This window comes from Mobula hypostoma, chromosome 24 (genome assembly GCF_963921235.1).
Source record: "Mobula hypostoma chromosome 24, sMobHyp1.1, whole genome shotgun sequence".
Lineage (NCBI taxonomy): Eukaryota > Metazoa > Chordata > Chondrichthyes > Myliobatiformes > Myliobatidae > Mobula > Mobula hypostoma.
The window spans coordinates 52,951,708-53,083,615 of NC_086120.1; the positions used below are offsets into that span (position 1 = coordinate 52,951,708).

The following is a 131,908-nucleotide window of genomic DNA, read 5'->3' on the forward strand; positions in this document are numbered from 1 at the left end:
TATTGAGTGACACTGTGGAGGGGCAGTACTGAGGGATATACTACGGAGGGATGGTACTGAGGGACACTGTGAATGGGCAGTATTGAGGGATAATCACACTGTGGAGGGGCAGTATTGAGGGATAATCACACTGTGGAGGGGCAGTATTGAGGGATAATCACACTGTGCAGGGGCAGTACTGAGTGACACGGTGGAGGGGCAGTATTGAGGGATAATCACACTGTGGAGGGGCAGTATTGAGGGATAATCACACTGTGCAGGGGCAGTATTGAGGGATAATCACACTGTGCAGGGGCAGTACTGAGTGACACGGTGGAGTGGCAGTATTGAGGGATAATCACACTGTGGAGGGGCAGTATTGAGGGATAATCACACTGTGCAGGGGCAGTACTGAGTGACACGGTGGAGGGGCAGTATTGAGGGATAATCACACTGTGGAGGGGCAGTACTGAGGGATAATCACACTGTGGAGGGGCAGTACTGAGGGACAACCTGTTGAGGGGCAGTTCTGAGGGAGTGACTCTCATGGTAGGATGGGTCTGTGAGTCTCTCTCTTTCTGAGGATCAGAGGGTCAGGGCCAGGCACAAACGTTCACATCATGGCCTTTGAATATTTCTGATGATTTTACTATGTAGCAAGCAAGTGACGTTACTGCATCTGCCCATGAACAGGCAACAAGTTACCTAGGCCAACACTTGCTTGCTGAGACATGACATGAATGCTCTCTCACTGAGAGGCACTACTGCTGCCAACTACTTCTCGTATTGCACCATGTCCTCGTCCAACCACACATGATCCCTTGTGACAGCATAAGCACCAGTGGCTTCCTCTTGACCTCAATAGAAGCTGCAACTCAGCAGCAAGGATGTATGTTGGCAGCTTGCCAAGGCCACCTGCAAATAAAAGTAATCTGATAAATCTATCCTTTGGTAAGGCTTTATCTGCATCTTTTCATATTCCTACACTGTTTATCAGCCAAACAATATTTGGTGAATATTGTTTTTGTGTTGCAAAATAAAATTTTGTGTAAATCAGCCATATAAAAAAGCAGAAAATGTTGGAAACACTCACTGGGTCAGGCAGCATCTGTGGAGAGATATTGATAAATACTTTATTGATCCCAATGGAAATTACAGAGTCACAGTAGCATTGCATGCTCACAGATATACAATATTAGAAGTAAGAAGAATAAATAAAAATAAGTTATCTCAAACAGTCTAACAGGAGGGAGTCATTATTTCCCTGGCTATAGATTAACTCATTATAAAGCCTTATGGTCGAGCATAAGAATGACTTCATTTAGTGCTCTTTGGAGCTGCGCAGTTCTCTTAATCTATTACTGAAAGTGGTAGTCTGTTTAACTAAATTGGCATACAAAGGGTGGGAAACGTTGTCCAGAATCCCAGGATTGTTTGTAAGGTCCTTTGTTCTACCACAGCCTCCAGCGTGTCCAGTTTGACTCCTATAACACTGCCAGCCTCTCTAATCCGTTTATTGGGCCTATTGGAATCACCTGCTTTGATGCCTTTGCCCCAGCACATCACCACAAAGAAGATTGTACTGGTGACAACAGACAGGTAGAACACATGAAAGAGAGGCCTGCGTACTCTAAAGGACCTCAGTCTCCTCAGGAAGTAGAGGCGACTCTGGCCCTTCTTGTACACAGCCTCTGCGTTGGTGCCCCACTCAAGTCTGCTGTCGGGATGACTTACAGCGGGCTGAAAAGCTTGAGCATGTAGGTATTAAGAAAGAGGATGTGCTGGAGCTTCTGAAAAGCATCAAGTTGGGTAAGTCACCGGGACAGGACAAGATGTACCCCAGGCTACTGTGGGAGGTGAGGGAGGAGATTGCTGAGCCTCTGGTGATGATCTTTGCATCATCAATGGGGATGGGAGAGGTTCTGAAGGATTGGAGGGTTGCGGATCTTCCATTGTTCAAGGAAGGGAGTAGAGATAGCTCAGGAAATTATAGACCAGTGAGCCTTACTTCAGTGGTTAGTAAGTTGATGGAGAAGATCCTGAGAGGCAGGATTTATGAATATTTGGAGAGGCATAATATGATTAGGAATAGTCAGCGTGGCTTTGTGAAAGGCAGATCGTGCCTTACGAAGCTGATTGAATTTTTTGAGGATGTTACTAAGTACATTGATGAAGATAGAGCAGTAGATGTAGTCAATGGCGTATCTAAGGTATGGCAGGTATGGCACGTGCCCTGGGCGCCACTTGAAGGGGGGGGGGGGCGCCACTGAGCAGTTTCTATTAAAGTCAGACTAGCCATTCTCGGATAGTGAAAAAAAAATTTTCTTCAGATGTATAATCTGTCTTTGGTTATCATGGGAGAAAAGCACGAGGATGGCCGCATTTCAGAGCATTGTGTAACAAGACCATGAAACGTTTCTTCACAAAAAAGAAGGAAGGTGGAGCTGAAGGATGGAAGCCTCTCTGACCCTCTCTAAAGCTTCCAAATCCTTCCTATAATGAGGCGACCAAAACAGAAAACAATACTCCAAGTGTGGTCCAACCGCGCAACTTTGCAGCTCTTGAATTCAATCCCCCAACTAATGAAGGCTAACATACCATATACTTTCTTAGCCACCCTATCAATTTATGAGGCAAAGTTAAGGTATTTATGGACGTGAACCTCAAGATCCCTTTGATCTTCCATACTGCTGAGAATACTGCCATTAGTCTTGTGTTCTGCCTCCAAGTTTGGCCTTCAAGAGTGAATCACTTCAAATTTTATGGGTTAAATTTCATTTCCCAGAGAGTAGTGAATCTGTGGGATTCTCTTCCCAGGGAAACAGTAGAGGCTACCACATTAAATGCATTTAGTCATAGTTAGATTAATTTTTGCATAAAAGGAAAATGAGGGGTTCTTGGGAAAAGGCCGGTAGGTGGAGATGAGTCCACGGCCAGATCAGCCATGATCTTATAGAATGGGAAATAAACTCTGCAGGCCTGCTCCTGCTCCTTGTTCTTATTTACCCTCTCTGGGACCTTCATAATGTTGTACATTTCAGTTGCAAAAATTGCCCAAGCTTATTTGCTTTAGGTCAAAGACCCTTTCTCATCAAACTTCCTGAGCTTATTTTGTGTTTCTTTTTTGTTGTCAATCATCTTTTTTGCATTGGTTTTAGGACAAGGTCTGAGGGTGGATAAATCCCCAGGACCTGATGGAATGCACCCTCGGGTTCAGAAGGAAGTAGCTGGAGAGATTGTGGAGACATTATCAATGTTGTTTCAAGAATTGATAGATTCTGGCATTGTACCAGATGACTGGAAAATCGGAAGTGTTACTCTACTAAAAACAGAATAATACATTTACTCTATCCTGACTTATGGAAGTGAATGCTGGACCATTTCTCTAGCAATGGAAATGAGACTAGAAGCAGCTGAATTATGATTCTACAGGAGAATGTTAAAAATATCATGGACCACACAAACATCAAATGAAGAAGTTCTCAGAAGAGCCCAAACAGTTCGATCACTCATACCAACAATCAGAGAAAGACAACTCAGATTCCTAGGACGAATCATGCCGAAAGATGAACTAGAAAAACTCATACTCTCTGGAAAGTTCGAGGGGAGTAAACCTAGAGGAAGACCTCAGCTGATGTACATCTAAAGCATAGCCAGGTGGCTACACATCGAGGAAATGGAAGTCATCCTAGAGAGCAGGCCATTCTAGACTGTGTATTGAGCAATGAGGAAGAGTTAGTTAGCAATCTTGTCATGCGAGGCCCCTTGGGTAAGAGTGACCATAATATGGTGGAATTCTTCATTAAGATGGAGAATGATATAGTTAATTCAGTAACAAAGGTTCTGAACTTAAAGAAGGATAACTTTGAAGGTATGAGACGCGAATTAGCTAAGATAGACTGGCAAATGATACTTAAAGGATTGACGGTGGATATGCAATGGCAAGCATTTAAAGATCGCATGGATGAACTACAACAATTGTTCATCCCAGTTTGGCAAAAGAATAAACCAGGGAAGGTAGTGCGCCCGTGGCTGATGAGGGAAATTAGGGATAGTATCAATTCCAAAGAAGAAACATACAAATTAGCCAGAAAAAGCAGTACACCAGAGGATTGGGAGAAATTCAGAGTCCAGCAGAGGAGGACAAAGGGCTTAATTAGGAAAGGGAAAAAAGATTATGAGAGAAAGCTGGCAGGGAACATAAAAACTGACTGTAAAAGCTTTTATAGATATGTGAAAAGAAAAAAGATTGGTTAAGACAAATGAGGTCCCTTACAGTCAGAAACAGGTGAATTGATCATGGGGAACAAGGACATGGCAGACCAATTGAATAATTACTTTGGTTCTGTTTTCACTAAGGAGGACATAAATAATCTTCCAGAAATAGTAGGGGATTGAGGGTCTAGTGAGATGGAGGAACTGAGGGAAATGCATGTTAGTAGGGAAGTGGTGTTAGGTAAATTGAAGGGATTAAAGGCAGATAAATCCCCAGGGCCAGATGGTCTGCATCCCAGAGTGCTTAAGGAAGTAGCCCAAGAAATAGTGGATGCATTAGTGATAATTTTTCAAAACTATTTAGATTGAGGATTAGTTCCTGAGGATTGGAGGGTGGCTAATGTAACCCTGCTTTTTAAAAAAGGAGGGAGAGAGAAACTGGGGAATTATAGATCGGTAAGCCTGACATCGGTGGTGGGGAAAATTCTAGAGTCAGTTATCAAAGATGTGATAACAGCACATTTGGAAAGCGGTGAAATCATCGGACAAAGTCAGCATGGATTTGTGAAAGGAAAATCATGTCTGATGAATCTCACAGAATTTTTTGAGGATGTAACTAGTAGAGTGGATAGGGGAGGACCAGTTGATGTGGTATATTTGGATTTTCAAAAGGCTTTTGACAAGGTCCCACACAGGAGATTAGTGTGCAAACTTAAAGCACATGGTATTGGGGGTATGGTATTGATGTGGATAGAGAATATGTTGGCAGACAAGAAGCAAAGAGTGGGAATAAACGGGACCTTTTCAGAATGGCAGGCGGTGACTAGTGGGGTACCGCAAGGCTCAGTGCTGGGACCCCAGTTGTTTACAATATATATTAATGACTTAGACGAGAGAATTAAATGCAGCATCTCCAAGTTTGCAGATGACACGAAGCTGGGCGGCAGTGTTAGCTGCGAGGAGGACGCTAAGAGAATGCAGGGTGACTTGGATAGATTAGGTGAGTGGGCAAATTTATGGCAGATGCAATTTAATGTGGATAAATGTGATGTTATCCACTTTGGTGGCAAGAGCAGGAAAACAGATTATTATCTGAATGGTGGCCGATTAGGAAAAGGGGAGGTGCAACGAGACCTGGGTGTCATTATACACCAGTGATTGAAAGTGGGCATGCAGGTACACCAGGTGGTGAAAAAGGCGAATGGTATGCTGGCATTCATAGCAAGAGGATTTGAGTACAGGAGCAGGGAGGTACTACTGCAGTTGTACAAGGCCTTGGTGAGACCACACCTGGAGTATTGTGTGCAGTTTTGGTCCCCTAATCTGAGGAAAGACATCCTTGCCATAGAGGGAGTACAAAGAAGGTTCACCAGATTGATTCCTGGGATGGCAGGACTTTCATATGATGAAAGACTGGATCAACTAGTCTTATACTGTCTGGAATTTAGAAGATTGAGAGGGGATCTGATTGAGACATATAAATTTCTAAAGGGATTGGATAGGCTAGATGCAGGAAGATTGTTCCCGATGTTGGGGAAGTCCAGAATGAGGGGTCACAATTTGAGGATAAAGGGGAAGCCTTTTAGGACCGAGATGAGGAAAAACTTCTTCACACAGAGAGTGGTGAATCTGTGGAATTCTCTGCCACAGGAAATAGTTGAGGTCAGTTCATTGGTCATATTTAAGAGGGAGTTAGATATAGCCCTTGTGGCTAAAGGGATCAGGGGTTATGGAGAGAAGGCAGATATAGGGTTCTGAGTTGGATGATCAGCCATGATCGTACTGAATGGTGGTGCAGGCTCAAAGGGCCGAATGGCCTACTCCTGCACCTATTTTCTATGTTTCTATGTTTCTATCCAAAAAATGAAGGATAGATCTCTATGAAAAACCATGGTCACCAAAGTCCGCATCGGATATGGTACCTAGACAGACAGACAGACTCTGCTATTTAAGAAGGGCGGGAGGCAGCAGAAATGAAACTATAGACCTATTAGCCTGACATCAGTGGTTGGGAAGTTGTTGGAATCAATTGTTAGAGATGAGATTATGGAGTACCTGGAGGCACATGACAAGATAGGCCACAGCTCTAATCTGCTAATTAAATTTGCAGAGGACACCACAGTGATTAGCCTTATCTCAAACAATAACGAGGTGGCCTACAGAGAATAAGTCATCACCCTGACACGGTGGTGTCAAGAAAACAACCTCTCCCTCAATGTCGCAAAAACAAAGGAGTTGTGGATTACAGGAGAAATGGAGATGGGCTAACCCCTATTGACATCAATAGATCTGGGGTTGAGAGGGTAAACAACTTTAAATTCCTCGCCATCCACATCACCGAGGACATCACAAGGTCTGTACACGCCATCTGTGTGGTGAAAAAGGCACAACAGTGCCTCTTTCACCTCAGGCGGTGGAGGAGGTTTGGTATGGGCCCCCAAATCCTAAGAACATTCTACATGGGCACAATTGAGAGCATCCTGTTTGGCTGCATCACTGCCCGGTATGAGAACTGTATGTCCCTTAATTGCAGGACTCTGCAGAGAGTGGTACGGAAAGCCCCACTTGTGAACATCCTGTGATTCAGGACATTTACAAGGACAGATGTGTAAAAAGGGCCCGTAGGATCACTGGGGACCCAAGTCACCCCAACCACAATCTATTCCAGCTGCTACCATCCGGGAAATGGTACCGCAGCATAAAAGCCAAGACCAGCAGGCTCCAGGACAGCTTCTTCCACCAGGCCATCAGACTGATTAACTCACGCTGATTTGAGTGTACTCTATATTATATTAACTGTTCTATTTATTATAAATTATTATAAATTACTATGATTGCACATTGCACATTTAGACGGAGACGTAACATAAAGATTTTTACTTGTCAAGTATGTCAAGGATGTAAGAAATAAAGTCAATTCAATTCAATTCAAAGTCAGCATGGTTTCCTGAAAGGAAAATCCTGCCTGACGAACCTACTGAAATTTTTTGAGGAAATTACAAACAGGGTAGACAAAGGAGCTGCAGCAGATGTGGTGTACTTGAATTTTCAGAAGACCTTTGACAAGGTGACACACATGAGGCTGCTTAGCAAGCTAAGAGCCCATGGAATTATAGGGAAATTACTAGCAGAAAACAGAGAGTGGGAATAAGGGGATCCTATTCTGGCTGGCTGCCGGTTACCAGCGGAGTTCCACAGGGGTCGGTGTTGGGACCACTGCTTTTTACGATGTATGTCAATGATTTGGACTATGCGATAAATGGATCTGTGGCTAAATTTGCAGATGATACAAAGATAGATGGAGGAGTGGGTAGTGTTGAGGAAATAGAGAGCCTGAAGAGAGACTTAGATAGTTTAGAGGAATAGGCAAAGAGTTGGCAAATGAAATGCAATGTTGAAAAGTTTATGATCATGCACTTTGGTGGAAGAAATAAACGGGTAGACTATTATTTAGATGGGGAGAGAATTCAAAATGCAGAGATGCAAAGGGACTTGGGAGTCCTTGTGCAGGATACCCTAAAGGTTAACCTCCAGGTTGAGTCGGTGGTGAAGAAGGCAAATGCAATGTTGGCATTCATTTCTACAGGTATAGAATATAAGAGCATGAATGTGATATCGAAGCTCTATGAGATACTCGTGAAACCACACTTGGAGTATTGTGTGCAGTTTTGGGCTCATCATTTTTGAAAGGGTATACTGACATTGGAGAGGGTTCAGAGAAGATTCACGAGAATGATTCCAGGAATGAAAGGGTTACTGTATGAGGATCGTCTGGCAGCTCTTGGGCTGTATTCCCTGGAGTTCAGGAGAATAAGAGGGGTCTCATAGAAACATTCTGAATGCTAAAAGTCCTGAACAGATTAGATATGGCAAAGTTATTTTCCATGGTAGAGGAGTCTAGGACAAGAGGGCACGAATTCAGGATTGAAGGACGTCCATTTAGAACAGAGATACGGAGAAATTACTTTAGTCAGAGGGTGGTAAATCTGTGGAATTTGTTGCCAAGAGCGGCTGTGGAGGCCAAGTCATTGGGTGTACTTAAGGCAGAGATGGATAGGTTCTTGATTAGCCAGGGTATCAAAGGGTATGGGGAGAAAGCAGGGGTGTGGGGATGACTGGAAGAATTGGATCAGCCCATGATTGAATTTGATCATATTATGATCACTTCTTCCTACGGATTCTTTTACCTCAAGCTCTCTAATCAATTCTGGTTCATTGCACAACACCCAATCCAGAGTAGCTGATCCCCTAGTAGGTTCAATCGTAAGCTGCTCTAAAACACCATCTTATAGGCACTCCAGAAATTCCTCCTCTTGGATTCCTGCACCAACCTGATTTTCCCAATCTACCTGTACATTGAAATGCCCCATGACTATTGTAAATTGCCTTTTTGACATGCATTTTCAGTCTCCCATCGTAATTTGTAGACCAGATCCTTACAACTGTTTGGGTGTCTGCATACAACTCTCATCAGGGTCTTTTTACTTTTGTAATTCTTTAACTTTATCCACAATGATTCTATGTCACCTCTTTCTGATGATTTAACTTAATCTTTTACCAACAGAGCCACTCCCTCTGCCTTCCTGCCTGTCCTTTCATTCAATGTCTACCCTTGGACATAAAGTTCCCAGTTATAATCTTCTTTCAACTATGATTCACTGATGCCTGCAGCATCATATTTGCCAATCTGTAGCTGTATTACAAGTTCATTGACGTTATTCCATATACTGTGCGCAGTCAACTATATTACCTTTGGTCCCATATTCACTGCTTTAACATTTGTCCGCCTTTTACGTTGCAACTCATCCTGTTGACTGTAATTTTGTGCTGTCATCAGCCTCTCTTAACAAGTCTCACAACACATTGCTTCTGTTTGTAACCCAACTTCTTTATCTTCAGCACTATCACTTCAGTTCCCATCCCCCTGCCAAATTAGTTTAAAGCCACACAAACAACTCTAGCCAACCTGTTCGCAAGGATATTGTACCCCACTCTGGTTCAGGTGTGACACATATCTTTTGAACATGTCATACCTTCCCCAGAAGAGATCGCAAAGATCTATAAATCTGATCCCCTGACCCCTGAACCAGTCCCTCAGCCACGTATTTACCTGTCAAATCATCGTATTCTTACCCTCACTGGCACGTGGCATTTTCATGCTGGTCATTTATATACATCACAAACAGCAAAGGTCAGAGCACAGATCCCTGTGGAACTTCACTAATTACAGACGTCCAGCTTTTATAAGTCCCATCAACCACTACCCTCGTTCTTCTATGCGCAACCCAGTTCTGAACCCAAACAGCCAATTCACCGTCGACACATTGCATCTTAATATTCTGGATTAGCCCTCCATTAGGGACTTTGTCACACACCTTACTAAAATCCAGCATTAATAACTGTAATTAAACAGCGAGTAATCAATTCAGGTGTTCTGCCAACCATTATTGGTAGAATCTTAGGTGGCAACGAGAGGGCGTATAGCAGCGAGGTATACCAGCCAGTTGAATGGTGTCCTAGAAACAATCTGACACTCAACGTCAACAAGACCAAAGAGCTGATTGTGGACTTCAGAAAGGGTAAGGCAAAGGAAAACTGCTCCCTGGCCTTTAACATTATCATGGAAAAGGATAGAATCACAGAGGACAGAAAAATTTTTAACTAGGGAAGGGCAAATTATGAGGCTATAAGGCTAGAACTTGCAGGTGTGAATTGGGATGACGTTTTTGCAGGGAAATGTACTATGGACATGTGGTCGATGTTTAGAGATCTCTTGTGGGATGTAAGGGATAAATTTGTCCCGGTGAGGAAGATAAAGAATGGTAGGGTGAAGGAACAATGGGTGACAAGTGAGGTGGAAAATCTAATCAGGTGGAAGAAGGCAGCATACATGAGGTTTAGGAAGCAAGGATCAGATAGGTCTATTGAGGAATATAGGGAAGCAAGAAAGGAGCTTAAGAAGGGGCTGAGAAGAGCAAGAAGGGGGCATGAGAAGGCCTTGGCGAGAAGGGTAAAGGAAAACCCCAAGGCATTCTTCAATTATGTGAAGAACAAAAGGATGACAGGAGTGAAGGTAGGACCGATTAGAGATAAAGGTGGGAAGATGTTCCTGGAGGCTGTGGAAGTGAGCGAGGTCCTCAATGAATACTTCTCTTCAGTATTCACCAATGAGAGGGAACTTGATGACGGTGAGGACAACATGATTGAGGTTGATGTTCTGGAGCATGTTGATATTAAGGGAGAGGAGGTGTTGGAGTTGTTAAAATACATTAGGACGGATAAATCCCCGGGACCTGATGGAATATTCCCCAGGCTGCTCCACAAGGCAAGGGAAGAGATTGCTGAGCCTCTGGCTGGGATCCTTATGTCCTCGTTGTCCACGGGAATGGAACCGGAGGATTGGAGGGAGACGAATGTTGTCCCCTTGTTCAAAAAAGGTAGTAGGGATAGTCTGGATAATTATAGACCAGTGAGCCTTACGTCTGTGGTGGGAAAGCTGTTGGAAAAGATTCTTAGAGATAGGATCTATGGGCATTTAGAGAATCATGGTCTGATCAGGGACAGGCAGCATGGCTTTGTGAAGGGCAGATCGTGTCTAACAAGCCTGATAGAGTTCTTTGAGGAGGTGACCAGGCACATAGATGAGGGTAGTGCAGTGGATGTGATCTACATGGATTTTAGTAAGGCATTTGACAAGGTTGCACACAGTCAGCTTATTCAGAAAGTCAGAAGGCATGGGATCCAGGGAAGTTTGGCCAGGTGGATTCCGAATTGGCTTGCCTACAGAAAGCAGAGGGTTGTGGTGGATGGAGTACATTCAGATTGGAGGGTTGTGACTAGTGGTGTCCCACAAGATTCAGTTCTGGGACCTCTACTTTTCGTGATTTTTATTAACGACCTGGATGTGGGGGTAGAAGGGTGGGTTGGCAGGTTTGCAGACGACACAAAGGTTGGTAGTGTTGTAGATAGTGTAGAGGATTGTCGAAGATTGCAGAGAGACATTGATAGGATGCAGAAGTGGGCTGAGAAGTGACAGATGGAGTTCAACCTGGAGAAGTGTGAGGTGGTACACTTTGGAAGGACAAACTCCAAGGCAGAGTACAAAGTAAATGGCAGGATACTTAGTAGTGTGGAGGAGCAGAGGGATCTGCGGGTACATGTCCACAGATCCCTGAAAGTTGCCTCATAGGTAGATGGGGTAGTTAAGAAAGCTTATGGGGTGTTAGCTTTCATAAGTCGAGGGATAGAGTTTAAGAGTCACGATGTAATGATGCAGCTCTATAAAACTCTGGTTAGGCCATACTTGGAGTACTGTGTCCATTTCTGGTCGCCTCACTATAGGAAGAATGTGGAAGCATTGGAAAGGGTACAGAGGAGATTTACCAGGATGCTGCCTGGTTTAGAGAGTATGCATTATGATCAGAGATTAAGGGAGCTAGGGCTTTACTCTCTGGAGAGAAGGAGGATGAGAGGAGACATGATAGAGTATACAAGATAATAAGAGGAATAGATAGAGTGGACAGCCAGTGCCTCTTCCCCAGGGCACCACTGCTCAATGCAAGAGGACATGGTTTTTAAGGTAAGGGGTGGGAAGTTCAAGGGGGATATTAGAGGAAGGTTTTTTACTCAGAGAGTGGTTGGTGCGTGGAATGCACTGCCTGAGTCAGTGGTGGAGGCAGATACACTAGTGAAATTTAAGAGACTACTAGACAGGTATATGGAGGAATTTAAGGTGGGGGGTTATATGGGAGGCAGGGTTTAAGGGTCGGTACAACATTGTGGGCCGAAGGGCCTGTATTGTGCTGTACTGTTTTATGTTCTATGTTTAACACAAACCAATCCTCATAGAGGGATCAGAAATGGAGAGAGTGAGCAATTTCAAGTTCCTGGGTGTCAAGATCTCTGATGATCTAATCTGGATGCAACATGTTGATGCAGCTATAAAGAAGGCAAGACAGCGACTATATTTCATTAGAGTCTGAGGAGATTTGGTTTGTCAACTAAAACACTTGAAAATTTCTACAGATGTACCATGGACAGCATTCTGACTGGCTGCATCGCCAGCTGGTTTGGGTGTGCAAACGCACAAGAACAAAAAGCTCGTAAATTTTCGATTAGATTATGAGAACACTCAGTCCTATTTTATTGTCATTTAGAAATGCATACATGCATTAAGAACTGATACAACATTTCTCCGGAGTGATATCACGGAAAACAGGACAGCCCAAAGACTAACATTGATAGGACCACATAATTATAACGTATAGTTACAGCAGGCAAAACAATATCATAATTTGATAAAGAACAGACCATGGGCACAGTAAAAAATAGTCTCAAAGTCCCGAGTCGATTGACTCCCGAGTCCCCGATAGCAGGTGGCAAAAGAGAGAAACTCCCTGCCATAAACCTCCAGGCACTGTCAACTTGCCGATACCTTGGAAGCTGCCAACCACAGCCGGCACTGAGTCCATCCGTCCAAAAACTTCAAGCTTCTGACCAGCCTCTCTGATATAGCCTCCCGAGTGCCATCCTCTGCCGAGCGCCTTCGACCTCTCCCCGGCCGCTGAAACACGCAAAGCCGAGGATTCGGGGCCTTCTGCTCCGGAGATTCCGGTTACCACACGGTAGCAGCGGCAGCGAAGCGGGCATTTCAGAAGTTTTCCAGATGTTCTTCTGTACTCTCACGTCTGTCTCCATCAAATCAGAATTGTGCATGGCCCCTTACTTGACAGATAACAGATATCATCACCGAAGGGGCCGCGCGCGCTGCCATCGTGCCGCTATCTTCTCCCCACTCCCGTGAGAAAGTTGCAGAAAGTTGTAAAATTAGTCAGCTGATCATAGGTACTAGCCTCTGTCCAAGACATCTTCAAGAAGTGGTGCTTTATGAGGGCAGTATCCATCATTAGGGACACACACACCACACAGGATGTGTCGTCATCTCATTATTGCCATCAAGAAGAAGATACAGAAGCCTGAAGTGATGCACTTAGTAATTTAGGAACAGCTTCTTCCCATCTGCCATCCAATTTCTAAATGGACACTGAACTCATGAAAACTACCTCACTACATTTTATTTCTGTTTTTGCACTAGTTTAATTTAACTATTTAATATTCATATGTATAGTTACTGAAATTACTTTTTTCTATATTTATCATGTATTGCATTGTACTGTTACTCCAAATTTATCAAATTTCCTGACATATGCTGGTGATATTAAAGCTGATTCTGCTAAGTAATTCTGTTCTTAAAACCTCAGAGCCAGTGCTCTCTGGCACCCCGCACAGGCCTGGAGAACTCATTACAAGTTCACTGTTATCAATGTCATTCCTGGAGGGGTTATCTTTTCTACAAAATAAGTTCTGAGTTTGATATCTGCATTGTTCAGTTGAATATCTTTGAAATGCTGTTCAAATCTTTTTGTGGAATGACTGAAACAGCTGAGCCGGTGCCCAATTCCATTTTAATTAATTTGTCGTTCACTTCTAGTGTTAGCCATATTGCTCGTCTATTGTCAGTTTGCACATTGTATATCTCCAGGGCACCCAGTCCTGTGGCACTCTCATCATTATCAGCCTTTTCATCAGCAGCATGCAAATTAGTGTTCTTTTTGAAACTGCAACTTGACTTTTTATCTTTTTTTCTTCCCTGTGCAGTCCATTTTTTTTGTGCCCAACATGTTCTTTGTGCACAACCATGATAAACATGAGATATAGGAGCAGAATTAGGCAATTTGGACCATTGATTCTCCACTATTTCATCATGACTGATTCAATTTTCCACTCAGCCCAAATCTCCTGCCTTCTCCCCATATCCCTTCATGTCCTGACCAATCAATCAATCTCTGCCTTAAATAAACATAAAAACAGCCTCCACAGCTGGTAGTGGCAAACAATTCCACAGATTTACCACTCTCTGGCTAAAGAATTTCCTCCTCATCTCCATTCTAAAAGGATGCCCCTCTATTCTGAGGCTGTGTCTTCCAGTCTTAGACTCTCCCACCACAGGAAACATCCTCTCCACATGCATTCTATCAGAGACTTTCACCATTCAATAGGTTTCATTGAGGTCACCCCTCATTCTTCTAAATTCCAGTGAATACAGGCCAGAAACATCAAATACTCTTCATATAACAAGCCATTCGATTCTGGAAATATTTTTGTGAACCTCCTTTGAACCCTCCACAATTTCAGCACATCCTTTCTAAGATAGGGGGCCCAAAACTGCTCACAATACTCCCAATGAAGCCTCACCATTACATTCCTATTTTTATGTTCTAGTCCTCTTGAAATGAATGCTAACACACCCAACCTGAAAATTAACCTTTAGGGAATCCTGCAAAAGACTCCCAAGTCCCTATGCACCTCCATTTTTTGTATTTTCTCTCCATTTCGAAAAGAGTCAACCCTTTCATTTCTTCTACCAAAGTGGAATACACTTCCTGAAATTGTATTCCACCTGCCATTCCTTTGCCCATTCTCCTAATCTGCCCAAGTCATTCTGCAGCCTTGCTACCTCCTCAAAACTATCTGCCCCTCCACCTATCTCCATATCGTCTGCTATCTTTGTAACAAAGCCATCAATGTCAGGCTGTCTTTCAGGAGTGTGAACCATCACAAGTTGGCAGTCACCAATGGAGTGCCTGGGAAGGCTCTGAAAACTTGTGCCAACCAACTGGCAGGAGTATTCAAGGACATTTTCATCCTCTCACTGATACAGTCCGAAGCTTCCTTCTGCTTCAAAAAGCCAATGATTATACCAGTGCCTAAGAAGAGTAGAGTGAGCTGCCTTAATGATTATTGTCCAGTAGCACTCACATCTATGGTGATGAAATGCTTTGGGAGCTTGTTCCTGGCTAGAATTAACTGCTGCCTCAGCAAGCAGATGGACCCACTGCATTTTACCTATCACCACAATAGGTCTACTGCAGGCATGTCTCAATGGCTCCCCATGCGACCTTAGATCACCTGGACGATACAAACACCTACGTCAGGATGCTGTCCATTGACTATAGCTCAGCATTTAACACCATCATTCCCACAGTCCTGATTAATAAGCTACAGAACCTGGGCCTCTGCAAATTGGATACTCGACTTCTTAACTGGAAGACCACAATCCGAGCGGATTGGAGATAATATCTCTTCCTCGCTGATGATCAACTCTGGAGCACCTCAGGGGTATGTGCTTAGCCCACTGCTCTACTCTCGCTTTATACATAACTGTGTGGCTAGGCCTAGCTTAAATACCAACTATAAATTTGCTGATGATACAACCATTGTTGGTAGAATCTCAGATGGAGATGAGAGGGCGTACAGGCGCAAGATATACCAGCTGGTTGAGTGGCATCACAGCAACAACCTTGTGCTGAATATCAGTAAGACGAAAGAGCTGGTTATGGACTTCAGGAAGGGTAAGGTGAGGCAACACGAACCAATCCTCATAGGGGGATCAGAAGTGGAGAGAGTGAGCAATTTCAAGTTCCTGGGTGTCAAGATCTCTGAGGATCTAATCTGGTCCCAACATATTTATGCAGCTGTAAAGAAGGCAAGACAGTGATAATATCTCATTAGGAGTTTGAGGAGATTTGGTTTGTCACCTAAAGCACTCGGAAATTTTTATAGATGTACCGTAGAGAGCATTCTGACGGGCTAATCCCTATCTGGTATGGTGGAGGGCTACTGCACAGGGCTGAAAAAAGCTACAGAAAGTTGTAAAATTGGTCAGCTCTATCTCTTGGATACTAGCCTCCATAGTATCCAAGACATCTTCAAGGAGCGATGCCTCAGAAAGGCAGCGTGCATTATTAAGGAACCCCATCATGCAGGATATGCCCTCTTCTCACTATTACTGTCAGGAAGGAGGTACAATAGACTGAAGACACACACTCAGCTGTTCAAAAACAGCTTCTTCCCCTCTGTCATACAATGCCTAAATGGACATTGAACCCACGCAAACTACCTCACTTTTTTAATATACCATTTCTGTTTTGCACTATTTTTAATCTATTTAATAAATATATATACTTATTTTAATTAATTTACTTATTTATTTTTTTCTTTCTATATTATCATGTATTGTATTGTACTGCTGCTGCTAAGTTAACAAATTTCACGACACATGTCGGTAATAGTAAACCTATTTCTGATTGTGATTCCGAATTCCATCATCCAAAGCATTGACATATGATGTAAAAAGAATCGTCTCAACATAGACTTCTGAAGAACTCTGGCAGCCAGTCAGAAAATGCTCCCTTTATTCCCACTCTTTGCCTTTGCCAATCAGTCACTGCTTTATCCATGTGAGAATATTTCCTGTAATACCAGGGCTCATAGCTTGTTACGCAGCCTCACGTGTGGCACCTTGTCAAAGGCCTTCTTAAAATCCAAGTACATAACGTCAACTAATTCTTCTTTGTCTATCCTGCTTGTTATTTCTTCAAAGAATTACAACATATTTGTCCCTCGAGGAAACTATGCTGACTACGGCCTATTTTATCATGCGTCTCCAAGTATTCTGAGATCTCATCATAATAATCGACTCCAAACTGTTCCCAACCACTGAGGTCAGACTAACTAGCCTATATTGCCTTTGTCCCTTCTTGAAGAGTGGAAAGACATTTGCAGTTTGTGTGTGGATGGAAGATGCAGAGTTTCCCAGTAGAGGTTGGTCGGATGCAGAGGATTTGTGGCTACTTCCGTGGTTAGTTTGCTGAAGGGACTGCGAGTCCGTAGCCAGGGCCAGCGGCAAGCTGTAAAAGAATTCTCAGAGGCAGCCGAGCGAAGCAGCCACTGGTTATGGATGAAGAGGAGTGACGGCAGCTGAGTCCTAAAATGACCCATGGGTGGCAAGATTGGAAGGGGGTGCACCTGGTATGCCCGGTGGCACTGTTGAGCCTACTGGAGATGCAGTGGGCTTAAACTGATGAAGCATCTAAGAAGGGAGGTGTCCTCTTGATGACCTCTGGGAGCATTTGCCACCCACCAAGTCCCACCTCAAGCTCTCTATGCTATGGCCCTGCATATCAAAGGGATTGAAACATCTAGTCCTATGAGCTTGAACGGTTCATTACACAACAGCCAGTCTAGAGGAACTGATACCCTAGTGGGCTCAACCACAAGCTGCTCTAAAAAGCCATCTCATAGGCACTCTAGAAATTCCCCCTTCTGGAATCCAGCACCAACCTGATTTCCCCAATCTACCGGCATATTGAAATCCCCCATGACAATTGTAGCATTGCCCTTTTGGCATGCATTTTCTATCTCTCATGGTAATTTGCAGACCACATCCTTACTACTGTTTGGAGGTCTGTTTACAACTCCCATCAGGGTCTTTTTACCCTTTCAGTTCTTTAACTCTGTCCACAATGATTCAACACCTTCTGACCCCATGTCACCTTCTTCGAATGATTTGATTTCAATTTTTACCAACAGAGCAAAAGAGCAACAGAGCTGCCCCCTCTGCCTTCCTACCTGTCCTTTCAATATAATGTGTATCCTTGGACATTAAATTCTCAGCTATAATCTTCTTTCAGCCATGATTTAGTGATGGCTACAAAATGATGCATGCCAATCAGCAAATGTGCTACAAGTTCATCCTCCTTTTCCATATACTGTGTGCAATCAAATATATCACCTTTAGTCCTGTATTCACCGTTTTCGATTTTGTCCACCTTTTACATTGTAACTCATCTTACAAGACCATAAGACCATAAAACATAGGAGCCAAATTAGGCCATTTGGCAAATCGATTCTGCTCTGTCAGGGGTCAGTATTGGGACTGCTGCTTTTCACATTATTTATCAATGATTTAGATAATGGAATTGATAGTTTAGTGGCAAGGTTTGCAGATGATATGAAAATAGGTGGAGGGGTAGGTAGTGATGAGGAAGCAATGTGTTTGCAGCAGGACTTAGACAAATTGGAAGAATGGGCAAAAAGTGGCAGATGGAATACAGTGTTGGGAAATGTATGATCGTACATTTTGGTAAAAGGAACAATAGTGCGGACTATCCAAATGTGGAGAATATTCAAATATCTGAGGTGCAGAGGATCTTAGGAGTCCTTGTGCAAGACTCCCAGAAGGTTAATTTACAGGTTGAGACTGTGGTAAAACAGGAAAATGCAATCTTGGTATTTATTTCAAGAGGAATAGAATATAAAATCAAGGAGATAATGCTGAGCCTTTATAAGATGCTAGTCAGCCTGCACTTGGAGTATTGTCAACAGTTTTGGACGCAATATCTCAGAAATGATGTATTGTCATTGCAGAGAATCCGTCTCTGCAGATGGGCCAAACCAGCTGAGGGTAGCCGACAGGTCTTCAATCCTCAGTGAGGAAGGGGATCTGTCTATCCCAGCATGTGAACTCTGGCCTTGGCAGATTGAGCGGAGGAGACCGATTAATGGTCCAACGGTCAAGAAGGCAGGCCCAGCAGGTGTTGTGCAGCGCTAAGAGCACGACAAGACACTTAGACGTCCTGGTCATCTACTGCAGCAGGAGAGGCCTCCAGCCGTAACGGTTGTCCGTGCCACTGGATCGAGGTCTCTTCTGCCGGGAGAGTGGGATTGCCCCTGTGCAACGGCTGTTCCACTTAAAACTCCATCACGCACAGGTTTCTGTGTCTTCTTTGAATCCGAAGGACTACTGCCACCTGACCCTCCACCGATCTTTGTATCATCTGCAAACTTGGCGACAAAGTCATCTATTCCATCATCTGGATCATTGATATACACATTAAAAAAATATCCCAACACTGACCCCTGTGGAACACCACTAGTCACTGGCAGCCAACCAGAAAAGTATTCTTTTATTCCCACTCGCTGTCTCCTACCAATCAACCAATGCTCTAACATGCCAGTAACTTTCCTGTAATACCATGGGCCCTTGTGTTGGCACATGGCCAAGTGGTTAAGGCGTTTGTCTAGTGATTAAGGTTGTTAGTTCGAGCCTTGGCTGAGGCAGCGTGTGTGTCCTTGAGCAAAGCACTTAACCACACGTTGCTCTGTGACGACACCGGTGCCAAGCTGTATGGGTCCTAATGTCCTTCCCTTGGACAACATTGGTGGTGTGGAGAGGGGAGACTTGCAGCATAGGCAACTTCTGGTCTTCCATACAACCTTGCCCAGGTCTGCGCCCTGGAAACTTTCCAAGGCGCAAATCCATGGTCTCATGAGACAACAGATGCCTATAAAAAAATGGGCCCTTAACTTGGTAAGCAGCCTCATGTGTGGCACCTTGCCAAAGGGCTTCTGAAAGTCCAAATATACAACATCTACTATATTCCCTTTATCTATCCTGTGTGCAATCTCCTCAAAGAATTTCAGCAGGTTCATCAGGCAAGATTTTCCCTTAAGGAAACCATGCTGGCTGATCCATCTGACTTTATCTTCTCCTTCTCAAATTTGAGGGTGAATTTGATCAAATTATGATCACTTTCTCCGGAGAGTTCTTTTATCATAAGCTCTCTCAACAATTCTGGTTCATTGCACAACACCCAATCCAGAATAGCTGATCAAGTTTGTAGATGATATGAAGATTGATGGAGGGGAAAGTAGTGTTGAGGAAACAGGTAGGATGCAGAAGTTCTTAGACAGATTACGAGAAAAGGCAAGAAAGTGACAAATTAAATGCAATGTTGGAAAACGCTTGGTCATGCACTTTGGTAGTAGAAATAAATGTGCAGACTATTTTCTAAACGGGGAGAAAATCCAAAAATCTGAGATGCAGATCCTTGTGCAGAACACCCTGAAGGCAAACTTGCAGGTAGAGTCAGTGGTGAGGAAGGCAAATGCCATGATAGCATTCATTTCAAGAGGTCTAGAATACAAGAGCAAGGGTGTGATGCTGAGGCTTTATAAGACACTGGTGAGGCCTCACCTTGAGTATTGTGAACAGTTTTGGGCCCCTCATCTTAGAAAAGATGTGCTGGCATTGGAGGGGGTCCAGGGGAGGGACACAAGGATGATTCCAGGAATGAAAGGGTTATCATACGAGGAACATTTGATGGCTCTGGGTCTGTACTCGCTGGAATCAGAAGAATGAGGGGGGATCTCATTGAAACTTTTTGAATGTTCGAAGGCCAATACAGAGTAGATGTGGAAAGGATGTTTCCCATGGTGGGAGAGTCTAGGACAAGAGGGCACAGCCTCTGGATAGAGGGGCATCCTTTCAAAACAGAGATGTAGAGAAATTTCTTTAGCCAAAGTGTGGCGAATTTGTGGAATTTATTGCCAGGTGCAGCTGTGGAGGCCAGGTTCTTTAGTGTATTTAAGGCAGAGATTGAAGAGTTCTTGATTGGACATGGCACTAAAGGTTATGGGAGAAGGCTGGGATCTAGGGTTGAGGAAGAGATTTTAAAAAAAGGATCAGCCATGATAGAATGGTGGAGCAGACTCAATGGCCAGATGGCCTGGTTCTGCTCTTATGTCTTATGGTCTTATCCCTCAGTAATCTCAACTATGAGCTGCTCTAAAAAAGCCATCTCATAGGCATCCTCGCAATGCCCCCCCACCTTTAGAATCCAGTACCACCTGATTTTCCCAATCTGCCTGCATATTGAATCCCTCATGACTATTGTAACATTGCCCTTTTGGCATGCCTTTTCTATCTCTTGTCGTAATTTGTAGACCACATCCTTACTTCCACTACCGTTTTGAAATCTGTATAGAACTCCAGTCAGGGGCTTTTTACCCCTGATGGTTATTTAACCTTATCCACAATGATTCAACACATTCTGACCCTATGTCACCTCTTTTAATGATTTGATTTCATTTTTTACCAACAGAGTAAAGCCTTTCCTTCTGCTTTCCTGCCTGTCCGACTGCAATTTTGCCCTATCATCAGACTCTCCTTGTTAGGACTCTCACTACACACTGCCTCTATTTGTAATCCAACTACATCTTCCTCAATGTTACCACTCCAGTTCCCTTGCCCCTGCTAAGTTAGTTTAGCCACTCCTGAACGACTCTAGCAAACCTAACCGCAAGGATATTGGTCCCCTAAGGTTCAGATTTAAGCTGTCCTTTTTTACAGGTCTACCTTCCCCAGAAGAGATCCCAATGATACATAAATCTGAAGCCTTGCCCCTTGCAACAGTTTTTCAGGGACACATTCAACTGCCAAGTCATCCTGTTCTTACCCTCAATGGCGTGTGACACTGGCAGCAATCCAGAGATTACAACGCTGGAGGTCCTGTTTTTCAGCTTTCTATGTCTCTCCTTAAACTCTCTCTTCAAGACCTCCTCACCTTGTTTACCTACAGTATATCATTGGTGCCAATATGTACCAAGACTTCCCCCTTGAGAATGCCTTGGATCTCATCTGAAACATCCCTTACCCTAGCACCTGGGAGGCAGCATACTATCTAAGAAGCATCTCAATGAATGAATAAATAAATAAATACACTTTGAGAGGACTAAAATATAACAGCAAGGATATAATTGAAGCTTTTTAAGGCATTAGTCAGTCTGCATTTGCAATATCATGTGCAAATTTTGGGCCACTTATCGAAGAAAGGATGTGCTAGCATCCAGAGGAGATTCACAAGAATGGTCCATGGAATGAAAGGGTTAAGGGATGAAGTGCATTTGCTAGCTCTGGGTCTGTACTCACTGAAGTTTAGAAGAATGAGAGAAGATCTCAATAAAACCTATCAAGTATTGAAAGACCTAGATATAGTGGATATGGAAAGGATGTTTTCTATAATGGGGGAGTCTAGGACCAGAGGGCACAACCTCAGAATAGAGGGACATCATTTAGCAAAGAATTTTTTTAGCCAGAGGGTAGTGAATCTGTGGAATTCATTGCCACATATGACTGTGAAGGCCGGGCCATTGGGTATATTTAAAGTGGAGGTTGATAGGTTATTCGTTAGTCAGGGCCTCAAAGGTTACGAGGAGAAGTCAGAACAATGGGCTTGAGAGGGATAACAGATCAGCTATGAATGAATGGCTGAGCAGACTCCATATATCCACAAGACCATAAGACATTGGAGCAGAATTAGGCCATTCAGCCCATCAGTCTGCTCCGCCATTTCATCATGGCTGATCCCGGATCCCATTCAATCCCAATCATCTGCCCTCTCACCATATCCCTTGATTCCCCAACCAATGAGGAATCTATCAACTTTCACTTTGAATATACCCATGGACTTAGCCTCCACTCTAGTCTGTGGCAGAGCATTCCACAGATGCATAACTCTTTAGCTAAAAAAAATTCCTCCTTACCTCTGTTCTAAAAGATCACCCCTCAGTTTTGAGGCAGTTCCCTCTAGTTCTGGATACCCCCACCAGCGGAAACATTACCTCCATATCCACCTTATCTAGTCCTTTCAATGAGATCCCCACATTTTTCTAATTTCCAGAGAGTATAGGCCCAAAGCTGCCAAATGCCCCTTATATATTAACCCCTTCATTCCTGCAATTGTCCTTGTGATTCTCCTCTGGACTCTCTCCAATAACAACACATTGTTTCCGAGATATGGGGCCCTAAACTGCTGACAATACTCCAAGTGTGTCCTGACTCGTGTCTTATAAAGAGTCAGCATTATCTCCTTATTTTTATATTTTCTACCCCCTGAAATAAATACCAATGTTACATTTGTCTTCTTTAACAGACTCTACTGTACCTGTGAATTAACCTTGTGGAATTCTTGCACAAGGACTGCTAAGTCCCTCTGCACCTCTGATGTTTGAACCATCTCCCCTTTTAGATAATAGTCCGTACTATTGTTCCTTTTACCAAAATGCATTATCATACATTTCCCAACGCTGTATTCCATCTGTCACTCCTTTGCCTATTCTACCAATTTGCGTAAGTCCTGCTGCAATTGTACTGCTTTCTCAGTACTACCTACCATTCCACCTATCTTTGTATTGTCCCTAAATTTTGCCACAAAGCCATCAATTCCATTATCTAGATCATTGACAAAAAATGTGAAGAGTAGTGGTCCCAATACTGACAACTGAGGGATAACACTAGTCACTGGCAGACAACCAGTAAAGGTTCCTTTTATTCTCACTTGCTGCCTCCTGCCTGTCAGCCATTCTGCTATCCATGCCAGTATTTTTCCCGTAACACCATAGGATTTTACCTTGTTAAGCAGCCTCATGTGATGGACCTTATCAAATGCCTTTTGAAAATCCACTGACATCTCCTTTGTCCACCCTGCTTGTCACTTCCTCAAAGAATTCTAACAGATTTGACATTCAAAACGTCCATTTACAGAACCACACCGATTGACTTATTTTATCATTAGTCTCTAAGTTCCCATGAATTTCATCCTTAATAATAGACCCCAACACTTTCCCAATCACTGAGGTTAGACTAACTGGCCTTCTAATTTTCTCTCTTGAGTCTTCCTCCCTTCTTAAAGAGTGGACTGACATTTCAAATTTCCAGTCCTCTGAGACTATGCCAGAATCAATGATTCTTGAAAGATCATGACCAATGCATCGTTATCGCTTCAGCAATCTCTCTCAAGACTCTGGGATGTAGTCCATCTGGTTCAGGTGACTTATCCACCTTAAGACCTTTGAGTTTGCCGAGCACCTTTTCCTTTGTAATAGCAATGGCACTCACTCCTGCTCCCTGACACTCACAGAACTCCAGCATACAGTTAGTATCTTCCACACTGAAGACAGATGCAAAGTACCCACTAAGTTCATCTGCTATTTCTTTGCCCCCCTATTAGTACCTCACCAGCATCATTTTCCAGTGGTCCAATATTAACTCTCACCTCCCTTTTATTCTTTATATTACTGAAAAAACTTTTAGTATCCTGATTTATATTATCAGCTAATTTGCCCTCATATTTCCTCTTTTCCCTTCTTATAGCTTTTTCAGTTGCCTTTTGTTGGATTTTAAAAGCTTCCCAATCTTCCAACTTCCCATTCAATGGGCCCAATGTAATTCTGCTCCTATGTCTTATGGTCAAACAGTACATTTCACTGTATGTTTCGATGTACATGCCATAAATAAATGTGAGTCTGAGTCTGGATCTGAATCTGAATCTGATGTGCAGGGCAGACTTTGAGGGATAAAGGGGCCTGTTGTGAGCTGAATCAGCCCATGGCCAGCTTAAAAGCAAGAAGCTATTTGTGAAACTATATATGCGCACCCTAACAGTAACCACCCAGACAAACAGGGTGAAAGCAACTTCCCATACCTTGTCAGACGTCCAATGATAATGATGAGATATTTTAGATCCATAGAATCAGTCAGCACAGTCCTTTCAGCCATCTTATCCATGCCCATGGTGAGGTCAACCTGCACCAACCCTAAGTGCTTGCCACATGCCTTTCCCATCCAAGTATCTGCCCAATCACATTTTGAACGTTGAAGCCGCATCTGTATTCTGATATAGATGGCGATTAGGCAAAGGAAGCCAAAATGAGGATAAGTCAATCAAGATGCAGTGGCAAATATTTCAGTAATCATAAAGAACACAATAAGAGGACTCCTGTAAAGCTAAGGATAATATCAAATGTAAAGAGAAGGTATAGATTTGCACAGACTATAGCAGACCAAAAAATTGGACAACATATGAAAAAATGCCAAACAACAATTTAAAAATATAGAAGGAAAATGAGAGTGCAAGATAAAGATAGGCAGAAATGTGAAAACAAGTAGTGAGAACTTCTTAAACTATTTAAAGACTATGTGTTAACAAAGAGACCATTGTTCCCTTAGAAAGCAAGTCTGAGTTATTGATAATGGACCATAAAAAGGCAAATGCATCCAACAGATATTTGTGTGTGTGTTGCTGCAAATGAACTCAACAGATACTTTCATTTGCTTTCAGCAGCAACATCCCAGAAATAGATGGAGCTGGAAAGGAAGGTGGAACTTGGGAATATTAAAGTCATCAGGACAATTGCACTGAGCTTGTTGGAGATGTGGACTGGTAAATTTCTGGCTCCTTCTGGATTTTACCCCAGGGTCAGAGGGGTGGAGAACAGAAGCTGCTTCTATTATCTAGATAGACGGGGCAGCGAAGGAAGCTTTGGGCATGCGTTATTCAGGACCCTGAGTAGAGAAGTTGGATCATCATGTATATTGGCTGTACAAATCACTGGTGAAAATGCACCAGAAGCAGTGCACACAGTTCTGGTCACCCACTTGTAGGAAGGATACAATGAGACTGGAAAGGATGAAAAAGGACTCACAAGTATGTTACCAGAACTGGAACTGTTCAGTTAAAAGGAAAGACTGGATAGACAGGGATATTTTCCTGAGGAATGACCTCATAGAGCTGGGGGTTTTAACCTAGAGCTCAGGTTAGTGGTAGGAGTCCATGGCATAAAAAAAAGGTTGGGAACCCCTGTTTTAGAGGTTTGTAAAATCATAAGGGGATGTATAAAATGGATGGTCAGTCTTTTTTCCCAGTATAGGATAGTCTAAAATTGGAGGGCTTTCTATGTGGAGTTTGCATGTTCTCCCTGAGTCCCCACAGATGTTCTCTGAATGTTCCAGTTTCCTCCCACACTGACCGGTAGATTAAGTTCTCACCCTGGGCATGGTAGGCAATGGTAGAATCTGAGGGAAGTTGATGGGAATGTGAGGAGAATAAACACTGGAATTCAGGTAGGAATACTATGAATGGGTCACTGGTATGGACAGTGGGCTGATGGACCTTCTCCGCTGTGACTCTCTCTGACTCTATGTAACCAAATTGAGCACTAAAAAGAATTTTATCAGCTCTAACATACATGCACAGAAACTTCTTGTTCAGATCACCGACAAATGTGGTTGTCAGAAACCAAGTGAAGTCATTCTTTGTCTCAGTAGCCAGAGAGGCACAGTGAAGCTGAGTTCCCATTAAGCAGGTCCAGGCATAGGCCATTAATCTATGGCAGTACTTGCAGTCAAGTTATTCTCTGACAATAACACACTAAAGCCACATACACTTCCGGCTCTTAGATTGTTTAGTGCTTCAACGTATGCGTGACTTGCTCGATTAGCAAGCTCACTGCTTATACCACAGAGCAATGCTACCTCACTCCAGCACAACATTGACAGGAAGCATGGGTGGGGGCAGGAGTCAGTGGTTCCCTGGGGTCAGCTTTAGGAGTGTCTGTGTCATTAAGTTACAGGGTCATGGACAGGAATTATCTGCACAAGTGCACACAACTGGACAATAGCAGCATCTTCCTAAACAATGACAGGAACCCCTCAGCTGAATTTCCACAGTATGATCTCGGTGAAAGGCCATTTGCACAAAAAACACCTCTTAACAGAATCAACAAGGGGCTTGTGTGAAGGAGGAGACGCACCGAGATTCTGCAAGGGAAAAGGGAAAACATATCAGAGGACATTTCACAGGAGCGAAGTCTCTGGCTGTTTGTGCCATGGTAACAATTGATACATTTGCTCAAGCCAGAAGGGGGTTCAGGAAGATGCATTTCTATATTGTAGATCCAGAATGTATTTCTCAGAAATGTCCGAAAGAACAATATTTAGAGAACTTTATTGCCATAAGATAATAAGAGAATGAGACAGAGGAGCAGAATTAGACCTCTCGGCCTATCAAGTTTGCTCCACCATTCCATCATGGCTGATTTGTTATCCCTCTCAACCCCATTCTCCTGCCTTTTCCCTGTAACATTGAAACCCTTACTAATCAAGAATCTATCAATCTCTGCTTTAAATACACTCTGTGACTTGGCCTCCACAGCGGTCCATGGCAAGGAATTCTACAGATTCACCACCCTCTGAATAAAAAAAAATTCTTCTCAGGCTGTGCCCTCTGATCCTAGGCTCACCCACTATAGGAAACATCTTCAAATCCATTCTATCCAGGCCTTTCAATATTTGATATATATACTTCTCATTCTTCTAAACTTCAGTGAATACAGGCCCAGAGCCATCAAACACTTCTCATATATTAACCCTTTCATTATTCCTGTGAACCTCCTCTGCAATGCCAGTACATATTTCCTTACATGGGGCCCAAAAAGGCTCACAATACTGCAAGTACAGTCCAACAAATGCCTTATAAAGCCTCATTATTACATCCTTACTCATATTGTAGTTCTCTCGAAATGAACGCTAACATTGCACTTGCTCTCCTTACCACAGACTCCACCTGCAAGTTAACATTTAGGGAATACTACACAAGGACTTCCAAGTCCTTTTGCACCTCTGAGTTTTGCATTTTCTCAACATTTAAAAATTAGTCCCGAAGACCATAAGACTTAGGAACAGAATGAGGCCATTCATCCCATCGGGTCTGCTCTGCCATTCCATCATGGCTGATCGCAGATCCCACTCAACCTTCTCACAATATTCATTGATAGCCTTGCTGATCAGGAAACGATCATCTTCCACCTTAAACATACCTACGGACTTGGCCTCCATTGCAGACTGTGGCAGAGCATTCCACAGATCCACTGCTCTCTGGCTAAAAAAAAAATCCTTCTTACCTCTGTTCTAAAAGGTCACCTCTCAATTTTGAGTCTGTGTCCTCTAGTTCTGGATACCCTGCCATAGAAAACATCCTCTCCACATCCACCCTATATCGTCCTTTTAACATTCGGTAGGTTTCAATGAGATCTCCCTACATTCTTCCAAATTCCAGTGAGTACAGGCTCAAATCTGCCAAACACTCCTTATATGTTAACCCTTTAATTCCCAGAATCATCCTCGTGAACCCCCGCGGGACTCTCTCCAATGACAACACATTCTCTCTGAGATATGGGGCCCAAAACTGTTGACAACATTCCAAGTGCAGCCTGAATAGTGTCTTATAAAGGCTCAGCATTATCTCTTTGCTTTTATATTCTATTTTCCTTGAAATAAATACCAACGTTGCATTTGCCTTCTTTACCACAGACTCAACCTGCAAATCAACCTTCTGGGAGTCTTGCACGAAGATTCCTAAGTCCCTCTGCACCTCTGATGTTTGAACCTTCTCACCATTTAGATAATAGTCCGCAGTATTGTTCCTTCTACTGAAATGCATTTCCCAACACTGTATTCTATCTGCCACTTATTTGCCCATTCTTCCAAGTTGTCTAATTCCTGCTTCAATTGCATTGCTTCCTCAGCACTACCTACCACTGCACCTATCTGTGTACCATCCGCAAACTTTGGCACAAAGCCATCAATTCCATTATCCAAATCATTGACAAACAATGTGAAAAGTAGTGGTCCCAATACCGACCCCTGAGAAACACCACTAGTTACTGGCAATCAACCAGAAAAGGCCCCCTTTATTCCCACTTGCTGCCTCCTGCCTGTCAGCCATTCCTCTATCCAGATCAGTATCTTTCCTGTAACACGATAGGATTTTATCTCGTTAAGCGTCCTTGTGTGTGGCACTTTATCAAATGCCTTTGAAAATCCAAGTAAATGACATCCACTGCTTCGTCTTTGTCCACTCTGCTTGTTACTTCCTTGAAGAACTCTAACAGATTTGTCAGGTAAGATTTCCCTTCAGAGAAACTATGCAGACTTTGACTTATTTTATCATTAGTCTCCAAAACCTCATCCTTAATAATAGACTCCAACACTTTCATAACCTCTGAGATTTCCCTTTACAGAAACCATGCTGACTTTGACTTATTTTATCATAAAACTCCGAAACTTCATCCTTAATAATAGACTTCAAAACTTTCCCGACCACTGAGATTAGGCTTACTGGCCTATAATTTCCTTTCTTTTGCCTTCCTCCCTTCTTAAAGAGAGCAGTGACATTTGCAATCTTCCAGTCTTCCAGGTCTATGCCAGAATCAAGTGATTCTTGAAAGATCATGACCAATGCATCTGTTATCCCTTCAGCAACCTCTCTCAGGGCTCTGGGATATAGTCCATCTGGTCCAGGTGACTTATCCACCTTAAGATCTTTGAATTTGCCTAGCATATTTTCCTTTGTAATAGCAATTGCACTCACTCCTGTTCCCTGACACCCCCAGACCTCTGGCACACTGCTAATGTCTTCCACAATGAAGACAGATGCAACGTACCCATTAAGTTCACCTGTCATTTCTTTGTCACCCCATTACTACCTCACCAGCATCATTTCCAGTGGTCCAATATCAACTCTCACTTCCTTTTTCACCTTTATTCCTTCAAACAAAGTGCATGACCATAAATTTCTCTACACTATATTCCATCTCCCAGTTCTTTGCCCATTCTCCCAATTTGTCCAACTCCTTCTGCAGCTTCCTTGCTTCCTCAATACTACCTGCCCCTCCACCTATCTGTATATCAACTGCAAACTTGGCCACAAAGCCAATCAATCCCATCATCCAAATCATTGATATATAACTTGAAAAGAAGTGGTTCCATAATCAACGTATGTGGAACACCAATTGTCAGCGGCAGCCAACCAGAAAATGTCCATTTTATTCTGACTTTTGCCTCCTGCCAATCAGCCAATCTCACATCAATGGTGGTAACTTTCTTGTACTACTATGACCTCTTATCTTGTTAAGCAGCCTCATATCTAGCACCTTGTTAATAGACTTCTGAAAATCCAAGTGAACAACATCCACTACTATGTCTATCCTACCTGTTATTTCTTCAAAGAATTGCAACAGATTTTTCAGGCAAGATTTCCTCTTAAAGAAACATGCTGATTTTAGCCTACTTCATCATGCACTTCCAAGTACCTTGAAACCTCATCCTTAATAATCAAATACAACACTTTCCCAGCCACTGAAGTCAGGCTAACTGGCCTATAATTTCCTATCTTCTGCCTCCCTCCCTTCCTGAAAAGTGGATTGACATTTGTAATTTTCCAGTCCTCCAAAACCATTACAACCAGTAGTAGTAAGGATCTTTCAAGAATCTAGTGATACACAAACAGCTCATGTCTTCCATAGTGAAGACTGACACAAAATACTTAATACTCATTAAGTTTGTCCACCATTTCTTTGTGACCATTACTACCTCTCCAGTGTCATTTTCCAGTGGTCCAATATCCACTCTCACCTCTCTTTTACTCTGAAAAAGAACTTTTGGTGTCCTTGTTGATATTTTTAGGTAGCTGATTTACATATTTCATCAGTTAGCACATCAGAACAACTCTTGTACCCTGCACAGGAAATCAGGAGATGTTCAGAGTGGCCAGTGTTTAGAGACCTGATGAAGGGTCTCAACTGTTTACTCTTTTCCATAGATGCTGCCTGGCCTGCTGAGTTCCTGCAGCATTTTGTGCGTCTGCAAATTTCTCTCAAGTCAGTAACCATTTCACAGCATTGATGGGAGGTTCAATCTTTCTCACTGCCCAGTGAGCGTTTCCTCCTCTTCTAGAATCTTCAGCCTCCAACCAAAATCACAAAGCTATCATCCTCCTTCCTTCTCAGGTAACCTCTTGTCATTGGTGATAGGTGAGGCCTTTGTGGGGTGAACAGATGGGGCAAGATCTGCCTCTCCAAGTCATCAGGTGCTCCTTCCACTGTTTATGTAGGGCAGCTGTGTGTCAGATGCATGTGTATTCTTGGTTTCTGTGACCACCCCAACTGCCCCTTCTCCACTTTATGTCGTCATTGGGATGTTGCATGATTTCAAGATGGTTTTGTGCACATGCTCTTTCCCTCTTCCTGCCTGCTAATCCCTTACCATAACAGAGCTCCTGGATATACTCAGGATCGACAAAGGAGAATTGCTTGATGTTGTGTACTTGGATTTTCGGAAGGCTTTTGACAAGGTGCCATACATGAGGCCGCTTAATATGCTACAAGCCCATGGTATTACAGGAAAGATTCTAGCCTGTAACATCCCGGTACTGAGGCCACATTCCAAACCAATATCCCCGGTACTGAGACCCATATTCCAAACCAATATCCCCGGTAATGACGCAAACAACAGGAATTCTGCAGATGCTGGAAATTCAAGCAACACATATCAAAGTTGCTGGTGAACGCAGCAGGCCAGGCAGCATGTCTAGGAAGAGGTACAGTCGACGCTTCAGGCCGAGACCCTTCGTCAGGACTAACTGAAGGAAGAGTTAGTAAGAGATTTGAAAGTTTCAAATCTCTTACTAACTCTTCCTTCAGTTAGTCCTGACGAAGGGTCTCGGCCTGAAGCGTCGACTGTACCTCTTCCTAGACATGCTGCCTGGCCTGCTGCGTTCACCAGCAACTTTGATGTGTGTTATCTCCAGTAATGAGCCCATATTCCAAACCAATATCCCCAGTAATGAGCCCATATTCCAAAACAACATCCCCGGTACTGAGGCCCACATTCCAGACCAATATCCCCAGTACTGAGGCCCATTTTTTCTATGATCAGTGATGTTGTTTTGCACAGCACAAATGGTCAAGTCTCTGTGTCACTGTTTCAGAGACCTGGGTTTTATCCTGATCTCTGACACTGTGTAGTGTTTACACATTCTCTCTGTGACCATGTTATACCGCACCCCCTACCTCCATCATGGTACACTAGCTAGACCCACTGGCTGTGTGGGATTTACACTTTCTCCCTGTGACCATGTGACTCCACCCCCCCACCCCCCCGCCACCAATGTATAGCCACTGCCTCAAAAGGGCCAGTTCAATCCCAAGCTCTGGTGCTGTCCATGTGGAGTTTGCACGTTCTCCCTGTGACCATGTGAACCCTGTGGTGCAGTGGGTAGAGTCACTGCCTCACTACATTAAACACCCGGGTTTGTTCGCAAGCTCTGCTGCTGTCTGTGGGAAGTTTGGACTTTCTCTCTATGACTTCATGAGTTTTCCTCTGGTGCTGCAGTTTCATCTCAATTCCCAAGGAAGCATGGGTTGCTCAGTTAATTGATCGCTGGTTGAATCTGTTGGAATTAATGAGAATGTGGGGAGAACAGATCTTATGATTAATGAGGATAGTGTAATTGGGTTGTTGTTGGTCAGCATCATCTCAAAGGGCTAACTTCAACTCTGCTTCACATTCCCTTTCGGATATGTCCATACATGGCCTCCTCTACTACCATGATGAGGCCAAACTCAGGTTGGAGGAACAACACCTCATATAAATGTAGGTCCCCTACAGGCAGAAACAGGTGAATTGATTATGGGGAGCAAGGACATGGCCGACCAATTGAATAATTACTTTGGTTCTGTCTTCACTAAGGAGGACATAAATAATCTTCCAGAAAAAGTAGGGGACAGAGGGTCCAGTGAGATGGAGGAACTGAGCGAAATACATGTTAGTAGGGAAGTGGTGTTGGGTAAATTGAAGGGATTAAAGGCAGATAAATCCCCAGGGCCAGATGGTCTGCATCCCACAGTGCTTAAGGAAGTAGCCCAAGAAATAGCGAATGCATTAGTGATAATTTTTCAAAACTCGTTAGATTCTGGACTAGTTCCTGAGGATTGGAGGGTGGCTAATGTAACCCCACTTTTTAAAAAAGGAGGGAGAGAGAAACCGGGGAATTATAGACCGGTTAGCCTAACGTCAGTGGTGGGGAAACTGCTGGAGTCAGTTATCAAAGATGTGATAACAGCACATTTGGAAAGCGGTGAAATCATCGGACAAAGTCAGCATGGATTTGTGAAAGGAAAATCATGTCTGACGAATCTCATAGAATTTTTTGAGGATGTAACTAGTAGAGTGGATAGGGGAGAACCAGTGGACGTGGTATATTTGGATTTTCAAAAGGCTTTTGACAAGGTCCCACACAGGAGATTAGTGTGCAAACTTAAAGCACACGGTATTGGGGGTAAGGTATTGATGTGGATAGAGAATTGGTTAGCAGACAGGAAGCAAAGAGTGGGAATAAACGGGACCTTTTCAGAATGGCAGGCAGTGACTAGTGGGGTACCGCAAGGCTCAGTGCTGGGACCCCAGTTGTTTACAATATATATTAATGACTTGGATGAGGGAATTAAATGCAGCATCTCCAAGTTTGCGGATGACACGAAGCTGGGCGGCAGTGTTAGCTGTGAGGAGGATGCTGAGTGGATGCAGGGTGACTTGGATAGGTTGGGTGAGTGGGCAAATTCACGGCAGATGCAATTTAATGTGGATAAATGTGAAGTTATCCACTTTGGTGGCAAAAATAGGAAAACAGATTATTATCTGAATGGTGGCCGATTAGGAAAAGGGGAGGTGCAGCGAGACCTGGGTGTCATTATACACCAGTCATTGAAAGTGGGCATGCAGGTACAGCAGGTGGTGAAAAAGGCGAACGGTATGCTGACATTTATAGCAAGAGGATTCGAGTACAGGAGCAGGGAGGTACTACTGCAGTTGTAGAAGGCCTTGGTGAGACCACGCCTGGAGTATTGTGTGCAATTTTGGTCCCCTAATCTGAGGAAAGACATCCTTGCCATAGAGGGAGTACAAAGAAGGTTCACCAGATTGATTCCTGGGATGGCAGGACTATCATATGAAGAAAGACTGGATGAACTGGGCTTGTACTCGTTGGAATTTAGAAGATTGAGGGAGGATCTGATTGAAACGTATAAAATCCTAAAGGGATTGGACAGGCTAGATTCAGGAAGATTATTCCCGATGTTGGGGAAATCCAGAATGAGGGGTCACAGTTTGAGGATAAAGGGGAAGCCTTTTAGGACCGAGATGAGGAAAAACTTCTTCACACAGAGAGTGGTGAATCTGTGGAATTCTCTGCCACAGGAAACAGTTGAGGCCAGTTCATTGGCTATATTTAAGAGGGAGTTAGATATGGCCCTTGTGGCTACGGGGATCAGGGGGTATGGAGGGAAGGCTGGTGCAGGGTTCTGAGTTGGATGATCAGCCATGATCATAATAAATGGCGGTGCAAGCTCGAAGGGCCGAATGGCCTACTCCTGCACCTATTTTCTACGTTTCTATGTTTCTATATACTGTCTGGGTAGTCTCCAGCCCCTGGGCATGAACATCGAATTTTCCAACTTCCGGTAATTCGCTCCCTCTCCTTCCCCAATCCTAGTTTCACTCTGCCCCCTCCTCCAGCGGCCTATCACCTCCCTCATGATTCTGCCTCCTTCTACTACCCATTGTGCGTTCCCCTATTCCTTCTTCACCTTTCTTGCCTATCCCCTCCCTGCCTCCCCTCCCCCACCCCTTTATCTTTCCCCTTACTGGCTTTTCACCTGGAACCTACCAGCCTTCTCCTTCCCACCCTCCCCCCACCTTCTTTATAGGGCCTCTGCCCCTTCCCTCTTCAGTCCTGACGAAGGGTTCCGGCCTGAAACGTTGACTGTTCGTTTCCACGGATGCTGCCCAACCTGCTGAGTTCCTCCAGAGTGTTGTGAGTGTTGTTTAGGCCCTTTTCTGTGCTGTTTGTGAAAATTTGCTCTGCAAGTTTGTCGGTCAAAGTTCGTATGTTACATTAATGACTAATCACAACATAATTTCATTGATTCAAACACCATTTTGGATGCTCAGAGATTGTGAGGCATGCTTTGGGAATATGAGTCTTTGATGTGTTCCAGCAAGATTAACAGCCTGATTTTGATCAAGTATTTGGAATATGATAAAAAATGTCAACTTCCTGATATAGATAGATTGTCATAACTTTGTGCTGAAGGATGACATCAACAATGACACAGATACCTTTAATGTATGACATATCCATTCTGTGAGTAGGTCATGGACTGTAGTAAATGCTGTTGTGTTTGCAGAGTACTCTGACTTCTCTGAGTTAACGAAAGGGGGAAAGGCCGTGTAAAGCAGGAAATTGTTCAGTAATCTTTCTCATCAAGCAAGGCAGGAAGTAGAGGATGTGTGCTGCAGACACAGCTGATGAGAAAGCAGAGCAGCCGAACACCATGGAGTAGGTTTCAGCCTCCCACTGCCTGAACCTCCAATGTGGAACGCCTCGATCAGTAGAAGAAACAACGTTCACTGAAAAGGAACCTTACTGACCAGGTTTACAATTTATGATGTTTTTGTAGAAGTAGAAGACTGTTCTTCATGTTAATGTGTACGTGCACGCATACACACGCTCACAGCTCACACGGTCACAGTTCCAGACACAGGCATGTGTTCCCCACAGTCACTCAGACAGAAATTTGCACTGTTTCTTTCATATTAACACGTGTTTGTAGAGTATCCTGTGAACTCAAGGGGTACAGAGCTGGGACTTTATTCTGTGGCTGCTTTTCAAATTCCAGGGGCATGAACAGATTTAAAAGCTCCACCACCTGTAATATTTAATTGGATAACACATCACTGGGTAAAAATGGAACCTACAAGCCTCCATTATGCTCATCTGAAATGTGAGTGAGTGTGTGTGTGTGTGTGTGTGAGTATGAGTGTGTCTGTGTGAGTGTTTGAGTGTGTGTATGTCTGTGTGAGTGTGTGTGTATGTGTGAGTGTGTATGTGAGTGAGAGAATGTGTGTGTGTGTTTGAGTGAAAGTGTGTGTGTGTGAGTGAGTGTGTGTGTGAATGTGTGAGTATGTGTGAGTGTGTATGTGAGTGAGAGAATGTGTGTGTGTGTTTGAGTGTGTGTGTGTGTGCGAGTGAGTGAGTGTGTGTGTGAATGTGTGAGTATGTGTGAGTGTGTATGTGAGTGAGAGAGTGTGTGTATGTTTGAGTGAGTGTGTGTGAGTGAGTGAGTGTGTGTGTGTCTGTGTGTGTGTGAATGTGTGAGTATGTGTGAGTGTGTATGTGAGTGAGAGTGTGTGTGTGTGTTTGAGTGAGTGAGTGTGTGTCTGTGTGTGTGTAAATGTGTGAGTATGTGTGAGTGTGTATGTGAGTGAGAGTGTGTGTGTAAGACTGAGTGTGTGTGTGTGAGTATGAGTGTGTCTGTGTGAGTGTTTGAGTGTGTGTATGTCTGTGTGAGTGTGTGTGTGTGAATGTGTGTGAGTATGCGTGAGTGGGTATGTGAGTGAGAGAATGTGTGTGTGTGTTTGAGTGAGTGCGTGTGTGTGCGAGTGAGTGAGTGTGTGTGTGAATGTGTGAGTGTGTATGTGAGTGAGAAAGTGTGTGTATGTTTGAGTGAGTGAGTGTGTGTGAGTGAGTGTGTGTGTGTCTGTGTGTGTGTGAATGTGTGAGTATGTGTGAGTGTGTATGTGAGTGAGAGAGTGTGTGTATGTGAGTGTGTGTGTGTTTTAGTGAGTGAGTGTGTGTGTCTGTGTGTGTAAACGTGTGAGTATGTGTGAGTGTGTATGTCAGTGAGAGAATGTGTGTGTGTGTTTGAGTGAGTATGTGTGTGTGCAAGTGAGTGAGTTTGTGTGTGAATGTGTGAGTATGTGTGAGTGTGTATGTGAGAGAGTGTGTGTGTGTTTGAGTGAGTGAGTGTGTGTGAGTGAATGTGTGTGTGTGTGTGAATGTGTGCATATGTGTGAGTGTGTATATGAGTGAGTGAGTGTGTGTGTGTGTGAATGTGTATGTGTGAGTGTGTATGTGAGTGAGAGAGTGTGTGTGTGTTTGAGTGAGTTGGTGTGTGTGAGTGACTGTGTGTGTGTGTGAATGTGTGCGTATGTGTGAGTGTGTATATGAGTGAGTGAGTGTGTGTGTGTAAATGAGTGAGTATGTGTGAGTGTGTATGTGAGTGAGAATGTGTGTGAGAGTGTGTGTGTGTGAGTATGAGTGTGTCTGTGTGAGTGTTTGAGTGTGTGTGTGAATGTGTGAGTATGTGTGAGTGTGTATGTGAGTGTGTGTGTGTTTGAGTGAGTGAGTGTGTGTGAGTGAGTGAGTGTGTGTGTCTGTGTGTGTGTGTAAACATGTGAGTATGTGTGTGTAAGTGAGTGAGAGTGTATGTGTGAGAGTGAGTGTGTGTGTGTGAGTATGAGTGTGTCTGTGTGAGTGTTTGAGTGTGTGTATGTCTGTGTGAGTGTGTGTGTGTGAATGTGTGTGAGTATGTGTGAGTGTGTATGTGAGTGAGAGAATGTGTGTGTGTGTTTGAGTGAGTGTGTGTGTGTGTGTGAATGTGTGAGTATGTGTGAGTGTGTATGTGAGTGAGAGAGTGTGTGTATGTTTGAGTGAGTGAGTGTGAGTGAGTGAGTGTGTGTGTCTGTGTGTGTGTGAATGTGTGAGTATGTGTGAGTGTGTATGTGTGTATGTGTGTGAGAGAGTGTGTGTGTGTTTGAGTGAGTGTGTGTGTCTGTGTGTGTGTAAATGTGTGAGTATGTGTGAGTGTGTATGTGTGTGAGAGAGTGTGTGTGTGTTTGAGTGAGTGTGTGTGTCTGTGTGTGTAAATGTGTGAGTATGTGTGAGTGTGTATGTGAGTGAGAGTGTGTGTGTGAGTATGAGTGTGTCTGTGTGAGTGTTTGAGTGTGTGTATGTCTGTGTGAGTGTGTGTGAGTGTGTATGTGAGTGAGAGAATGTGTGTGTGTGTTTGACTGAGTGTGTGTGTGTGCGAGTGAGTGAGTGTGTGTGTGAATGTGTGAGTATGTGTGAGTGTGTATGTGAGTGAGTGTGTGTTTGAGTGAGTGAGTGTGTGTGTGTCTGTGTGTGTGTGTAAACGTGTGAGTATGTGTGAGTGTGTAAGTGAGTGAGAGAGTGTGTGTATGTTTGAGTGAGTGAGTGTGTGTGTGTCTGTGTGTGTGTGAATGTGTGAGTATGTGTGAGTGTGTATGTGAGTGAGTGTGTGTGTGTGAGTGAGTGGGTGTGTGTGTGTGAGTGAGTGTGTGTGTGTGAATGTATGTGAGTATGTGTGAGTGTGTATGTGAGAGAGTGTGTGTGTTATAGTGAGTGTGTGTGTGTGTGAATGTGTGCGTATGTGTGAGTGTGTATATGAGTGACTGAGTGTGTGTGAGTGAGTGTGTGTGTGTGTGTGAATGTGTGCATATGTGTGAGTGTGTATATGAGTGAGTGTGTGTGTGTGAATGTGTGTGAGTATGTGTGAGTGTGTATGTGAGTGAGAGAGTGTGTGTGTTTGAGTGAGTGAGTGTGTGTGAGTGTGTGTGTGTGTGTGAATTTGTGCGTATGTGTGAGTGTGTATGTGAGTGGGAGAGTGTGTGTGTGAGAGTGAGTGTGTGTGTGTGAGTGAGTGAGTGTGTGTGTGAATGTGTGTGAGTATGTGTGAGTGTGTATGTGAGTGAGAGAATGTGTGTGTGTGGTTGAGTGAGTGTGTGTGTGTGCGAGTTAGTGAGTGTGTGTGTGAATGTGTGAGTATGTGTGTGTATGTGAGTGAGAGAGTGTGTGTGTGTCTGTGTGAGTGTGTATGTGAGTGAGTGTGTGTGTGCGTGAGTGTGTGTATGTGAGAGAGTGTGTGTGTGTGTGTGAATTTGTGCGTATGTGTGAGTGTGTATGTGAGTGGGAGAGTGTGTGTGTGTGTGAGTGAGTGTGTGTGTGTGAGTGAGTGAGTGTGTGTGTGAATGTGTGTGAGTATGTGTGAGTGTGTATGTGAGTGAGAGAATGTGTGTGTGTGGTTGAGTGAGTGTGTGTGTGTGCGAGTTAGTGAGTGTGTGTGTGAATGTGTGAGTATGTGTGTGTATGTGAGTGAGAGAGTGTGTGTGTGTCTGTGTGAGTGTGTATGTGAGTGAGTGTGTGTGTGCGTGAGTGTGTGTATGTGAGTGAGTGAGTGTGTGTGTCTGTGTGTGTGTGTGTGTGTGTGTGAATGTGTGAGTATGTGTGAGTGTGTATGTGAGTGAGAGTGTGTGTGAGTATGTGTGTGTATGTGAATGTGTGTATGATTGAGTGTGTGGAGTGTGTTCATATGTGTGTCCGTGTGTGTGTCTGTATGTGTGAATATGTCAATATGTGGATATGTGTCTTTAGAACAAAGATAAGGAATTTCTTTATCCAGAGGCTGGTGAATCTGTGCAATTCATTGCCACAGACGGCTGTGGAGGCCAAGTCATTGAGTATATTTAAAGCAGAGGTTCACAGGTTCTAGATTAGTCAGGGCATCAAAGTTTACTGGGAAAAGGCAGGCTAATGTAGTTGAGAGGAATAATAAATGAGCCATGATTGAACAGCAGAGCAGACTTGATGGGCCAAATGGCCTAGTTCTGCTCCCACAGTATGTTTGATACTCTTATGTTGATGCTTGTGTTATGATTTTAGCACTGAAAAAGTTAAATTGTTTTAAACCCTCAGGGGCCTTTGTGAGTAGATGCAGTCCCAGAGGAGAATAATTCCTCTCTGATTATACGCGGAAAAACTAAATTTCATCTCACGCAGAGCCCCCGGCGTTAACAAGAACCCCTCCTATCCACCCCTCAATCTCTTTGATCCTCTGTCATCAGACAGAAGGCACTGCAGAGTGGGAACAACTGAGTGACAGCTCTTTCCCCCAGGCTGCAAGACTTTTGAACATCCTGCTACCACCCAATACACACTGTTTATGATAACAGTAGAGATGTGGTTCCTCAGGAGAATGCTCGGCATATCATATATGGACAGGATAACCAACGAAGAAGCTCTACAGAGAACGAAAACAAAACGAAACGTGCATTACTTAAAAAAACAGAAAACAGCAATCAAAATTCTTTGGACACAACTAGAAAGCTGGAAGGAAAAAGAAGCAGAGGCAGACAGAGAATGAAAGTGATAGGTGGAATAAGATCATGGTTAGAAACAGAGGAGGCAACAACTATAATTCGGAGGGTCAGGGGCCGTGATGGATGGAGAGACATGATCGCCCACGCCTAACGGCAAGGCACATGAATGAATGAATGAAGAATGACAATAAATTTGAACTTGAATGAGATCCCAAAGCTGGCATAAAATTCCTGTACTGTGCCACATTGGCTTCTCTTAAATGGTCCAATTTGAGATTTGGACTGCTTACTGCAGAACCTCAAAGCACTGGAGAGTTCCCCCAAGTCACTGGAACAAAAACCAAACCAATGCTAGTATACTCTCCCAGACAGCTTTCTGAACACTTTGTTTAAAACTTTGTCATAGGGAGAGAGAAGGAGAACAAAGAAAAAAATTTGAGGATCATCTTTAAAACATCCTTGAAAATTGCAATATCCCCACAAACTCCTGAACCCCTGACCCATGACCACTCAAGGTGAAGAGGAAGCATCTGGGATGGCAGTGAGGAGCCTGGACCCATGCATCAGGAGAATATGGAGCTACACAGAAAGGCAGAAGTTACAGCGTGCCCACACATCAGGCACCTCCTGCTCCATTTATGGCAGAGACAACAGGTCCCATAACGTCTTCAGAAATTGTCTCAGGGTCCACAGAAGCAGAGTGAAAGCAATTCTAAAGGTATTTCCAGAGAAATGTGTTGCGAGCCATCCTCATCATCACAGTATGATTGAGCCAACATGGAACCAGTGGGGTATCGGGGCCTTTTGTCAGTTATGGCCAGCCATAGCAAAAAAAATTTCAAGACTCCTGCAGGGAGGAAGCCAAAGTCGCTCATGTGAGGCTGCTGATCAGTCTGTGGAGCCAGTCCATCTTCCAACCCCAGAGAGATTCAACAGTGATCCGGGTTCTTGCAGCAGTTCCTTCATGCAATGCTCATTAGTATTTGAACTCCAGCCATCCCGGTTTCCTTTAGAGTGCAAAAAGGTGACCTTTATTATCTCGCTTCTGACTGTAAGAGCCCTGGCCTGGGTCACCGCGCACTGGGAACAGAGGTCAGAGATTTACTCGTATTTGGAACAATTTATAGCTGCCATGAGGAAGGCGTTCTATCACACCATTGGAGCCAGTCAAGACTCAGTACGCCTGATGAAGATTCAATAGGTGGAAGGTCAGCAGCCAACTATGTGATTGAATTTCCAACCTTGGCCCAAGAAAGTGGCTGGAATGGTGAGGCCTTGACAACGCTATACTGCCATGGACTCCAAGATGAACTGAAGGATGCCCTTGCCTTGGGAGAACCAGCTGAGGACTTAGAGGTTCTGATCAACAAATCCATTCATCTCGATAGTACTCTCTGACAGTGCATAAGTAGGACAACATCAAGAGATTGAAAAGGGCTAGCATGAGCAGAGACTCAACACATCATTTTTCCACACCCCTGCCCCAAACTCGAACCATGACCAGCCTGTCTCCTGCTCAGGATTCCGATGAGCCCATACAAATAGGCCACAAAAGAATCTCCGCCCAAGAGTAGTTCCGGCATTAGAGTTGAGGTTGCTGCCATTACTGCGGGGAAGCAGGTCACATGGGGGCCGAAGACCTGAAGCTGCAGCTGTAGGAGAACTGTTCAAACCATCCAGTGTCAGGAGGACTGTGACGCCAGCAGCCACTACACCCAACTGCATGGATTTTGGTGTCACGCTGACAGTGGAAATCTCCTGGGGCATGAACTGATGAGAAGTCAATGCCTTTTTGGGCTCTGGGGCAGCTGGAAATTGCCTGGACTTGGGGACTGCCCATCGGCTTAGCGTACTGCGGCAGGTATTGAGTTAGCCCATGCTCGCTACTGTCTCGGATGGATGTCCCTTTGGTTTTGGGCAGATCCATTGGTCTTGTGGATGAGGATAGAGGATCATGCAGCGGACATTAGTTTCTATATCACTGAGTCTTCTTCCATACCTCTGATCCTCAGACACCCTTGGCTGAACTAGCATAACCCTTCCACGAACTGGAAGGAAGGGAAAATCACTCCATGAGCCTGTCGCTGTGAGAAGGTATCTTTTCTGCAAGGTGTTCTGACCCCCAGACTCTCCCAAGACCAGCAGCTGACGAGGGAGCAGACTACCCCAGAGCCTTCAGGAAACCCAGTCCTGCCTTAAAGGAAAGACAAGCCAGCCCAAGCCAATAGGCCTGTGTGAGTCCTGACATTGTCCAGTCAGAGATGCGCTGGAACTAGATCTCCAGTTCAGGGGAAAACCAAATGGGTGCCCAAGCACTATGGGCATCCAGTTGCCAGGTCCTATCTAAGTGGAGGGCTCCAAAACAGAGATCTTGGAGCCTAGTCCCAGGAGCACAGGGACCATTTGTCATACCTCGCTGCCAATTTCTGAGGAGACAGATGAGGATTTGGACTGTGATTTGGCCTCTGGTCGGAGAACCAGATGTCTCGTCCTGTCATTTTGACGAACCAGCATGAGAACTACAACCAACCACCATTTTGCCTCCAGCCAAGGTGGTAACGCCAATTCGTTGGAGAATCGATGCACTTGTTTGCAGGACCCAAGCACACTGGGAGATTCCTAAGAATGGTCCTCTGGGTCAGCTGTTTGTCCTAGTTCCATCTGGTCCCAGGTACTCCAATGGGGACATTCATCGAGAATGACCGCTCATTTAGGGATTGCCAGGACCCTTGAGTTTATCAAGAGAAGGTATTGGTGGCCCAGCATGACAAAGAAAGTTTGTCAGTACATGCAGGCATGCGAGGTGTATGCCCGATGCAAAGAGCCCTGTACCTGACCGCTCCACCCCTACCTGCTCTGGACACACATCTCCATGGACTTTGTCACAGGTCTTCCTCCTTCCAAGGGGAAGACGTTATGGTAATAATGGATTGTTTTTCAAAAGCCTGCAAATTCATCACATTGGTCGGACTGCCATCTGCAGTGGAGCCAGCCAAAATTGTCCTGCACTCTGTCTTCAGGATCCATGGTTTTCCGGTGGAACTTGTGTTGGTTCGTGGACCACAATTCACATCACATTTCTGGAGAGTGTTTTGCAAACTGATTGGGGCACCAGCCAGACTTTTCTTTGGATTTCACCCACAGACCAAAGGCCAAATGGACCTGGTGGACCAAGATCTGAAAAGTCTAAGGTGCCTAGCCTCTGAAACTCCGAATGAGTGGAGCGACCATTTGATATGGGCTGAGGTCGTCCCCAATACTTTATAGCATTTGGCACATGAGATGTCCCCTTTCAAATGCCAATTTGGGTATTCTCTGCCACTCTTTCTGGAACAAGAGGCTGAGGTTGGGGTCCTTGCAATCTCATCCAACGCTGATAGCAAAAATGGATTAGAGTAAGAGAGATTTTCCCAGAAAGAGGAGACCAAGGTGAACTAAAAGAGAAGACAGAGACTTGCTTTACAGCTCAGGCAGAAGTTCTGGTTGTCCACTCATGATTTGCCTCTCCAAGCAGACTCCAGGAAATTGGCGTCCAAGTTTGTTGGACCCTTCAGGATTCCCAGGAAAGTTAACCCGGTGACCTACATCTTGCATCTCCCCAAGACCCTCAAGATCAATCCCACTTTCCACATTTACAATTTACACCAACCCCTGAGCTCCACCAACATTGGCCCCACCACCACCCAGGTTTGTTTTTGGGGAACGCGTTTTCACCATGAGGAAAATTTTGGACTTGTATACTGTTTGAGGGATTCAGCAATACCTCATGGACTGGAGGAGAGGTGCTGGGTGCCTGAAAGGGACATCTTGGATCTGGTTCTCATCTATGACTACAATCATTGTCTCTCCACACAGCCAGGCCTGTCAGGAGTTGGCCATAGGGAAGGGGGTCCTGTTACCACATGCACCCATGCGTGCCAGCTTCTGAGGTTCAGACACTCTAACTCCCCAGATTATGGACAGCTGGCGCGACCTCTTTAAAGATTCAGGATAGTCCTGCTAATCAGCAAACGTGTTTTGGGCACCAAGGATTCAGCATTTAAGGAGCACCTGAGATGAGGTTCGGTGCTCAATTGTAAGCTTACTCATGATTTCGTCTAGTGTCTGTTTGGTGTTCTGATTCTCAATCCAGTTTGAAACTGCATCTCAATCTTAGCCTTGGATACTCCAACTTTTGGGTCAAAGGCTCTCGTCACAATAAGACACACTTTGATTCAGTTCTCTACAAAGGTTTGCTTTGTAACAATGCTGCCCTGAACCGCTTAACCATGGTAGACTGTGAAGATTTGGGAGGGAGAATTAAATATCAAGAGATTTTGCTTGTTCTTTGGTTAAAAATACAGTAATATTGATGAGAAGGATTTTGGCCCATCGTATGACTCACTGCTGACAGGTCTTTATTTTAGGTTTACTGCAATGTTATCCATTCTCAGGACGGAGCAGGAATGGCAGAGCAAGCATTCTTTATGTGAACAAACAAACCCAAAATGCAGGACGAGCTAAGCAGATCAGGCAGTATCTATGGAGAGGAATAAAAAGTCATTTTTTCAATGAGCTGACAGTTCAGAGACCCTTCATCAGGACTGGAAAAGAAAGGAGGAAGCCAGGAGTGACTAGTCTGGTCCACAATGGACTGCTCCTTATGGTGTTTTACTGTGTAAAAGATAGTTAAGATGCACTACATGCAAGGAAACACAAAGCTTCTCAATTAGTATGAATACAGACCTGCAGAGTAAGTCCCTTGGGTTGGAATAAGCTGTTTATTGAACACCTTTCCTGTATGTGGACCACATTCTCTCTCACTGTGGTGTCAATAAAACCATGATATGGTTAAGGTGCATTTTCCACCTGTGGTCAATCTCTGACTCTGGATATAGTTTGTTATTGTGGGTCCACTGTAACAGCCAATATGCACCTAAACAACTATAACTGAAGGCAGAGTGAATGATATCTTTAGCCATTGTAGAACATGCCAACGTGACAGTCACTGGTTTCAGAGCTGTAGATGACCTTACACCATAAGCCAATGGCAGTCTCAGATTTGTCACATATGACAGAAACAATTTAGACATTGAAGAGAGACAGAACTTAATGAAGCCTGGTTGAAGTCTGAAAGGTCCACATCTCATGCAGATGGAAGGATGCCCATCAAACGTGACCAGAAGCACCTGAAGGTTGTTATGTTTGGCTGTGGATATTGGATTGACTAAGGTTCAGATCAAGCCAAACTTACAAAGGTCAGTGTATGACTCACCTGAAGTGTTGCTGGAGTTTACAAAGTGTTGATCGATTTCCCAGTCATGAGAACTTAAGAGTACTGAACCACCCACTGATGTGATGACCTCGCCTTGAGAACTTGGGTAGTGACAAGTTGGAAGAAATACTTCTGCTTGTACACTGAAGGGATATGTGAAATGTTATCATCATTACATGAAGGAATTAGACCAATCACCAGTCCATCAAGTCCATATTGGTGTTTCGCACCCACAGAAAGCTGTTCCAATTACATCGTCACAGTCTTTTAAGAATAAGCACATATTCTGCATCACCATGAAACATCTGTGCTATGACCTTTACCCAGTAACAAGCCAACCATTCATCGTAATATATATGTGTGCCTACATAACAGCATCTTAAAATTAGCTGAATAGAGACGAAGTATTTATTTCCAATTCATCTACTCTTCCTTCTACTGAGGGCAAAGGGGAGAGAGAAATAGCAAGATAAAGAATGGAGTTTGTAATGTATGGACCTACGTATTTCTTTTAGAGCAATGACTCCCCCCCTTAGCACTACATATTGATCTGTTGTCTGCGCATGCCGTGTTGTCTATGCATCGGCATTGCTCTCTCACACTGCAATGTGAATACACCAGTTAAAGCTATCTCCTGCACATGTGCTTTCATTTAATCGATATGTAGTTGTGCACAGACCCAACAGGGTTCTCCTTCTAATCCTATCCTATCATGGTCTTGCACTGTTGCAGTTTTTAGCCTAGGCTCATAGGATGGACCTTCTGAGCTGCAAGTAGGGATGTTTCCATGTATCTGCTGTCCTTGGCAACAGAGGCTGCGGACTGAGCCACTATTGTCAGAGTTTCATTAACACATACATTATGGGAGGTGGTGACTATATCTTTAGGCATGTTATTTCAGCTGAATACGAGTCAGATACAATAAATCCCATGATGACCTCATTTTTACTGACAGTATTACAGTATAATAACGGCAGAGTACTCATCAATGGACTGAGCTGGAAACCAAAAGTCTGGGGGAGTGGGTGCAGACCCAATGTGTCATACTATGATATTTTATCCTGCCTGTGAGCTGCGTCAACAGAGACTGACAATAAAATTCAGTATTTGACAAAAACCCTTCAGTGAGAGAGTGTGCTGTCCCTGCACTGTCCACAAAAGCTGCTTCCTTTATTGGCCCGAAGAAAGAAGCCTTGGATTCCAGAGCACCATCAAAAAGGTAACTCATGTGAGCAGCTCTCATGGAAATCACCAAAATACTCCCATTTCTGTTTGCTACAGCTGACAACCACAACTACATCTCAGGTCTGTACAGTTAGTAACATCATTTTAATGTGATTAAAATAATCTATTGCTATGTCAAATCGATGGAACTCAAACAGACTCTGGTTACAGTACCCCTTTAAGACAGCAGAAGAGGGAATGCCAAGCTGGTTTAAAAGTTTGTCTAAGGAAGCGTGGCTTTTGACTACCAATACCAACCATCTTGCTGGCAAATGTATAGTCACTGGTAAATGTGCTGGATAGGCATGGATATAAGGAAGATGGAGGGATATGGACATGGTGTAGGTAGAAGTGATTAGTGTCTGGGTGTTTCTGATTTGAATTTTGGCTGAATCAGCACACTATTGTGGGCCAAATGGCCTGTTCCTGTGCTGTACTCTTCTACATTCTTTGTTCCATGTCTACAAGAACTTACCTTACATACCCAAATCAAAAGCCGTGGATGAACCAAGATGTTTATAGTCTGCTGAGTCTAGATCTGTGGCATTCAAGTCTGGCAACCTAGATCTGTAGAGTAAAACCAGGTATGATTTGTGGAGGGCTACTTCAAGAGCTACAGAACAATTCTGAGTAAGGCTGGAGGCAAAATCGGATGCATGTCAACTCTGGCAGGGTTTGCAGGCCATTACCTCCTACAAAGCAAAACCTAGCATCATGAATGTCTGTGATGCTTCATTTTCAGACAAGCTCAACAACTTTTATGCTCACTTTGAAAGGGAGAATAAAATTACAGCTGTGAAGATACCTGCAGCATCCACTGACCTGTGATCTCTATCTCAGAGGCCAATATCAGGCTGTCTTTCAAGAGAGCAAACTTTCACAAGACAACAGGATCCAGATGGAGTACTGGTAGGGCTCTGAAAACCTGTGTCAACCAACAGGCAAGGGTGTTCAAAGACATTTCCAGTCTCTCAATGCTACAGTCAGAAGTTCCCACCTGCTTCAAAAGGGCAACAATTATACCAGTGCCCAAGAAGAGCAGGGAGAACTGCCTTATAGTTCAGTAGTACTCACATCTACGGTGATGAAGTGTTTTGAGAGAGATTGGTTATGGCTAGACTGCTGTCTCAGTAAGGACCTGGATCCACAGCAATTTGCCTATCTGCACCGTAGGTCTAAGGCAGACACCAACTCATTGGCTCTTCACATGGTGTGGATCACCTGGACAATACAAGTATCTATATCGCATTTTTCAAAGAAAGGGCCTTCCCCTCCTCCACTATCAATGCTGCCCTCAACCTCATCTCTTTCATTTCACACACGTCTGCTCTTACCCCATCCTCCCGCCACCCTACCAGGGCTAGGGTTCTTCTTGTTCTCACCTACCACCCCACCAGCCTTCGTGTCTAACACATAATTTTCCGAAACTTCCGCCACCTCCAACTGGATCCCACCACCAAATACAACTTTCCCTCCCCCCACTTTCTGCTTTGCGCAGGGATCGCTCCCTACGTAACTCCCTTGTCCATTTGTCCCTCCCCACTGATCTCCCTCCTGGCACTTATCCTTGCACATGGAACAAGTGCTTCACCTGCCCCAACGCCTCCTCCCTCACTACCATTCAGGGCCCTAAACAGTTCATCCAGGTGAGGCGACACTTCACCTATGAGTCTGTTGGGGCCATATACTGTGTTCGGTGCTCCCGGTGTGGCCTCCTGTATATCGGTGAGACTAGATGTAGATTGGGAGATCACTTCCCCAGGCACCCATGCTTCGTCCACCAGAAAAAGCAGGATCTCCCAGTAGCCACCCATTTTAATTCCAATTCCCATTCCCATTCCAATATATCCAATATGTCGTGATGAGGCCACACTTTGGTTGGAGGAATAACACCTTATATTCTGTTTGGGTAGCCTCCAACCTGTTGGCATGACCACAGATTTCTCAAACTACCAGTAATGCCCCCAGCTCCTATCCCTTCTTCACTATTCCCCATCCCCTTCTCACCTATCTCCTCACTCACCCATTGCCTCCCTCTAGTCCTCCTCCCCACTTTTCTTTCTTCTATGGCCTTCTGTATCTTTCACCAATCAACTTCCCAACTCTTTCTTTCATCCCTCCCCCTCCAGCTTTCACCTATAAACTTGAGTTTCTCTCTCCCCTCCACCCCCGCCTCTTAAATCTGCTCCTCAGTATTTTTTCCAGTTCTGTCAAAGGGTTTCAGCCTGAAATATCGACTGTACTCTTTTCCATAGATGCTGCCTTGCCTGCTGGGTTTCTCCAGCATTTTGTGTGTGTTTACCTGTGTCAGGTTGCTGTTTATTGACTACAGTTCAGCATTTAATACAGTCATCCCCACGGTTCTGAACAAAAAGCTCCAGATTCTGGGCCTCTGTACTTCCCTCCACAACTGGATCCTTGACTTCTTCACCAAAAGACTGCAATCTGTATGGATCCGAAATAACATTCCACCTGGCTGACAATCAACACTGGCAAACCTCAGGATGTCAGAATAGGAATCAGGTTTATTATCATTATGTGACGTGAAATCAGAATCCGAATCCTTTATTATCGCCAAGTATGTGGACACATACAGGGAATTTGATGCCGGTTTCCCTGAGCTCTCGCTGCACGGAATCAAAAAGCAAACAAAACAATAGTACAAATAATCGTGAACTATATACAATGAGGTATACCAGTGTATGTACAGGTGAACTTGGTTTATAATAGACTAAAATTCAAGTGTTCATAAGACTGATGGCATACGGAAAGAAACTGTTCTTGTACCTATTTGTCCTGGCATACAGTGATCTAAAGCGCCTACCAGAAGGAAGGAGTTGGAACAGGTGATGTCCAGGATGTGATGGGTCTACAATGATGCTGCTTGCTTGCTTCCTGACTGTAGATGCATTTAAGTCCTGGATCGAGGGCAACTTCACACCAATAATTCTTTCCGCAGCCCTGACGGTTCTTTGGAGTCTATTCTTGTCTTGTTTGGTAGCTGATCCAAACCAGACAGTGATGGACGAACAGAGAACAGGCTGGATCATTCCTGAATAGAATTGAATCAGCAGCTCCTGAGGCAGGTTGTACTTCCTGAGTTGACGTAGGAAATACAACCTCCGCTGAGCCTTTTTGATAAGAGTGTCCGCGTTGGGTGTCCACTTCAGGTCCTGGGAGACTGTGACACCCAGAAACCTGAAGGTCTCCACAGCAGACACAATACTGTTGAGTACAGTGAGTGGGGGGAGTATTGGAGTACTGAAATGTGTTAACTTTGCAGCAGCAGTTCAATGCAATACATAATCTAGTAGAGAAAAATAATAATAATAATAATAAATAAAATAAAACAATAATAAATAAACAAGTAAATAAATTATATATATTGAATAGATTAAAAAAGTGCAAAAATAGAAATACTGTACATTAAAAAAAAGTGAGGTAGAATCGGTTGGCAGAGGGGAAGAAGCTGTTCCTGAATCGCTGAGTGTGTGTCTTCAGGCTTCTGTACCTCCTACCTGATGTTAACAGTGAGAAAAGGGCATGCCCTGGGTGCTGGAGATCCTTAATAATGGGTGCTGCCTTTCTGAGACACAGCTCCCTAAAGATGTCCTGGGTACTTTGTACGCTAGTGCCCAGGATGGAGCCGACTAGATTTACAACCTTCTGCAGATTCTTTCGGTCCTGTGCAGTAGCCTCTCCATACCAGACAGTGATGTAGCCCACTGTTCTACTCTTTCTACATCCATGACTGTGTGGCGAGGCACAGCCCAAATATCATCTATAAATTTGTTGATGATATAACCATTGTTGGCAGAATTTCAGATGGTGACGAGAGGCTGTACAAGAGTCAGATATATCAGCTAGTTAGTTGAGTGGTGTTAACATCAATAAGACCAAAGAACTGATTGTGGACTTCAGAAAGGGTGAGATGAGGAACACATACTAGTCCCCATAGAGGGATCAGAAGAGGAGAGTGAGCAATTTCAAGTTCCGTTGGTTTCAATATCTCTGAGGATGTAACCCAACATACTGATGCAGCAACAAGGAAGGCATGACATCAGCTATGAGGAGTTTGAGGAGATTTGGTACGTCACCAAAAATATTTTTAAAGGTATACAGTTGAACTGTGGAGAGCATTCTTACTGGATGCATCGCCATCAGGTATGGTGGGTGGGAGGTTACTGCATAGGATCAAGGTAAGCTGCAGAGAGTAGTAAACTTAATCAGTTCCATCATGGGCACTAGCGTCTGCAGTATCCAGGACACCTTTAAAAAGCAATGCCTCAAGAAGGTTGTGTCCATCATTAAGGACCCCTAACAACTATGTCATACCTTGTTCTCATTGCTACCATCATAAAGGAGGTACAGAAGCGTGAAGACACACATGCTATAATTCAGGAATAGCTTCTTCACCTCTACCATCTGATTGCTGAATGGACACTGAGCCCATAGACACTACCTCACGACTTTTTTATTTCCATTTTGCACTTCTATTTTAATTTAGTCTGTCCCCTGCACACTTGGCTCCCAGGCCCGCCGGTGTGTGGACACACCCTGGTGCTCATGAACCAGATCCCCAGCTATGGGTAAATAGCCCCACTGCCTTGTGGGCAGACTCGGGAGAGATGAAGGCTATGGGAGTAAACCCAGACAGCACATCCGGAGTGGAGCCCCTAAGGTGGCTGGACATCACAGAACATCCTTCCGGCAGCTTTCTGGGAATTTAGCTGGGGACAGCTGGAGGAGCAGTAAATGGAGACTTGGGAATGCTGAGATGAAACCAAAAGTAATTTTTATTTATTTATCGGGATACAGCATGGAATCGGCGTTCCCACACTTCGAGTTGTGCCGTCCAGCAACATGCTAATTTAACCCTAACCTCATCATGTCACAATTTACAGTGACCTACTAAGGTTCAAAGTAAATATATTTTCAAAGAACATTTGTGTCGCTATGCACAATCATGAGATTCATTTGCTTGCAGATATATCTAACAAATCCAATAACCATAATAGAATCAATGAAATATCACACCAACTGAGCAGACAACCAGTGAGAAAATAACACTGTGCAAATACAGAAAGAATGAAATAATAATAATAATAATAATAATAAATTAATTAACAATAAATATTGAGAACATAAGATGAAGAGTCCTTGAAAGCCAAGGAAAGGGCATGTAAGGTAGCAAAAGTGAGAAGGAAGTCGAATGATTGGGAAGCTTTAAAAATCCAACGAAAGGCAACTAAATAAAATTATAAGAAGGCAAAAGGTGAAATATGAAGGCAAACTAGCAAATAATATTAAGCTGGACACTAAAATTTTTCTTAGTTATGTAAAGAGTAAAAGGGAAGTGAGAGTTGATAACGGACCACTGGAAAATGATGCTGGTGAGGTAGTAATGGGGGACAAAGAAATGGTAAATGAACTTAATGAATACTTTGCATCTGCCTTCACTGCAGAAGACACCAGCAATGTGCCAGAGGACCATGAGTATCAAGGAGCAGGAATGAGTGCCATTGCTATTACAAAGGAAAAAGTGCGAGGCAAACTCAAAGATCTTAAGATGCATAAGTCACCTGGACCAGAGAGAGTATACATCTCAGAGTTCTGAAAAAGAAGGTTGCTGAAGAGATAACAGATGCATTGGTTATGATCTTTTAGGAATCACTTGATTCTGGCATAGCCCCAAGGACTGGAAGATTCAAATGTCACTCCTCTCTTTAAGAAGGAAGGAAGACAAAAGAAAGGAAATTATAAGTCAGTTAGCCTAATCTCAGTGGTTGGGAAAGTGTTAGAGTTCGTTATTAAGGACATGGTTTCGGAGTACTTGAAGACTAATGATTAAATATATCAAAGTCAGCATGGTTTCTCCAAGGGGAAATCCTGCCTTACAAATCAGTTCTTTGAGGAAGTAACAAGCAGGGTAGACAAAGGAGAGGGAGTGGATGTCACTTACTTGGATTTTCAGAAGGCATTTGAGGAGGTGCCACTCTAAGGCTGCTCGACAAGGTAAAATTATAGACCATGAGACATAGGAACAGAATTAGGCCATCTGCCCATCGAGTCTGTTCCACCATTCAATCATGGCTGATCCTTTCTTTTCGTCTCCTCAACCCTAGTTCCCACAACCTTTGATGCCATATTCAATCAAGAACCTATCAATCTCTGTCCTAACTACTCCCAATGACCTGGCCTCCACAGTTGCAAATGGCAATGAATTCCACAAATTTACCACTCTTTGGCTAAAGGAATTTCTCTGCACCTCTGTTTTGAAAGGGCGCCCCTCTATCCTGAGGCTGTGCTCTCTTGTCCAAGACTCTCCCACCATGGGAAACATTGTTTCCACATCTTCTCTCTCTAGGCCTTTCAACATTCGAAAGGTTTCAATGAGATTCCCCATTATCTTTCTGAATTCCAGCAGGTACAGACCCAAAGCCATCAAATATTCCTCGTATGATACCTGTTTCATCCCTGGAATCATCCTTGTGAACCTCCTCTGGATCCTCTCCAATGCCAGCACGTCTTTTCTAAGATGAGGGGCCCAAAACTGTTCACAATACTCAAGGTGAGGCCTCACCAGTGCCTTATAAAGCCTCAGCATCACATGCTTGCTCTTGTATTGTAGACCTCTTGAAATGAATGCTAACATTGCATTTGCCTTCCTCACCACCAACTCGACCTGCAAGTTAACCTTTAAGGTGTTCTGCACAAGGACTCCCAAGTCCCTTTACATCACAGATTCCTAGATTTTTTATTCTCTTAATCTGTTTAAGTCCTTCTGCATCCTATCTGTTTCCTCAACACCACCTGCCTCTCCACCAATCTTCATATCATCTGCAAACTTGGCAACAAAGCCATCTATTCCATCATCTAAATCATTTATATACAGCATAAAGAGAAGCAGTCCCAACACTGACCCCTGCAGAACACCATTCGTCACTGGCAGCCAACCAGAAAAGGATCCTTTTATTCCCACTTGTTGCCTCCTACCAATCAGCCAATGTTCTAGCCATGTTAGTAACCTTCCATGGGCTCTTAACTTGGTAAGCAGCCCCATGTATGGCACCTTGTCAAAGGCCTTCTGAAAGTCCAAACAGACAACATCCACTGCATCCCCTTTATCTATCCTACTTGTAATCTCCTCAAAGAATTCCAACAGGTTTGTCAGGCAGGATTTTCCCTGAAGGAAACCATACTAACTTTATATTATCTTGTCCTGTGTCACCAAGTACTCCATCACCTCATCTTTAACAATTGACTCCAACATCTTCCCAACCAGTGAGGTCAGGCTAACTGGTCTATAATTTAATTTCTGCTGCCTTCCTCCTTTCTTGAAGTGTGGAGTGACATTTGAAATTTTCCAGTCCTCTGGCACCATGCCAGAGTCCAATGATTTTTGAAAGATAATTTCTAATACCACCACAATCTCTAACACTGCCTGTTTCAGAACCCTAGGATGCAGTTCATCTGATCCGGGCAACTTATGTACCTTTAGGTCTTTCAGTTTTTTGAGCACCTTCTCTCCTGAACTGAATTGAATTGACTTTATTACTTACATTCTTCATATACATGAGGAGTAAAAATCTTTACGTTACGTCTCCATCTAAATTTGCAATGTGCAATTATAGTAAGTTATAATAATTATTATGTACACCAGGAGAGTTAATATAACATAGATATAGAGTTGTATTAGCATGAATTAATCAGTCTGATGGCCTGGTGGAAGAAGCTGTCCCGGAGCCTGTTGGTCCTGGCTTTTATGCTGCAGTACTGTTTCCCAGATGGTAGCAGCTGGAACAGTTTGTGGTTGGGGTGACTCAGGTCTCCAATGATCCTTCAGGCCTTTTTTACACACCTGTCTTTGTAAATGTCCTGAATAGTGGGAAGTTCATAACTACAGATGTGCTGGGCTGTCCACACCACACTCTGCAGAGTCCTGTGATTGAGGGAAGTACAGTTCCCATACCAGGCAGTCAGGATGCTCTCAATTGTGCCCCGGTAGAAAGTTCTTAGAATCTTGGGGCTCATACCAAACTTCTTCAACCATCTGAGGTGAAAGAGGCGCTATTGTGCTTTTCTTCACCACACAGGCAGTATGTACAGACCACGTGAGATCCTTGGTGATGTTTATACTGAGAAATTTAAAGCTGTTCACCCTCTCAGCCCCAGATCCATTGATGTCACTATGGGTTAGCTTGTCTCCATTTCTCCTGTAATCCACAACCAGATCCCTTGTTTTGCGACCTAGAGGGAGAGGTTGTCTTTTTTTGACACCACTGTGTCAGGGTGATGACTTCTTCTCTGTAGGCTGCCTCATTATTACTTGAGATTACGCCAATCAGTGTAGTGTCATCAGCAAATTTAATTAGCGGATTGGAGCTGTGGATGGCGACACTGTCAAAGGTGCACAGAGAGTAAAGGAGGGGTTTAGTACACAGCCCTGAGGGGCACCTGTGTTGAGGGTCAGAGGGTTGGAGGTGAGGGAGCCCACTCTTACTATCTGCCAGTGATCTGACTGGAAGTCCAGGATCCAGCTGCACAAGGCAGGGTGAAGGCCGCGACCCTTGAGCTTCCTGTCGAACCTGGAGGGAATTATGGTGTTGAATACAGAACTGTAGTCCAAGAACAGCATTCTCACATAAGCATTCCTCTTCTCCAGAGATGTGAGGATAGCGTGTAAAGCTGCGGCTATTGCGTTGTCTGTCGATCAGTTGTGTCGGTAGGCAAATTGTAGGGGGTCCAGTGTGGGTGGCAGCATGCTGCAGATGTAGTCCTTGGCCAGCCTCTCAAGGCATTTGTTTATTATTGAAATGAGTGTGACAGGATGCCACAATGGTGAATGTTTTGAAACAGGAGGGAGAAGGAGAGATTAAAAATGTCTGCAAACATACCAGCCAGTCTTGCTGTACACATCCTGAGTACTCGCCCTGGGATGCCATCTGGTTCCGCAGCCTTGCGGCTGTCCACTCATTGGGAACAGCCTCAGAGATGACCAAGCTGCCAGTTGCATCATCTGCAGGTCTCCTCAGGGGCTCGGAGTTGGCAACACCGAAATGAGCGTAAGAGAGATTTAGCTCATCTGGGAGAGAGGCAGCAATGTTGGAAACTCCACTGCGTTTCGCTTTGAACTCTGTGATGGTGCACAGACTTTACAGTAAGCTGCATGTATTGTTGGAGAGTTGTGCCTGCATCTTGTCTCTGTATTGTTGTTCTGCTGCCTTAATGACTTTGGGCAGATCGTAGCTACATTTCTTGAGCTCCAGCTGATTACCAGCAATGTCAGCTCTGTGTCACACGGTAAGTGCAGCTTGCAAAGAACTGTTGATCCAGGGTTTCTGGTTTGGAAAGACCCTGGCTGATTTCTGGGGGACTTCCAGATGAAACTTATGACCCCTTCTGTGAACTCAGAGACATCCTCATCATGGAAGACATTCCAGTTGACATCATCAAAGAAAGCAGTTCTGTAGCATGGAGGCTGATCACTCAGACCAACAGTGGGCAGTTTTAACTTGTAGAAACACAGAAACATAGAAAATAGGTGCAGGAGTAGGCCATTCGGCCCTTCGAGCCTGCACCGCTATTCAGTATGATCGTGGCTGATCATCCAACTCAGAACCCTATACCAACCTTCCCTCCATACCCCCTGATCCCTTTAGCCACAAGGGCCATATCTAACTCCCTCTTAAATATAGCCAATGAACTGGCCTCAACTGTTTCCTGTGGCAGAGAATTCCACAGATTCACCACTCTCTGTGTGAAGAAGTTTTTCCTCATCTCAGTCCTAAAAGGCTTCCCCTTTATCCTCAAACTGTGACCCCTCATTCTGGACTTCCCCAACATCGGGAACAATCTTCCTGCATCTAGCCTGTCCAATCCCTTTAAGATTTTATATGTTTCAATCAGATCCCCCCTCAATCTTCTAAATTCCAACAAGTATAAGCCTAGTTCATCCAGTCTTTCATCATATGAAAGTCCTGCCGTCCCAGGAATCAATCTGGTGAACCTTCTTTGTACTCCCTCTATGGCAAGGATGTCTTTCCTCAGATTAGGGGACCAAAACTGCACACAATACTCCAGGTGTGGTCTCACCAAGGCCTTGTACAACTGCAGTAGTACCTCCCTGCTCCTGTACTCGAATCCTCTTGCTATGAATGCTAGCATACCATTCGCCTTTTTCACCGCCTGCTGTACCTGCATGCCCACTTTCAATGACTGGTCTATATTGACACCCAGGTCTTGCTGCACCTCCCCTTTTCCTAATCGGCCACCATTCAGATAATAATCTGTTTTCCTGATTTTGCCACCAAAGTGGATAACTTCACATTTATCCACATTAAATTGCATCTGCCATGAATTTGCCCGCTCACCTAATCTATCCAAGTCACCCTGCATCCTCTTAGCATCCTCCTCACAGCTAACGCTGCTGCCCAGCTTCGTGTCATCCGCAAACTTGGAGATGCTGCATTTAATTCCCTCATCCAAGTCATTAATATATATTGTAAACAACTGGGGTCCCAGCACTGAGCCTTGCGGTACCCCACTAGTCACTGCCTGCCATTCTGAAAAGGTCCCGTTTATTCCCACTCTTTGCTTCCTGTCTGCTAACCAATTCTCTATCCACATCAATACCATACCCTCAATACCGTGTGCTTTAAGTTTGCATGCTAATCTCCTGTGTGGGACCTTGTCAAAAGCCTTTTGAAAATCCAAATATACCACATCCACTGGTTCTCCCCTATCCACTCTACTAGTTACATCCTCAAAAAATTCTATGAGATTCGTCAGATATGATTTTCCTTTCACAAATCCATGCTGACTTTATAGTAATAGTAACTAGGAGAACAGAATTGATGGTTTTGTGGTGAAGTTTGAGGATGACACAAAGACAAGTGGAGGGGTAGGTAGGGTTGAGGAAGCAATACGATTGCAGCGGGAATTAGACAAATTGGAAGAATGGGCAAAAACAGTGGTAGATGGAATACAGTGTTCGGCAATGTATGATAATGTATTTTGTTAAAAGGAACAATAGTTAGGACTATTATCTAAATGGGGAGAAGGGTCAAACATCAGAGGTGCAAAGGGTCTTAGCAGTCCTCATGCAAACTCTCAGAAGGTTAACTTACAAGTTGAGTCTGTGCTAATGAAGGCAAATGCAATGCTGGCATTTATTTCAAGGGGGAGGGAATATAAAAGCAAGGAGATAATGCTGAGACACACACAAAAATGCTGAGCTTTTACAAGACACTACTGAGGGTAAGGAAGAATTTTTTTAGCCAGAGAGTAGTGAATCTGCGGAATGCTCTGCCACAGACTGTGGTGGAGGCCAAGTCTGTGGGTATATTTGATGCGGAAGTTGATCATTTCCTGATCAGTCAGGGAATCAGAGGATATGTTGAGAAGACAGGTGTACGGGGTTGAGTGTGATCCAGGGTCAGCCATGATGGAAGAGATTCGATGAGCTGAATAGCCTAATTCTGCTCCTATGTTTTATGGTCTAAAGTGACTCCACAGGTTGTGGGGTGTTCAATGTTGGGGTGAGTGAAGTTATCCCTTCTGGTTCAAGAGCCTGATGATTGAGGGGTAATAACTGTTCCTGAATGGATGGTGTGAGTCTTGAGGCTCCTGTACCCTCTTCCTGATGCACCTGCAAGACGAGAGCATGGCCTGGGTGGTGGGGATCCCTGATGATAGATGCTGCTTTCCTGCAACAGGTTTGTGTAAATGTACTCAGTGATGGGGAGAGCTTTACCTTGGGCCGTATTTGGCACTGTTTGTATGTTTTTCCATACTAGGCTGTGGTGTAGCTAGTCAATATACTCTCCACTACTTATCTATGGAAGTTTATCAAAGTTTTAGATGTCATGTTGAATCTTTGCAAACTTCTAAGGAAGTTGAGGTGCTTCCATCCTTTCTTTGTAATTGCACTTACGTGCTGGGCCCACAACATCCTCTGAAATGATAACACAGTCGAATTTAAAGTTGCTAACCCTCTAAACCTCTGATCTCCTGCTGAGAACTGGCTTATGGACTCTGGTTTCCTCCTCCTGAAGTCAATAATCATCTCCTTGGTCTTTCTGACATAGAGTAAGGTTGTTGTTGTGGCACCACTGAGCCAGATTTTCTGTTTGGCCTCTATGTCAATTTGTCACCACCTTTAATTCAGCCAATGACAGCTGTGTCACTTGCAAACTTGAATACGGCATTGGAGCCTGCTTAGCCACACAGTCATAAATGTAAAGTGAGTAGAGCCTGGGACTAAGCACACAACCTTTTGGTGAACCTGTGCTGATGGAGATTGTGGAGGAGATGTTGTTGCCAATCCAAACAGACTGGGGTCTGCAAGGGCCAACGATGAGGGGACGATCGTATTGAATGCCAGGCTGTAGTCAATAAAGGCCAAGCTGAAGTGTCATATTCAGGAGTTGATATGATTCATCACCAACCTCTCAAAGCACCTTATCACCATGGATGTAAGTGCTACTGGTTTATAGTCATTGAGGTAGGCTACCACATTCTTCTTAGACACATTATAACTGAAGCCTGTTTGAAGCAGGTGGGTATTTCAGACTGCCAAAGTGAGAGGTTAACGATCTCAGTTAACATTCCAGCCAACTGACCAGAACAGGTCTTTAGTGCACGGCCAGGTACACCACCTGCTCCTGGATACTTTCCAGGGGTTCACCCTCCTGAAGGATGCCCACACGTCAGCCTCAGACTGAAATCAGAGGATCATCAGGGTCTGTGATGGTTCATCCATGTTTTGATGGTTGAAGCGAGCATAGAAAGTATTGAACTTATCATTTACAACTGTTTTTATAAAGTCTGTGACAACCCTGGTGTAGTCACTCAGATTCACAGATGTGTCCTTGAACATGGGCCAGTCTACTGAAGCCACTTCTCCTCCTCTTCCAACCACCTCTTCTTTGCCCTAATGTCTGGAGCCTTGCCCTTTAGCCTCTGCCTGCACGTAGGCAGGAGAAGGACAGCCAAATGATCTGATTTTCCAAAGTGCAGTCTGGGCATGGAATGATAGCATCCATTATCTTGGATTAGTAGTGCTCTGATGTGTTGGGACCTTTGGTGCTACAGGTTATATGCTGATGGTAATCGGGCAGAGATTTCCTAAGCAAGCCTGATTGGATTCCCTGATTATGATATGAAATGTGTCGGGATGGAAAGGTTCTTTTTTGAAGTCGACATCATGCAGTATCTCAAGTGCTTGATTATTAACCTACAATTTACCTACTAACTGGTATGTCCTTGGACTGTGGAAGGAAACCGGAGCACCAGGAGGAAACCCACAGATTCCATGCGGGGTACGCAGAAACTCCTTACACAGAGCATGTACAAACTCTTTTCAGAGGACTCTGGGATTAAACTCTGACCCCAACCACCCTTACCTGAATAGTGCCGTGCTATCCGCCACGCTACCGTGGCACTTATTCCTCATACTTGAATTATAGAGGCATATTAGATCCTATCTGCACCAGAATTTCAGCCGAAAATTTCCTTGAGAATATTCATATCATCAAGGCCTAGTATCTACAGTGGACCCTATTCTTTAGGCTCAATATCTACATTCCAGACTTCCCGAGGAGATCCTATCCAGTAGTGATTGTAGTACTGGAGCTCTGTGTGTTTGGATGCAGCTTGGAGTGGAACATGGCTTCTCCCATTGTTATTGCTTTAACACCATTGGCTAATTGAACAATATTATAACCTTCAAGGTGTGCCTTGGACAGAGGTTGCATCCCTGAAACAGTGTACAGTTTTAACAGGTTGCGAGTACCAGGAGGCCAAGGAATATTTCCTTGAACTGCAGTCTTTGTTATTGCAGGAGCCATAGAGTGTAAGAGTCAAGATCCCACTGATGGAATTGATAACTTCTGGTAAACTGGTATTTGGGATCAAGGCATCCATGTAAGACCATAAGACAAAGGAACAGAGTTAGGTCTTTCAGCCCATTGAGTCTGCTCTGCCATTCCATCATGGCTGATTTATTATCCCTCTCAATTCCATTCTCCCAACTTCGCTCTGTAACCTTTGATGCCCTTACTAATCAAGAACTTATCAACCTCCACTTTAAATGTACCCAATGACTTAGTCCCCCAGAGTCGTTTGTGGGAATAAATTCTACAGATTTACCACCTTCTGGCTAAAGAAATTCCTCCTCACGTCTGGTCACAGACTCACCCACTATAGGAAACATCCTCTCCACACCCGCTCTATCTAGGGCTTTCAATATTCGATAGGTTTCAATGAGATTCCCCCCACATTCTTCTAAACTCCAGCAAGTATAGGCCTAGACCCATCAAATGATCCTCATATATTAACCCTTTCATTCTTGGGATCATTCTTGTGAACCTCTTCTGAACTCAGCAATGGCCGAAGCAACTGAAAAATGATTCATTATCACAGCTGTTGCTAAATTTTTGCAGGGTATTTTTGCCATATATTTCAGAGAAACTCAAAGTGAGGCAAGGTCCTATTTATTGCACAAGGTAGTTTCCAGAAATGGTATACGTGTTCTGCTGAAGCAGCATCATGGTGAGGACTGTGCTTCCTGCATCAATATATACTGTGTGACGAGATGCTCAAAGTGTAAAAGTAAACTGCATTTAATGTGTCACAATGTTTCAGCAGTGCTGTCTTGCCTTCTTGCTGTGGAGTGATGAGCAGTGAAATGTTTGCTGGACTGATAGATCAGCTTATTTGACTCAGTAGCTTTCCAGAGGCAGCTTGTACTTCATGGAAAAGAGCATTGGGGCTTGCCTGCATTGGGTTAATTTGAGAGGTTGGGCTTTATTGAGGGAGGAATTATTGAAGGCAACAGGCTGCAGGAGGAACTGAGGGACTGACACTGGAGGGACTGTGTGGTGAACCATGTATATATGTTGTAACTGGGTTAACTGTCTGGACACACCCCTCTGCTGACTGCCCCTGTGGCTCCTCCCAAAGAGTCCTGTATAAAGGTGTTCGCCTTGCCCCTCCCACTCAGTCCGGGGGCAGACACTCACTGTGGAGGTGGTATTGTACAGCGAATAAAAACCTTTCAGTATTTTACCAAACCTCAGTCTTTTGGAGTAATTGAAGGTGCTTCAATTTTATTCGCTGTACAATACGACCTCCACAGTGAGTGTCTGCCCCCGGACTGAGGGGAGGGGCAAGGCAAACACCTTTATACAGGACTCTGTGGGAGGAGCCACAGGGGCAGTCAGCAGAGGTTTGTGTCCAGACAGGTAACCGAGTTACAACATATATACATGGTTTACCACAGACTGACAGTGGAGGGACTGACACTGGAGGGACTGTCAGTGGAGAGACTGACACTGGAGGGACTGACATTGGAGGGACTGTCAGTGGAGGGACTGACACTGGAGGGACTGTCAGTGGAGGGACTGACACTGGAGGGACTGACATTGGAGGGACTGTCAGTGGAGGAACTGACACTGGAGGGACTGACACTGGAGGGACTGTCAGTGGAGGGACTGACACTGGAGGAACTGTCAGTGGAGGGACTGTCAGTGGAGGGACTGACACTGGAGGGACTGACATTGGAGGGACTGTCAGTGGAGGGACTGACACTGGAGGGACTGACACTGGAGGGACTATCAGTGGAGGGACTGACACTGGAGGGACTGACATTGGAGGGACTGTCAGTGGAGCAGCATTTTGGAAATAGCCTTTCTTCATTTATTGTGACTTACAAGAGACATTCACATACCCTTTGTATGTGTTTTTTTTTGGAAGAAGAGGAATGGATCAGAAATAAAGGTCTTAAACTGGGGGAAGGCCAATTTCATTAATATGGAGAGGACCTAACAAAGGCAGATTGGGCATACTTTGTGGCAACTAAGTCTTCATCTGGACGCTTTCAAAGGGAAATGACAGAGAGTTCAAGGTCAACATGTTCATGTAGGGATGAAAGCCCAGAGTAACAAGTAGAGGGAACTCTGGTTGTGAGGACTGGAGAAAGAGAAAAGAGGAAGCATATTTCAGGTACAGGGGTCTAGTGATGGGGGCACCTGTAAAGAACGTATGGAGGTGCTCAATAAGGAAACAAGGAAGGCAAAGACAGGTCACGACAAATTACTGGCAGACAAGAATAAGGTAAATCTGAGGTGTACAAGATAATGAGAGGCATTGATTGTGTGGATAGTCAGAGGCTTTTCCCCAGGGCTGAAATGGCTAGCACGAGAGGGCATAGTTTTAAGGTACTTATAAGTGAGTACAGAGGAGATATCAGGGGTAAGTTTCTTATGCAGAGAGTGGTGAGTGCGTGGAATGGGCCTCCAGCAGCGGTGGTGGAGGTGGAAACGATAGGGTCTTTTAAGAGACTCCTGGATGACTACATGGAGCTTAGAAAAATAGAGGGCTATGGGTAAACCCTAGGTAGTTCTAAGGTAGGGACATGTTCGGCACAGCTTTGTGGGCCGAAAGGCCTGTATTGTGTTGTATGTTTTCTAGGTTTCTGCAGTTCTAAGGTATAGTATGATCATATTAAGGGCTGAGGAATAAGCAAGGCGAGGGCAGGGCCCATTAGGGACAGGGGTAATCTGACTGTGGATCCAGAAGGTATAGGTGTTTTCTTGGGAAAAGCAGAGTGTTAGCAGACTGTAAGTCTCAAGTTCCAACAGTTTCATAGAAACATAGAAAACCTATAGCACAATACAGGTCCTTCGGCCCACAAAGTTGTGCCGAACATGTCCCTACCTTAGAAATTACTAGACTTCCCCATAGCCCTCTATTTTTCTAAGCTCCATGTACCTATCCAAAAGTCTCTTAAAAGACCCTATCGTATCAGCCTCCACCACTATTGCCGGCAGCGCATTCCACGCACTCACCACTCTCTGAGTAAAAAACTTACCCCTGACTTCTCCTCTGTAACTACTCCCCAGCACCTTAAACCTGTGTCCTCTTGTGGCAGCCATTTCAGCCCTGGGAAAAAGCCTCTGACTATCCACACGATCAATGCCTCTCTTTATCTTATACACTAGTTTCAAAAGCAAAATTGAACTATAAAGAATAAGTAGAAGCTGTAGGAAGTGAGAGTGTGTGTAAGGAAGGAGGATGAGGTGTGAACTGGTTCAAGACAGAGAGAGATGGGAAGAGGCTTGTATACAGTGCAGACACTTCCATGTAGTAGCATGTTATCTTGTCCTGTACTTTCAATTGAATAAACATCTATAAAGATAAAAGATGAAAGATTTCAGGTAAATCTTTAGCCTGATCTAAAAAGTAAAAACCAGGAACATAGAGCCAGTAACAGGGCAGATCAGAACGGTGCAGGGTATGGTAGTTATTGTTTGACTGCTGTAAATATGTACAGGTTCCGGAAGTACTGAGGAAGTTACTGGCAAGAGCAAATGCCTGATGATCGCTGACTGAACAGAAACAGATGGCATCAGACTCATATGAGAGCAAAAGACAACATACAAACCCTTCATTCAGCAAATTAACAGCTTAAACAACTGAGATTAGATTTTAACAACACTGTTGTTGAAAGTGTGCTTCAGTCTCCTGAATATGATGCAGCTAATAATGGAAAGTGGTGAGCTGAATGATGCAGGAAGAGCTGATCACTATGTACAGCCAGCAACTGAGAAAAGCAACAACAAATTGTGATATATCGTGGGGGTGTCCTTCATCAGAAGTAAGGAAGCTGGGTATCCTGTGGTGAATGACTCACCTCCTGATACCACAGAGCCTTTTCACCATTTATGAAGCACATCAGGAGCACGATGGAATTCTCTCTTTTGCCTGGATGAGTGCAGCTCCAACAACAAAAGGGGACAGAAGTGACTATTGTTGCTAATACTAAGGAGAAGGTGCTTTGGAAGTGAAAAGCCTGAAGATAGTTAAGCCATCTAGAGCAGATGGACAACATCCTGAGGTTCGGAAAGACGTAGCTGAAGAGGTTGTGGAGGCATTGATAATAATCCTTCAGGAATCAATAGCTTCTGGAATGGTTCTGAAGGACCAGAACATTACAAATGTCACTTCACTCTTTCAGAAGGGAGGGAGGCAGAAGAAAGGAAATTATAGGCCAGTTAGCCTGATGTCAATGGTTGGTAAGACATTGCAGTTGATTGTTAAGGATGAGGTTTCGGGGTACTTGGAGGCATATGGTAAAATAGGCCAAAGTCAGCACGGTTTCCTTAAGGGGAAATCTTGCCTTATAAACCTATTGGAACTTTTTGAGGAAGTATCAGGCAGGATAGACTAAGCAAAGACAGTGGATGTTGTTTATTTGGAACTTCAGAAGGCTTTTGACAAGGTGCCACACATGAGGCTGCTTAACAAGATAAGAGTTCATGGTATTAGAGGAAAGGTACTAGCATGGATGGAAGATTGGCTGACTGGCAGGAGGCAAAGAGTATAAAGAAAGGGAGCTTTATCTCGTCGACTGCCGGGTTGGTCTTGGTACCGCTTCTTTTCGCATCGATGATTTAGATGAAGGAATTGATGGCTTTGTAGCCAACTTTGCAGATAATATGAAGATAGATGGAGGGGCAAGTAGTGATGAGAAAGAAGGGTGACGTTTCCCTTTTACCCCTTCTCTCAATTCCTCCTTCTCCCCACCTCTGCTCTCAGGATGAGGCTTTTCATTCTAGAATGAAGGAGATGTCCTCCTTTTTCAAAGAAAGGCTTCCCTTCCTCCACCATCAACACGGCCCTCAACTGCATCTCTTCCATTTCACACACCTCTGCTCTTACCCCATCCTCCCACCACCCCATCAGGGATAGGATTCCTCTTGTCCTTACCTACCACCCCCCAGCCTCGTGTCCAGCACATAATTCTCCAAAAAATCCACCACTTCCAACTGGATCCCACCTCCAAACACATCTTTCCCTCCCCCCCACCACTTTCTGCTTTCCGCAGGGATCGCTTCCTATGTGACTCCCTTGTCAATTCGTCACTCCCCATTGATCTCCCTCTTGACACTTGCAAGCGGAACAAATGCTACACTTGCCCCTACACCTGCTCCCTCACTACCATTCAGGGCCTCAAACAGTCCTTCCAGGTGAGGTGACATTTCACCTGTGAGTCTGTTGGGGTCATATACTGTGTTCGGTGCTCCCAGTGCTACCTCCTGTATATTGCTGAGACCCGATATAGACTGGGAGACCGCTTCACTGAGCATCTATGCTCTGTCTGCCAGAACAAGTGGGACCTCCCGTGGCTACCCACTTTAATTCCACTTCCCATTCCCATTCTGATACGTCCATCCATGGCCTCCTCCACTGTCGTGATAAGACCACACTTCGGTTGGAAGAACAACACCTTATATTCTGTATGGGTAGCCTCCAACCTGACGGTATGAACATCGATTTCTCAGACTTCCAGTAATGCCTCCCCCCTTCACCATTTCCCATCCCCTTTCCCCTCTCTCATGTTATTTCCTTGTCTGTCCAACGCCTCCCTCTGGTGCTCCTCCTCCTTTTCTTTCTTCCATGGCCTTCTGTCTCTTTCACCAATCAACTTCCTGGCCCTTTGTTTCACCCCTCTCCTCCGAGTTTCACGCATCGCCTGGTGTTTCTCTCTCCCCTCCCCCACCTTTCAAATCTACTTCTCAGCTTTTTTTCTCCAGTCCTGCCGAAGAGTTTTAGCCCGAAACATCGACTATACTTTTTTTCCATAGATGCTGCCTGGCCTGCTGAGTTCCTCCAGTATTTTGTGTGTGTTGCTCAGATTTCCAGCACCTGCAGATTTTCTATTGTTTGTAATGTAATGCGGAGGGTTTATAAGGCATTGGTCAGGTCGTACTTGGAGTATTGTGAGAGTTTTGGGCTCATTATCTAAGAAAAGATGTCCTAGCATCAGAAGGCATTCAGAGGAGGTTCACGAGAATAAGCCCAGGAATAAGAGGGTTAACATATAAGAAACATTTGCTAGCTCTGCGCCTGTTCTTGGTGGAGTTTAGAAGAATGAGGGGGAACTCAATGCAATCTATTGAACATTGAAAAGTCTGGAGACTGTTATGACACGCACCTGACTCTACAAGCCTCTGGGATGCAGATGCTCCAACTCTCCAGAAAACACATAGCTGGTGTGGCTCCTCTAAAGATTCAGGCCTGTCTTGCCAATTGGCAGCCATGTTTTGGTGCCAGGATTTTTATATTTAAAGAGCACCTCGACTAAGGTTTGGTGCTCAATTGCCATCTCAACTTTGGATTCTCATCTATCGTCTAGATTGGAACCCTAAATTTGTTTCAGTCATGTATCATGTCTCAATTCTAGTCTCGGATTCTCCAGCACTAGGATCCTAACCACCCTCGCCTGGGTCTCTCGTCACAGAGAAGATGTTTCCTATAGTGGGAGAGTCTAGGACCAGAGGGTACTGCCTCAGAATTGAGGGACACTGATTAAAAACAGTGATGAAGAGAATTTTCTTTTGCTGGATGATGGTGAATCTATGGAATTTATTGCCACGGACAGCTGTGTAGGCCAAATCATTGGGTATATTTAAAGCAGAGCTTGATAGGTTCTTGATTAATCAGGGTGTCAAAATTTACAGGGAGAATGCAGGATAATGTAGGAAAACGCAGGACAAAAAAGCATTTGATTGGCAGCCAATCCATCCCATCACCATTGCTGTACTGTGGTTGCATTGTGCACCATCTACAAGATGCAATGAGCTTACTTGACGAGGTTACTTAAGCAGCGGGTCTCACCAAGAACAATAAGAGCAGCCACCATCCTGATTCATCCGTTTATGGGTGGCTCTTAATGCTGAAACTTTAAAGCACCATGGGAGAAACCTAACCGGTGGGCCTGCAGCCTGTCAGGCTGGCTACTCATCACCACCTAAGGACAGTTAGGGATGGACAAGAATTGCGGGCTTTTCCAGAGATTCCTGTGAATAACTGTAAACAGCAAATGGAAGGTACTTTACTTTGGGAATGAAAATTCCCACTCAGTTGTGCATAAGAACATCTTGTTTTTTTACAAAGCCCAGGAGGATTTGTGGAGTATTTCTCTCTCTGGGCAGGGACGTTGTCACTGGCTGTTTTGTGGCAGTGCAGTTTTGCTTTCCTCTCTTTTTCACAACTGTGAGCTGTGATGAAAATCTATTTCAAAACGCTTCAGTGTCTGAGCCCCTTCAATAAGGCCAGGGCACATTTCTGGTAAACAAGGTGCTCTGTTTCCTGCAATGTCTCAGTAGCTGGCTTTGACATCATTACATAGAACCACAGCACACACAGGACAGAATATTCAGATAGTATCTCACCACACACCACACAGGCGCTGCTTCATTAAGAACAAGAAATATGCAAGCATTACAAAGCCAAATCAAAAATTTCTCACACAGTTTCTAAAATGGGCCAGAGAGCGAGCCATTCTTCAGTGAGTGAATTTCAATTAACACTCCAGAAGGGTCCAAGTCATCATTATCTGCTTATCTTTCAATAGATGTTGGCTGAACTGCCAAGAGTTCTCAGCATTTTCTGTTTTTATTTCAGTTTTCCAGTGAGAATACTTTGCATCTGGTGAACATAATGCCACTAAAAGTAAATATGGCAAAAGATAGGTCAAGTCAAGTGTCGAGATTCTAAATGGAAAAAGGCGAATTTTGATGGTATCAGAAAGGATTCAGGAAGTGTAGATTAGGATGGGCTGTTTCCTGGCAAAGGTGTAGTGGGAAGTGGGAGGCTTTCAAAAGTGAAATTTTGAGAGTACAAAGCTTGTATGACCTTTCAGAATAATCTCTTGGTTTTCAAGAGATATTGAGGCCTTGGTTAGGAAGGAAAAGGAGCTGCATAGCAGGATATAGGCAGGTAGGAACAAATGAAGTACATATGGAGTATAAGAAATGCAAGGGGATATTTAAGAAAGAAATCAGAAAGGCTAAAAGAAGAAATGAGATTGCTCTAGCAGGCAAGGTAAAAGAGAATCCTAAGTTACATAGAACATAGAAACATAGAAAACCTACAGCACAATACAGGCCCTTCAGCCCACAATGCTGTGCCGAACATGTACTTACTTAGAAATTACCTAAGGTTACCCATAGCCCTCTATTTTTCAAAGCTCCATGTACCTATCCAGGAGTCTCTTAAAAGACCCTATTGTATCCGCCTCCACCACCATTGCCGGCAGCCCATTCCACGCACTCAGCACTCTCTGCATAAAAAACTTACCCCTGACATCTCCTCTGTACCTATTTCCAAGCACCTTAAAACTGTGCCCTTTAAAGAACAAAAGGAACAAAAGGATTTCAAGGGACAAAATTGATCCTCTGGAAGATTAGCAAAATTGATGCTGCCTGGCCTACTGAGTTCCTCCAGCACTTTGTGTTGCTTGGATTTCCAGATTCTGCAAATATTCTCTTGTGTGTCTCTGGAAGCTTCGAATAGTAATCTATGCATGGAGAAAAAAAGATGGGGGAGGTCTTAAATAGAATTTTTGAATCTGTATTTACTCAGGAGATGGTTGCAGAGTTTATAGAATATAGGTAAAGCAGCAATGAATTCATGGACCCTATATAGATTACAGAGGAGGAAGTGTTTGCTGTCTTGAGGCAAATTAAATTCCCAGGGCCTGACAAGGTGCTCCCTTGGACCCAGTAGGAGGCAACTCCACAAAGAAGCAAGAGGAGCATTTTACTTCAGTTATATGGAAATGAGTTTAGTTCTGTGCAGATGTAATGTTTTGTGTACATCAGTTTATTTAAATTCATATTGATGAATCCTCCATGATTCTTGTAATACAATAGTATACCATTAATTTCATTATAACTAGTAGCATGCTAAATTGCTACTTCTGGAGGGAAATGTGGACACCAGGAGTTGAAGGTTAATTTAAAATTAATTGCTTGAAATACTGTGGAGGAAAGAGATTACTATCTTGATACATGATGCTGACTCTGTCCCTTTAATTCATTATTAGAGTATAATTCTGCAAATGTTTGGTGTCCTTTAGTGTTGTTTTCCAGTTACCTCTCCCCCACCCCATTGTGTGTGCCTTGAAAATGAATATTGACAAATGTGTGGTGACCTGTTGTTACAGGTATTCTTTTTCTAATTTCCATTTGTTGATACCTGGAGGAGCTATTGTTCAATGGAATTGGGCTAACTCCTCCTTCTTTGAAGCACTGTACAGCATTCAGCTGGTAAATGTTATCTGAATATATATTAATAGCTATCTGAATATATATTAATAATCAGTCTTGCGTCCAATTACCTGGAAATTGCAGGAGCCCTAGCAGAGATATTACCAACAGGTGGGGTACCGGAGGACTGGAGGACAGCTAATGTTGTTTGCCTGTTTAAGAAAGGCTCTAAAAATAAACTAGGTACCTGATATCAGAAGTGGAAAAGTTATTGGAAGGTATTCTAAGCAAGCAGATATATAAGTATTTCGGTAGTCATGCACCGATTAGTCAGCATGGCTTCGTGTGTGGTAATTTGCATCTAACCAACCTTACAGAGTTTTTCAAGGTAGTTACTAGGAAAGTTGATGAAGGCGAAGCAGTAAATGTTATCTACATGGGCTTTAGCAAAGCATTTGACATGGTCACGAATGGGAAGTTGGTCAAGATGGTTCAGTTGCTCAGCATTCAAGATACGGTAATAAATTGGATTAGACATTGGCATGTGGAAGAAACCAGAGACTGGTAGCAGATGGTTGCCCCTCTGACTGGAGGCCTCTGACTAGTGGAGTGCCTTAGGGATCAGTGTTGGGTCCATTATTATTTTCCATCTATATCAAAAATCTGTATGATAATGTCATTAACTGGATTAGCAAATTTACAGATGACACTAAGATTGGGGGGTATAGTGGACAGCAGGATCGGGACCTGTTGGAAAAATGGGCTGAAAAATGGCAGATGGAATTTAATGCAGACAAGTGCAAGGGGTTGCACTTCATTTGGATCAACCAGGGTAGGTCTTACCCAGTTAACGGTAGGACACTGAGGAGACTGGTAGAGCAAAGGGATCTGGCAGTACAGCTCCATAATTCATTGAAAGTGGTGTGACAAGTAGATAGGGTCGGAAAGAAAGTTTTTGTCACATTGGCCTTCATAAATCAAAGTACTGAGTACAGGAGATGGGATGTTATGTTGAAGTTGTATAAGACATTGGTGAGACCTAATTAGGAGTACAGTGTGCAGTTTTGGTCACCTACCTACAGGAAAGATGTAAATAAGGTTAAAAGATTACAGAGAAGATTGAGGGGAGATTTGATAGAGGTATACAAAATTATGAGGTTATAGATAGGGTAAACGCAAGCAGGCTTTTTGCACTGAGGTTGGGTGGGACTACAAATAGAGGTCATGGGTTAAGAGTGAAAGGTGAAAAATTGAAGAGTAACATGAGGGGAAATTTCTTCACTCAGAAGGTTGTGAGAGTGTGGAATGAGTTGTCAGCACAAGTGGTGCATATAAGTACATTCAATGTTTAAGAGAAGTCTGGATAGGTACGTGGATGGTAGGGGTATGGAGGGCTATGGTCCCAGTGCAGGTCAATGGGAGTAGGCAGTTTAAGTGGTTCAGCATAGACTAGATGAGTTGAAGGGCCTGTTTCTGTGTTTTACTTTTCTACGACTCTATGACTCTATCCCTCTACCACCAGCATGTATTGACCATCTATAAATATTTCACAGTTATTTGCTGAGGTAACCCTATCAATAGCTTCAAAAAAAGGGGGAGCTTCAACATAATGATGGTGCTTGGAAACAGTACCACTGCAGGTTCAGCAGCAAGTCCCACATCATTCCAACCATGATCTCTCATCATCATTGAATTAAACTCTCAGAACTCCTCCTCAAAAGCATTGAAGCCTTCACCAGAATAGATACAGTGGTTCAAGAAAGTGGTGCTAAATAACAATGGGCAATGAATATTGGACTTATCAGCAAGAGGCTAATATGCTAAAAGAATGCAAACTGGAAGTTAGATGGTTACATGTTAATTTTTAACAGAGTATAAGATGATAGGATACAAATATTCGAGTCATTATCACACAAAAGATAGCAGGTGCTGCAATAAGACCATAAGACATAGGAGCAAAATTAGTCCATTAGGCCCATCTGCTCTGCCATCCCATTATGGCTGATTTATTATTCCTCTCAGACCCATTCTCCTGTCGTCTTCGCGTGACATTTGACACCCTGACGTGTATCCTGAGGCTGTGCCTTCTTGTCGTAGACTCTCCCATCATGGGAAACAGCCTTTACACACCTACCCTGTCTAGGCCTTTCAATATTTGAAAGGTTTCAATGAGATCCGCCCCACCCCCCCATCCTTCTAAATTCCAGCAAGTACAAACCCAGAGCCATCAAACGTTCCTCATATGATAACCCTTTTATTTCTGGTATCATCGTTGTGAACATCTTCTGAACGCTCTCCAATGCCAACACATCTTTTCTTAGTGTGACGAGAATACACATAAAATTAAGATTACATCAAAGTTGCTGGTGAACGCAGCAGGCCAGGCAGCATCTATAGGAAGAGGCGCAGTCGACGTTTCAGGCCGAGACCCAAGGGTCTTGGCCTGAAACGTCGACTGCGCCTCTTCCTATAGATGCTGCCTGGCCTGCTGCGTTCACCAGCAACTTTGATGTAAGCTTGAATTTCCAGCATCTGCAGAATTCCTGTTGTTTGCGTGATAAAATTAAGATGTTTGCTGGCCTGGGTTAGCATCAGTGACATCAGCAAGTGGTCTGCCACCTGCCCTCAGGGGAAGGAGAGATAAGGAACAATGGAGCAGCGTCTGGAGATGTGTAATGAAGGGACGGGGGAAGAGAGAGCTGTCTGGAGCGGTCCCCCCCTTTGAACCTTGAACTGTTTGAAGTGATGGACAGGTGATGCCCCAGCAGGGGGATAAAAAGGGACTGGTTCGCTAAGGCAGGACACACGCCACCCGAGGTAACGAGACCCTGGAAGCGGTACGCTTCTCACGAGTCGATGGGAAGTACCAGACAACGGCCAGGGTGGAAAGGTACGATCAGCGGGAACCCGGTGTGTGTCCGCCCTTGCCTGGGTGCCGGGTTCACTGCAGAGGATCGACCGCATCTGGAGGAGGGGTCACAGTCGGTGACCTCAGGTGACATCACCAAGGACCCACCCAAAAGCTGCTTGTGAGCCATCTCGCCGGTCTGTGAGTGAAGCCGTGTCTGAATGATCAGTTGTTCCTGTTCCCTCTCTCTCTCCCCCCACATTGTCCATCGCCATGGCAACGATTACTGCGAACTGAACTACTAAACTGGACTGAACTTTGAGTCACTTTGAAATTTGGTCATTTACCCCTAGACAACGATAGAGCTTGATTGATGCTGTTATCTTAATTCTGTGCACATGTGTGTTTATCATCGCTGAACTGTTGCATTTATTATCCTTTCGATTACTGTGTTGCTTGTTTCTTTAATAAAACTTTCTTAGTTCTAGTAATCCAGACTCCAACCGAGTGATCCATTTCTGCTGGTTTGGCAACCCAGTTACGGGGTACGTAACATTAGTCTTAATGTTCTGATCAGTCAGGGCATCAAAGGAAATGGCGTGAAGGCAGGTGCATGGGGTAGAGTGTGATCCAGGGCTGAATGGGCTAATTCTGCTCCTATGCCTTATGGTCCTATGTTAAACATATACTTCTGGTCACTCAGAGTGAAAACAAATCAGTCTTGGGACTCAAGTGCTAAGAGGAGTCCCCAAAATCCATTTGCAATACACAGGACTGAGAAAATGTTATGTTCTGGAGTCAGGGCTCGCCACAATGGGATGCAATCTTGCCATGGTCTTATTAAGAATGATTTAGTCTATTGTTAACCAATATGATCCGTCTTGCTTCTTTGCTGGTCATATCAAATCAAATCAAATCTAAAACAAGAGAAAATCTGCAGATGCTAGAAATCCGTGCAACACACACAAAATGCTGGAGGATCTCAGCAGGCCAGGCAGCGTCTAGGAAAAGAGTACAGTCAACGTTTCGGCCATTTTCTGTGTGCTATTCAAAACAAATCAAGTTTAACTATCATTCAGATCCATACATGGACACAGTCGAACGAGACTGAGAAACGGGATCTCCAGGATGGTAATTTCTGGATTGCTACCTGTGCCACGTGCTAGTGAGGGTAGAAACAGGATGATTTAATGTGTGGCTGAGTATCTGATGCAGGAGGCAAGAGTTAAGGTTCTTCGATCATTGGCATCTGTTCTGTGGGAGGTATGACCTGTACAAAAGGGACAGGTTGCACCTGATCCAAAGGTGGACCAATATTCTTTTCCTGTCCCGAATCTCTTCATTCCATTTCACATCCCCCTGCCAAATTAGTTTAAATCCTCCCCAAAAGCTCTATCATACCTGCCCACCAGAATATTGGTCCCCTCGGGTCAGATGCTACCCATTCCTTTTGTACAGGTTCCACAATCACCTCCACAATCTCTTCAGCCCCCTCTTTCAGAACCCTGGATTGTAATCCCTCTGGTCCAGGTGACTTAACTACCTTCCCAAGCACCTTTTCCTTGGTAATAGCAACTTATTCCAAATCCATGTAATAAGGTTTCAGTGGATCTTGTACCTCCTGACTTTCTGAAAGAGCCTATCATAGAGAACTTACTAAAATTCATATGCACCACATCTATAACTCTACCTTCATCAGTTTGTTTTGTCATTTCCTTGAAAAAGTCAGTCAGGCTCATGAGACACAATCTGCCTTCTCAGAGCCACATTGACTGTCAATCAGATATTTATGTTGATAATGTAACAACTGATAAATTAATAGACTTAAAGTGAAATATTTTTTCTTGTTTCTCTTTAGCTGGAAGGAAACATTTGATTTCTCAGTGGCAGGGCAGCATTGCAGAGGTTTAGAAGATGCCTGCTGCTGAAGATACAGAGTGTGAACACCGGGCACCGGAAGGCTCCAGCCTGAAGATTCAGCTCTATCATGCGACCAGAGAGCAAGCTGCACACACCCTGCAGTTCTGTGCTGGACGCTACACAGCCGAGGAACTTTGCATTTTCGCTGCACAGGCTAGCGGTAAGGATTCAATTTAGCAGGTCTTTCCCACTTCTTACTGAACTGCCATTTTAACACTTTTCAAGCACGGCTCGGGATCACAGAATGTAACAGCACAGAAAAGGACCAGTCGAGCCATCCCACTCATCTGCTCCTCTCCACAGCCATGCAATTTTTTCTAATGAGGGAGGAGCAGAGGAAAGGCATCTCTGTAATCCTCTCCCCAGAGATTGTGCAGGTTAGATGGCTAGATTATTGGAGCAATTTAAAGAAGAGGTAACAACACACATCAAAGTTGCTGGTGAACGCAGCAGGCCAAGCAGCATCTTGTTTGCGTGTTGTTTGCGTTTAAAGAAGAGGTAGATAACTTTTTGAGAGATAAGAGAATGGAGGACTATGGAGAATCAGATCAACAAAAAGTAGGTGCCTGGAGATGATCAGCCATAATCACAGGACATAGCAGGGCAGGCTAGAAGTGGCCTGCTCCGGCTCCTATTTTCCAGTGTTCCTATGTTCATTCTTTTTGATACTTATTCTCCTCAACTACTGCAAGTGAATCTGCCTCCACTGTGGAAATAAGTATATAGACTCAACCACAGCAACTCACGCGTGGAACAGAAATTCTCTTCTCTGCCCTCTGGTTCCTGATCTATGAACATTGGGAACATTTCTTCCCATCTAATATGTCTGTACCTTTCCCAAGTTTAAATTCCTTCATGACCTCCTCAGTTCTAAAGAGAACAACCTAACTTCTCCAATTTATCCATGGAACTAAATACTGTCATCCCTGGATCTATTAAAAAAAAATCTCTTAGAGTTAGAGTCATTGAGCACTGCAGCACAGAAACAGGCCTTTTGGCCCATCTAGTCTGTGCTAAATTGTTATTCAGCCTAGTGCCATTGACCTACACTTGGGCAATAACCCACCATATGCCTCCCATCCACGTACTTACTCACTTCTCTTAAATATTGAAACTGAACCCCTGAACCCCCATCTACCATTTCCACTGGCAACTCATTCCACACTCTCACCACCCTCTGAGTGACCCCCTTTATGCTCCCCTTGAACATTTCACCTTTCAACTTGAATCCGAGGAGAACCAATATCCGAGCTGGGAGGTTTGCTAAAGCTATTGGGGAGAGTTTAAAATAGAACTGCTGGGGGGTGGGAACCAAACTGAAAAGACAGAGGAAGAGGCGGTTGGCTCACAAATAGAGAAAGTTTGGAGACAGTGTGAGAGGGAGGATAGGCAGGTGATTGAGAAGGGATGCACTCAGACTGATGGTTTGAGATGTGTCTATTTTAATGCAAGGAGTATTATGAACAAAGTGGATGAGCTTAGAGCGTGGATCAGTACTTGGAGCTATGACATTGTGGCTATTTCAGAGACTTGGATGGCTCGGGGGCTGGAGTGGTTACTTTGAGTGCCAGGCTTTAGATGTTTCAGAAAGGACAGGGAGGGAGGCAAAAGAGGTGGGAGCATGGCACTGTTGCACAGTGGCAGAAAAGGAGGAATTCATGGAGGAATTGTCTATGGAGTCTCTGTGGGTGGAAGTTAGGAACAGGAAGGGGTCATTAACTCTCCTGGGTGTTTTTTATAGATCACACAGTAGTAACAGGGACATCAAGAAGCAGATAGTGACACAGATTCTGGAAAGATGTAATAATAACAAGGTTGTTGTGGTGGGAGATTTTAATTTCCCAAATATTGATTGGCATCTCCCTAGAGTGAGGGGTTTAGATGGGGTGGAGTTTGTTAGGTGTGTTCAGGAAGGTTTCTTGACGCAGTTATGTACAGTTGAAGTCAGAAGTTTACATACACCTTAGCCAAATACATTTAAACTCAGTTTTATACAATTCCTGACATTTAATCCTAGAAAACATTCCCTGTCTTAGGTCAGTTAGGATCACTACTTTATTTTAAGTATGTAAAATGTCAGAATAATAGTAGAGAGAATGATTTATTTCAGCTTTTATTTCTTTCATCACTTTCCCAGTGGGTCAGAAGTTTACATACACTTTGTTAGTATTTGGTAGCATTGCCTTTAAATTGTTTAAGTTGGGTCAAATGTTTTGGGTAGCCTTCCACAAGCTTCTCACAGTAAGTTGCTGGAATTTTCTTCCATTCCTCCAGACAGAACTGGTGTAACTGAATCAAGTTTGTAGGCCTCCTTGCTTACACATGTTTTTTCAGTTCTGCCCACAAATTTTCTATCGGATTGAGGTCAGAAAATGATGTCAAGTCTGGTTCATCCTTGGGAGCAATTTCCAAACGCCTGAAGAGTACGCGAGTATAAACACCATGGGACTACGCAGCTGTCATACCGTTTAGGAAGGAGATGTATTCTGTCTCCTAGGGATGAACGTACTTTGGCGCGAAAAGTGCAAATCAATCCCAGAACAACAGCAAAGGACCTTGTGAAGATGCTGGAGGAAACAGGCAGACAAATATCTATATCCACAGTAAAACGAGTCCTATATCGACATAACCTGAAAGGCTGCTCAGCAAGGAAGAAGCCACTGCTCCAAAACCGCCATAAGAAAGCCAGACTACAGTTTGCAAGTGCACATGCGGACAAAGATCTTACTTTTTGGAGGAATGTCCTCTTGTCTGATGAAACAAAAATTGAACTGTTTGGGCATAATGATCATCGTTATGTTTGGGGGATAAAGAGTGAGACTTGCAAGCCGAAGAACACCTCCCAACCGTGAAGCATGGGGGTGGCAGCATCATGTTGTGGGGGTGCTTTGCTGCAGGAGGGACTCGTGCACTTCACAAAATAGATGGCAACATGAGGAAGGAAAATTATGTGGATATATTGAAGCAACATCTCAAGACATCAGGCAGGAAGCTAAAGCTCCTGATGCAAATGGGTCTTCCAAATGGACAATGACCCCCAAACATACCTCCAAAGTTGTGGCAAAATTGATTAAGGACAATAAACTCAAGGTATTGGAGTGGCCATCACAAAGCCTTGACCTCAATCTGATAGAAAATTTGTGGGCAGAACTGAAAATGGTGTGCGAGCAAAGAGGCCTACAAACCTGACTCAGTTACACCAGTTCTGTCTGGAGGAGTGGAAGAAAATTCCAGCAACTTACTGTGAGAAGCTTGTGGAAGGCACCCAAAACATTTGACCCAAGTTAAACAATTTAAAGGCAACGCTACCAAATACTAATAAAATGTATATAAACTTCTGACCCACTGGGAAAATGATGAATGAAATAAAAGCTGAAATAAATCGTTCTCTCTACTATTAATCTGACATTTCACATTCTTAAAATAAAGTAGTGATCTTAACTGACCTAAGAGAGGGAATGTTTTCTAGGATTAAATGTCAGGAATTGTGAAAAACTGAGTTTAAATGTATTCGACTAAGGTGTATGTAAACTCCTGACTTTAACTGCAGATAAGCCTCCAAGAGGAGAGGCTGTACTTGATCTGGTATTGGGAAATGAACCTTGTCGGGTGTCAGGTCTCTCAGTGGGAGAGCATTTTGGAGATAATGATCACAAGTGTTTAACTGGAGTAAGGGGAAATATGAGGCTATCAGGCAGGAACTTCGAAGCATAAATTGGAAACATGTTCTCAGGGAAATGTGGCAAATGTTCAGGGGATATTTGTGTGATGTTCTGCATAGGTACGCTCCAATGAGACCAGGAAAGGATGTTAGAGTACAGGAACCGTGGTATACAAAGGCTGATGTAAATCTAGTCAAGAAGAAGAGAAGAGCTTATGAAAGGTTTAAAAAACTAGGTAATGATAGAGACCTTGAAGTTTATAAGGCTAGCAGGAAGGAGCTTAAGAATGAAATTAGGAGAGCCAGAAGGAGCCATGAGAAGGCTTGGTGGACAGGATTAAGGAAAACTCCAAGGCATTCCACAAGTATGTAAAGAGCAAGAGGATAAGATGTGAAAGAATCAGACCAATCAAGTGTGAGAGTGGAAAAATGTGTACAGAACCAGAGGAGATAGCAGAGATACGTAATAAATACTTTGCTTCAGTATTCACTACAGAAAAGGATCTTGGCAATTGTTGGGATGACTTACAGTGGACTGAAAACCTTGAGCATGTAAATATTAAGAAAGAGGATGTGCTGGAGCTTTTGGAAAGCATCAAGCTGGATAAGTCACTGAGACTGGAGAAGATATACCCCGGGTTACTGTGGGAGGTGAAGGAAGAGATTGCTGAGCCTCTGGCAATGATCTTTGGAACATCAATGAGGACAGGGGAGGTTCTGGAGGATTGGAGGGTTGCGGATGTTGTTCCAAGAAGGGGAGCAGGGATAGTCTAGGAAATTATAGACCAGTGAGTCTTACTTCAGTGGTTGGTACGTTGATGGAGAAGATCCTGAGAGACAGGATTTATGAACATTTGGAGAGGCATAATATGATTAGGAACAGTCAGCATTGCTTTGTCAAAGGCAGGTCATGCCATACGAGCCTGATTGAATTTTTTGAGGATGAGTTGAAACATATTGATGAAGGTAGAGGAGTAGATGTAGAGTATATGGATAAAGCAAGGCATTTGATAAGGAACCCCATGCAAGACTTATTGAGAAAGTAAGGAGGCATGGGATCCAAGGAGACATTGCTTTGTGAATCCAGAACTGGCTTGCCCACAGAACGCAAAGGGTGGTTGTAGACGGGTCATATTCTGCATGGAAGTCGGTGACCAGTGGTGTGCCTCAGGGATCTGTTCTGGGACCCCTGTTCTTCGTGATTTTTATAAATGACCTGGATGAGGAAGTGGAGGGATGGATTAGTAAAATTGCTGATGACACAAAGGTTGGAGGTGTTGTGGATAGTGTGGAAGGCTGTCAGAGGTTACAGCGGGGCATTGATAGGGTGCAAAACTGACCTGAGAAGTGACAGATGGAGTTCAATCCAGATAAGTGTGAAGTGGTTCATTTTGGTAGGTCAAATATGATGGCAGAATATATTATTAATGATAAGACTCTTGGCAGCATGGAGGATCAGAGGGATCTTGGGGTCCGAGTCCATAGGACACTCAAAGCAGCTGCACGGGTTGACTCTGTGGTTAAGAAGGCATATGGTGCATTGGCCTTCATCAATCGTGGAATTGAATTTAAGAGTTGAGAGGTAATGTTACAACTTTAAAGGGCCCTGGTCAGACCCCACTTGGAGTACTGTGCTCAGTTCTGGTCGCCTCACTATAGGAAAGATGTGGAAACTGTAGAAAGGGTGCGGAGGAGATTTACAAGGATGTTGCCTGGATTGGGGAGCATGCCTTATGAGAGTAGGTTGAGTGAACTCAGCCTTTTCTCCTTGGAGTGACAGAGGATGAGAGGTGACCTGATAAAGGTGTATAAGATGATGAGAGTCATTGACCGTGTGGATAGTAAGAGGCTTTTTCCCAGGGCTGAAATGTCTAGCATGAGAGGGCACAGTTTTAAGGTGCTTGGAAGTAGGTACAGAGGAGATGTCAGGGGTAAGTTTTTTACACAGAGTGGTGAGTATGTGGAATGGGCTGCCAGCAGCGGTGGTGGAGATGGATATGATAGGGTGTTTTAAGAGAGTCCTGGATAGGTACATGGAGCTGAGAAAAATAGAGGGCTATGGGTAACCCTAGGTAATTTCTAAGGTTTGGCACAGCTTTGTGGGCTGAAGGGCCTGTATTATGCTATAGGTTTTCTATGTTTCTTAACCCATGAGCCAAACTCAGTGGAAAATGCTTGCTTTCATTTCCCCATCTGTACCCTTCAGAATTTTGTAGACCTCTTGTTGTAACATGAACAAAGACCTTGGAGAGATGTAGGCACAAAGTGGTCTTTTATGGGACACACACACACACACACACAAATTGACAGGCTTTGGGGTCACTCAAGAGACAGGGCCCCCGATCGAACATTACAGCACATTTCATATGTTAAAGAGCAAAGCTGCAAGACAATTCCTATAGTTACAATGCCCTCGTAGAGCTTCTTTTGAGTTACATGTAATTTTCAAATTCTTGGGCCTTCTGACCAATTACCCAAAAGCTGTGTTAATTACACTGTCCTCAGAGTCACATTCATGCAATGGAGTGTTAATGCAAATGGTTCCTTTTATTATCAGAGAACGCATGCAGTATGCAACCTGAAATATTTAGTCTTTGCAGACATCCACAAAAAAACAGAACCCCAAAGAATGACTGACAGAAAACTGATAGAAACCCGAAGCCCCATCCTGCACAAGCAGCAGGAAACATCAAAGCACCAACCTCCCACCTCCCCCTGCCCATTTCAGCAAATCACGTCTATGCCCTCTAACCACCAAACAACAGCAAAGCACCAACTCCCCCCTCCCCCTACCCACTTCAGCAAAAACACGTCCACTATCCACCAAACAACAGCAAAGCACCCAAAGAGAGACCATGATCTGCAGACAAGAACTACTGTTTACCTGACAGCTCAAGATGCCACAGGCATCTCTCTCTCACACTAACAAGGGTTAGAGAGATGTCACCCATCTCACAGCAAAAGGGGAGACCAACAAACAGTCACTGTTATGATTTTACAGTTTGCAACGTCGTTTTTCATTCTGAGATTCTCCAACTCGAGAATCAGCAGCAAACTCTCCCCACCCTAGAGAGAAGGAGACAGAGAGTGCAATTGCTCGACTGCAGAGACCTCCATCTGTAGTGAATTCCACCGCAGCGGAATCCTGATTCCCTCGTGGTGCCTCAGTCAGCAACACCGGCCTGGAATCAGTCGGCAACAGGGCCACACGCTGGAGACACCATCTTCCAAGCGACGATCCGAAAGTTTTGGAAACACAGAGAGCTTGTGAGCTCCAGGAGTGAGAACACATCCCCCATTAAAAATATGCTTTCTTGAGCATTGTTGCAGATCAAGACCCAAGCACCTTGAAAAAGCAAAAAAGAAACATTAAAGAGAGTAATAAGCTGCTTCCGTAGATGAGCTCAAAGAGACAGCCACTTGGTGCCATTTTAGCTCTGCCCACTAATGGCATTCATGCCTATGCAGTTATCTCAGTCAATAGGATGTCTTCTGGTCTACAATTTTCTCTAAGTGCTGTTGCCTGACTTGTATTCATGCAATTTACTGCTTTGAGCTGCAGTTTGAATTCAATCCACAATCCATATTCAGGTCTGAAGGTTGGTTGCTGTTGAGATTAGAGATGAATATACCCTAATTCTGGAATGTGCCCTAACAGTCCCTCCTCTTGGGCCTGCTGGACAAAAATAAATTTGTTCCTGGAAAGGCCAAACTTTAAGGAGGATCTCATCAAACAAGGGCAGCAAAAATGCCCTGTACTTCAGAACTTCTTCCCCAAACCCCTATGTGCACCTAAATTTACACTGTCATCCTATCAACTATCCACAAGACTCCAAACAGAGATTGCTCCAGAAATTTGACCGACAGTCTTTAAAACTGGGGTCCCCAACCTTTTTTGCACTGCGGACCGGTTTCATATTGACAATATTCTTGCGGACCGGTCAACCGGGGTTGGGGGGGGAGGGGTGGTTGCCAACGGCCAAGGGTAGCAGTCAAATACGTTGCGTTTACCCAGAGATTGACTACAATGACCATGAAGCCTTGCGCGGGCACCAGTGCGCATGCGTAACTAGCAGGTGCCGCTTTTTTTTTGCAAATTGTTTTTGGCGATTCTGTTCGGGGGGGGGGAGTTGTTGATCACCGCCGGAATATCGGTGATAAGTGGCTAATACACTCAATGTTGTTTCTAAAAGGGTTCAGCCAACGAATTTAATATTAAACACACAGGGCGTATTTTCCTCGCGATCTTCCAGTAGAAGTGGTAGCAGCAGGTTCGATATTATCATTTAAAGTTAAATTGGATAGGTATATGGACAGGAAAGCAATGGAGGGTTATGGGCTGAGTGCAGGTCGGTGGGACTGCACGGACTAGAAGGGCAAAGGTGGCCTGTTTCCGTGCTGTAATTGTTATATGGTTATATAAGTAAGTCAGTAGCATCATAACGTTTTAAGTAACGTTTGGATATTAAACACACAGCACATATTTTCCCCGTATAAACATATAGAATCATTGCAACGCACCAATATCGCTGAATCAGTGGGAGCCCTGGGCTTGTTTCTCTGCAACAAGACGGTGCCATCGAAGGGTGATGGGAGACAGCGATACTCGAACGGGGTTCCTTTTGTCCAGTTTATTTCGCAATTTAGTTTTTGTTACATTCATCGCAGAGATATGTTGGAAATGGAAGCAACGTTTTCAGTGCTTCCGTGGCTATCTCAGGATATTCAGCCTTGACTTTGATCCGGAATGCCGGCAGAGATGTTCTGTCAAACATACTTTTGGGCCCGCCGTCATTTGCAAACTGGAGGAGTTGATCTTTCCGCGCTGACACAGATGACACGCGGGTAATGACCTCGCGTGTGTTCAAGCTCAACAGTGAGCGTGACAGGGCATGAGGAAAGATGTGCTGACTTATATCGCCAAGTCATATCGTTTCCTCGCGGCCCGGTACCTGGGGACTGCTGCTTTAAAATGTAGCTTCATCATTCATATGCCTGTTGACTCCTTCCCTGTTGTCAGATTGCAGTTTTATCACATTCTTTCTCTCCATCTCTTCATTCTCTGATAGCTGAAACTCTGCAATGGTTTACTTTCTGGTCAGGGGCACCAGCAAGGTGAATGCATTCGGCTCACAGGCCCTCTCATTGATGTACAGGAGGGGTCGGGATGGTCTCTGAATGACGGCAAGGTCCTCATCCTGGTGGCACCCCTTTCTGGACTGTCCTTTCGATCGCTGGTCCAACCACGGAAAAGGCTCAGCTCATTTGTATTGACTCCTCATTCAGGCTAGGGCGACTGCTTTCTGAGGCTGCCTGGACTTCCTTTTCTTTCTCGGTCTGCCACATCATCAAAGAACCTGATGTTTCTGCTGTATCTAGGATCCTTTCCCATCTGTTTTTCCCCAGTATGTTCCTTTTCTACATTATACAACTATTTATCTACCTTCAGCAACCAGCATTCATTACAGAGTACCATTACTGTTATGCTTTAACATGCTGTTAACAGGTTACTGTCACATCCTCTTGGTGCCTTTTGTTTTTGCTGTGAGTCTGCTTTCATCAGGTGTGGTCAGGTTTGATGCAGCCAGCTAGTGGTGATTACTTAAGTTCCCTGTAATGACACTATTACCAGGTACGCTTGATCTCGCGCTCTGTCTGTGGGGACATCAAGAATGTGAGTTGTATGGTTTAATCTATGTCCAGTCCTCAATGAGACTGTACACCAACACAGGTATCATTCGACCAGAGCACCACCTGTGGTTCTATCCATCTTGGAGCAAACCCTGCCTTCTCCTCATGTGGCCCCCATCCTACTTCCTGCAGAAGGGGCTTCCCTCCTTTGATTAAGGCCTGTATCAGAATCAGGTTTATTATCACTGGCATGTGACGTGAAACTTGTTAACTTAGCAGCAGCAGTTCATAGTCTAGCAGAGAGAGAAAAAATAATAATAATAAATAAAATAAAACATAATAAATAGACAAGTACATCAATTACGTATACTGTATTGAATAGATTATTTAAAAATGTGCAAAAACCAAAATACTGTATATTAAAAAAAAGGAAGTAGTGTCCATGGGTTCAATATCCATTTAGGGATCGGATGGCAGAGGGGAAGTAACTGTTCCTGAATCACTGAGTGTGTGCCTTCAGGCTTCTGTATCTCCTACCTGATGGTAACAGTGAGAAAAGGGCATGTCCTGGGTGCTGGAGGTCCTTAATAATGGACGCTGCCTTTCTGAGACACAGCTTCCTAAAGATGTCCTGGGTACTTTGTAGGCTAGTGCCCAAGATGGAGCTGACTAGACTTACAACCCTCTGCAGCTTCTTTCCGTCCTGTGCAGTAGCCCCTCCATACCAGACAGTGATGCAGCCTGTCAGAATGCTCTCCATGGTACAACTATAGAAGTTTTTGAGTGTATTTGTTGACATCCAAAATCTCTTCAAATTGATTTAGACCCATTATCCTCCATACTCCCCTTACAGTTACCGGGCAGGACATGGAGCTGGTTACAGAATGTCTGTTCTGTCATCTGACAAGTCCTTCCTCCCCTGGGAAATTGCATAGTCTAGGTACTGTATAGCTTGCTTTCCCATCTGGCCTTGTGTGTGTGGACTAATATTAAACACCTCATTTTGCAGCATCTCTAAAGTACTGGCTATCGCCCTTAAATTACCTGTTTCATTTTCCAAAGTGATTAGTACATATTGTAAGATGGTTGGCCGGTAGGGTATTAGATTAAGCTTTTCCAAAGTCTGTATCATGACCTTATGAAAAATAGTTGGGCTATTGTGGAATCCCTGGGGGTGTCTGGTAAGGGGACTGGAGCTGCAGCTTGATGACCTTCGGATGTGAGGAAAAATGAGACAGTGATAGACAGGAGCCATAGGGCATCCCAAGGCTACAGGAGACGTAAATGGGTGACTGTCAGGAGAGGGAAAGGGGAATATCAGGTAGTGGAGAGCACCCCTGTGGCCTTCCCCTTCAACAATAAGTGCTACTTTTTAGCACTATATGGGGGAGGACCTACCTGGGGGAATCAACAGTGGCTCTGCCTTTGGCACTGAGTCTGGCCCTGTGTCTCAGAAGGATAGGGAACAGAAGAGGAAGGCAGCAGTAATAGGAGACTCTATAGTCAGGGGGGCAAATGGGCAATTCTGTGGGTGTGAAAAGGAAACATAGATGGTAGTTTGCCTCCCAAGTGCCAAGGTCTAAAATGTTTATGGACCATCCACAACATCCTGAAAAGGGAGGGTGAGCAGCCAGGAGTCATTGTACATATTGGTACCAACGACATAGGAAGAAAAAGGGAGAAGATCCTGGGAAAAGAACATATGGAGTTAGGAAAGAAGCTGAGAAGCTGGACCTCAAAGGTAGTAATCTTGGGATTGCCGCCTGTGCCACGCAACAGTGAGGACAGGAATAGAATGAGGTGGCAGATAATTGAGTGACTGAAGAGTTGGAGCAGGGGGCAGGGATTCAGATTTCTGGATAATTAGGACCTCTTCTGGGGCAGGTGGCACCTGTACAAAAGGGATAGGTTACACTTGAATCCGAGAGGACCAATATTCTTGTGGGCAGGTTTCCGAGAGCTGTTTGGAGTAGACACTCCAAACAGTCACCACCTCCCCCAGTCACTGCCTCCCTTCCTCTTTAAATTGCTGGTTTTCCATGTATTGCCCTCATATCATCCTGCACTCCCCGAGCCATACTGTCCCACATATTTCTCAGGCATATTGCTTTTACCAACACATGTATCTCACCCACTACTGATGTTAGTTTCACTGGGCTACTGTATACTTTCCTGGCTTATTTCTGGAGCATTTCTTAAACAACGGAGTGTTAGCTATCTTCCAATCCTTCAGCACCTTTCCCACTAAGGACATCTTAACCACCTCTGCTAAAGTGGTTAAACCTTGCAATTTCTGCACTTGCCTCCCACAAGGTTTAGGGAACACCTTAACAGGCCCTGGGGATTTATCCATCCTAATTTGCCTCAAAATAGAAAACACCCCCTGCTCTATAATCTGCATACGGTCCACGACCTTGCTGCTCTTTTGGCTCACTTCTAGGCTCATTAAATATACATGCAAAATCCATTTAAGATCTCCCTCATCTCTTGGCTCCATGTATAGATGCCCACACTTCATCACTCTCTCTAGGTTTTCACATCTTTCCAGATTTCTGAAACCCAGAGCGATATTCCATTTCTGGAATAACCAGTATTTTAACAGTTCATGACTTCCCTTTTTTTGCTTGCTTTGCTTTTTGAAGAAAGAGAGCTCAGTAGATGTTTTATGTGAATATAATAAAGTTATACCGCACTTTCACTCCTTCCACACAGGCAGGATTTCCCAGTGGCTAACCATTTCATTTCCACTCCCCACTTCCTTTCTAACACATGGATCCATGGCCCCTCTCTGGTAGGAGTAGCTCTGCATGTTCTGTCTGGGTAGTCTCCAAATTCATGGAATGAACATCAATTTTTCTAACTTATGATCATTTCTACCCCTCATTCTTTTCTTTTCCTACTTCACATTCTGGCTCCCCTGTTACATCTACACTTCTCCTCAGCTGCCTGTCATCTTCCTATGGTGCCCCTCCTCCTTCCCTTTCTCCCATGATCAACTCTGCTCTCCTTAAGCCCAGGAAATACAGGAGCAGAATTTGGACATTTGACCCATCGGGTCTGCTCTGCTATTTCATCATTGCAGATCCATTTTCCTCTCAGCCTCAATCTCCTGCCTTTTCCCTGTATCCCTCCATGGCCTGACAGTGGTGGGCAAGTTGTTGGGGAAGATCCTGAGAGGCAGGATTTATGAGCATTTGGAGAGACATAACCTGATTAGGGATAGTCAGCATGGCTTTGTCAAGGGCAAGTTGTGCCTTACAAACCTAATTGAATTCTTTGAGGATGTAACAAAACACATTGATGAAGGTAGAGCAGTGGATGTAGTGTATATGGATTTCAGTAAGGTATTTAATAAGGTTCCCCATGTGAGTTTCCTTCAGAAAGTAAGGAGGCATGGGATCTAAGGAGACCTTGCTTTTTGGATCAAATTGGGTTGCCCGCAGAAGGCAAAGGATAGTTGCAGATGGTTCTTATTCTGCATGGAGGTCGGTGACCAGTGATAGAAACATAGAAACATAGAAAATAGGTGCAGGAGTAGTCCATTCGGCCCTTCGAGCCTGCACCGCCATTTATTATGATCATGGCTGATCATCCAACTCAGAACCCTGCCCCAGCCTTCCCTCCATACCTTCTGATCCCCGTAGCCACAAGGGCCATATCTAACTCCCTCTTAAATATAGCCAATGAACTGGCCTCAACTGTTTCCTGTGACAGAGAATTCCACAGATTCACCACTGTCTGTGTGAAGAAGTTTTTCCTAATCTCGGTCCTAAAAGGCTTCCCCTCTATCCTCAAACTGTGGCCCCTTGTTCTGGATTTCCCCAACATCGGGAACAATCTTCCTGCATCTAGCCTGTCCAATCCCTTTAGGATCTTATACGTTTCAATCAGATCCCCCCTTAATCTTCTAAATTCCAACGAGTACAAGCCCAGTTCATCCAGTCTTTCTTCATATGAAAGTCCTGCCATCCCAGGAATCAATCTGGTGAACCTTCTTTGTACTCCCTCTAAGGCAAGGATGTCTTTCCTCAGATTAGGGGACCAAAACTGCACACAATACTCCAGGTGTGGTCTCACCAAGGCCTTGTACAACTGCAGTAGTACCTCCCTGCTCCTGTACTCGAATCCTCTCGCTATAAATGCCAGCATACCATTCGCCTTTTTCACCGCCTGCTGTACCTGCATGCCCACTTTCAATGACTGGTGTATAATGACACCCAGGTCTCGTTGCACCTCCCCTTTTCCTAATCGGCCACCATTCAGATAATAATCTGTTTTCCTATTTTTGCCACCAAAGTGGATAACTTCACATTTATCCACATTAAATTGCATCTGCCATGAATTTGCCCACTCACCCAACCTATCCAAGTCACCCTGCATCCTCTTAGCATCCTCCTCACTGCTAACACTGACACCCAGCTTCGTGTCATCCGCAAACTTGGAGATGCTGCATTTAATTCCCTCATCCAAGTCATTAATATATATTGTAAACAACTGGGGTCCCAGCACTGAGCCTTGCGGTACCCCACTAGTCACTGCCTGCCATTCTGAAAAGGTCCCGTTTATTCCCACTCTTTGCTTCCTGTCTGCTAACCAATTCTCTAACCACATCAATACCTTACCCCCAATACCATGTGCTTTAAGTTTGCACACTAATCTCCTGTGTGGGACCTTGTCAAAAACCTTTTGAAAATCCAAATATACCACATCCACTGGTTCTCCCCTATCCACTCTACTAGTTACATCCTCAAAAAATTCTATGAGATTCGTCAGACATGATTTTCCTTTCACAAATCCATGCTGACTTTGTCCGATCATTTCACCACTTTCCAAATGTGCTGTTATCACATCCTTGATAACTGACTCCAGCAGTTTCCCCACCACCGACGTTAGGCTAACCGGTCTATAATTCCCCTGTTTCTCTCTCCCTCCTTTCTTAAAAAGTGGAGTTACATTAGCCACCCTCCAATCCTCAGGAACCAGTCCAGAATCTAACGAGTTTTGAAAAATTATCACTAATGCATCCACTATTTCTTGGGCTACTTCCTTAAGCACTCTGGGATGCAGACCATCTGGCCCTGGGGATTTATCTGCCTTCAATCCCTTTAATTTACCTAACACCACTTCCCTACTAACATGTATTTTGCTCAGTTCCTCCATCTCACTGGACCCTCTGTCCCCTACTATTTCTGGAAGATTATTTATGTCCTCCTTAGTGAAGACAGAACCAAAGTAATTATTCAATTGGTCTGCCATGTCATTGCTCCCCATAATCAATTCACCTGTTTCTGTCTGCAGGGGACCTACATTTGTCTTTACCAGTCTTTTCCTTTTTACATATCTATAAAGGCTTTTACAGTCCGTTTTTATGTTCCCTGCCAGTTTTCTCTCATAATCTTTTTTCCCCTTCCTAATTAAGCCCTTTGTCCTCCTCCGCTGAACTCTGAATTTCTCCCAGTCCTCAGGGGAGCCACTTTCTCTGGCTAATTTGTATGCTTCTTCTTTGGATTTGATACTATCTCTAATTTCTCCTGTCAGCCACGGGTGCACTACCTTCCTTGATTTATTCTTTTGCCAAACTGGGATGAACAATTGTTGTAGTTCATCCATGCAACCTTTAAATGCTATCCACCGTCAATCCTTTAAGTGTCATTCGCCAGTCTATCTTAGCTAATTCACGTCTCATACCTTCAAAGTTACCCCCCTTTAAGTTCAGAACCTTTGTTTCTGAATTAACTATGTCACTCTCCATCTTAATGAAGAATTCCACCATATTATGGTCACTCTTACCCAAAGGGCCTCTCACGACAAGATCGCTAATTAACCCTTCCTCATTGCTCAAAACCCAGTCCAGAATAGCCTGCTCTCTAGTTGGTTCCTCGACATGTTGGTTCAAAAAACCATCCCGCATACATTCCAAGAAATCCTCTTCCTCAGCACCTTTACCAATTTGGTTCACCCAATCTACATGTAGATTGAAGTCACCCATTATAACTGCTGTTCCTTTATTGCAGGGATCTGTTCTGGGACTCCTGCTCTAAGTGATTTTTATAAATGATCAGGATGAGGCAGTAGAAGGGTGGGTGAGTAAGTTTGCTGATGACACAAAGTTTGGGGGTGTTGTGGATTGTCAGTGGGACATCGATTGGATGCTGAACTGGGCGGAAAAGTGGCAGATGGAGTTCATTTCGGTAGGTCAAATCTGAAGACAGAATATAATATTAATGGTAAGACCCTTGGCAGTGTGAAGGATCTGAGAGATCTCGGGGTTCATGTCCACAGGACACTCAAAGAGCTGCGCAGGTTGACAGTGTTGTTAAGAAGGCGTATGGTGTGTTGTCCTTCATCAACCATGGGATTGAGTTCAAGAGCCGAGAGGTAATGTTACAGCTACAGTATATCACTCACTCACTCAAGTCACTTTTTTTTATTGCCATTTCAACCATAACTGCTGGTACAGTACACAGTAAAAACGAGACAATGTTTCAGGACCATGGTGCTACATGAACAATACAAAAACTACATTGAACTACGTAAAACAACACAAAACTACACTAGACTACAGCCCTACCCTGAACTGCATAAAGTGCACAAAACAGTGCAGGCATTACAATAAATAATAAACAGGACAATAGGCACAGTAGAGGGCAGTAGGTTGGTGTCAGTCCAGGGTCTGGATATTGAGGAGTCTGATGGCTTGGGGAAGAAACTGTTACATAGACTGGTCATGAGAGCCCGAATACTTTGGTGCCTTTTGCCAGATGGCAGGAAGGAGAAGAGTTTGTATGAGGGGTGTGTGGGGTCCTTCATAATGCTATTTGCTTTATGGATGCAGCATGTGGTGTAAATGTCTGTAATGGCGGGAAGAGAGACCCCGATGATCTTCTCAGCTGACCACACTATCTGCTGCAGGGTCTTGCGATCCGAGACAGTGCAATTTCCGAACCAGGCAGTGATGCAGCTGCTCAGGATGCTCTCAATACAACCTCTGTAGAATGTGGTGAGGATGGGGGGTGGGAGATGGACTTTTCTCAGCCTTCGCAGAAAGTAGAGACACTGCTGGGCTTTCTTTGCTATGGAGCTGGTGTTGAGGGACCAGGTGAGATTCTCCGCCAGGTGAACAACAAGAAATTTGGTGCTCTTAACGATCTCTACGGAGGAGTTGTCGATGTTCAGCAGAGAGTGGTATGTAAGACCTTTGTCAGACTCTACTTGGAGTACTGTGTTCAATTCCGGTCACGTCACTACAGGAAGGATGTGGAAACTACGGGAAGAGTGTAGAGGAGATTGATAAGGATGTTGCCTAGATTGGAGTGGGTGCCTTATGAGAATAGGTTGAGTGAACTTGGCCTTTTCTCTTTGGAGTGACGGAAGATTAGAGGCAACCTGATAGAAGTGTATAAGATGGTGAAAGGCATTGATCATGTGAGTAGCCAGAGGCTTTTTCCAAGAGCTGAAATGGCTAACACGAGAGTGCATAGTTTTAAAGTGCTTGGAAGTAGGTTCAAGGGGGGCAGCAGAGGTAAGTTTTTCACACAGAGAGTGATGAATGCATGGAAGGCAGTGCTGGCAATGGTAGTAGAGGCAGATACAATGGGGTCTTTTAAGAGACTCTTTAATAGGTAAATGGAGCTTAGAAAAATAGAGGGCTATGCAGTAGGGAAATTCTAGGTAACTTTCAGAGTAGGTTACATGGTCAGCACAACATTGTGGGCTGAAGGGCCTGTAATGTGCTATACATTTTTTATGTTTCTTTTTAATGTTTCTAACCAAGAATCTATCAACTTCTGCCTTAAATGAACCAAATGACTTGGCCTCCACAACTGACATAGTAATAAAATCCACAGATCCACCACTCTCTGGCTAAAGAAATTCCACCTCACCTCCGTTCTAAATGGAAGTCCCCCTATTCTAAGGCTGTGTCCTCTGGTATTAGACTCTCCTACCATATGAAATATCTCTCTATATCTGCTCTATTGAGGCCTTTCAACATTCATTATGTCTCATTCTTCCAAATTCCAGTGAGTACAGTTCCAGAGCCATCAAACGCTTCCTTTCAAGCTTGGAAGCCTTTCATTCCTGGAATCATTTTTGTGAACTTCTTTTGAACCCTCTCCAATGTCAGCACATCCTTTCTTAAAGAAGGGGCACAAAACTGCTCACAATACAAGTGAAGCCTTACCTGCACATTATAAATTCTCAACATTACATCCTTGCTTTTATATTCTAATCCTCTCAAAAGGAGCGCTAACATTGCATTTGCCTTCCTCATCACCAAATCAACCTACAAATTAACCTTTAGGGAATCCTGCAGGACTCCCAAGTTCTTTTGCACTTCAGATTTTTGAATTTTCTTTCCATTTAGAAAATAGTCGACCATTTTAATTTCTCTACCAAAGTGCATGACCATCTATTCCTGACACTGTATTCCATCTGCCTCTACTTTTCCCATTCTCCTAATCTGTCTAAGTCCTTCTGTAGCCTCTCTGTTTCATCCTCTCTACCTGCCCCTCCACCTATCTTTGTATTGTCCATAAACATGGCCTAAAAAGACATCAATTCCATTATCCAAATCACTGAAATATAACGTAAAAAGAAGCAGTCCCAACACAGACCCCTGTAGAACACCACTAGTCACCAGCAGCCAACCAGAAATGGATATCTTTATTCCCACTCTTTGCCACCCGTCAATCAGCCAATGCTCTATCGATTCACAAACAAGAGAAGATCTGCAGATGCTGGAAATCTAAGCAACGTACACAAAATGCTGGAGGAACTCAGCAGGCCAGGCAACCTCCGTAGAAGAGTACTGTCGATGTTTCGGGCCGAAACCCTTCAGCAGGACTGGAGAAATCAAGAGATGAGGTGTAGATTTAAAAGGTGGGGGCAGGTGAGGGAGAAACACAAGGTGATAGGTGAAACTGGGTGGGGTAAGGATGACATAAAGAGCCGGAAGTAGATTGCTGAAAGAGATACAAGGCTGGAGAAGGGGAAATATAATAGAAAAGGACAGAAAGCCATGGAAGAAAGATCAAGTAGTCCACATGAACCTTCTTGAATTTCTTATGAGATAAGTCTTAGAATCAAGTCCTTATAAAGGGCCTTGTCTTAAAATGTTGACGGCTTATTCCTTTCCATGAATGCTGCCTGACCTGCTGAGTTCCTTCAGCATTTTGTGTGTGTTACTCTCCATACCCTCACTCATATCCCATTTTCTGATCTCTGGCCTCCTTGGTGAAGTCAGCACATGAGCTTATAAAATATGAGCATCTCCCCTTTACAAAGATTCCGATTCAGATGTGTCCTCAATATTCATTGCATCAGCGTTTCAGACGGAGCAAATCCTGTGAAGAGCATGACGTCTGTTTTATCTCTGAAGAAAATCTATGTCAATAGTTCATTTCTTGCATGATTTATTTGTCTTTTCATGCTTTTTAAACAGTTGCTGTTGGCCTCTTTATTTGAGGCTGAATAATATGAAGCAATGTTGGATGTCTTATCATCTCACAAACTGCTCAAGTAGAAATGACTGACGCTGTGAACCATCTCTCATCTAATCTCATGAGGTGGATCACATGGCATGAAAATGGATGAGTTTTTAAAATCAAAAGTTCAGTGGCGGTTCATAACATTGGGTGCTTTACCTCAGTCTTTTCCCAATGGCTGAAACTAATACCAAGTATTTGCCCTTTCATTTCTTGAATATGTGACTCACTGGAATGAATCTGAGCCACTGCACTCACTGTGGCTTTGATGTTATGGGTCAACCCTTCCAAATTTGTGTCTAAGTGGGGCCTGAGTACAGAGCTACAAGCTACTACTTGTATTGAATAATGTCCAGTGCTTCACCTCTGTTGTTGCTCTTCACTGCTTTGCATGTCAGTGTTCTATTTCCTTTGATGTGGCCCTGATTTGTCTGAGCAGATTTGATATGTCTCCAAAAACACTCAAAAATTTCTACAGACATTTCTGTATGGAGAGCATTCTAAGTGGCTCCAGCACTGTCTGGTGTGGGGGCAACTGCACAGGGTTGAGGTAAGCTGCAGAGAACTGTAAACTTATTCAGCTCCATCATGTGCCCTAGCCTCCGTAGAATCCAGGAGTGATGGCTCAAAAGGGTGGCATCATCATTGAGGACCCTCATCACCCAGCTCATGCACTGTTCTCATTACTAACATCAGGAAGAACGTAGAGAAGCATTGAGGTACAACGTCCTATTTTCATGGAAACATAGAAAACCTAGAGCACAATACAGGCCCTTCAGCCCACAATGCTGTACAGAACATGTACTTACTTTCGAAATTACCTAAGGTTACCCATAGCCCTCTATTTTTCTACGTTCCATGTACCAATCCAGGAGTCTCTTGAAAGATTCTATCGTATCCGCCTCCACCACTGTTGCCAGCAGCCCATTCCACTCATTCACCACTCTCTGTGTAAAAAACTTACAACTGTCATCTCCTCAGTACCTTCTCCCCAGCACCTTAAAACTGAGCTCTCTGGTGCTAGCCATTTCAGCCTCGGGGAAAAGCCTCTGACTATCCAGACGATCAATGCCTCTCATCACCTTATACACCTCCGCCAGGTCACCCCTCACCTCTCATCCTCCGCCAGGTCACCCCTCACCTCTCATACTCCGCCAGGTCACCTCTCAACCTCTCATCCTCCGCCAGGTCACCCCTCACCTCTCATCCTCCGCCAGGTCACGCCTCACCTCTCATCCTCCGCCAGGTCACCCCTCACCTCTCATCCTCCGCCAGGTCACCTCTCAACCTCTCATCCTCCGCCAGGTCACCTCTCAACCTCTCATCCTCCGCCAGGTCACCTCTCACCTCTCATCCTCCGCCAGGTCACCCCTCACCTCTCATCCTCCGCCAGGTCACCTCTCAACCTCTCATCCTCCGCCAGGTCACCTCTCAACCTCTCATCCTCCGCCAGGTCACCTCTCACCTCTCATCCTCCGCCAGGTCACCCCTCACCTCTCATCCTCCGCCAGGTCTCTGTCATCCTCTCATCCTCCGCCAGGTCACCTCTCACCTCTCATCCTCCGCCAGGTCACCCCTCACCTCTCATCCTCCGCCAGGTCTCTGTCATCCTCTCATCCTCCGCCAGGTCACCTCTCACCTCTCATCCTCCGCCAGGTCACCTCTCACCTCTCATCCTCCGCCAGGTCACGCCTCACCTCTCATCCTCCGCCAGGTCACCCCTCACCTCTCATCCTCCGTCAGGTCACCTCTCACCTCTCATCCTCCGCCAGGTCACCTCTCACCTCTCATCCTCCGCCAGGTCACGCCTCACCTCTCATCCTCCGCCAGGTCACCTCTCACCTCTCATCCTCCGCCAGGTCTTTGTCATCCTCTCATCCTCCGCCAGGTCACCTCTCACCTCTCATCCTCCGCCAGGTCACCTCTCACCTCTCATCCTCCGCCAGGTCACGCTTCACCTCTCATCCTCCGCCAGGTCACCTCTCACCTCTCATCCTCCGCCAGGTCACCCCTCACCTCTCATCCTCTGCCAGGTCTCTGTCATCCTTTCGACTACTTATTTAATTTACTTATGTACTTATTTAATTTAACTATTATATATTAATATACGACTGTAACTTTCAGTGTTTTCTCTATTACGCTGTATTGCACTGTGCTGCTGCCGCAAAGTCAACAGATTTCATAACATATGTCAGTGATATTACACTTGATTTTGGTTCTGATTTATAACCCCATCTCCAGCCCCTTTTCACCCAGTTTCTTTTCCCTTCCCTACCCATTCCATCTGCACTTCATCATATCTTGCCCCTAATGTCCATTCTTTGCGTCTCCTTCCCTTAATTGGTTCCATGCTCTACTTTCCCTTTCTTATCATGTTCCACTATCTGCAGCCTGCATTGTCTCCAACAATCCTCTCCATCCTCTGTCACTTTCTCCAGCCTTCCTTCTCCCACCTTGCCCCATCTACCAGTCAATCCTTCCACTCATAGATCTACCTATTGCTTGCCAGTTCTTGCCTGATCCACCCCACCCTCAATTCGTTCAAACCAAATCAAGGTTTCAACCTAAAACATCATTGTTTCTCTCTGTAGTGCTCCCTGATTCATTGAGTTCCTTTAGCAGCTCATTTTACCACCTCTCTTCCTTCACACCTTCTTAAACACGAGGAATTCTGCAGATGCTGGAAATTCAAGCAACACGCATCAAAGTTGCTGGTGAACATAGCAGGCCAGGCAGCATCTCTAGGAAGAGGTACAGTCGACGTTTCGGTCCGAGACCCTTCGTCAGGACTAACTGAAGGAAGAGCTAGTGAGAGATTTGAAAGTGGGAGGGGGAGGGGAGATCTGAAATGATAGGAGAAGACAAGAGGGGGAGGGATGGAGCCAAGCGCTGGACAGGTGAGGATCATGGGACAGGAGTCTCAGGGAGAAGGAAAAGGGGGAGGGGGGGGAAAAACCCAGAGGATGGGCAAGGGGTATAGTTAGAGGGACAGAGGGAGAAAAAGGAGAGAGAGAGAAAAAGAATGTGTGTATATAAGTAAATAACAGATGGGGTACGAGGGGGAGGTGGGGCATCAGCGGAAGTTTGAGAAGTCAATGTTCATGCCATCAGGTTGGAGGCTACCCAGACGGAATATAAGGTGTTGTTCCTTCAACCTGAGTGTGGCTTCATCTTTACAGTAGAGGAGGCTGTGGATAGACATATCAGAATGGGAATGGGATGTGGCATTAAAATGTGTGGCCACTGGTAGATCCTGCTTTCTCTGGCGGACAGAGCGTAGGTGTTCAGCAAAACGGTCTCCCAGTTTGCGTCGGGTTCTCGCCAATATATAGAGTGCCACAGCGGGAGCACTGGACGCAGTATATCACCCCAGCCGACTCACAGAACGGACGCAGTATATCTGCTAAATCTGTTTGATTCCAAAATTTACAGAATGTGGTTTACTTCTTGCTCTTTAAAGTATGAGATTATGCCCTTCAGTGAAAGGAATGAAAAGACAGACTGCAAGTGAGTGCAGGTCAGATGGATCTAGATGTTTTGGTCATGACACACAAAACTTTGGCAGGCAGGTACAGTAAAAAGAAGGTAACTGGGACACTGGTCTCATTTGAAAAGCAATTGTGATAATTGTACAGGGTGTTTGTGAGTTTTGGTCCCTTACCAAAGAAAGAATGTATCCAAATCAAAAATATTCCAGAGAGATTCCTTAGGCTAATTCCTTGGGTTGAGAGGCTGTCAGAAATACAATTAGAATCAGGTTTGATATCACTGGCATATGTCATGAAATTAGATGTTTTGTGGCAGCAGTACAGTGCAATAGCTACAGTAATAATAAAAAAAAGCCATAGATGGCCTCACCTGGTACCTAATGTCACCTCCCTGAACGAGAAGGCACAACACTTCCTGAGATGATTGAGGTAAGCAAGGCTCCCCCTCCCCACCATCTTAACTGTGCTTTACCACAGCACCATTGACAGCATCCTGACAAGTTGCATCTCCATCTGGTATGGGAGCAGTCGAGCTTTGGACCAGAAGTCCCAACAAAGGACTGTGACAATAGCTGAGAGGATCATAGGAGTCTCCCTACCATCCATCAAGGACGTTTATCAGGAGTGCTGCATACGTAGGGCCCTTAGTATTATTAAGGATCCCACCCATCCACCCAGCACCCTCTTTGACTTTCTCCCATCAGACATGATGCATAAAGACAAGGATGAGAAACAATTTCTTCCCCAGGTCATTAGCCTTCTGAACTCCCTGCTGCATTGTATTTGAAGTGTCACAGGTTAATCTGTTCCTTACCTTACAATTTTTAATATTAATGGACTTTAGTTTGTTATTTATGTGTGATTCATCTGTAGATTTTATCCTTACCTTTGTAAGTTATCATGTGTTATGTGTGCTAGTGCTTTACACCCTGGTTCAGAGAAACGTCATGTTTCTATATATATTACATGGTTATATACATTATATACATGTATGTAGGTAAATGACAATATATTTGATGATATGTATAATTTAATTATATAAGTGATGCAAAAAGAGAACAGTAAAATAGTGAGGTAGTATTCATAGGCTCATTGTCCATTCAGAAATCTGATGACAGAGGAGAACAAGCTGTTCCTAAAATGTTGAGTGTGTCTTCAGTCTCCTGTACCTCCTCCCTGATGGTATCAATGAGAAGAGGGCATGTCCCGCATGAGGGAGTTCCTTAATGAAGGATGCTGCCTTTTTCAGTCATTGCTTTTTGAAGGTGTCTTCAATGCTGGGGAGGTTAGTGCCCATGATGTAGTTGGCTGAATTTACAACTTTCTGCAGATTTTTTTGATCCTGTGCAGTGCCCCTCCATACCAGACGGTGTTGCAAACAGTTAGAATGCTCTCCAGTTTATATCTGTAGAAATTTACAAGTCTTCGGTGACTTACCAAGTCTTCTCAAACTCCCAAAGAAATATAGCTGCTGTGGTACCTTCTGTGTAACTGCATCAACATGTTGGGCCCAGGAAAGATCTTCAGGGATGTCAGCACGTTGGAAATGGAGAGTGCTCACCCGTTCCACTGCTGATCCCTCGACAAGGACTGGTGTGTGCTTCCTCAACTTCCCCTTCCTGAAGTCCACCATTAATTCCTCCATCTTACTCATGTTGAGTGCTAGGTTGTTGCAACACCACTGAACAAGCTGATCTATCTCACTTCTGTACGCCCCCTTGTCACTGTCTGAAATTCTGCCAACAATAGCTGTGTCATCTGCAAATTTATAGGTGGTATTTAAGCTGTGCCTAGCCACACAGTCATGGGTGTAGAGTGATTAGAACAGTGGGCTAAGCACATACCTCTGGAGTACACCAGTGCTGATTGGCAATGAGGAGATGTTATTTCTGATCCACACTGACTGTGACCCCTGAAAAGAAGTCAAGGATTTAGTTGCAGAGGAAGGTACAGAGCCACAGGTTTTGGAGCTTATTGATTAGAAATGAGGGTATGATTGTGTTGAATGCTGAGCTGTAATGAACAGCAGCCTGACATTAATATTACTATTGGCCAGGTGATCCAATGTGGAGTGAAGAGCCAGTGAGATTGCATCTGCAGTCCAGGTCCTTGCTTGGGCAATAGGTGGTTCTGGTCATGAGCTATCTCTCAAAACACTTCAACACAGTAGACATGAGTGCCACTGGGGCACTTAAGGCAGCTCACCCTCCTGTTCTTGGGCACTGGTTTGATTGTCACCCATTTGAAACAGATGGACACCTCCTATTGCAGCAGTGAGAGATTGAAGATATCCTTGAGCACTCCAGCCAGTTGGTTAGCACATGTCCATACCAGGAATACCATTATGACCTGATGGCTTGTTGAGGGTTAACCCTCTTGAAAGATGTCCTGACATTAGTGTCTGAGACAAAGATCACAGGGTCACCGAATGCTGCAAGGATTCACAGGTGTGGTTTTATTCTCCCTTTCAAAGTGTGCATAAAAGATGTTGAGGTTGGTGTATTAAACAGAGTTACCAGATTGAGCCTGTACTCATTGGAGGTTAAAAGTTTAAAGTTCAAAGTAAATTTATTATCAAAGTATATTTATGTCACCATACACAATCGTGAGATTCATTTTTTTGAGGGCAATCACAGTAAATACAAGAAACTCAATTGAATCAGTGGAAGACCACACGCAACTGACAGGAAAACAACCAAAGTACAAAACAGAAGAACAAACTGTACAAACACAAAAAGAAAGAGAAATAAACAAACAAATAAGCAAGCAATAAATATCAAGAACGTGAGATAAACTGGCCTTGAAAGTGAGCCCAGGCCAGTGATGGGGAAAGTGAAGTTATCCTTTCTGGTTCAAGAGCCTGATGGTTGAGGGGTAATAACTGTTCCTGAACCTGGTGTTGTGGGCCCTGAGGCTCCTGTATCTTCTTCGTGATGGTAGAAGTGAGAAGAGAGTATGGCTGGATGGTAGGGGGGGTGGGATGGGTCCTCGATGGTGGATGCTGTTTTCCTGCTACAGCATTCTGTGTAGATGTGCTCAATGGTGAAGCTGGCTTTACCCATGACAGGCTGGGCTATATTCGTGATGCAATATACTTTCCACCACACATCTTTTGAAGTTTGTCAAAGTTTTAGATGTCATGCCAAATCTACACAAACTCCTAAGGAAGTAGAGTCACTGCCGTGCTTTTTTCATAATTGCACTTATGTGCAGGCCCAGGACAGGTTCTCTGAAATGTAACGTCAAGAAATTTAATGTTGCTGATCCTCTCCACTTCTGATCCCCCGATGAGGACTAGCTCATGGACCTCTGATTTCCTCCTCCTGAAGTCAATAATCATCTCCTTCGTCTTACTGACATCGAGTGAGAGGTTGTTGTTGTGGCACCATTCAGCCTGATTTTCAATCTCCCTCCATTAAGCATATTCATCACCACCTTTGATTCGGCCAATGACAGTGGTGTCATTGTCATGCTTAAATATAGCATTAGAGCTGTGCTTAGCCTCACAATATAAAGCAAGTAGAGCAGGGGGCTAAGCATACAACTTGTGGTGCACCTGTGCTGAGAGATATTGTGGAGCAGATGTTGTTGCTAATCTGAAATGACTGGGATCTGCATGTGAGGAAGACAGGATCCAGTTGTACAAGGAGGTATTGAGGCCGAGGACTTGAAGCTTAATGATTTGTTTTGAGGGGATGATAGTATTGGATGCTGAGCTGTTGTCAATGAAGAGCATCCTGATGTATGCATCTTCACTGTCCAGATGTTCCAGCATTGAGTGAAGAGCCAATGAAATGGATTGATATGTTTCACCAACAACCTCTCAAAGCTCTTCAGCACAGTGGACGTACTACTGCATGATCATCCTTGAGGCTGATTACCACATTCTTCTTAGGCACCAGTATAATTGAAACCTGCATGAAGCAGATGGGTACGTCAGGCCACCGAAGCAAGAGGTTAAAGATATTGGTGAATACTCCAACCAGTTGATCAGTGCAGGTCTTTAGTGCTCAGCCGCCCTGCCTGGGCTGGACGCTTTCAATGTGTTCATTCTTCTGAAAGATGTTTTCACATTGGACTCAAAGACTGAAATCACAGGGTTATCGGAGGCGGTAGAAGTTCGTGATGGTTCCTCTAGTTTTTGATAGATAAAGCGAGCATAAAAGGCATTGAGCTCATCTGGGAGTGAAGATTTTTTGTTACACATGTTGCTTGGTTTCAATTTGTAGGAGATGATAGCATTCAAGTCCTGTACCAGCTATCAAGCATCCTTCAGTGATTCAAATTTGGTCCAGAATTTCCACTCTGCATGTGAGATGGCTTTTCTGGAGATTGTAACTGGTTCTCTTGTATTTAACGGTTGATAGACCTGAGTACCACTGAAATGGCCCTCAGCAGATTGTGGATCTCATGGTTCATCCAAGGCTTCTGGCTGGGGAAGAAACTTCAAGATTTTGTGAGGACACACTCACCTATAACTGTTTATATAAATCCATGACAATCGTGGTGTATTCATTCAGATCCTCTGATGAGGCATAGAAACATAGAAAACCTAACAGTACAATACAGGCTCTTCGGCCCACAATGCTGTGCCGAACATGTACTTACTTTAGAAATTACCTAGGCTTACCCATAGCCCTCTATTTTTCTAAGCTCCATGTATCTGTCCAGGAGTCTCTTAAAAGACCATATTGTATTCACCTCCACCACAGTCGCTGGGAGCCCATTCCACGCACTCACCACTCACTGCGTAAAAAACTTATTCGTGACATCTCCTCTTTACCTACGTCCAAGCACCTTAAAACTGTGCCCTCTCATGCTAGCCATTTCAGCCCTGGGAAAAAGCCTCTGACTATCCACACAATCAATGTCTCTCATCATCTTACACATCTCTGTCAGGTCAACTCTCATCCTCCATCGCTCGAAGGAGAAAAGGCCGAGTTCACTCAACCTATTCTCATAAGGCATGCTCCCCAATCCAGGCAACATCCTTGTTAATCTTCTCTGCACCCTTTCTATGATTTCCACATCCATCCTGTAGTGAGGTGACCAGAACCGAGCACAGTACTTCAAGTGGGGTCTGACCAGGGTCCTTTAAAGTTGTAACATTACCTCTCAACTCTTAAACTCAATCCCACAATTGATGAAGGCCAATGAACCGTATGCCTTCATAACCACACAGTAAACCTGCACAGAAGCTTTGAGTGTCCTATGGACACGGACCCCATGATCCCTCTGATCCTCCACATTGCTAAGAGTCTTACCTTTAATACTATATTCTGCCATCATATTTGACCTACCAAAATGAACCACCTCACACTTATCTGGTTTGAACTCCCTCTGCCACTTCTCAGCCCAGTTTTGTATCCCATCAATGTCCCACCGTAACCTCTGACAACCCTCCAGACTATCCACAACACCCCCAACCTTTGTGTCGTCAGCAAATTTACTAACCCATCCCTCTACTTCCTCATCCAGGTCACTTATAAAAATCACAAAGAGAAGAGGTCCCAGAACAGAACCCTGAGGCACATCACTGGTCACCAACCTCTATACAGAATATGACCCATCTACAACCACTCTTTGCCTTCTGTGGGCAAGCCAATTCTGGATCCACAAAGCAAGGTCCCCTTGGATCTCATGCCTCCTTACTTTCTCAATAAGCCTTGCATAGGGTACTTTATCAAATGCTTTGCTGAAGTCCATATATACAACATCTACTGCTCTACCTTCATCAATGTGTTTAGTCACATTCTCAAACAATTCAATCAAGCTTGTAAGGCACGACCTGCCTTTGACAAAGCCATGCTGACTATGCCTAATCATATTTTGCCTCTCCAAATATTCATAAATCCTGCCTCTCAGCATCTTCTCCATCAACGTACCAACCACTGAAGTAAGACTCACTGGTCTATAAACACCACCCAGTCTATTGATTTGCAGCAATCCCATAGCCACTCCTCTGCCTCCCATTGCAACTTCTTTGTTGTCATTATTTCTGGGCCTTGCTCTTTAGCCTCTTCCTGTATGCAGGTAGGAGGAGTAGAGCTAAATGATCAGATTTCCTGAAATGTAGTCTGAGCATAAAACGGTAGGCATTCCTAATTGTAGTGTAACAGTGGTCGAGTGTTTTGGGGCTCCAGGTGCTGCAGGTTATATGTTTATGATAATTGGGCAGAATTTTCTTTAAACAAGCCTGATTGACATTCCCAACAATGACTTGAAAGGGATCAGTATGGGTGTTTCTTGTTTGCTAATTGTGCCATTCAACACATCGTATGCTTGTTTAACATCTACCTTTGATGGTATGTAAACTGGTCTCGATCATGGAGGAGAATTCTCTTGGTAAGTTTGGCACTTCATCGTCAGATGTTCCAGGTCGGGGGAACAAGTGTGTGACAAGACCACTGCATCCAAACACCACAAACGATTTATCATGAAACACAGACCCCATCTTTTGTCTTCTGTAAATCAGCAGTCCCATCCATCCAGTGTATTGAGAAGCCTTCAGATCTTACCAATGTCTGAACTGAGCCATGTCTCTGTGAAACACAGAACACAACAATTCCTCATTTACTGTCAATACAGTAATCCTGTCCTTGAGTGCTCAATCTTCTTCTCTGGCACTGTACATTTGCTAACAAGATGCTGGGTACAGGAAGTTTCATTTTTCAGTAATTGCATCTGGTTTGGAGACCTCCCCTCCTCCTGGCATAGCTTAAAGGTGGTGTACCTGCATGCTTGAGAGTTAAGGCTGCCAAGTCCTTTGGAAGACTGTGAAATCACTAGTTCGTTAAGATGGTTCAAAAGTATGTTGCTTAAAGGGAAATTACAGGCTGTAGATTACAATGAGAGTAATTCAGAAGTATATTTTGAAGTTTTATTTGCAGCCCACAGCAAGTTATCTGATTCACCAGTGCTATGGTGGAAATTAGGGGTTGGTTTTAAAATCCCAAGAGGATGTGACAGAGTAGATACCGAGCTGTTTCACTAAAGGGAAAATCTCAAACAGGGGGACATGGTTTCAAGTAACGAGCCAGTCATTTAAAATTGAGATATTTCCTCTTGCAAAGGGTAACACATCACTGTTGATCTCTTTCCCTGAAAGTCATGAAAGCTAGCTCATTTAAAGTGGAAGTAGATATATTAGTGAAAATACAGGGGATTGAGGGCTGTAGAATAGATCAGCCATGATCATGCTGAGAATGGTCAGGCTTCAAGGGACAAGTGGTATACTCCTGCTCTTGCATTCTTCTGCCCACCTTTCATAAAATCATAGAGTCATACACTTTGAAATTTGAACCTTCCCCTTGCTTCTAGCAGCAAAGTGTTAATGCTTAGTTCTCTGTCTCTCACTGACAGTTGAGTATGTCTGTTTTCCCAGGAATTCTACCAGTCTACAACAGTCTCTTTGCCCTTGCAACTGAAGATATAAAAGTCTGGTTCCCTCCAAGCCACATCTTCCAGGTTGATGGCTGCACACAACAGGTCCTTCTATATCGCCTCAGGTAAGTTGTGACATCAGGTTCACCAGCCCAAAATTTCCCAGCTTATTCTTACAGCCTTTCATAAGCAAAAGAATAACATTAGCTATCCTTCATTCCTCCGGCACCTCGCCCACAGCTAAGGATGCTTTAATTATCGCTGTCTGCACCCCTGCAATTTCTGCACTAGTCTCCACAAGGTCTGAGGAGACACCTCATCGGGCCCTGAGAACTTATCCACCCTAATTCACCTCAAGACAGTAAACACATCCTCTTCCATATTCCATTGTCTCTCTATTCTTTTTCCTCAGTTCTATAGACTCCACCTCTATCTCCCAAGTAAATGCAAATGCCAAAAAAAATTTAAGACCTTCTCCATCTCTTTGATTCAATTTATTAATGACTATGCTGATCTTCAAGGATCCCAATTTTGTCTTTTGCTTTCATTGTGCTCCTAATATAACAAACAAAAGCTCTTGGGACTCTTTTTCACTTTGTTTGCCAGAGCAAACTCTTTTAGCCATTCTGTTAAGTGCTCCTTCCATTTCTTCTACCCCCTCAAGTGCCTCATTTGATCTCCACTGTCTGTACCTGATAAGCACCTCCTTTTCCTTCACAAGGGCCTCAATATCCCTGGATAACCAAGGTTTTCTCAACCTGTTAACCATGCCTTTTATTCTAACAGGAACATATAGATTCTCTTCTCTCAGTATTTCACTTTAGGAGACCTACCTTACCAAACATATTTTTGCCAGAAAACAACCTATCCCAATACACATTTGTCAGATTCCTTCTGATGTCATCAAAATTGGCCTTTCTCCAGCATAAGAATCTTAAACCGAGGACCACTTTTGTGTCCTTTGAAGGGCATCAATAGGATCACAAGACACCATCACCACTTGGTTCTGAAATTTGCCTTTTTATCACAGTTATAATAATGGGCAGTCTCTCTTTCTGCTTGCCTAGATTTTTCTTTCCTAACTGGCTTGGCCAAGGCAGCAAGAAATCCTACCGCTATGGTCTTACGAAGGAGTATACCAGCACCGTTTTGGATTACTCTGTCATAGACTACCTCTTTGCTCAGGTAATGACCACTTTAACAGCCTTAGCAGGGTGAACATTTGAAAAGACAAGTGTTTGAGTTGGATGCAAGTGTAATAAAGGCTGCACTTTACACCCGGCATTTAAAACTATAGTCAGATACGAATTGAAGAAATGAAGTATTATCAACAAGACTGAAGTCAGGATGTCTCACAGGGGCTCGGGAACCAGGGCTTCTGTTCATCACACCTTCCTCTGTTTCCTCCTCAGTCACGCTCTGACTTTGTCACTGGACTCATTAAAGTCCCACTGGACCTGCAGATGCAGGAGGAATGCTTGGGAATGGCTGTACTGGACATAATGCGGATAGCAAAGGAAAGGAAGTGGAGTCTGCAACAAATCTGTGAGCAGATCAGGTAAGATGTGATTGTGCAGAGCAGACTTGATGGATCAATTGGCCTAATTCTGCTCCTATGTCCTATGGTCTATAGTGTCAATTTCTCATGAATAGTGCAGATGATTTAAGAGGGGAGCAAGAATGGGATGTACACTTGAGCAAGAAAGACCTTGTAGGTGATGTTGTCAGAGTATTCTGGAAGGAGCTGAAATTAGTTTATTTATGTCACATGTTCCAAGACACAGTGAAAAAGTTTGCCCTGCATACTGTTGATAGAGATCAATTCATTACAACAGTGCATTCACATATTACAAGATAAAACAATAACAGAATGCAGAATAAAGTCTAACAATTACAGATAAAGGACAATAAGCTTCAATTTTACCCGGAAACCATTCAATAGTCTCATAAAAGTGAGGTAGAAGCTGGTGGAGCATATTTTCAGGCTTATGTATCTTTTCTCTAATGGAAGAAGGGAGAAGAGAGACTGCTTGGAATGGGCAGGGTCTTTAAATATGCTGGTTGCTTTCTACAAGTAGCAAAAAGTATAGATAGAGTCCATGGAGGAAAGGTTGGTTTCCATGGTGTGCTGAGTTACGTTCACAGCTCTCTGTAGTTCTTGCAGTCCTGGGCACAGCAATTTCCATACCAAGCCATGATGTGTCCAGATATGAAAAGATGCTTTCAAAATTAGAATTAGAATCAATCAGGTTTATTGTCACTGACATTAGTCGTGAAATGTGTCTATTTATAGCAACTGTACAGTGCAGGCTTAACAAATTACTGTAAGTTGCTAAACAAATAGAAAGACAGGTAAATAACTACAAAGTGTATACATATATACATAGATAAATAGTGTAAAAGAGGAAGAGTGAGGTACTGTTCATGGGTTCATACAGTGAAAAGATATAAAATTGCTATGTGAAAAATAAATAAATATTGCAAAAAATGAAATACTGATGTAGTGCTTAATGGTTCATGGCTGTTCAGAGATCTGATCGGAGCTGTGAAGACTACTCTGTTGTCAATCAAAAGCCTCTATATCTCTTTATCTCTGGACAGAGATACTCTGTGTCTCTGGAAGTCTGTCACAAGTGGTGTACTACAGATGTCGTTGCTGGTAATGTTATATGTCAGTGACTTGGGTGAGGTGGTCTGATCAGTAAGTTTGCAGATGACATGAACATTGGTAGAGTTGTAAATAGTGAAGTAGAAGGAGAAGGATACAGTGAAACATTAACCACCCACCTGGAAGTTGGGCAGAGCAATGGCAGGTGGACTTTCTCAAAGTGAAGTAATACACTCTGGGAAGTTAAATTATTGTAGAGCATGTAGTCATAGTCATAGTCATAGTCATAGTCATACTTTATTGATCCCGGGGGAAATTGGTTAAATTGGATATTGAATAAATGGTAGGAACTTTAGGAGTGTTGATATACAGAGGAACTTCGGTGTGCAAGTACGTAGCTGCCCGAAAATTACAGTGCAGGTGGATGCAGTAGGGTTGGACAAATAGAATCATGCAATAGTGAGAGTGGCCCTTCAACCCATCTTCTCCATGTTGACTGTGTTGTCTAACTATGGTGAACCCATTTGCATTCATTAAACCCTTATGCCTCAATGTCTTTTCAATTTAACTATCTGTCCAAATATTGTTGTAAAAGCAGCATTATAAATTTATCTGCCTCAGGCAGCTTATCCACCTCCCTCTGTACAAAACTTACCCCTCAGATTTCCTTCAAATGTCCCTCCCCTCACCTTCTCTCTCTAGTTCTAGACACCTCTCAGTCTCCTACGCCCAGTGAGAATAAACCCAGTTTATTCAACCTCTCCTTATAACTACAACCATTCATTCCAGGCAACAGCCAAGTCAGTCTCATTTGCACTTGGTATACAGTGTGTAAATTGGAAAGATGTAAAGGGATGTGGGATTGGTGCAAGCATATAGGGTTAGCATAGATAGGCATCACATTCAGTGGGCAGAAAGGACCCAGTTGCATGTTGTATTCAGTGATTCTATGAGTCTCCCATCAAAAGGGATAGAAGGCTAACTCTAACACAACAGTGGTTGAACCCTGTGCTAATCAAATCATTCTCATTCCATTTAAAGTTACAAGTCCTGCATTCCAGCATCTCTCCGTCAACAGATCCAGCAGCAAAACTTCGTAACAAGAAAGAGAATCAGAAGGAAGTTTGACAAGTTTCTGAAGAAAATCAGCCACTGCGAAACTGACCTCAGGTGCCTGAAGCTGAAATACCTCCTGGATATGGGAAACTTGAAAATAATGCCCATTCAGGAAATCTTTTGTGTGAAAGATCAAACATGGGATCATCAAGTGCTCCCAACATACAAGTTCATCTGCATCTCTGGAGAACATGGAGTCCAGTGGAATACCAAAGATGATGAGGTTTGCTCATTTTCTGTGTAATGTAGTCATCGTTGGTAAGAGGGATTCTGTCTTTAATTAGATCGGATGGCTCATAATGTAACCATCAGGTCATTGGGCTGGCTAAAGCTGCAGGGAGAGACAACATTGCCAAGTAACATCAAAGGACCAGTTATCTATATACCATGATGTCAGGGGCAGCAGGTGACTTTACCTCAGTGAATGAAAAAATCATTTGACCCATTGTACTGATACCAGTCCACTTAATGGTTAAGGAAAAAGTAAAATTTGCATTTCAAACCTTCTTTCTAATCGGTTTCCACCAATCTTTCAGGAAATATATTCCAGATAATAGTAGTTTGCTGCGTGCAAATTTATCTCTTCATCTTCACCACACCAGTACTTAGTGTTCTTTTCACCAATTATCTTTAATCTGTGGCTGCCAATCTTCCTACTAAGGGGGTTGTTTATTTTGTGAAAATCCTTCATAACTTTAAATATTATCATTAACCGCTTCTTCTGCTCTATTGCCCTGTCTTCAGCTTGGACTCTTTTCTGGTAAAGCTCTCTACTCTGTTTAGGGCATTGATATTCTTTCTGACATGGACTACATTGAAAGTGGACACAATATATAGTTAAGGTCTACTTCAAAAAATCCTCTACCAGATATATCTTTTCCTCCCGTCTGTATTCAGGTTTCCAAAGGGATCATTCCATTTATGACTCCCTGGTCCACTCTTCCATCTCCACCAACCACTCACCTTCTTTCTTGCAAGCACTGAAGAGGGATCAAACATAGAATCAGAATTGTGCAGCTTGGAAATGGGCTATTCAGCCACACATCTACACTCACCAGTGGGCACCCGACTGCACTGGTCCCATCTCCCACCACCTGACCCATAGCCTTCCATGTCCAAGCAATTCAAATACTCATCCTGGCATTTCTTAATAAAATCTGTCCTTTTACCGCTCAGCATCTAGTGATCCAAACAGTTTTTTCTAAGTGAAGTATCAAGTCTTAATAGATTGCTTTACATTTCTAATTACGAGATCTCCTCTACAATGTATAAGCCAAATGCAAATCTGCAACTGTCTTACAGAACAACTCAATTCAGTCTGCGAGGGTAACCCTGAATTCCCATGTTCTTCACTTAAATTCCCAATCACACTCCTACTGCAAAGTTCTTAATGACAGATATTTCATTATTCACTATTAATAATTATATTTCTGCCAATTTCCAAAGAGCAACATTTAGTTTGGTATTCTTCTATTTTAGAATTTGCCTTTATATTTCTTATCTTCACATTCTATTTGATCCCTTTACATCTGTTTCTACCTCACTCTTCATTGATCTCAAAAATTCTCCCACAATATCTTCACAATCAAACATCATTCTTAACTTGAAAATCAAAAACAGAATCCGCAGAAAATATAATTCAAAACAAAAAGCAGAAAGTATTTGAAATATTCAGTAGGCTGGGCAGTATTTGTGGAGAAAGAGGAACAGAGCAAGCATTTCACATTAATAACTAGGTCTGCAACTGGATCCCTGCTCCAGCGTCCTGACAATGCTCAAGCTTTACAGTCCACTGTAAATCATCCCTACAATCACCAGGATCCTTTTCTGCAGTGAATACTGAAACAAAGTATTCATTAAATACCTCTGCTATCTCCTTAGGTTCCATACACAGTTTTGTGCTGTCACACTTGATTGGTCCTATTCTCTCACATCTTATCCTCTTGCTCTTAGAATACCTTGGGGTTTTCTTTAATCCTGGTCACCAAGGCCTTCTCATAGCCTCTTCTGGCTCCCCTAATCTCATTCTTAAGTTCCTTCCTGCTAGCCTTAGAATCATCTAGATCTCTATCATTACCTAGTTTTTTTTTAATCTTAGGCACTAGTATAATTGTTGCCTTTTTGGGGCAAGTGGGGATTTCCGCCCATAGCAGTGAGAGGTTGAAAATGTCCTTGAATACTCCCACCAGTTGGTTGGCACAGGTTTTCAGAGCCTCACCAGGTACTCCATTGGGTTCACCCTCTTTAAAGACAGAGATCACAGGATCACTGGGTGCAGCAGAGATCTTCACAGCCATGGTTATATTCTCCCTTTCAAAATGAGCGCAGAGGTGTTGAGTTCATATGGTAGTGAAGCATTGCTGCCATTCATGTCTGATTTTGCCTTGTAGGAAGTAATGTCTCGCAAACCCCGCCAGAGTTGTCCTACATCCAATGTCGCCTCCAACTTTGTTCGTAATTGTCTCTTCACCCTTGAAATAGCCCTCCACAAGTCATACCTGGTTTTCTGGTACAGATCTGGGTCGCCAGCCTTGAAAGCCATAGGTCTAGCCTTCAGCAGACAATATACCTCCTGGTTCATCCATGGCTTTTGGTTTGGGAATGTACAGTAAGTCTTTGTAGGCACACACTCATCCACACAGGTTTTACTGAAGTCGGTAACAACTGCGGCATACTCATCCAGATTTGAAATTGAATCCCTGAACACAGTCCAGTCCACCGATTCAAAGAGGTCCTGTAGGCACTCCTGTGCTTCCCTTGTCCATACCTTCTTGGTCCTCACTGCTGGTGCTTCAGTCTTCAGTCTCTGCCTATACTCAGGGAGCAGAAGTACAGCCAGGTGATCAGACTTCCCGAAGTGAGGGCGTGGAATAACACAGTAGGCATTCTTCATGGTGGTGGTCCAGTGTTTTGTTTCCTCTGGTATTGCAAGTGATCTGTTGATGGTAATTGCTTAGTGATTTTTTCAAACTGGCCTGGTTAAAATCCCCCAATATGATGGTGAAAGCCTTAGGGTGCCCCGTTTCGTGCAAGTTGATCCCATAGCTCAGATCATCTAAAGCCTGATTGATATTGGCCTGAGGTGAAACATAGAAACACAGAAAACCTAAAGCACAATACAGGCCCTTCAGCCCACAAAGCTGTGCCGAACATGTCCTTACCTTAGAACTACCTAGACTTACACATAACCCTATATTTTCCTAAGCTCCATGTATCCATACAGGGGTTTCTTAAACGACCCTATCGTTTCTGCTTCCACCACCGCTGCCCATTCCACACACTCACCACTCTCTGCGTGAAAAAAACTTACCCCTGACATCTCCTCTGTACCTACTTCCAAGCACCTTAAAAATATGCCCTCTCATGCTAACCATTTCAGCCCTGGGAAAAAGCCTCTGACTATCCATATGATCAATGCCTCTCATTATCTTATACACATCTATCAGGTCACCTCTTGTCTTCCGTTGCTTCAAGGAGAAAAGGCCGAGTTCACTCAACCTATTCTCATAAGGCATGATCCCCAATCCAGGCAACATCCTTGTAAATCTCCTCTGCACCCTTTCTATGGTTTCCACATCCTTCCTGTAGTGAGGCAACCAGAATTGAGCACAGTTCTCCAAGTAGGGTCTGACCAGGGTCCTATATAGCTGTAACATTACCTCTCGGCTCTTAAACACAATCCCACAATTGATGAAGGCCAATGCACCGTAAGCCTTCTTAACCACAGAGTCAACCTGCGTAGCAGCTTTGAGTGTCCTATGGACTTGGACCCCAAGATCCCTCTGATCCTCCACACTGCCAAGAGTCTTGCCATTAATGCTATATTCTGCCATCATATTTGACCTACCAAATGAACCACCTCACACTTATCTGGGTTGAACTCCATTTGGCACTTCTCAGCTCAGTTTTGCATCCTATCTATGTCTCATTGTAACCTTTGACAGCCATCCACACTATCCACAAAACTCCCAACTTTTGTGTCATCAGCAAATTTACTAACCCATCCCTCCACATCCTCATCCAGATCATTTATAAAAATCACAAAGAGTAGGGGTCCCAGAACAGATCTCTGAGGCACACTACTGGTCACCGGCCTCCATGCAGAATATGACCTGTCTACAACCACTCTTTGCCTTCTGTGGGCAAGCCAGTTCTGGATCCTCAAGGCAATGTTCCCTTGGATGCCATGCTTCCTTACTTTCTCAGTAAGCCTTGCATGGAGTACCTTATCAAATGCCTTGCTAAAATCCATATACACTACATCTATGGCTCTACCTTCATGTGGAATGCATACTGTTACCAAAATGATCCCGGAAATCTCCCATGGTAGGTAAGACGGACAGCACTTAACTGCTAGATATTCCAGGTCTGGTGAGCAGAAATGGATCAGCATTGATATATTTGTGCACCAACAGGAGTTGAATATGGGGCATAATCCTCCACCTCTGCTTTTGAGAGACTTTATAGATCTATCTTGACTATGTGTAGTGAACCCGTCGATCTGAATCGCTGCATCCAGTACGAAAGGGGTTAACCAGGATTCCATGAAACAAAGGACACATGTGGTCCTAATGTCCCTCTGATTCAGTATCCTAACTCTGAGATGGACACTAAGTTGACATTTTGTGATAACTTGAATTGACGCTTAAGGACTGTAGAAGGACTTGAGTTAGATATCAATCATCCAATGGAAGTGAATTTCAGTCATTGATGGACTTGGGTGTGGGCAGCTCCTGTTACTCCCACCCCATGACATTCTGCAGCTTCTCAGAAAGATATTTTGAACCCAACATTCTAAAGGCACAAACATCACAAGAATGAATGATATGCATTTGCCTCAGTAAGTGGCACAAAAATTCTTAGCTGAGAATTAATCTAAGATTTAATAGCGAAGTCGCATTTTCAATACATCAGCTTTAATTCATGCCTGAAAAGAGATGTAAAGAGCTTCTCTCTCTGATTTACCTTCTTGTTCAGCAATGGCAGGCCTTCTGTGACTTTCCAGAGATTGTTGACATCACTCTCAAGCAGGCTAGCCGAGATTATGTCTTAGAAGAAAGTCGAATTGTCACACTTACTAAACAAGACAACGAGGTTTTGGTAAGTTTAATTAAAGTCTTTTTTCCCATATTGAATGCAGACTGTTGAGAGATTTAAATAGAGGATCAAGTGTATAGTTATTTTAGAATAAGCTTTGAGTATCTGTATTGATAGTATATGACATGCTTTCCTGGGGATCCACAAGTCCTGCCTGTAGTCCTAGGATCACACTGATGCCCTTAAGCAGCACTGAGGGAGAATGACACTGTCAAAGGTGCTCTTTCCATTAGACATGAAACTGAGCTTCTCATTGTAGTACCGGTAATGTTACGGACTCCAGAGCAGGGAGTTCTCTAGTTTCAGCTCTGCATAGTTCAACCTGCTCCCCCTCTGTTGAGTATTATCCCTTCTCCTGTCCAACTTAGTTCCTCCAACACTCCTGCTACCCCTAATAACATTGTTTTTCTCCCCTCCACCTACAAAGTGAGGGCACCTGGGGCACCTGGGACCCACTGGGACAGCTCCCCACCTACCTTGTTTGATTCCATGCTCCACCTTCAATTCCTAACAGATTCCTCGAGCTGCACCCTTTCATTGCCTCCACCTATCACCTTCCCACTTTTGTCTCTATCCTTCCCTCCAACTGATGTATATCTTTGACAGCCATCCTCACTATCCACTACATTGTCCTGCAGCCCCTCTGTATTTGTATTCAAGTAACTTATATATATCACAAATAGCAGAAGTCTCAGCACTGATCCCTGCAGGGTCCTCTATTGTTTGTAGATAATGTAAATAAATATGTATGCCAAGTTTCAAAAGTTAGGGTGAGGGAAGATAATATGTCTCCCAGTTATGAGGTCATTGAAAAAATTTTACAGTGAAAGTAATATATTGGATAAGCATGAATGCATAAAAGCTTAAAAAAGGAAGTGTTTAAATTTATTCAGCCTGGAATGTCAACTCTTTGTTTTCCTGAATGGCAAAGTATTCTATATGAGAGACCCAAACCTTCAATGTCCCAACCAGGAACCAATTTAAACATAACAGAAACACAAGAAGTTCTGCAGATGTCAGAAATCTGGATCAACATGTGTGTTCCAATATCTGCAGAACAGCTTGAAGGTTTTGGATCTATCATAGAGAATACCTTGTGAGTCAGACACAATCAAATTTTATAGGTTAGTTTCTGCATAATACAGGTAAGGAAATATTGGATTGTGCATAATTAGGTACTTGACAAGATCCAATAGAAAGAAGTTGCATTTAAATGGAATGGCCATTGAGTGAGTGGGCGGGAGTTAGTGTGAGGAGTTGTGGCTTTTGCTCATCGAGGCTTCAGCAAGGAGAGGCGCAGGCTATAGTTAGAATAATTTTTGTTATTTATTCTTACTTTATTTCTTTCTTATTGCACATTTAGACCAGTAGGGATATTAGGCAGGATAGTGGAATGCTCCTCATGGAAGATGTGTGAAAGCAGGGAGACCTCCAGTGTCCCCAATGACTACACCTGCGAGAAGTTCATTCGGCTACAGCTTCTAACAGACCATGTTAAAGAGTTGGTGCTGAAACTGGATCAACTCTGGATCATTCAGGAGGCTGAGGGATTGATAGACAGGAGATATAGGGAGGTAGTTACACCCAAGATGCAGGACACAGGTAAGTGGGTAACCGTCAGGAGTATCACTTTGTGTATTTTTGAAGTGAGGGGGAATGACCAAAAGAGGAAAGCTGCAGTGCTCATGTTTCTGACACTGGGCCTAATTCTGTGACTCAGAAAAGAAGGGGGGAAAAGAGGCGAGCTGTGGTGATAGGGAATTCATTGCGTAGGGGAACAGAAAGGAGGTTCTGTTGATGAGAATGAGATTCCTGGATGGTACGTTGCCTCCTGGACGTCAAGGTTAGGGACATCTCTGATTGAGTCCACAGCATTCTTAAGTGGAAGGGAGAGCAGCCAGAGGTTGTGGTGTACATTGGTAACAATGTCAAGGGTAGGAGGGGATTGTGATCTCAGGATTGCTACCCATGCCAGGTACTAGTGAGGCCAGAACTAGGAAGATTATACAGTTTACCACATGGCTAAGGAGTTGATGTAGGAGGGAGGGATTCAGAGTTTTGGATCATTTGGCTCTCTTCCAGGGAAGGTGGGACATGTATAGAAGGGACAGTTTCACCTGAACTGGTGGGAGACTGACATCCTAGCAGAAAGGTTTGTTAGTGTTTCATGGGGGGGTAGTGGGGAGGTTTGAACAAGAGTCAAAGGGAATCAAAGGGTTGCACATGGTGGGACTAATTTTCTGAACTGTGTATATTTCAATGCAAGAGTATTGTCAGAAAGGCAGGTGAGCTCAGGGTGTGGATCAGCACATGGAATGATGATATTGTAGTGAGAGTTGGTTGCAGGAGGAGCAGTACTGGCAGCCCAACGTTCCAGGGCTCCAGTGTTTTAGACATGATAGAGAGGGAGGGATGGGGGGGGTGGGGTGGCATTACTAGTCCTGGAAAATGTCATGACAGTGCTCAGACAGGACAGACTGGATAACTAATCTCGTGAAGCTTTAGAGTGGATTATGAGAACACTCAGTCCTCTTTTATTGTCATTTAGAAATGCATACATGCATTAAGAAATGATACAATGTTTCTCTGGAGTGATATCACAAAAAACAGGACAGACCAAAGACTAACACTGACAGAACCACATAATTATAACATATAGTTACAGCAGTGCAAAGCAATACCATCATTTGATAAAGAACAGACCATGGGCACAGTAAAAGGAAGTCTCAAAGTCCCGAGTCGATTGACTCCTGAGTCCCCGATAGCAGGCGGCAAAAGGGAGAAACTCCCTGCCATAAACCTCCAGGCACCGTCAACTTGCCGATGCCTTGGAAGCAGCCGACCCCAGCCGACACTTGAGTCCATCCATCCGAAAACTTCGAGCTCCTGACTAGCCTCTCCGATACAGCCTCCCGAGCGCCATCCTCTGCCGAGCGCCGTCGACCTCTCTCCGGCCGCTGAAACACGCAAAGCCGAGGATTTCGGGGCCTTCAGCTCCGGAGATTCCAGCTACCACACAGTAGCAGCGGCAGCGAAGCGGGCATTTCAGAAGTTTTCCAGATGTTCCGCTGTGCTCTCACATCTGTCTCCATCAAATCAGAATTGTGCACGGTCCCCTACTTGACAGATAACAGACATCATCACCGAAGTGGCCGCGTGTGCTGCCGTCACACAGCTATCTTCTCCCCGCTCCCGGCTTTATGGGTAGAAATGAGGAATAAGAAAGGTCCGACAATGTGAATGGGATTATATTATAGACCACCCAACAGTCCGTGGGATTCAAAGGAAAAAATTGTAGAGAGGTTGCAGACTGTTTCAAGAAGTGTAAGGTTATGATAGTAGGTGATTTTAATTTTCTACATATTGACTGGGACTCTCAAACTGTGAAAATGTTGGATGGGAAAGGGTTTGTGAAATGTTTTCAGGAATGTTTCCTTATTCAGTACATGGAAGGCCCAACTAGAGTGAGTGCGATACTAGATCTCCTATTTGGGAATGATACAGGGAAGGTAACAGAAGTTTGTGTAGGGGGACACGTTGTATCTAGTGATCATAATGCCATCAGTTTCAATGTAATGATGGGAAAGGATAGGTCTGGTCCTCCGGTTGAAATTCTAAATTGGAGAAAGGCCAATATCAGAAACGTAAGTGTGGAGTTGAACAGGTTAATTTCTGGCAAAGGTGTATTTGGTAAGTGGGGGATCTTCAAAGGTGAAATTTAGAGAGCACAGTACTTGTATGTTCCTGTCAGAATAAAGGACAAGTGTAATGGGTTTAAAAAACGCAAACAACAGGAATTCTGCAGATGCTGGAAATTCAAGCAACACACATTAAAGTTGTTGGTGAACACAGCAGGCCAGGCAGCATCTCTAGGAAGAGGTACAGTCGATGTTTCAGGCCGAGACCCTTCGTCAGGACTAACTGAAGGAAGAGTTAGTAAGAGATTTGAAAGTGGGAGGGGGAGGGGGAGATCCAAAATGATAGGAGAAGACAGGAGGGGGAGGGATGGAGCCAAGAGTTGGACAGGTGATTGGCAAAGGGGATATGAGAGGATCATGGGACAGGAGGTCTGGGGAGAAGAACCCAGAGGATGGGCAAGGGGTATAGTCAGAGGGACAGAGGGAGAAAAAAGAGAGTGAGAGAAAGAATGTGTGTATAAAAATAAATAACGGATGGGGTACGAGGGGGAGGTGGGGCATTAGCAGGTTAGAGAAGTCGATGTTCATGCCATCAGGTTGGAGGCTACCCAGACAGAACATAAGGTCTTGTTCCTCCAACCTGAGTGTGGCTTCATCTTTACAGTAGAGGAGGCCGTGGATAGACATGTCAGAATGGGAATGGGATGTGGAATTAAAATGTGTGGCCACTGGGAGATCCTGCTTTCTCTGGCGGACAGAGCTTAGGTGTTCAGAAAAACGGTCTCCCAGTCTGCATCGGGTCTCGCCAATATATAGAAGGCCACATCGGGAGCACCGGATGCAGTATATCACCCCAGCCGACTTTGGTTTTCAAGAGATTTTGGGACCCTGGCTAAGAAAAATAAGGAGGTACATAACGGGTTTAAGTAGGTGGAAATAAGTGAGGAACTTGAGAATAAGAAACATAGAAACATAGAAACATAGAAAATAGGTGCAGGAGTAGGCCATTCGGCCCTTCGAGCCTGCACCGCCATTTATTATGATCATGGCTGATCATCCAACTCAGAACCCTGCACCAGCCTTCCCTCCATACCCCCTGATCCCCGTAGCCACAAGGGCCATATCTAACTCCCTCTTAAATATAGCCAATGAACTGGCCTCAACTGTTTCCTGTGGCAGAGAATTCCACAGATTCATCACTGTCTGTGTGAAGATGTTTTTCCCAATCTCGGTCCTAAAAGGCTTCCCCTTTATCCTCAAACTGTGGCCCCTCGTTCTGGACTTCCCCAACATCGGGAACAATCTTCCTGCATCTAGCCTGTCCAATCCCTTTAGGATTTTATACGTTTCAATCAGATCCCCCCTCAATCTTCTAAATTCCAACGAGTACAAGCCCAGTTCATCCAGTCTTTCTTCATATGAAAGTCCTGCCATCCCAGGAATCAATCTGGTGAACCTTTTTTGTACTCCCTCTATGGCAAGGATGTCTTTCCTCAGATTAGGGGACCAAAACTGCACACAATACTCCAGGTGTGGTCTCACCAAGGCCTTGTACAACTGCAGTAGTACCTCCCTGCTCCTGTACTCGAATCCTCTTGCTATAAATGCCAGCATACCATTCACCTTTTTCACCGCCTGCTGTACCTGCATGCCCACTTTCAATGACTGGTGTATAATGACACCCAGGTCTCGTTGCACCTCCCCTTTTCCTAATCAGCCACCATTCAGATAATAATCTGTTTTCCTATTTTTGCCACCAAAGTGGATAACTTCACATTTATCCACATTAAATTGCACCTGCCATGAATTTGCCCACTCACCCAACCTATCCAAGTCACTCTGCATCCTCTTAGCATCCTCCTCACAGCTAACACTGCCACCCAGCTTCGTGTCATCTGCAAACTTGGAGATGCTGTATTTAATTCCCTCATCCAAGTCATTAATCTATATTGTAAACAACTGGGGTCCCAGCACTGAGCCTTGCGGTACCCCACTAGTCACTGCCTGCCATTCTGAAAAGGTCCCGTTTATTCCCATTCTTTGCTTCCTGTCTGCTAACCAATTCTTTATCCACGTCAATACCTTATCCCCAATACCGTGTGCTTTAAGTTTGCACACTAATCTCCTGTGTGGGACCTTGTCAAAAACCTTTTGAAAATCCAAATATACCACATCCACTGGTTCTCCCCTATCCACTCTACTAGTTACATCCTCAAAAAATTCTATGAGATTCATCAGACATGATTTTCCTTTCACAAATCCATGCTGACTTTGTCCGATGATTTCACCGCTTTCCAAATGTGCTGTTATCACATCTTTGATAACTGACTCCAGCAGTTTCCCCACCACCGACGTTAGGCTAACCGGTCTATAATTCCCCGGTTTCTCTCTCCCTCCTTTTTTAAAAAGTGGGGTTACATTAAATGCAAGAGAACACTTAAAAATGAAATCGGGAGGGATCAAAGGATTGATGTTGTTCTAGAAGACAAGGTGAAGGAGAATCCTAAAGGCTCCTACAGATATATTAAGAGCAAAAGTATCTTTAAAAGGATGTGCTGAAACTGGAGAGGGTTGAAAGAAGATCCACAAAAATGATTCTGGAATTGAGTGGCTTGTCAAATAAAGAGTGCTTGATTGCTCTAAGCCTGTTTTCACTAGAATTCAGAAGAATTAGGGGTGAACTTATCGAATGGTGAAAGCCTTGATAGAGTGGGTGTGGAGAGGATGTTTCCTTTGATGGAAGAGTCTATGATTAGAGGACACAACCTCAGAATAGAGGGGCATCCTTTTAGAACGGAGATAAGGAAGAATTTCTTCAGCCAGAGAGTGCAAATCTGTGGAATTCTTTGCCGCAGGAAGCTGTGAGGGGCGACTTTACGTACGGGGGTGATTGATAAGTTCGTGGCCTGGGGATCTGGGTTATAGGGAAAGGTTGAATAGGTTACGACTTTATTTCTTAGAATGTAGAAGATGAGGGAAGATTTGATAGAAGTATATAAAATTGTCGAGATATAGGTAGGGTAAATGCAAGCAGATTTTTTCTACTGAGGTTGGATGAGACTAGAACTGGAGATCAAAAGTAAAGGGTGAAAGGAGAAATGTTTAAGGGGAACCTAAGGGGATCTGCTTCACTCAAGAGCTGGTGAGACTCTGGAACGAGCTGCCGGTGCAAGTGGTTCGTGTAAGCTCAATCTCAACATTTAACAGAAACTTGGATAGGTACATGGATAGGAAGGGTACGGAGGACTATGGTCTGGGTGCAGCTCAATGGGACAAGACAGATTAATGGTTTGGCATTGTCTATATGGGCAGAAGAGCCTGTTTCTGTGCTGTAGTAAGACATTAGACATAGGAGCACAATTAGGCTATTCGGCCATTGAGTTTGCTCTGCTCTGCATAGTATTCTATGACTCTTTGCTGAAAGGTGTTTGTAGCCCAGAACATCTGTTCACCTACCTTATGAACATTACATGGGATATTACCTGTGATAAAGCAGGCACAGCAAGATTCTACAAGACAAATTTGCTGTAATAATATCACATATTTGTATAATGAACATTGATTAAGAAGTAATTATTGACCTCAGGACACCAGGGTAAGGTTTGAAATAAAATTAAGGGTGTTTGAAATACTCAGCAGTTGAAAACTGATTGTGAAGGGATAAGAGGTGGGAGAGCATGAAGTGAAACATTAGCTCTACATCTCCCTCTCTTCACAAATGCTTCCAGGTCTGTTCAGTACTTATTGCATTTTCTGCTTTAATTTCAGATTTGTAGTATTTGCATTTGTTTTGATTTTGAACCACTGGCTACTGTCACTTTGTTTTTGAAATTCTTTGTGAGGGGTGAGAGTGGTGGGTGTTGAGGAAGTGTTGGATGTTAATCTTAGAGAAATGGTGTTACCCTTCACAATATCTGGAATATATTTATGCTGCAACAAAAAGAAACATAGAAATGCGTTGTGTGTTTCACTCTGGTGTTCCAGACTATTGGCAGCCTGTCTCTGTCACATCTATCTAATGGTTACCTCACTCTTCCAACCCTGCAGGAGGCAGTGTTTCCCACTCTGAGAGAGGCTCTATCTTTCATCGCCCTGATTGATGGCTATTACAGACTGACTGCTGATGCTCACCATTATTTCTGCAAAGAAGTGGCTCCCCCGAAACTGTTGCAACACATTGAAGACAATTGTCATGGACCAATCACGTATGTTCTGGGAATAAGAGTGCTCCAGTTTCTTAAAGAACTCATTAGACCAAAAGATGTCTGCATTCTCTTCTGCCTGTGTGCTGTATGTTCCTTCTCTGAAAGAACAACCAGACAACTAAATTCTTGTTGGTTTCTGGCAGCAGATAATGATGAAAAGCAGAAGTGGAGGATAAGTTAATGAGGTTTAAGCAGTTTGTAATGTGGGAATCTGAACTTCACGGCATTCTGTCTCAATTAAAAGTAGCCATACTATGCCTGTCTGGTAGTAACAATTCCACCTCACCTCCCTACATCAAATCCTCCACCTTGGCTCTTGGAGGGTCCATGCAATTACTTATTTATTTTTATTCTAAGTTTTTCTCTTCTTCCATGGCAGCTCCAACTTTGCTGTGTCCAAGCTAAGGAAGCATCGAAACAGGAAAGGTCTTTACATCCTTCGCTGCAGCCCCAAGGATTTCAACAAGTACTTCCTGACCGTTTGTGTTGAAGTAAGCCAACTGAGACAAATCAGACCAATATTCCCTAATGTGTGCCCATTCTTAATCCACTGTGACTGATATACCATGTATTCTTTTCTCCAGTTAGCTCTATCATCAATATTCGTGGAGCTTCTTTCTCCTGTGGACATCACTGCCGTTTGATCAGCACTGTAGCCATAGCAACTGAGTTAGATCTACAGGAAATGCTTTGCTCTGATAGGCAACAATATCGAGAGTACAGAGAGATATACCAGGATGTTGACGGAAATACAGGGTTAAAGGGAGATTGGATATATTAGATTTATTCTCGCTGCAATGCAGAAGTCTGAGGGATGACATTATTAGACCATAAGACATAGGAGCAGAATTAGGTCATTTGGCTTATCGATTTTCTCAATCATTCCATCGAGTCTGATTTATTATCTCTCTTAACCCTATTTTCCTGCCTTCTCCCCGTAACCTTTGACACCCTTACTAAGAACATATCAACCTCTGCTTTATATATACCCACAATGCTGGAAATCCGAGTAACACACACAAAATGTTGGAGGATTTCAGCAGGCCAGGCAACATCTAAGGAAAATAGTACAGTCAACAGTTCTGGTTGAGACCCTTCAGCAGGACCTGCTTTATATACAGCCACTGCCTTGGCTTCCACACCCTTATTTAGCAATGGCTTCCATACATTCACCACCCTCAGCTGAGGAAATTCTTCCTCATCTCTGTTCCAGAGGGACATTCTTCTGTTCTGAGGGCGTGCCTTCTATCCTGAATTTTCTCACTATTGAAAACATCCTCTGCACATCGACTCTATCTAGGCCTTTGAATACTTGATAGGTTTCAATGATATGCCCCTCATTCTTCCAAGCACCAGCAAGTACAGGCCCAGAAACAAACTCCCCTCATACGTTAACCTGTTCATTCCCGGAATCAATCTTGTGAACCTCCTCTGGACCATCTCCAATGCCTGCACATCCCTTCTTAAATAAGAGGCCCAAAACTGCTCGTAATACTCCAAGGGTGGTCTGACCAATGCCTTATAAAACCACAGCATTACATCCTTGCTCTCATATACTAGTTCTCTCAAAATGAATACTAAAATTGCATTTGCCTTCTTTACCAGCAATCCAACCAGCAAGTTAACCTTTAGACAATCTTGCACAATGACTCCCAGGTCCCTTTGTGCCTCCTATTTCTGAATTTTCTTTCTGTTTAGAAAATAGTCTACACCTTTATTCCTTCTAGCAAAGTTCATGACCTTTGATCATGAAGGCATAAATAAGATAGTCACAATCCTTTTTTCCCAAGGCAGGAGAATCTACAACTGAAGGGTACAGGTTTAAAGGGAAAAATTTAAAGGAGTTCTGAGGGTTCATTTATCAGAATGAACTGCCAGAGGCAGAAGCAATTAAAATATTGAAAATATATTTGACCAGGTAGTTGGGTAGGAAAGGAGTAGAGGATCTAATGCAGGAAAATGGGATTAGCACTAATAGGCCTTCCAGTTGGTTTGGACGAGATTCATTGAGAGGTCCTCTTTCTATGCTATTTAATTCTTCGATGTGGGATGATGAGGAAGCAGTAATTGAAGTTTGAAGGGCATGAACCAGGACACTTCACACAGCAGGGATCAGGTGAAGATAGGCTACAGAGGAGCATGGTTGAGCAGAACAGGGATAGGCTTGTATTGGGTAATCAGTGCTGTGAAGGGATGTGGATTGGGCACTATGATCCCCAAGGTGCCAACAGAAAAGATGTATCACATGAAATTAAAAGGTGACATAGGGTCAGAAAGTGTTGAATCATTATAGATAGAGCTAAGGAACTGCAAGAGTAAAAAGACCCTGATTTGAGTTGTATACAGACAATAGTTAGGATGTGGCCTTCAGATTACAATGTGAGATAGAAAATGCATGCCAAAAGGGCAATATTACAATAGTCATGAGGAATTTCAATATGCAGGTAGATTGGGAAAATCAGATTGGTGGTGGATTCCAGGAGGGAGAATTTCTGGAGTTCCTTCAAGATGGCTTTTTAGATCAGCTTGTGGTTGAGCCCTCTAGGGGATCAGCTATTCTGGATTGGGTGCTGTGTAATGAACCAGAATTGATTAGAGACAAGGTAAAAGAACCCTTAGGGGCAGGTGATCATAATATGATCGAATTCACCCTAAAATTTGAGGAGAAGCTAAATTCAGAAATATCAGTACTACACTGGAATAAAGGGAATTACAGAGGCATGAGAGAGGAGTTGACCAGTATTGACTTGAAAAGAACACTGGCAGGGATGATGGCAGAGGACCAATGGCTGGAATTTCTGGAAGCAATTCGGAAGGCACAGGATATATACATCCCAAAGAGGAAGAAGTATTCTAAAGGAAAATTGACAAAACCATGGCTAACAAGAGAAGTCAAAGCCAACATAAAAGCCAAAGAGAAGGCATATAATAGAGCAAAAACTAGTGGGAAGTTAGAGGACTGTGAAGTGTTTAAAAACCAACAGAAGGTAATGATAAAAGTAATTAAGAAAGTAAAGATGGAATATGAAAGTAAGCTAACCAATAATATTAGGAGGATACCAAAAGTTTCTTCAGATACATAAAGTTTAAAAGAGAATGGAGAATAGATATTGGACATCTGGAAAATTATGCTGGAGAATGTATTGGGAGGGACTGAATAAGTATTTTTCATTAGTCTTCACTGGGGAAGACTCTAGCAGTATGGCAGAAATTCTAGGTATGTGTGAAGTTACCACAACTAGAGAGAAAGCTCTTGGGAAACTGAAAGATCTGAGGGTAGATAGGTCATCTGAACCAGATGGTACACATCCCAGAGTTCTGAAAGAGGTAGCTAATGAGAAGTGAGGGCATTAGTAATGATCTTTCAAGAATCACTGGATTCTGGAATGGTTCTAGAAAACTGTAAATGTTTCTCCACTCCTCTAGAAGGGAGAGGGGCAGAAGAAAGGAAACTTTAGGCCAATTAGTCTGACCTAGGTGGTTCGGAAGATGTTGGAGTCGATTGTTAAGGATGAGGTCTCAGGGTACTTGGAGGCAAGGGAAAATTTTGCCTAACAAATCTTTTGAAGAAATAACAAACAGGATAGACAAAGGGGAATCAATTGATGTGTGCTTAGATTTTCAGAAGGCCTTTGACAAGCTGCCTTACATGAGGCAAGATACAATCCTATGGTATTACAGGAAAGATTCTAACATGGATAAAGCAATATCTGATTGGCAGGATGGAAAGAGTGGGACAATTGTTTTTACATTTTATGTCAAGGATTGGATGATGCAATTGATGGCTTTGTTTGCAGATGATATGAAGATAAGGTGGAGGGGTAGTAGTATTGAAGAAACAGAGAGGCTACAGAAGGACTCAGAAAGATTAGAAGAAAGGGTAAAGAAGTGGCAGATGGGACACAGTGTCGGGAAGTGCATGGTCATCCACTTTGGTAGAAGAAAGGAAAGGGTTGACTATTTTCTAAATGGAGAGAAAATAGAAAAAACTGAGATACAAAGAGACTTGGGAGTTCTTGTGCAGGATTCCTTAAAGGTTGACTTGCAGGTTGAGTATTGTGAGGGAGGCAAATTCAATGTTAGCATTCATTTCAAGAGGACTAGAATATAAAAGCAAGAATGTACTGTCGAGACGTTATAAAGCACTGGTGAGGCTTCACTTGGAGTAGTTTTGGTCCTCTCATTTTAGAAAGGATGTGCTGAAACTGGAGAGGGTTCAAAGGAGGTTCATGTAAATAATTCCAGGATTCAATAGCTTGTCACATGAAGTCTGTTTGATGACTTTGGGCCTATATTCACCAGAACTCAGAAGAATAAGGGATAACCTCATTGAAATAATGATGAAAGGCCTTGATAGATACATAGAAAAAACATAGGAAACCTACAGCTCAATACAGGCCCTTCGACCCACAATGCTGTGCCGAACAAGTACTTACTTTAGAAATTACCTAGAGTTACCTATAGCCCTCTATTTCTCAAAGCTCCATATGTGGAGAGGATGTTTCCTATGATGGGGGAGTCAAAGAACAGAGGACACAGCCTCAGAATAGCTGGGCGTCCTTTTAGATCGGAGATAGGAGGAATTTCTTTAGCTAGAGAGTGGTAAATCTGTGGAATTCTTTGCCGCAGGCAGCTGTGGAGGACAAGTCTTTATGTATATTTAAGGTAACGTTTGATAGAATCTTGATTGGTCAGAGCATGAAAGGATACAGGGAGAAGGCAGGACACTGGGGCTGGACCAGCCATGATGCAATGGCGGAGCAGACTCGATGGGCCAAGTGACCGAGTTCTGGTCCTGTATCTTAAAGTTTTATGGTCTTATGGATTTGGTATGGTATTGCCTATGGCGTTGAAATAGGATCTGTGTCACACAGTATTCCCTGTATTGCTGACAGAGGAGTTGTGTCACATGGATATCACACGACATTCCCCGTTGTGTTGAAGGAGGAATAGTGTCACATGAATTTCACATGGTATTACCATTGGTGCTGATTTCAAATGGTAATCCCAGTGATGCTGACAGAGGAGTGTCATGTGGATTTGGTATAGTATACCCGGTGATGCTGACAGAGGAGATGTGTTACGTGGGTTTGGTATAGCATTCCCGGTGATGCTGACAGAGGAGATGTGTCACATGGATTTGGTATAGTATACCCGGTGATACTGACAGAGTAGTTGTGTGATGTGGATTTGGTACAGTATACCTGGTGATACTGACAGAGTAGTTGTGTGATGTGGATTTGGTATAGTATACCCGGTGATGCTGATGAGGAGTGTCACATGGATTTGGTATATTATACCTGGTGATGCTGACAGTGGGGTGTCATGTTGATTTGGTATAGTATACCCGGTGATGCTGACTGAGGAGTGTTATGTGGATTTGGTATGTTATACCCGGTAATGCTGACAGAGGCGTGTCAAGTGGATTTGGTATAGTATACCCGGTGATACTGACAGAGGTGTTGTGTTACGTGGATTTGGTATATTATACACAGTGATGCTGACAGAGGAGTTGTGTCATGTGGACTTGGTATAGTAATCCCGGTGATGCTGACAGAGAATTTCTGTCACGTGGATTTGGTATAGTATACCCGGTGATGCTGACAGAGGAGTGGTGTCACATGGATTTGGTATAGTTTACCCGGTGATGCTGACAGAGGAGTGGTGTCACGTGGATTTGGTATAGTATACACGGTGATGCTGACAGAGGTGTTGTGTCACGTGGATTTGGTACAGTATACCCGGTGATGCTGACAGAGGAGTTGTGTCACGTGGATTTGGTACAGTATACCCGGTGCTGCTGTCAGATGAGTTGTGTCACGTGGATTTGGTATAGTATACCCGGTGATGCTGACAGAGGAGTGTCACGTGGATTTGGTATAGTATACCCGGTGATTCTGACAGAGGAGTGTCACGTGGATTTGGTATATTATATCCGGTGATCCTGACAGAGGAGTTGTGTCATGTGGATTTGGTATAGTATACCTGGTGATGCTGACAGAGGAGTTGTGTGACGTGCATTTGGTGCAAGATACCCGGTGATGCTGACAGAGGCGTTGTGTCACATGGATTTGGTATAGTATACCCGGTGATACTGACAGAGTAGTTGTGTGATGTGGATTTGGTATAGTATTCCCTGTGATGCTGACAGAGAAGTGTCACGTGGATTTGGTATAGTATACCCCGTGATGCTGCCAGAGGAGTTGTGACACGTCGATTTGGTATAGTACACCCGGTGATGCTGACAGAGGAGTTGTGTCACATGGATTTGGTATAGTTTACCCGATGATGCTGACAGAGGAGTTGTGTCACATGGATTTGGTACAGTATACCCGGTGATGCTGACAGAGGAGTGGTGTCACATGGATTTGGTATAGTTTACCCGGTGATGCTGACAGAGGAGTTGTGTCACATGGATTTGGTACAGTATACCCGGTGATGCTGACAGAGGAGTGGTGTCACGTGGATTTGGTATAGTATACCCGGTGATGCTGACAGAGGAGTTGTGTCACATGGATTTGGTATAGTATACCCGGTGATGCTGACAGAGGAGTGGTGTCACGTGGATTTGGTACAGTATACCCGGTGAGGCTGACAGAGGAGATGTGTTACGTGTGTTTGGTATAGTATTCCCGCTGATGCTGACAGAGGTGTTGTGTTACGTGGATTTGGTACAATATACCCGGTGACGCTGACAGAGGAGTTGTGTCTCATGGATTTGGTTTAGTTTACCCGGTAATGCTGACAGACGAGTTGTGTCACGTGGATTTGGTATAGTATACCCGGTGATACTGACAGAGTAGTTGTGTGATGTGGATTTGGTATAGTATACCCGGTGATTATGATGAGGAGTGTCACATGGATTTGTTATATTATACCTGGTGATGCTGACAGTGGGGTGTCATGTTGATTTGGTATAGAATACCCGGTGATACAGACAGACGAGTGTCACGTGGATTTTGTATAGTATACCTGGTGATGCTGACAGAGTTGTTGTGTCACGTGGATTTGGTATAGTATACCCGGTGATGCTGACAGAGGAGTTGTGTCACGTGGATTTGGTATAGTATACCCGGTGCTGCTGACAGAGGAGTTGTGTGACGTGGAATTGGTATAGTAATCCCGGTGATGCTGACAGAGAATTTCTCTCATGTGGATTTGGTATAGTATACCCAGTGATGCTGACAGAGGAGTTGTGTCACGTGGATTTGGTATAGTATACCCGGTGATGCTGACAGAGGAGTTGTGTCACATGGATTTGGTATAGTTTACCCGGTGATGCTGACAGAGGAGTTGTGTCACGTGGATTTGGTACAGTATACCCGGTGATGCTGACAGAGGAGTGGTGTCACATGGATTTGGTATAGTTTACCCGGTGATGCTGACAGAGGAGTTGTGTCACGTGGATTTGGTATAGTATACCCGGTGATGCTGACAGAGGAGTTGTGTCACGTTGATTTGGTATAGTATACCTGGTGATGCTGACAGAGGAGTTGTGTCACGTTGATTTGGTATAGTATACCCGGTGATGCTGACAGAGGAGTTGTGTCACATGGATTTGGTACAGTATACCCGGTGATGCTGACAGTGGAGTGGTGTCACGTGGATTTGGTATAGTATACCCGGTGATGCTGACAGAGGAGTTGTGTCACATGGATTTGGTTTAGTTTACCCGGTGATGCTGACAGAGGAGACGTGTTACGTGGGTTTGGTATAGCATTCCCGGTGATGCTGACAGAGGAGTTGTGTGACGTGGATTTGGTATAGTATACCCGGTGATACTGACAGAGTAGTTGTGTGATGTGGATTTGGTATAGTATACCCGGTGATACTGACAGAGTAGTTGTGTGATGTGGATTCGGTATAGTATACCCGGTGATGCTGATGAGGAGTGTCACATGGATTTGGTATATTATACCTGGTGATGCTGACAGTGGGTTGTCATGTTGATTTGGTATAGTATACCTGGTGATACTGACAGAGGAGTTTTGTCACGTGCATTTGGCATAGGATACCCGGTGATGCTGACAGAGGAGTTGTGTTACGTGGATTTGGTATAGTATACCCGGTGATGCTGACAGAGGAGTTGCGTCATGTGGATTTGGTACAGTATACCCGGTGATGCTGACAGAGGAGATGTGTCACGTGGATTTGGTATAGTATTCCCGGTGATGCTGACTGAGGAGTGTTATGTGGATTTGGTATATTATACCCGGTGATGCTGACAGAGGAGATGTGTTACGTGCATTTGGTACAGTATACCCGGTGATGCTGACAGAGGAGTGGTGTCACGTGGATTTGGTATAGTATACCCGGTGATGCTGACAGAGGAGTTGTGTCACGTGGATTTGGTATAGTATACCCGGTGATGCTGACAGAGGAGTTGTGTCACGTGGATTTGGTATAGTATACCCGGTGATGCTGACAGAGGAGTTGTGTCATGTGGATTTGGTACAGTATACCCGGTGATGCTGACAGAGGAGATGTGTCACGTGGATTTGGTATGGTATACCCGGTGATGCTGACAGAGGAGTTGTGTCACGTGGATTTGGTATAGTATACCCGGTGATGCTGACAGAGGAGATGTGTTACGTGGGTTTGGTATAGTATACCCGGTGATGCTGACAGAGGAGTTGTGTCACGTGGATTTGGTATAGTATACCCGGTGATGCTGACAGAGGAGTTGTGTCACGTGGATTTGGTATAGTATACCCGGTGATGCTGACAGAGGAGTTGTGTCACGTGGATTTGGTATAGTATACCCGGTGATGCTGACAGAGGAGTTGTGTCACGTGGATTTGGTACAGTATACCCGGTGATGCTGACAGAGGAGTTGTGTCACGTGGATTTGGTATAGTATACCCGGTGATGCTGACAGAGGAGTTGTGTCACGTGGATTTGGTATAGTATACCCGGTGATGCTGACAGAGGAGTTGTGTCACGTGGATTTGGTATAGTATACCCGGTGATGCTGACAGAGGAGTGGTGTCACGTGGATTTGGTATAGTATACCCGGTGATGCTGACAGAGGAGTTGTGTCACGTGGATTTGGTATAGTATACCCGGTGATGCTGACAGAGGAGTGTGTCACGTGGATTTGGTATAGTTTACCCGGTGATGCTGACAGAGGAGTTGTGTCACGTGGATTTGGTATAGTATACCCGGTGATACTGACAGAGTAGTTGTGTGATTTGGATTTGGTATAGTATACCCGGTGATGCTGATGAGGAGTGTCACATGGATTTGGTATATTATACCTGGTGATGCTGACAGTGGGGTGTCATGTTGATTTGGTATAGTATACCCGGTGATGCTGACAGAGGAGTTGTGTGATGTGGATTTGGTATAGTATACCCGGTGATGCTGACAGAGGAGTTTTGTCACGTGCATTTGGCATAGGATACCCGGTGATGCTGATGAGGAGTTTTCCATGGATTTGGTATATTATACCTGGTGATGCTGACAGAGGAGTTGTGTCATGTGGATTTGGTATAGTATACCCGGTGATGCTGACAGAGGAGTTGTGTCATGTGGATTTGGTATAGTATACCCGGTGATGCTGACAGAGGAGTTGTGTCATGTGGATTTGGTATAGTATACCCGGTGATGCTGACAGAGGAGTTGTGTCACGTGGATTTGGTATAGTATACCCGGTGATGCTGACAGAGGAGTTGTGTCATGTGGATTTGGTATAGTATACCCGGTGATGCTGACAGAGGAGTTGTGTCACGTGGATTTGGTATAGTATACCCGGTGATGCTGACAGAGGAGTTGTGTCACGTGGATTTGGTATAGTATACCCGGTGATGCTGACAGAGGAGTTGTGTCACGTGGATTTGGTATAGTATACCCGGTGATGCTGACAGAGGAGTTGTGTCACGTGGATTTGGTATAGTATACCCGGTGATGCTGACAGAGGAGTGGTGTCACGTGGATTTGGTATAGTATACCCGGTGATGCTGACAGAGGAGTGGTGTCACGTGGATTTGGTATAGTATACCCGGTGATGCTGACAGAGGAGTTGTGTCACGTGGATTTGGTATTGTATACACGGTGATGCTGACAGAGGTGTTGTGTCACGTGGATTTGGTACAGTATACCCGGTGATGCTGACAGAGGAGTTGTGTCACGTGGATTTGGTACAGTATACCCGGTGATGCTGACAGAGGAGTTGTGTCACATGGATTTGGTATAGTATACCCGGTGATGCTGACAGAGGAGTTGTGTCACATGGATTTGGTACAGTATACCCGGTGATGCTGACAGAGGACTGGTGTCACGTGGATTTGGTATAGTATACCTGGTGATGCTGACAGAGTTGTTGTGTCACGTGGATTTGGTATAGTATACCCGGTGATGCTGACAGAGGAGTGTCACGTGGATTTGGTATATTATACCCGGTGATCCTGACAGAGGAGTTGTGTCACATGGATTTGGTATAGTATACCCGGTGATGCTGACAGAGGAGTTGTGTCATGAGGATTTGGTATAGTATACCTGGTGATGCTGACAGAGGAGTTGTGTGACGTGCATTTGGTGTAGGATACCCCGTGATGCTGACAGAGGAGTTGTGTCACGTTGATTTGGTATAGTATACCTGGTGATGCTGACAGAGGAGTTGTGTGACGTGCATATGGTGTAGGATACCCGGTGATGCTGACAGAGGCGTTGTGTCACATGGATTTGGTACAGTATACCCGGTGATGCTGACAGAGGAGTGGTGTCACGTGGATTTGGTACAGTATACCCGGTGATGCTGACAGAGGAGTTGTGTCATGTGGATTTGGTACAGTATACCCGGTGATGCTGACAGAGGAGTGGTGTCATGTGGATTTGCTATAGTATACCCGGTGATGCTGACAGAGGAGTTGTGTTACGTGGATTTGGTACAGTATACCCGGTGCTGCTGACAGAGGAGTTGTGTCACGTGGATTTGGTATAGTATACCCGGTGATGCTGACAGAGGAGTGTCAAGAGGATTTGGTATAGTATACCTGGTGATGCTGACAGAGTTGTTGTGTCACGTGGATTTGGTATAGTATACCCGGTGATGCTGACAGAGGAGTGTAACGTGGATTTGGTATAGTATACCCGGTGATGCTGACAGAGGAGATGTGTTACGTGGATTTGGTACAGTATACCCGGTGATGCTGACAGAGGAGTGGTGTCACGTGGATTTGGTATAGTATACCCGGTGATGCTGACAGAGGAGTTGTGTCACGTGGATTTGGTATATTATACACTGTGATGCTAACAGAGGAGTTGTGTCATGTGGACTTGGTATAGTAATCCCGGTGATGCTGACAGAGAATTTCTGTCACGTGGATTTGGTATAGTATACCCGGTGATGCTGACAGAGGAGTTGTGTCACATGGATTTGGTATAGTATACCCGGTGATGCTGACAGAGGAGTTGTGTCACATAGATTTGGTATAGTTTACCCGGTGGTGCTGACAGAGGAGTGGTGTCACGTGGATTTGGTATAGTATACCCGGTGATGCTGACAGAGGAGTTGTGTCACGTAGATTTGGTATAGTATACCCAGCCATGCTGACAGAGGAGTTGTGGTCATGTGGATTTGGTATAGTATACCCGGTGATGCTGACAGAGGAGTTGTGTCACGTGGATTTGGTATAGTATACCCGGTGATGCTGACAGAGGAGTTGTGTCACATGGATTTGGTATAGTTCACCCGGTGATGCTGACAGAGGAGTTGTGTCACATGGATTTGGTACAGTATACCCGGTGATGCTGACAGAGGACTGGTGTCACGTGGATTTGGTAT

General features: G+C 44.0%; 1 protein-coding gene across 1 annotated transcript; it reads left to right on the plus strand.

Annotated features, from left to right (window-relative positions):
• Positions 1–34,860: 34,860 nt before the first annotated feature.
• Positions 34,861–120,614, plus strand: LOC134337404 (tyrosine-protein kinase JAK2-like; the record flags this gene model as incomplete). Its single annotated transcript, XM_063032369.1, has 9 exons — positions 34,861–34,984; positions 73,750–73,971; positions 103,461–103,584; positions 104,527–104,644; positions 104,872–105,017; positions 107,109–107,406; positions 112,161–112,283; positions 119,966–120,123; positions 120,503–120,614. Coding segments are annotated over exons 2-9 (1,245 nt in total), but the record flags the coding sequence as incomplete, so codon positions are not given.
• Positions 120,615–131,908: the final 11,294 nt, after the last annotated feature.